This window comes from Scyliorhinus torazame, chromosome 7 (genome assembly GCF_047496885.1).
Source record: "Scyliorhinus torazame isolate Kashiwa2021f chromosome 7, sScyTor2.1, whole genome shotgun sequence".
Classification (NCBI taxonomy): Eukaryota; Metazoa; Chordata; class Chondrichthyes; order Carcharhiniformes; family Scyliorhinidae; genus Scyliorhinus; species Scyliorhinus torazame.
Genome location: NC_092713.1, coordinates 6,922,456 through 7,057,305, shown reverse-complemented (window position 1 = coordinate 7,057,305; position 134,850 = coordinate 6,922,456). Strand labels below are relative to the sequence as shown.

Here is a 134,850-nt window from a genome sequence, read left to right as displayed (position 1 = left end):
CTCCCCACTCCCCCCCCCCCCCAGCTCCCTCCCCACTCCCCCCCCCAGCTCCCTCCCCCACTCCCCCCCCCAGCTCCCTCCCCACTCCCCCCCCCAGCTCCCTCCCCACTACCCCCCCCCAGCTGCCTCCCCACTTCCCCCCCCCCAGCTCCCTCCCCACTTCCCCCCCCCAGCTCCCCCCCCCAGCTCCCTCCTCACTTCCCCCGCCCCTCCCAGCTCCCTCCCCACTTCCCCCCCCCAGCTCCCTCCCCACTTCCCCCCCCCAGCTCCCTCCCCACTTCCCCCCCCCAGCTCCCTCCCCACTTGCCCCCCCCAGCTCCCTCCCCACTTGCCCCCCCCAGCTCCCTCCCCCACTTCCCCCCCCCCCCCAGCTCCCTCCCCACTCCCCCCCCCAGCTCCCTCCCCACTTCCCCCCCCCAGCTCCCTCCCCACTTGCCCCCCCCAGCTCCCTCCCCACTTCCCCCCCCCCAGCTCCCTCCCCACTCCCCCCCCCCAAGCTCCCTCCCCGCTTCCCCCCCCAGCTCCCTCCCCACTTCCCCCCCCAAGCTCCCTCCCCACTTCCCCCCCCAGCTCCCTCCCCACTTCCCCCCCCCCCCCAGCTCCCCCCCACTTCCCCCCCCACCTCCCTCCCCACTTTCCCCCCCACCTCCCTCCCCACTTCCCCCCCCACCTCCCTCCCCACTTCTCCCCCCCCCAGCTCCCTCCCCACCCCCCCAGCTCCCTCCCCACCCCCCCAGCTCCCTCCCCACCCCCCCAGCGCCCTCCCCACCCCCCCCAGCTCCCTCCCCACCCCCCCAGCTCCCTCCCCACCCCCCCAGCTCCCTCCCCACCCCCCCAGCTCCCTCCCCACCCCCCCCAGCTCCCTCCCCACCCCCCCACTTCTCCCCCCCCCAGCTCCCTCCCCCCCCCCCCCAGCTCCCTCCCCACCCCCCCCCCAGCTCCCTCCCCACCCCCCCCCAGCTCCCTCCCCACCCCCCCCCCAGCTCCCTCCCCACCCCCCCCCCAGCTCCCTCCCCCACCCCCCCCAGCTCCCTCCCCACCCCCCCCCAGCTCCCTCCCCACCCCCCCCCAGCTCCCTCCCCACCCCCCCCAGCTCCCTCCCCACCCCCCCCCAGCTCCCTCCCCCACCCCCCCCAGCTCCCTCCCCACCCCCCCCCAGCTCCCTCCCCACCCCCCCCCAGCTCCCTCCCCACCCCCCCCAGCTCCCTCCCCACTTCTCCCTCCTCACCCCCCCCAGCTCCCTCCCCATTCCCCCCCCCCAGCTCCCTCCCCACCCCCCCCCCAGCTCCCTGCCCACCCCCCCAGCTCCCTCCCCACTTCTCCCTCCTCACTTCTCCCTCCTCACCCCCCCCCAGCTCCCTCCCCATTCCCCCCCCCAGCTCCCTCCCCATTCCCCCCCCACCCAGCTCCCTCCCCATTCCCCCCCCCCCCCCCCAGCTCCCTCCCCATTCCCCCCCCCCCAGCTCCCTCCCCATTTCCCCCCCCCCCAGCTCCCTCCCCATTCCCCCCCCCCCCACAGCTCCCTCCCCATCCCCCCCCCCCAGCTCCCTCCCCATCCCCCCCCCCAGCTCCCTCCCCATCCCCCCCCCCCAGCTCCCTCCCCATCCCCCCCCCCAGCTCCCTCCCCATCCCCCCCCCAGCTCCCTCCCCATCCCCCCCCCCCAGCTCCCTCCCCATCCCCCCCCCCAGCTCCCTCCCCATCCCCCCCCCCCAGCTCCCTCCCCATCCCCCCCCCCCCAGCTCCCTCCCCATCCCCCCCCCCCAGCTCCCTCCCCATCCCCCCCCCCAAGCTCCCTCCCCATCCCCCCCCCCCAGCTCCCTCCCCATCCCCCCCCCCCAGCTCCCTCCCCATCCCCCCCCCCAGCTCCCTCCCCATCCCCCCCCCCCAGCTCCCTCCCCATCCCCCCCCCCCCCAGCTCCCTCCCCCCCAGCTCCCTCCCCATCCCCCCCCCAGCTCCCTCCCCATCCCCCCCCCCCCAGCTCCCTCCCCCCCCCCCCCAGCTCCCTCCCCATCCCCCCCCCCAGCTCCCTCCCCATCCCCCCCCCCAGCTCCCTCCCCAGCTCCCTCCCCATCCCCCCCCCCAGCTCCCTCCCCATCCCCCCCCCCCCCAGCTCCCTCCCCATCCCCCCCCCCCCAGCTCCCTCCCATCCCCCCCCCCCAGCTCCCTCCCCATCCCCCCCCCCAGCTCCCTCCCCATCCCCCCCAGCTCCCTCCCCCCCAGCTCCCTCCCCATCCCCCCCCCAGCTCCCTCCCCCCCAGCTCCCTCCCCATCCCCCCCCCAGCTCCCTCCCCATCCCCCCCCCCCCAGCTCCCTCCCCCCCAGCTCCCTCCCCATCCCCCCCCCCAGCTCCCTCCCCATCCCCCCCCCCCAGCTCCCTCCCCCCCCCCCCAGCTCCCTCCCCATCCCCCCCCCCCCAGCTCCCTCCCCAGCTCCCTCCCCATCCCCCCCCCCAGCTCCCTCCCCATCCCCCCCCCCCAGCTCCCTCCCCATCCCCCCCCCCAGCTCCCTCCCCATCCCCCCCCCCAGCTCCCTCCCCATCCCCCCCCCCCAGCTCCCTCCCCATCCCCCCCCCCCCCAGCTCCCTCCCCATCCCCCCCCCCCCCAGCTCCCTCCCCATCCCCCCCCCCCAGCTCCCTCCCCATCCCCCCCCCCAGCTCCCTCCCCATCCCCCCCAGCTCCCTCCCCATCCCCCCCCCAGCTCCCTCCCCACCCCCCCCCCCCAGCTCCCTCCCCATCCCCCCCCCCCAGCTCCCTCCCCATCCCCCCCCCCCCCCCAGCTCCCTCCCCATCCCCCCCCCCCCCCAGCTCCCTCCCCATCCCCCCCCCCCAGCTCCCTCCCCATCCCCCCCCCCCAGCTCCCTCCCCATCCCCCCCCCCCCAGCTCCCTCCCCATCCCCCCCCCCCCAGCTCCCTCCCCATCCCCCCCCCAGCTCCCTCCCCATCCCCCCCCCTCCCCCATCCCCCCCCCCAGCTCCCTCCCCATCCCCCCCCCAGCTCCCTCCCCATCCCCCCCCCCAGCTCCCTCCCCACCCCCCCCCCCAGCTCCCTCCCCAGCTCCCTCCCCATCCCCCCCCCCAGCTCCCTCCCCATCCCCCCCCCCCAGCTCCCTCCCCATCCCCCCCCCCCCAGCTCCCTCCCCATCCCCCCCCCCCAGCTCCCTCCCCATCCCCCCCCCCAGCTCCCTCCCCACCCCCCCCCCCAGCTCCCTCCCCATCCCCCCCAGCTCCCTCCCCCCCAGCTCCCTCCCCATCCCCCCCCAGCTCCCTCCCCCCCCAGCTCCCTCCCCATCCCCCCCCCCAGCTCCCTCCCCATCCCCCCCCCCCAGCTCCCTCCCCCCCAGCTCCCTCCCCATCCCCCCCCCAGCTCCCTCCCCATCCCCCCCCCCCAGCTCCCTCCCCCCCCCCCCCAGCTCCCTCCCCATCCCCCCCCCCCAGCTCCCTCCCCAGCTCCCTCCCCATCCCCCCCCCCAGCTCCCTCCCCATCCCCCCCCCCAGCTCCCTCCCCATCCCCCCCCCCCAGCTCCCTCCCCATCCCCCCCCCCCAGCTCCCTCCCCATCCCCCCCCCCCCAGCTCCCTCCCCATCCCCCCCCCCCCAGCTCCCTCCCCATCCCCCCCCCCCCAGCTCCCTCCCCATCCCCCCCCCCCAGCTCCCTCCCCATCCCCCCCAGCTCCCTCCCCATCCCCCCCCCCCAGCTCCCTCCCCACCCCCCCCCCCCCAGCTCCCTCCCCATCCCCCCCCCCCCCAGCTCCCTCCCCATCCCCCCCCCCCCCAGCTCCCTCGCCCATCCCCCCCCCCCCCCAGCTCCCTCCCCATCCCCCCCCCCCCAGCTCCCTCCCCATCCCCCCCCCCCAGCTCCCTCCCCATCCCCCCCCCCAGCTCCCTCCCCATCCCCCCCCCCCCAGCTCCCTCCCCCACCCCCCCCCCCAGCTCCCTCCCCATCCCCCCCCCCTCCCCATCCCCCCCCCCCAGCTCCCTCCCCATCCCCCCCCCCAGCTCCCTCCCCATCCCCCCCCCCCAGCTCCCTCCCCATCCCCCCCCCCCAGCTCCCTCCCCATCCCCCCCCCCAGCTCCCTCCCCATCCCCCCCCCAGCTCCCTCCCCATTCCCCCCCCCCCCAGCTCCCTCCCCATTCCCCCCCCCCCCAGCTCCCTCCCCATTCCCCCCCCCCCCCAGCTCCCTCCCCATCCCCCTCCCCATCCCCCCCCCAGCTCCCTCCCCATCCCCCCCCCCCAGCTCCCTCCCCATCCCCCCCCCCCCCCCAGCTCCCTCCCCATCCCCCCCCCCCCCCCAGCTCCCTCCCCATCCCCCCCCCCCCCCAGCTCCCTCCCCATCCCCCCCCCCCCCCAGCTCCCTCCCCATCCCCCCCCCCCCCAGCTCCCTCCCCATCCCCCCCCCCCCCCCAGCTCCCTCCCCATCCCCCCCCCCCCCCCAGCTCCCTCCCCATCCCCCCCCCCCCCAGCTCCCTCCCCATCCCCCCCCCCCCCAGCTCCCTCCCCATCCCCCCCCCCAGCTCCCTCCCCATCCCCCCCCCCCCCCAGCTCCCTCCCCATCCCCCCCCCCCCCCAGCTCCCTCCCCATCCCCCCCCCCCCCCCAGCTCCCTCCCCATCCCCCCCCCCCCCAGCTCCCTCCCCATCCCCCCCCCCCCCCCAGCTCCCTCCCCATCCCCCCCCCCCCCCCCCAGCTCCCTCCCCATCCCCCCCCCCCCCCAGCTCCCTCCCCACCCCCCCCCCCCCCCAGCTCCCTCCCCACCCCCCCCCCCCCCAGCTCCCTCCCCATCCCCCCCCCCCCAGCTCCCTCCCCATCCCCCCCCCCCCCAGCTCCCTCCCCATCCCCCCCCCCCCCAGCTCCCTCCCCATCCCCCCCCCCCAGCTCCCTCCCCATCCCCCTCCCCCCAGCTCCCTCCCCATCCCCCCCCCCAGCTCCCTCCCCATCCCCCCCCCCCCTCCCCATCCCCCCCCCCCCCAGCTCCCTCCCCATCCCCCCCCCCCCCCCAGCTCCCTCCCCATCCCCCCCCCCCCCAGCCCTCCCCCCCCCCCCAGCTCCCCCCCCCCAGCTCCCTCCCCATCCCCCCCCCCCATCCCCCCCCCCCCCAGCTCCCTCCCCATCCCCCCCCCCCATCCCCCCCCCCCCCCCAGCTCCCTCCCCATCCCCCCCCCCCCATCCCCCCCCCCCCCCAGCTCCCTCCCCATCCCCCCCCCCAGCTCCCTCCCCATCCCCCCCCCCCCCAGCTCCCTCCCCATCCCCCCCCCCCCCCAGCTCCCTCCCCATCCCCCCCCCCCCCAGCTCCCTCCCCATCCCCCCCCCCCCCAGCTCCCTCCCCATCCCCCCCCCCCAGCTCCCTCCCCATCCCCCCCCCCCCCCATCCCCCCCCCCCAGCTCCCTCCCCATCCCCCCCCCCCCCCAGCTCCCTCCCCATCCCCCCCCCCCCAGCTCCCTCCCCATCCCATCCCCCCCCAGCTCCCTCCCCATCCCATCCCCCCCCCAGCTCCCTCCCCATCCCCCCCCCCCCCCAGCTCCCTCCCCATCCCCCCCCCCCCCCAGCTCCCTCCCCATCCCCCCCCCCCCCCCAGCTCCCTCCCCCCCCCCAGCTCCCTCCCCCCCCCCCCAGCTCCCTCCCCCCCCCCAGCTCCCTCCCCATCCCATCCCATCCCCCCCCCAGCTCCCTCCCCATCCCATCCCCCCCCCAGCTCCCTCCCCATCCCCCCCCCCCCCCCAGCTCCCTCCCCATCCCCCCCCCCCCCAGCTCCCTCCCCATCCCCCCCCCCCCAGCTCCCTCCCCATCCCCCCCCCCCCCAGCTCCCTCCCCATCCCCCCCACCCCCAGCTCCCCTCCCCCCCCCCCCAGCTCCCTCCCCCCCCCCCAGCTCCCTCCCCCCCCTCAGCTCCCTCCCCCCCCCAGCTCCCTCCCCATCCTCCCCCCCCCCCAGCTCCCTCCCCATCCTCCCCCCCCCCAGCTCCCTCCCCATCCTCCCCCCCCCCAGCTCCCTCCCCATCCTCCCCCCCCCCCAGCTCCCTCCCCATCCTCCCCCCCCCCCAGCTCCCTCCCCATCCCCCCCCCCCATAGCTCCCTCCCCATCCCCCCCCCCCATAGCTCCCTCCCCATCCTCCCTCCCCATAGCTCCCTCCCCATCCCCCCCCCCCATAGCTCCCTCCCCATCCCCCCCCCCATAGCTCCCTCCCCATCTCCCCCCCCCCCCAGCTCCCTCCCCATCCCCCCCCCCCCCCAGCTCCCTCCCCATCCCCCCCCCCAGCTCCCTCCCCATCCCCCCCCCCCAGCTCCCTCCCCATCCCCCCCCCCCCAGCTCCCTCCCCATCCCCCCCCCCCCCAGCTCCCTCCCCATCCCCCCCCCCCAAGCTCCCTCCCCATCCCCCCCCCCCAAGCTCCCTCCCCATCCCCCCCCCCCAAGCTCCCTCCCCATCCCCCCCCCCCCCCAAGCTCCCTCCCCATCCCCCCCCCCCCAAGCTCCCTCCCCATCCCCCCCCCCCCCAAGCTCCCTCCCCATCCCCCCCCCCCCAGCTCCCTCCCCATCCCCCCCCCCCAAGCTCCCTCCCCATCCCCCCCCCCCAAGCTCCCTCCCCATCCCCCCCCCCCAAGCTCCCTCCCCATCCCCCCCCCCCAAGCTCCCTCCCCATCCCCCCCCCCCCGCTCCCTCCCCATCCCCCCCCCCCCAGCTCCCTCCCCATCCCCCCCCCCAAGCTCCCTCCCCATCCCCCCCCCAAGCTCCCTCCCCATCCCCCCCCCCAAGCTCCCTCCCCATCCCCCCCCCCCCGCTCCCTCCCCCCCCCCAAGCTCCCTCCCCATCCCCCCCCCCCCCCCCAAGCTCCCCCCCATCCCCCCCCCCCCCCAAGCTCCCCCCCCCCATCCCCCCCCCAAGCTCCCTCCCCATCCCCCCCCCCCAAGCTCCCTCCCCATCCCCCCCCCCCCATCCCCCCCCCCCAAGCTCCCCCCCCCCATCCCCCCCCCAAGCTCCCTCCCCATCCCCCCCCCCCCAAGCTCCCTCCCCATCCCCCCCCCATCCCCCCATCCCCCCCCCCATATCCCCCCCCCCCAAGCTCCCTCCCCATCCCCCCCCCCCAAGCTCCCTCCCCATCCCCCCCCCCCCAGCTCCCTCCCCATCCCCCCCCCCCCAAGCTCCCTCCCCATCCCCCCCCCCCCAAGCTCCCTCCCCATCCCCCCCCCCCCCAGCTCCCTCCCCATCCCCCCCCCCAAGCTCCCTCCCCCCCCCCAAGCTCCCTCCCCATCCCCCCCCCCAAGCTCCCTCCCCCCCCCCAAGCTCCCTCCCCATCCCCCCCCCCCCCAAGCTCCCTCCCCATCCCCCCCCCCCAAGCTCCCTCCCCATCCCCCCCCCCCCCCAAGCTCCCTCCCCCCAAGCTCCCTCCCCATCCCCCCCCCCCCCATCCCCCCCCCCCAAGCTCCCTCCCCATCCCCCCCCCCCCCAAGCTCCCTCCCCCATCCCCCCCCCCCAAGCTCCCTCCCCATCCCCCCCCCCCAGCTCCCTCCCCATCCCCCCCCCCCCCAGCTCCCTCCCCACCCCCCCCCCCCCCAGCTCCCTCCCCACCCCCCCCCCCCCCCAGCTCCCTCCCCATCCCCCCCCCCCCCAGCTCCAGCTCCCTCCCCATCCCCCCCCCCCCCCAGCTCCCTCCCCATCCCCCCCCCCCAGCTCCCCCCCCCAAGCTCCCTCCCCATCCCCCCCCCCCAAGCTCCCTCCCCATCCCCCCCCCCCCAAGCTCCCTCCCCATCCCCCCCCCCCCCAGCTCCCTCCCCATCCTCCCCCCCCCCCCCAGCTCCCTCCCCATCCCCCCCCCCCCCCAGCTCCCTCCCCATCCCCCCCCCCCCCCCAGCTCCCTCCCCATCCCCCCCCCCCCCCCAGCTCCCTCCCCATCCCCCCCCCCCCAGCTCCCTCCCCATCCCCCCCCCCCCAGCTCCCTCCCCATCCCCCCCCCCCCCAGCTCCCTCCCCATCCTCCCCCCCCCCCAGCCTCCCCCCCCCCCCCAGCTCCCTCCCCATCCTCCCCCCCCCCCCAGCCTCCCCCCCCCAGCTCCCTCCCCATCCTCCCCCCCCCCAGCTCCCTCCCCATCCTCCCCCCCCCCCAGCTCCCTCCCCATCCTCCCCCCCCCCCAGCTCCCTCCCCATCCTCCCCCCCCCCCCCCCAGCTCCCTCCCCATCCCCCCCCCCCCCAGCTCCCTCCCCATCCCCCCCCCCCCAGCTCCCTCCCCATCCCCCCCCCCCCCCCCCCCCCAGCTCCCTCCCCATCCCCCCCCCCCCCCCCCAGCTCCCTCCCCATCCTCCCCCCATAACCAGCATGTCTCTGGAAAGTGGGAGAGCCCTTGCAGACCCGGGGGATGGGGTAGATGTTGGGAGTGTCTGTCACGGGGGTTGAGGTTTGATGGGGGGGTTTGGGGTATCAGGAATGAGGGTTTTGGGGGTTTAGAGACTCCTCCGCGTCGTTTCCATTCACTCACCGGAAGTTGCTCCGCGAAGCTCTGTAGCCCCTGCACATGCGCATTGCAGTTCCTTCGAAGCTGCGAGCTGAGCAGAAATGTTAGAGGGGGCGGGGCTACTGACGGGACGGGGCCGATCCGGAGGCGGGATCTGGCCTGTTTTGGTCGAGCATGCGCAGTGTCAGCGTGCAGCTCCGTTATCGCCATAGCAACGGGAAGCTTGCTGGATCGCGGCGGTTCCGGCAGCAAGCCGCCTGCAATGGCGTTCGCCGGGTCCGTGTGGTGGCAGATCTGCCCCCCCCGTGAGTGAATGTGGGCAGCGGCGGGGGCGCGGCGGAGCGGTGGAGGGTTAGGTGGAACCAGAGTGGGGCCTCAGTGTGGGAGGAGCCTGAGGGAGGAGCCTCAGTGTGGGAGGAGCCTGAGTGAGGGAGGAGCCTGAGGGAGGGAGGAGCCTGAGTGTGGGTGGGGCCTCAGTGTGGGAGGAGCCTGAGGGAGGGAGTGAGGAGCCTGAGGGAGGAGCCTCAGTGTGGGAGGAGCCTCAGTGAGGGAGGAGCCTGAGGGAGGGAGGAGCCTGAGTGTGGGTGGGGCCTCAGTGTGGGAGGAGCCTGAGGGAGGAACCTCAGTGTGGGAGGAGCCTCAGTGAGGGAGGACCCTCAGTGTGGGAGGAGCCTGAGGGAGGGAGGAGCCTCAGTGAGGGAGGAGCCTCGGTGTGGGAGGAGCCTGAGTGTGGGTGGGGCCTCAGTGTGGGAGGAGCCTGAGGGAGGGAGGACCCTCAGTGTGGGAGAAGCGTGAGCATGGGTGGGGCCTCGGTATGGGTGGAGTCTCAGTGAGGGAGGATCCTCAATGTGGGAGGAGCTGCAGTGTGGGAGGAACCACTGTGGGTGAGGCCTCAGTGTTGGAGGGGGCTCATTGTGGGTGGGGCCTCAGCGAGGGTGGAGCCTCAGCGTGGGAGAAGCCTCAGTGTGGGAGAAGCCTCAGTGTGGGAGGAGCCTCAGTGTGGGTGGGGAATCAGTGTGGGAGGAGCCTCAGACTGTGTGGAGCCTCTGTATGGGAGGAGTCTCAGTGTGGGAGGAGCCTCAGTGTGGGTGGGGCCTCAGCGAGGGAGAAGCCTCAGTGTGGGTGGGGCCTCAGCGAGGGTGGAGCCTCAGCGTGGGAGAAGCCTCAGCGTGGGAGAAGCCTCAGTGTGGGAGAAGCCTCAGTGTGGGTGGAGCCTCAGTGTGGGTGGGGAATCAGTGTGGGAGGAGCCTCAGTGTGGGAGGAGCCTCAGTGTGGGTGGGGCCTCAGTGTGGGTGGGGCCTCAGCGAGGGTGGGGAATCAGTGTGGGAGGAGCCTCAGACTGTGTGGAGCCTCTGTATGGGAGGAGTCTCAGTGTGGGAGGAGCCTCAGTGTGGTGGAGCCTCTGTGCGGAATAAAGGGCCAAACAAGTAAATACGTGAGCAAAAGCAGAATAAGGCATTGTGAATAGTGTTCTTACAGGGAACAGATCAGTCGGAAGGGGATTCGTTGAGGAGTCTGGTAGCTGTGGGGAAGAAGCTGTTCCTATGTCTGGATGTGCAGGTCTTCAGACTTCTGTATCTTCTGCCCGATGGAAGGGTCTGGAAGAGGCCAAAGCCTGGGTGTGAGGGGTCTCTGATAATGCTGTCTGCCTTCCTGAGGCAGCGGGTGGTGTATACAGAATCAACGTGTCATGTTGCCCGCACTGACAGCCGCTTCCACTGCCTCCCAGGCAGCACAGCTGACCCTGCGGCTGGTGCTCCGACTCCCTCGGGGAACAAGGTGCCCCACCTCTCATCTACAACATCGAGAAACTTTGTGAAGTCAGCAGCCCCAAAGCGAGGAGCAGGTCTGCGCGCTGGCATGCCTGTGTGTTGACTGGGAGTGAGTGGTGAGGGAGCGTTTCAAAGCAGCTCCCTCTTGTTAGAGGTGAGGTGCTGAGTTGTGAGTCGGGCGAATCAGACGGCGAGGGAGTCAGTGATGTCGCTAATCTCATGGGGGCTCATTTTTGGCATTAAGCGCCGTTGACAATGTTGCATTCACCCTACACAGAACCTCTCACCACACCCCATCTAATTTTTACCAATTTTCACAGACGCACCAATGAAAGTATCCTATCGGGCTGCATCACAGCCTGGATGGCAACTGCTCGGCCCAAGACCGTAAAAGTCGTGAACACCGCCCAGTCTATTACACAAACCCACCTCCCATCCATTGACCCCATCTACACCTCCCGCTGCCTGTGGAAAGCGGGCAGCATTATCAAAGACCCCTCCCACCCGGCTTGCTCACTCTTCCAACTTCTTCCATTGGGCAGGAGATACAAAAGTCAGAGAACACGCACGAACAGACTCAAAAACAGCTTCTTACCCGCTGTTACCAGACTCCTGAATGACCCTCTCATGGGCTAAACTGATCTCTCCTGTGTCCATGTATTTACATTATGTATTTATATATGTTCTATGTTTAGCACAGGGCTAAATTGCTGGCTTTGAAAGCAGACCAAGGCAGGCCAGCTGCACGGTTCAATTCCCCGAACAGGCGCTGGAATGTGGTGACTAGGGGCTTTTCACAGTAACTTCATTTGAAACCTACTTGTGACAATAAGCGATTTTCATTTTCATTTCATTTCATTTTTTCACATATGGAATGATCTGTCTGGACTGTACGCAGAACAATACTTTTCACTGTACCTCGGTACATGTGACAATAAATCCAATCCTATCCAATCCTTCTCCAACCCCAACTCCTCCTCCCACTGAGCCTTTATCCCCTCCACAGACCCTGCCTTTCCGACATAATTCTACCATAAATCCCTGACATACTTCCCTGCTCCATCCCTGCCAGCGACAAAACCCTCTGCAGCAAAGAGGAAAGAGGCACCGCAGGGAATGTCGGAAAGGCCTTTTTAGTGAAGTTACAAACCTGTAGGTTACTAAAAACATCCACTTGCGAGAGCTCAAATTTCTCCGACAACTCCTCCAAGCTCACAAAGCACGCCTCCAAAAACAAGTCCCTCCCCTCACACCACCACCTGCAGGGCCTCCCACAATACCAAGGGCAACACCTCCCCATTCTTCTCAAACTCAACAATCACTCTGGCCATCTTCACACAAAATCCCAAATCTGCTAATAGCCCAACATCCAAACTCCGCGCGGGGTCCTGGGCCGGCCCCACCTCCAAGAGCACATCCACCAAGTGCAGAGCGTGATCTGGAATCACTATTGTGGAATAGTCCGCTTTCCTTAACCCTGGTAGCAGCGGCCTACCCATCACAAGAAACCATAGAATCCTCGAATCCCTACAGTGCAGAAGGGGGCCATTCGGCCCATTGAGTCAGCACCGACCCCCCTCCCCATCAAAAGAGCACCCCACCTAGGCCCAATCCCCCACCCTGTCTCATAACCTCACCTAGGGGCAGTTTTCGCACAGCCAATTCCCTAGCCTGCCCATCTTTGGGACTGTGGGAAGAAACCGGAGCACCCGGAAGAAACCCACATAGACACAGGAGTGCAAACTCCACACAGTCATCTGAGGTTGGAATCAAACCCGGGTCCCTGGCGTTGTGAGGCAGCAGAGCTAACCACTGTGCCCCCCCCCCCCCCCCCCCCATGCACGAGTACACGATGTGCACTGGAGAGGAAAAGGAAAATCCCCTGCACCAGGATGTAACAACGGCTCTGGATCCGCTCCATCCATGTCCCCTGCGAACGCCCCCAGTACCTTTGCTACTCCCGAAAGGCCCAACGACTTTGGCTTAGACCGATCCAACTTAGGGTTCAGAATGAAATTCAAATCTTTCCACAAAGCCAACTGGTGTGTGTCCATGCCTGATATGACAGCCAGCATTCTCATCATGAACTCTACACTATCCCAGTTTAGAGCTTACACACTCGCTAAAACCACTGACTTATCCTCCAACACCTGCGTAACTATGACATACCTGCCACTGTGGTTCACTACCACCTTCCCCATCTGAAACCAAACTATTTTGTTAATTAGTATCGTGTATGGTCCCCCCCCCCCCCCCCCCCACCCCTCCTCTCATACCCACCCCCCAAGACCTGCTGACACGACCTGAGTGGAACACCTGACACACCCAACCCTTGGGGAGCCTAATCCTAATCTGATCCTTCACCAGCAGGTGGGTCTCCTGAAAAAGCACCACATCAGCCCTCAAACTCTTCAAATGAGATAAAACTCTTGCTCGCTTCACTGGGCCTCCCAACCCCCGCACATTCCACCTAACCAATCAAACAGGGCGTCTCTCACCCAGCTCCCCTTCAAGTCAGGCATTACCACCGAGTGGGAATCTCCCCTCCATCCCCCATATTGCTAAAACCATAGCCCACTCAAGATGGCAGCCAGCCCCACCCTCCTGATGGGGCAAAGAACAAACACCAGTCACCGCCAACACCCTACTCCCCACCCCCCTCGCCCATCCAAGAAATCCCACAGCTACTTCCTCTCCAACCAACACCGCTCTCCTCCATCCCCTTCCCCCATTATTCCCACTTTCTAGCCTCATCAATACATGTCTAAACAGGTCCAGCAAGCCGCAGCCCCCTCCTCCCACCTCGCTAGCCAACCTCAGCTTGCTAGCGAGATAGTTTCCCCCCCCCCCCCCCCCACTCCGCCAGAGCCCACATCGCACAAATGTACAACCCACAAAAGAAAGAAACTGAAAAAAACGATACCACCACATTTGGAGAAAGTTCCCCCCCCCCCCCCGCAACCTTGAATCTACCTCACACCCCTCCCCACCTCCACAACCAAATACTCCTCTAAACCACAAAGATCCACCAAACCGAGAAAACGCCACAACCAGGAGAAAAAGCCCCAAACGAACCACATCGATTTCAATTCACAACAACCCTGTTCGTACAAGAAAAAGGGAAAAAAGGAACAGGGGAAAATAAAACAGATGAGACATCTTTACAACAAACGCCCCAACACAAATCCGTCCCAATCATCAGCAAAGCCTCTTGCAAGCCCACTCAGTTCAGTCCTAGTCCTTGAGCCTGAATGTAATCCTTCGCTTCCTCTGTCGTCTCAAAGAAATGGCCCTTGTCATTATGCCTAACGCATAGCCTCGCTGGGTACACCACACCAAATGGCACGCCACTCTTAAAAAGGGCTGACGACACCTTATTAAAGGCCGCCCGTCTCCTTGCCAATTCTGCGACGACATCTTGGTATATCGAATACTGCTGCCTTCCCAACCAACCTCCCGACTCTCCTTGGCCCACTTCAGGACCCTCTCTTACATCTGATAGCTGTGAAAACATGCTATCACCGCTCATGATGGCTCATTCGCCCGTGGTTTCACCCCATACAGCTCAATCTTTGGTCCTTTACATTCATCTGAAAGATCACATGGGGCCTCGGTTTAATCATTCCAAAAGGGCACCTCATAACAACGCGGTCCCTCCTTAGTGCAGCACTGAAATGTCAGCCTTGACAATGTACTTTTCTAAAAGAGAAGGGGAGAAGGGAAACTTGCTTTGTACAGAAAATCCCCTCAGTAATCTTTTCCCCATCCTGATCATAATCATAACCTTTCCGCTTTCTCTGGTTGTTTGATGGTTTTGTATATTTCACAGATCTCCAAAGCTGCGAGACGGCCAGTAGACAGAAGTCACCTCGTGTCTCCTTCAAAATCATTAATAGTGTCTTGTGGAGAGATGGACAGTACATTCAAAAAGAAGAAACTGGAGGAAATTGTGGCAGTAAACTTATCTGAACAATTTCTGAAAAACCTGGGCAGCTTACCGAATTGTTCTGCTCTGAAGATTTGCCACCTGGCCAGGAACTACATCACTAAATTTGACGCTCTCATAAACTGCCCCAATTTAATCAAGCTGGATCTCCATGGAAACCATGTAAGTGATAAATGATCTGTGTTCAATAAAACAAATATCACACAACTGGAAATTTCAAACTCTGACAGACCAGTCCGTAAACAATGCAGCTATTAAAAGCTGTGCGCAGTAAGAGATACTGAGTGAGACTCATTGTATTCCTTATGAACAAGAGCTGTTGACAGGACGAGCTCCTCATCATCAGCTCTGTAAATCCCAAAGTACCTGACTGGCAATGCAGTACATGGAGAGGCCGTCTCAATGAAGAGTCACTTGGAGGGACATAGTTGCCCCGAAGGTCCAGGTCTCCACTGGGAAGGAGGGTCTGGTGTGGAACCATAGTTTTCAGCTTGGTGAGCTTTGATCCTAGCAGTGTCAGCTGGGGATATGTTGAGTGGAGACTTTATGTTTAGAGCATTACTTGTTGTGTTATGCTGCTTCGGATAACACAGGCTGCTACTTGATGCAGTCTTAACTAAAGGATGCTCCAGACTCTGAAATGCGTTCAACGTGTTTAATGAACTATTAACACAGTTCACAAATGAGTCCTACTCTCTGCTAATCTAACTGTAGTAACTCAGTCTAACTGTAGCAGCTTGCTCTAAGCCACGTGCTGGGGTGTGATGCTGCTGATCAACCCTGTCTAACTCTCTAGATGTCTGTCTGTGGAAAGAGGCAGGGTGTGAGTGCCTCATCCCTTTTACAGTGTTTATGTCTTGCCTCCTTGTGGTGATGCCACCTCTGAGTGTCCTGACTGCCCATTGGTTGTGTCCTATTCTGAGTGTTCATTGGTTGCATGTTTGCATATCATGACATTAGAGCACCACAGCTTACAAAGCTCTTGTCCACTCAGTGGATAGCCATCTTGTCTCTGTCAGGTGGTCGTGGATCCCAGTCCCACTTCAGAGACAGGAGCATCATCTAGGATGAGGCTGCCATGCAGTACTGCCGGCCAGGGCTGAGGAGAGGATGGTGTTCCCTGGGGAAGACAGTTCCAAAGATCCACAACCCTCTGAGAGAAAAAAAATGTTTTCACCTCTATCTTCAAAGTGAGACCCCTGTTGCTCTCTTTGGTTGGCTCTTAATTTGGCTCTGTTTAATTACGTTTGCTCAAGAGTCGCCAGGTATCTTTCGACACCGCCACAAGGTTCAGAACCGAATACTGATCAATGACTCGGTACACCAGTTAGTAAGTTCAAAAGCAATGCTCATTAATTTACACACAGTCAAATCTACTCATGCATAAACTCTACAGACTAAACTACCACTATTACTAAAGCCTATACTTAGCTTTGGGTGCCCACTCAGTCAGAGGAGCAATGGCCGTTGCTCGGTTCTGAGGCTGCTGGGTTGAGCTGTTTACAGGGTAGCAACTACGAGCGTCTATCTCGTAGCGTGTGTTGACTTGGAACTTACTTGGTCTGCTGTAGCTGCTAGGCAGGTCTCTCTCTTCGCTGAGAGCCAAACACAAAGGAGGAAGATTCTCTCTTGGGGAATCCTTTTTATACTAAAAAGGGCTTTGCGCGGGCCTTTTGGGCGGGCCTTGAACTTGGCCTCAACTAATTGGGTCTTTCCCAATCATCCGTATCGATCTTCCTCCAATAGAGGGGTCGTTCCCTGATCACTGGGCGTGTCCTGGTGACTGTTAGTCTGCTTTGTCTTAGTCTCTTCTGACGCCGGGGAGTCTGCCTTAACATTGTGTATCTAAATGTTTCCCTTTTGTCCCCGGAGATGGCTCATTAGTATGTAGATTGCTTGGCAGTCTCTGTCCTGTCTGAGAGTTTAAGGCTCTAATCAACAGACAGACCTTGCACCTGCTTGTTTCTTAGGATTGTCCAATTTTCCCTGCATTCTTTGCGAGTGTCCATTTTGTAACCGGGACGTGGCCATCCCAGATGGCTACACCCCTTATTTTTGAACAGTGCCCCCTACTTCTCCCACAGTGGGGGGGTGGGGGGGGGGATCCTTTCAGCGTCCAGCCTGTTAAGTCCCCTCAGGATCTTATAAGTTCCAATAAGGTCACCTCTCATTGTGCTAAAGTCCATTGGATACAGGCCCATCCTGTCCAACCTTTCTTCATAAGAAAATCACCCTATCCCAGGTATAAATCGAGTGAACCTTCTCTGAATTGCATTTAACAAATTTTTATCCTTTCTTAAATAAGGAGACCAAAACTACACAATACTGTACACCCCTGCTCTTTTGTCCCACTCCCCTGGCAATAAACAACAACAATCTATTTGCCTTCCTAATCACTTGCTATATCTGCACACTAACTTGATTCATGTACCAGGATACCCAGATCCCTCTGTACCTCAGAGTTCTGCATTTTCTACTCTTCCTGCTAAAGTGAACTAGTTCACATTTTCCCACATTATACTCCATCTGACAATTTTTTTACCACTCACTTAACCTGTATATTTTCCTTTCCAGATTCCTTTTGTCCTCTTCATAACTTATTTTACCACCTATCTTTGTATCATCAACAAATTTAGCACCCATACATTCGGTCCCTTCATCCAAATCAATTATATAAATTGTAAATAGTTGAGGCGACAGCACTGATCCCTGTGGCACACCATTAGTCACATCTTGCTAATCTGAAAAAGAAATGTTTATCCCTATTCACTGCTTCCTATTAGATAACTAATCGTCTACCAATGCCAATAGGTTGCTCTCTACACCATGTTCACTTATCTTGTTCAGTAACCTTTAATGTGGCACCTTGTCAAATGCCTCCTGGATTTAAAGTACAGCACATCCACAGATTCCCCTTTATCCATGTTGCTTGCTACTTCCTCAAAGGATTCAATAAATTAGTCACACATGAGTTCCCTTTCACAAAACCATATTGAGTCTACTTAATTGTAATAAGGTTTTTCAAGTGAGTATGTGTGAGAGAATGTGTGTGAGATAAGTGAGTTTGTATGAGAGTGAGTGAGTGTGTATGAGTGTGTGAAAGAGTGAATAAGTGTGCGTGTGAGAGACTGCACTGAGAGAGTGTGAGAAAGTGAGCGTGCATGTGAGAGAGTTAAGTGTGAGTGAGTGCATGAACATGAGTGTATGTGAGAGAGTGAGTTTGAATGTGAGAGCGTGCGTGCAACAATCTTCAGCCAGAAGGGTCGAGTGGGTGATCCACCTTGGCCTCCCCCGAGCAGCGCAGATTTTTTCAATATCATTCACTTCACGTGATATCAAGAAATGGCTGAAGGCACTGGATACTGCAAAGGCTCTGGGTCCTGACACTATCCCGGCAATAGTACTGAGGACTTGTGCTGCAGAACTTGTTTCTCCCCTAGCCAAGCTGTTCCAGTACAGCTACAACACTGGCATCTATCCGGCAATGTGGAAAATGGCCCAGATATGTCCTCGGCACAAAAACCAGGACAAATCTAAACCGGCCAATTACCAGCCCAACAGTCTAGTCTTGATCATCAGTAAGGCAATTGAATGGGTCATCAACAGTGCCATCAAGTCGCATTTGGTGAGCAATAACCTGCTCACGGACGCTCAGATGGGTTCAGCCAGGGTCACTCAGCTCCTGACCTCATTACAGTCTTTGTTCAAATGTGGACAAAAGTGCTGAACTCTTGAGGCGAGGTATTGACATCAAAGCAGCATTTGACTGAGTATGGCTTCAAGGAGCATTATACAAACTGGAGTCAATGGGAATAAGGAGGAAAAGTCGCCACTAGTTGCAGTCCTATCAGGCGCAAAGGAAGGTCAGCGGCACGGTAGCACATTGGTTAGCACTGTTGCTTCAAAGCGCCAGGGTCCCGGGTTCGATTCCGGCTTGGGTCACTGTCTGTGCGGAGTCTGCACGCTCTCCCCGTGTCTGCGTGGGTTTCCTCCGGATGCTCCGGTTTCCTCCCACAAGTCCCGAAAGACGTGCTGTTAGGTGAATTGGACATTCTGAATTCTCCCTCTGTGTACCCGAACAGGCGTCGGAGTGTGGCGACTAGGGGATTTTCACAGTAACTTCATTGTAGTGTTAATGTAAACCTACTTGTGACAATAATAACGATTATTATTATTAGAAATAATCATCTAATTACCTCTGGAACGCCTTGATTGAACCTGCCTCCTCCACACTTCCAGCCTGTGCGTTCCAGACCCCAGCCACTCGCTATGTGAAAAAGTCTCTTCTCACATCACAGTTTCCTCTTTTGCAAATCATTTTAAATCTGTGCCTTTCTCGTTCTCGATCCTGTTACGAGGGAAAATAGTTTCTCCCCATCCACTCTGTCTAACTCCCTCATGATTTTGAACATCTCGATCAAGTCTCCTCAATCTTCTTCCCTCCAAGAACACTCCCAACCTCTCCAATCTATCCTCATGAAGTTTCTCATCCTTGGAACCCATCTTGTAAACCTCTTCTGCTCTCTGTCCAATGAGTTAGCATTCTTCATATAGAGTGGTACCCAGAACTGTACCAAATAATCCAGCTGAGGTCTAATTAATGGCTTCTATAGTTCAGCGTGACCTCTTTGTTCCTGTACTCTATGCTCCTATTAATAAAGCCCACAATACTCTCTGTTTCATTAACTGCTCTCTCCACCTGTCCTTCCACCTTCAATGATCTGTGCCCAGATACGCCCGTGTCTCTCTGCTATTGCTCTGCACACCTTTAAGAATTTTACTCCTTCTATTACATTGTCCATGTCACTCTGACATCAACATCGCAGCCACCATTGCCGACCCTCGATCCGCACTGCGCAGGTACCAGCAGCAGCCGGTCAAAGTGCGCGTGCGCGCTGAACAGCCTATTCGAATCTGTCGCCTGTGAGGAAAGTGCGAGCTCCTACCAAAATGCATCACCTCACAGCCCATGTCAAAATGCAGCAAGATTTGGAAAATATCCAGGCTTGGGCTGCCAAGTGGCAAGTAACATTTGTGCCACACAAGTGCCAGGCAATGTTCATTTCCAACAAGAGAGGATCTAACCATCGCCCATTGACATTCAATGGCATTACCATCGCTAAATCCCCCACAATCAACATCCTGGGGGTTACCATTGATCAGAAACTTAACAGGACTAGCCATATAAATATCATGGTCAAAAGAGCTGGTCAGAGGCTAGGAATCCTGCAGCAAGTAACTCACTTCCTGTCCCCACAAAGCCATCTCCAAGACACAAGTCAGGAGTGTAATGGAATACTCTCCACTTGCCTGGATGAGTGCAGCTCCAACAACACTCAAGGAACTAGACACCATCCAGGACAAAGCAGCCCCGCTTGGTTAGTCCCCCATCCACAAACATTCGCTCCCTCCACCACTGATGCACCTTGGCAGCCGTGTGCACCACCTACAAGATGCACTGTAGCATCTAACCATGGCCAATTAGACAGCACCTTCCAAACACATGGGGCTGATTCACTGTTTGGGAGAGTCCCCACGCCGGCGTGAAAACGGTGGTGTTTTACGGCAGAAAGATTGGCGCAATACGGCCACCCATTCGCCGTTTTGCTGGGGGCTAGCAGGGAGGCAGCGCAGAGCTCCCAGCTCTAGCTGCCGATAACACCTGGAGCATTGCCGCGTCTGACGCCACGCATTCGCATGGTGGCGGCCTGCAGCGGCCGCACCATGCTTCATGGCGGACTCAGCACGCGGACCTCGACCACAAAAATAGTACCCGCCTTTGGCCGCTCGCGCTCCCCGGACCACCCGCCCACAGTGCCTCCAGCCCTGAGTGAAGCACCCCCTGCCCGCGGATTGACCCTCCCCCGACTGTGGTGGCGCCGGACTGAGTCCGCAGCTGCCATGCTAAGTTCACGACGAGTGAGCCCGTGAGAGTCCCACGCCATCGGGAACTCCGCCGGTCGGGGACAAAGCATCGCGGTACGGGCTTCAGGCAATGGCCTGAGGCCGTGGATACATGGCATGGTGTACCCCTAGAGTACACCACTTTGCAGGGGGCGGAGCATCGCGAAAGCGGCGCCGCCCCCAATTTAATAATAGTAATAATAATAATCACTTATTGTCACAAGTAGGCTTCAATTAAGTTACTGTGGAAAGCCCCTAGTCGCCACATTCCGGCACCTGTTTGGGGAGGACGGTACGGGAATTGAACCTGCGCTGCTGGCCTTGTTCTGCATTACAAGACAGCTGTTTAGCCCACTGTGCTAAACCAGCCCGAGGCTGGTTTGCCGCCATCAGGGATTCCCCACCCCCTCGCTGAACACGATTTCCCCGTCGGGGAGCAGAGAATCCAGCCCATGATCTCGAAGATCAAGGGCTGCAAAAGCATGGGAACATCGCCACCGAGAAATCCCCCTCCAAGCCACACACCATCCTGACTTAGGACCATATCGCCCATTCGTTCACTGTCGCTGGGTCAAAATCCTGGAACTCGCTCCCTAAATGCACTGTGGGTGTATCCAAAGCTGAAGGATTGCAGCGGTTCAAGAAGGCAACTCACCACCACCTTCTCAAGGGCAATTAGGAATGGGTAACAAATGCTGGACTAGCCTGCGATGAATATAAAAATGAATTTTAAAAAAGCCTCCTGTTGAGAGACAGCTGCAGAGTTAGTTCATTTGGTAGTTAGTTAGGATTAGTCCCCTCACCAGCAGCAGCTGATTCAAGTCACTGAAATCACAGCTGGTACAAATACAGGAGATTTAGCGGATGCGCAAAGTAAGTAGCTCAGTGTTGCAGCTTTGTCTGAATGCAGCAAGGATGAGTGCTGATCTTTGGGGATTTGGGAAGAGAGGATATGTCCTGCAGTGAGGGAAATGGTGCTGTCAGATCTTTTATTAAAATACCAGATAGAAGCAGCTGTGAAGCCAGCAAGTCCTGAGGGCTGATGCCCGGAGGCATTAAATCGGTGAGCAGGTAGGTGACCAGTGAGTACTAAGGAAGAAGTCCGACAACACCAGGTTAAAGTTCACCAGGTGCGACAGAACACCAAAGTATATCATGGAGTCCACCTGACCCACAACCGTTTATAGATTTTGGTTACAAGGAGCACAAGGGCCCACTTTTCAGGTGTTATTCAACAGAGGCCGAAAGCACTTTTAAACAAAACAAAATTTCTTCTACTAATTCAATTAACTTTTTATAAACACACACAGTAAGCATTTTCATCAACTACAAACATAAATCCCCCACACAGCTATAGTTCTCTATATATATAACCCTTAATAGCTTCCCTTTCAACAGTTTTAATTTGATAACAACATCCACTAAATCTTTTTAACAAAACAGTAGTTTTGAATTCTTTCCAGAACACAGTTATCAAGTGACCTGGACACCTTTTAGCATGCAGAGAGAGAGAAGAGAAGTCTTTTTTTGTCTGAATCCAGCTTCCAACAGTGTAAACAGAAAGTAAAACTCAGAGCCACAGCCAGCTCCCAGCTCAAAACGAAAGTAAAACCCAGAGTCACAGCCCAGCTCCACCCACACAATGACATCACTGAAGCCATTTGATAAACACACATTTCATAAAGGGACACTCCCATGACACAGGTTTGTTTCAAATCACTAGCTTTCGGAGCGCAGCTCATAGAATATAGAACACAGAACATACAGTGCAGAAGGAGGCCATTCGGCCCATTGAGTCTGCACCGACCCACTTAAACCCTCACTTCCAACCTATCCCCGTAACCCAATAACGCCTCCTAACTTTTTTGGTCACTCAGGGCAATTTAGCATGGCCAATCTACCTAACCTGCACATCTTTGGACTGTGGGAGGAAACCGGAGCACCCGGAGGAAACCCACACAGACACGGGGAGAACGTGCAGACTCCGCACAGACAGCGACCCAGCGGGCAATCGAACCTGGGACCCTGGCGCTGTGAAGCCACAATGTTATCCACTTGTGCTACCGTGCTGCCCCTCAGGTGAAGTAGCTGCACTCCGAAACCTAGTGATTCGAAAAAGACCTGTTGGACTTTAACCTGGTGTTGTGAGACTTCTTACTGTGCCCACCCCAGTCCAATGCCGGCATCTCCACATCAGTGAATTTGAAGATTTTCTTCCCTCTCCAAACTGGGACAGCAGTTAAAACTGGTACCGGAGAGATATAAGTAGTTCATTAAATTGATAGGATAATCAGTAACATAACTACAGAAATTTATTGAGTAATATTTCTACTCCCTACTCCTTCTCCACGGCCCTGTAACTGGCACCAATGTACTAATATCGATGTTTTGTTCATTTTATCCCCTATTATCAGATTTCCGAACTCCCAGATGAAGACTTTTGGTCCGATATGAAGTCTCTTCAAATCCTTTATCTCCATGACAACATCATTGGGCGCATGAGCGATATTGAACCCCTGTTTTCTTGCCCGAACCTCGTTGTTCTGACCCTGTTTGACACCCCAGTCAGCCTTGCCCCCAAATACCGGCATAACATTGTCAACAAACTGTGGTCCCTCAAAGCCTTGGATAACTTTGTCATTGCAGATGAGGAAATCATCGAGGATTGGCCGAAAAGTGATGAATTCAAAGCTTTAAGTCTATATTTCTTTCTTGATCTCCCCATACGTTCACAGGTTGGTGCCCATATCTATTGTAGAGGGACTGAAACATGTTGGTTTCCACACGAGAACAGGCTGAAAATCAGAATTGATAAAGACTGGGAAGGGGGAAAAGGGGGAAAGAAAGATTAATTTAGAATCGTAGAATTAACAGTGTAGAAGGAGGCCATTCGGCCCATTGAGTTTGCACCAGCCCTTGGAAAGAATACCCTACCTAGGCCGACGCCTCCACCCTATCCCTGTAACCCTATAACCCCACCCAATCTCATTTCATTTCATTCATTTCAACCTTTTTGAACACTAAGGGCAATTTAGCATGGCCAATCCACCTAACCTGCACATCTTTGGACTGTGGGAGGAAACCGGAGCACCCGGAGGAAACCCACGCAGACACGGGGAGAACGTGCAGACTCTGCACAGGCAGTGACCCAAGCCAGGAATCAAACCTGGGACCCTGGAGCTGTGAAACAAATGTGCTAACCACTGTGCTACAGTGCCACCTATGGTATTATTCCAGGTCTAGATTTTTTTTTCTAATTATTCATTCATGGCATCTGGCGTCGCTGGCTAGGCCATCATTTATTGCCCATCTCTAATTGCCCTTCAGAAGGTGGTGGTGAGCCACCTTCTTGAGCCGCCGCAGTCCATGTGGTGTAGGTACACCCACTGTGCTGTTAGGGAGGGAGTTCCTGGATTTTGGGCAGAGTTTTACAAAGCAAGGAGGAGGGTCAAGTTCCTGTGTGGGTGGAGTGTAATGGTCGGCATATTGGGAATTCATCTGCTGACTAACTGGCCCATGTGTGGAGGTGGACTGGAAACCCCCGTTGGTCATTTGAATATGTTAAGGAGCAATCATTGCAAATTGAATCCTCTACCTGTAACGGACTGCTGGCAGATTCCCCGAGTTGTGTAAAATTTCCCAGGATCTGCAAGGTGAGGCACTTTGGAGATTGGCTCTGTGAAATTGGCAGGCTCGAAAGCGTTTAAAGAATTGACACGGGCTCGGTGAAAGGCTTTTATTCACAGCAATTTTTCAGAATGTGCTTTCACCGCTTTACAACCTTGGTGCTTTGGTGATGCCGATTTCCACCCTTTTGGAAGTAATTTCTGCTTTTGGACTTTTGTCACCTTGAGCTTTACTTCCCAGCTGTCAGTGCAGCATAGAACTGTTATATAGCTAGCGATACCTTCGACCTCTGCTGTGAAATAGGAGGAAATGTCCCAGCGACACCCATCAGCAGCAGTCATCTCCTCAGCCACATGCTTCTGCACAGGGCAGAGTGGATGGACACAGAGCGGCAGCTTTATCAACATGGCTGAGCAGCAGTGCCTCAATAGACTGAGACCTTCAAGACCAATCTGCAGGCCACAAGTTACAGATGTTATGCTTTTCACGTCACCACTTACATCCATTTTGTGACTGCTGAGGCCAGCCAGAATGGGCAGCCACTCAGAGCTGCCCTGACTGCATTCCCACAGGTCCAGGGTGACATAGACTGCAGACATGCACAGATGACCCAGCAGTATTCATCAACCAAACAGGATTCAATTATATCAATGTTGAGCTGGTATGTGACTAGCAGACGGTATGTTTGTATGAGATATCAATGAAGCAAGCAGAGAGTAATTGTCAATGGGTATTTTTTGGGCTGGAGGAAGGTTTGTAGCGGTGTTCCCCAGGGGTCAGTATTGGGACCCTGATGTTTATTAATGATCTAGATCTTGGTGTGCAGGGGACAATTTCAAAATTTGTGGATGACACAAAATTTAGAAACATTGTGAACTGTGACGAGGACGGTGTATAACTTTAAAAGGAAATAGACAAGTTGATGGAGTGGGCAGAGAGGTGGCGGATGAAGTTCAATGCGGAGAAGTGTGAGATGATGCATTTTGGTAAGAATAATAGAGAGACAACATAAAATTAGAGGTCAAATTCTTAAAGGAGCAGAAGGGCTTGGATGTATATGTGCACAGATCACTGAAGGTGGCAGAACAGGTGGAGGTGAAAGTTAATAAAGCATATAGCATTCTGGGTTTTATTTAGTGAACCCATCGGAAATCAGTCATTCTTACCTGGTCTGGCCTACATGTGACTCCAGATCCACAGCAATGTGGTTGACTCTTAAATGGCCTCTGAAGTGGCCGAGTGAGCCACTCAGTTGTAATCAACCACTACGAAAACACAAAAAAGAAATGAAACCGGATGGACCACCCAGCATCAAACCAGGCACCGGAAATGACAAAGGCAAACCCAGCCCTGCCGACCCTGCAAACTCCTCCTTACTAACATCTGGGGGCTTGTGCCAAAATTGGGAGAGCTGTCTCACAGACTGGTGAAGCAACAGCCTGACATAGTCACACTCACGGAATCATACTTTACAGACTATGTCCCAGACACCACTATCACCATTCCTGGGTATGTCCTGTCTCACCGGCAGGACAGACCCAGCAGAGGTGGCGGCACAGTGGGATACAGTCGGGAGGGAGTTACCCTGGGAGTCCTCAATATCGACTCTGGGCCCCATGAAGTCTCATTGCTTCAGGTTAAACATGGGCAGGGAAACCTCCTGCCGATTACCACATACCGGCCACCATCAGCTGATGAATCAGTTACCCCTCCATGTTGAACACCACTCGGAGGAAGCACTGAGGGTGGCGAGGGCACAGAATATACTCTGGGTGGGGACTTCAATGTCCATCACCAAGACTGGCTCGGTAATACCACCACAGACCGAGCTGGCCGGGTCCTAAAGGACAGAGCTGCTAGACTGGGACTGCAGAAGGATTTGAGAAAACCAACAAGAGGGAAAAACATACTTGACCTAATCCTCACTAACCTGCCTGCTGCAGATGTATCTGTCCATGACGGTATAGGTAGGAGTGACCACCGCAGAGTTCTTAGGAGATCAGCAGCAATGAATTGTATTCATAGAATCATAGAATTTATAGCGTAGAAGGAGGCCACAACCTGCAACCTCACGGCCCAGCATATCCCCCACTCTACCATTACCACCCAGCCTGGGGATCAACCCTGGTTCAATGAAGAGTGCAGGAGAGCGTGCCAGGAGCAACATCAGGCAGACCGAAAAATGAGGTGTCAACCTGGTGAAGCCACAACACAGGACTACTTGTGCGGCAAACAGCATAAGCAGCAAGTAATAGACAGAGCGAAGCGATTCCACAACCAACACATCAGATCTAAGCTCTGCAGTCCTGCCACATCCAGTCATGAATGGTGGTGGACAATTAAACATGTCACTGGAGGAGGAGGCTCCACAAATATCCCCGTCCCCAATGATGGAGGAGCCCAGCACATCTGTGCAAAAGACAAGGCTGAGGCATTTGCAACAATCTTCAACCGGATATCAAGAAACGGCTGAAGGCACTGCATACTACAAAGGCTATGGGCCCTGACAATATCCCAGCAATAGTACTGAAGACTTGTGCTCCAGACTTGCTGCACCCCTAGCCAAGCTATTCCGTACAGCTACAACACTGGCATCTACCCAGCAATGTGGAAAATTGCCCAGGTGTGACCTGTACGCAAGAAACAGGACAAATTACTGCCCTATCCGTCTCCACTCTATCTTCAGTAAAGTGTTGGAAGGAGTCATCAACAGTACTCTCAAGCAGCACTTACTCAGCAATAACCTGCTCACGGACGCTCAGTTTGGGTTCTGCCAGGGTCACTCAGCTCCTGACCTCATTCCAACCTTGGATCAAACATGGATAAAAGAGATGAATGCCAGAGGTGAGAGTGACTGCCCTTCACATCAAGGCAGCTGAATTAGGGGGAAAACTCTCCGCTGGTTGGAGTCATACCTGGTACAAAGGAAGATGGTTGTGGTGGTTGGCGGTCAATCATCTCAGCTCCAGGACATCACTACAGGAGTTCCTCAGGGGAGTGTCCTAGGCCCAACCATCTTCAGCTGCTCTATCAGTGACCTCCCTTCCATCATAAAGGTCAGAAGTGGGAGTGAAACATGTTCAGCACCATTCGCAACTCCTCACATAATGAAGCAGTCCACATCCAATTGCAGCAAGACCTGGACAATATCGGCTTTGGCTGACATGTGGCAAGTTACATTCGTGCCAGGCAATGACCATCTCCTACAGAGAGGATCGAACCACCGCCCCTTGACATTCAATGGCGTTACTGAATCCGCCACAATCAACATCATGGGGGTTACCATTGATCAGAAACTGAACTGGACTAGCCATACATCAGCTGTATAGAACCTTAGTTAGGCCACAGTATAGTGTTCAATTCTGGTCTGCAAAATTATGTGGGGCATAGACAGAGTGGATAGTCACAGAGACTTTTTCCCAGGGTAGAGGGGTCAATTACTAAGGGGCATAGGTTTAAGGTGCAAGGGGCAAGGTTTAGAGGGGATGTACGAGGTAAGTTTTTTACACAGAGGGTAGTTGGTGCCTGGAACTCGCTGCCGGAGGAGGTGGTGGAAGCTGGGACGATAGTGGCGTTTAAGGGGCATCTTGACAAATACATGAATAGGATGGGAATAGAAGGATACGGACCCAGGAAGTGTAGAAGATTGTAGTTTAGACGGGCAGCATGGTCGGCGCAGTCTTGGAGGGCCGAAGGGCCTGTTCCTGTGCTGTACTTTTCTTTGTTCTATATTAATACTGTGGCTACAAGGGCAGGTCAAAGGCTGGGAATCCTACGGCGAGTAACTCACTTCCTGACCCTCCCAAAGCCTGTCCACCATCCACACGGCACAAGTCAGGAGTGTAATGGAATACTCTCCACTTGCCTGGATGAGTGCAGCTCCAACAACACTCAAGAAGCTCGACACCATCCAGGACAAAGCAGCCCCGCTTGATTGCTCCCCTTCCACAAACATTCAAACCCTCCACCACCGATGAACAGTGGCAGCCGTGTGTTCCACCTACAAGATGCACTGCAGGAACTCACCAAGGTTCCTTAAACAACACCTTCCAAACCCATGACCATTTAGAAGGACAAGAACAGCAGAAGGGAACCCCACCATCTGGAGATTCCTAGATATCATAGAAATTACAGTGCAGAAGGAGGGCATTCAGCCCATCGGGTCTGCACTGGGCCTTGGAAAGAACACCAAGCCCACACTTCCGCCCTATCCCCGTAACCCAGTAACTCCGCTTAACCTTTTGGACACTAAGGGCAATTTATCATGGCCAATCCACCTAACCCGCACATCTTTGGACTGTGGGAGGAAACCGGAGCACCCGGAGGAAACTCACGCATACACGGGGAGAAAGTGCAGACTCCGCACAGACAGTGACCCAAGCCGGGAATCGAACCTGGGACCCTGGAGCTGTGAAGCAACTGTGCTAACGGCAATGCTACCGTGCTGCCCACTTCAAGTCGCTCACCACCCTGACTTGGGAATATATCGCCGTTCCTTCACTGTCACTGGGGCAACATCCTGGAACTCCCATCCCTTACAGCACAGTGGGTGTACCTACACCTCGGGCTGCAGCGGTTCAAGAAGGCAGCTCACCACCACCTTCTGATGGGCAATAAAAGCCGGCCTAACCAGTGACATGCACGTCCCGTAAATGAATTTTAAAAAGCTTAAGAGTACAAGAGTAAGGTGGTTAAGCTGAATTTATACAAGATATTAGTTAGACCTCAGCTGGAATATTGTGCACAGTTCTGGGCCACACTATAGGAAGGATGTGAACACATTGCAGAGTGGGCAGAAGAGGTTTCCACAAATAGTTCCAGTGATGAGAAACTTCAGTGATGAGGATAGATTTGGGAGGTTGGAACTGTTCTGCTTGGAGAGAAGGCGGCTAAGGGGAGATTTGATAGAGATTTTCAAAATCATGAGGGGTCTGGACAGAGTAGACGGGGAGAAACTGTTCCCCTTCGAAAGGATCAAGAACGAGAGGGCACAGATTTAAAGTGATTTGCAAAATAAAATGTGATGAGAGAAAATACTTTTTCACACAGCGAGTGGTGAGGCAGGTTCAATCGAGGCATTCAAGAGGGCATTAGATGATTGGGCGGGATTCTCCGCAATCGGCGCGATGTCCGCCGACCAGCGCCACAAACGGCGTGAATCAGTCCGGCATCGCGCCGCCCCAAAGGTGCGGAATTCTCCGCATCTTGAGGGGCCGAGCCCTCACCTTGAGGGGCTAGGCCCGCGCCGGAGAGATTTCCGCCCCGCCGGCTGGCAGGAAAGGCCTTTGGCGCCCCACCAGCTGGCGCGGAAATGACTTTGCCGTGCGACGCATGCGCAGGAGCGTCAGCGGCCGCTCACGGCATCCCCACGCATGCTCAGTGGAGGGGGTCTCTTCCACCTCCGCCATAGTGAAGACCGTGACGAAGGCGGAAGGAAAAGAGTGCCCCCATGGCACAGGCAAGCCCGCGGATCGGTGGGCCCCGATTGCGGGCCAGGCCACCGTAGGGGCACCCCCGGGGGCCAGATCGCCCCGCGCCCCCCCCAGGATCCCGGAGCCTGCCCGCGCCGCCTTGTCCTGCCGTTCGAAAGGTGGTTCAATCCACGCCGGCTGGCGTGGGTTGACAGCGGCGGGACTTCGGCCCATCGCGGACCGGAGAATCGCCGGGGGTGGGCCGGCCGACCGGCGCGATTTCCGGCGACCGGAGCGGCGCGATTCCCGCCCCCGCCGAATCTCTGGTGGCGGACAATTCGGGACACGGCGGGGGCGGGATTCACGCCAGCACCCGGCGATTCTCCGACCCGGTGGGGGGGTCGGAGAATTGCGCCCATTGTTTCAAACAATGGGCAGGGGTACGGGGAAAAGGCAGGAGAATGGCACTAAGTCATGATGCTCGTTTGGCGATCAGGTGCAACCACAATGGTCCAAATGGCCTTCTGCAACGTAATAGTTCTATTATTCTGTAATTCGACTCGGTGTACTTGGATTTCTAATAGGCTTTTGGTAAGGTGCCACATCAAAGGTAACTTCTCAAAATAAGAGCTCGTGGTGAAGGGGACAATGGATAGAGAACTGCTTACCTAACAGGAAGCAGAGCCAGGATAAATGGGTGTTTTTCGGGCTGGAAGCTGTAACGAGTAGCATGCCGCAAGGATCATCGATGGGGCGTCAACTATTTACAATCTACATCAATGATTCAGATGAAGGGTTTGAATGTATGGTTGCTAAATTTGTTGTTGACACAAAGTTATGTAGGAGGGGAAGTTGTGAAAAGAACAAAATTGTCTGCAAAATTGATATAAATTGGTGAAGTGAGTGGGCGGTATTTTGGCAGATTGAGTGTTATGAGGGAAAAAGTGAACATGTTCACTTGGCAGGAAGAATAGGAAAGCTTCAGCAGAGCTGCAGGCAGGCTGCACATTCCCCTGATTTAACTGCTCAGGCTCGCCTCACTGAGCTGCCTGGGTTTTGGGACCTGTGTAAATGCCAGCAAAGACTCTTCCCACCCTCAACTCCCCCTCCCCCTGTCCCAGTCTCCTTGATCATCAGGGTAGGAGGCAGCTTGTGAGGTACTGACTGGACAATAGTGTGGTGCCGGGGGGGGGGGGGGGGGGAGGGAGATGGGATGAACTTTGAGGAGGTTCCCATTTCTTTATGTCCTTTATCCATATTTATTGACTCTATCACAGATTCTCATCCTGCAACCTGTTCATCTTCTAATTTAGGGAAATCTGTAAAGTGTGGTTCTGTGCCATGGGTATTCATTACAAGGTTATTGTCCATCTTGAGAAGGTGGTTAAAAAATAGATCCTCTTTTTGAGCCAGTGCAGTATAATCTGGTGGTTATATTACTCCCAGATGGTGTCAGGTGGGTAGTTTCCTGAAGGAACAACTTTTTGTAAAGCCATTGTCACAGAGTTCCCTCAAAGTGAGTTCAGGAAGTGTGTGTGTAAATGCATGTAGCCCCCTTTTAATGTATGAGTTGTTCAATTTAAAAATAACACCGCACACAAACTTTGGTCTTAAACAAGTTGGGTTAGTTTATTACAAAACTACTGCTGAAAGCTTTTTAAGTCATTAACTAAAAATACAAAGATGAAATCAGACGTTTAAAAAGGTACTTAAAAATTAGATTTCAAATCAGTCTCTTGTGAGATATTTTTACAAGTCCATACTCCTTGAGCTCCTTTTCCTAAGTGCAAGTGTTGAAACTTAAGAATCATCGAATCGCTACAGAGCAGAAGGAGGCCATTCAGCCCTTAGAGTCGACACCGACTCTCTGAAAGAACACCCCACTTAGACTTGCTCCCCAGAAAACCCGTAATCCCACGTAACCATTGGACACTAAGGGGCAATTTAACATGGCCAATCAACCTAACCTGCACACCTTTGGACTGTGGGAGGAACCTAGATCACCCGGAGGAAATCCATGCAGACACGGGGAGAACGTGCAGACTCCGCACAGATAGTCACCCAAGGTCAGAATCGAACCCGGGTCCTGGGTGCTGTGAGGCAGCCGTGCTTGCCACCGTGCCGCCCATGGTTCAGTTAGCAGCTGCTATGGCTTCTGCAGTCAATCAGTCGGTGTTTGCCTTTTTCAGGTGCATTCAGCAGGTTTTTGGGAGGGAGAGAATGTTTCCTATCCCTCACTAATTCTGCAGTTAGGGTACGTGCAGATTGCCTGGACCTTTTTGACAGAAACAGCAATTGATTTGTTAATATCTTTCTCTTTGCCATTCTTGGCCGAGACCCAACTCTGGAGTTGTTTCCCGGGGCTCTCCCTGAGGTTTTGCACACACAATGGCCGCTCACATCCTGTGTTTATACAGTTCCAAAACCTAAACTTGCCTGCGTGAGTGCAACTCCAACAACACTTAAGAAAAAAACCATCCAGGAAAAAAACAGCTCGCTTGATTGGCACCCCACTAACCACCTTAAAAATCCACTCCGACCACCAATGCTGAGTGGCAGCAGTGTGTCGCCATCTACAAGGTGCACTGCAGCAACTCACCAAGGCTCATTCAACAGCACGATAAAAGCTCAGGACATCCAAAAAGGTGAATCAAAAAGCAAGTTTATCTACAACCAAAAGAAAAGGCTGTAATGCAGTGTAAAGTACGTAGATCCCAACCTGGACTACAGATCATGGCGGTCCCAATCCGGGCAGGCTTTTAAGGGTTGATTCAATGAGGCTTAGCTGATAGGCCTCTGCCCATTGGCAGGGGTGCTCGCATTCCATGAGCCCCACGGGGAGATCAATCAGGTCATCCCCGTGGGTCTCGTCAGGGTTATTATATCCCTCCCCCCGAAGTCCGTTTTCCCTTTGTTATGCATGCAGAGGAAGTGTCCGCTTTGCCCGTGGTTGTGTTTCCAACAGCTGATGGGCTGGGTCAGGGGGTGTATAACGCATTGGGGAGCATTGTTTTCATGTCAACAGTCAAAGGAGTCCTGTCGGAGGTCTGCCACTGACCATACTGTCCTCCGAAAGTAGTGAGGATTCCGTATCCATAACTGATGCAGAGTCTTCCATCTCATGCAGACCTGGTCCCTGGTCCCTGAAGAGCTGTGTTCCCCGGCTCATGGATGGTAGGCAACGGGACGAGGGACTGATTTGTCTGGCGGGGCTCCCTGCCTTTGAGATGGTCCACATGCTTGTGTACAGTCTGCTCTCAGGTTTTGACCATATAGGAGACTGGTCCTGATCTTCTCCTCAATGATCCTCGGTATCCACCTGGTATCGCAGCTCAGCCGGCGCCACCCTGGGCGTAACATGTGGTGTGGTCCAATAATTAAATACAAAACGTGCCAGTTTTGTTTCAGCTGAGTCTGTGGTTTGTTTTGATGCCCCTCCTTAACCACCCGCTCAGCCAGACCATTTGAAGAGGGTGATATGGGGCGGTTTGAATGTGCTTTACTCCATTCGTCTGCATAAACCCCAGAAATTCCTCACTTGTGAAGGGGGTGCCGTGATCGGTGACGAGCACCTCTGGGATACCGTGAATGCTGAATGATTGGCGTAGCGTCTCTATGGTGGCTTGCAAAGTTCTGAAAGGCATCCAGTCCACAACCATCCACTGTGAGTGGGCTTCCATAAACAGTAGAAGCATTGACCCCAGGAAGGGCCCTGTGGAGAGGTGTGCAAACGCACCTAAGGGTGCCCTGGCCACTCCCACGGTGTGTGAGGCTGATGGCGGGATTGATTGATGTTCTTGGCACACCGCACACTGGTGTACCGACCTCTCAATATCGGCATCGAGCCCTGGCCACCATATGTAACTTCTGGCGAGCATCTGCATATTTGTCTGTATAGCTATCTGGAAAAATCATTTAAATATATTTGTGACCCTGGAGTCGTGGACCTCGAGACGGTCAGTGCACTTGTCCCTTCCCGGCCACAGCAATGAAATCACCATGGATGTGTTTACCTCTGAAACAGATCTCGACCTGGCGGTGTGAGTTGAGGCGCATTAGGGAGCTCAACTCTACCATCAACATCATTCTTGCCCATCACTCTCCAGTGCTGATCCTTCAACGATGGCTTCGTGGATTCTTAGTCAGAAAGAAGCTGAGGTATTGATTCATTTACATATTTTCTTATTTAGACCATAAGTTATAGGAATTAGGCCACTCGGCCCATTGAGTCTGCTGTTACTAACCTTCTGTTACAGTTTTTACTTACTTAATTATCACAATTAATATGATTTTGCACACCTCTATCAATCTTCCTCCATAGGTTTGTCAGTAGTATGCCTCTGGGTGGAATTTTTCCATCCTGCCCTTGATGGGTTTGGTGGAGGACAAGAGCGGAGAATCTAGTGGGAGCCAAAACGTCCGAGACTCACTGGCGCGAAATAGTTTCCAATTCTCCCGATAGCCGGTTTATTGTGGGTCGGGGTATCCCACTGACTAGTGGTATAAACGCCATTTGCACTCATTGTCATCTCAGGAATGCTCATTAAATTAACTGTTTGCCAGATTCACACGTCGCCTTCCTTACCTGTGTCACTCCAGTGAGAAATCACATCGATCTGATCTTCCTTTGAACAGGAGCGATGTGCCCAGGTCGGATTTTAGTTTCCTTGTGACTTCGAAGTGGTTGTTCTGCGTCTGGTGGGCCGCAAGATCACCGTTTTGCAGTACTCAGATATGGCTTAGCTTTCAGAGACCTGCATTTCAACTGTGGTTATGGGGTGGGGGGGGGGGTGGTGGTATGGAACACACTGGGGGCAAAGGGGAAGGGACAATCTGCAAGGGTTTAGGGTGAAGTGGAACAATGGAAGACAGAGGAGAGACCGTTGAGAAGAACAGAGTGTAGTCTTCAGTCATGAGGATAATGGGGTACTCTGTGAAAGTTAAAGTCCGTGGCCTGGAGCTTGCAATCTGGAGTCAGAGAGTAGAAAGTTTCCAGGGGCTCTGTGGACATGAGCAGCATGGTAGCACAGTGGTTAGCACAGTTGCTTCACAGCTCCAGGGTGCCAGGTTCGATTCCCAGCTTGAGTCACTGTCTTTGTGGAGTCTGCACGTTCTCTCCATATCTGTGTGGGTTTCCTCCGGGTGCTCCGGTTTCCTCCCACAGTCCAAAGATGTACAGGTTAGACGAAGTGGCCGTGGTAAATTGCCCTTAGTATCCAAAACAGTTAGTTGGGGTTATAGGGATAGGGTGGAGTGTGGCTTTAGGTAAGGTGCTCGTTCAAAGATCCAGTGCAGACTCGATGGGCTGAATGGCCTCCTTATGCACTGTAAATTCTATGATTCTATGATTCACAGAATAGAGAGTCACCTGGGGCTCTGTGGACAGGAGTCAGAGAGTAGAGACTGTCCTGGGGCTCGACATTCTAAAGATGTGCTCACGGATGTTTGGACGGCTCAGATGGCGCACTTTGGTACACTCCCAAAGGGTTTCACACATCATCGCTGTGTGTTGCATGCTTCACAACCTGGCCCTGGAAAGACATCCTCTCTTGCCAGAGGGTGAAATGGAAGAGGATGCAAACTCCTCGGAGGATGAAGAAGACCCAGAACCTCAAAACTGATAACAGTGTTGGGAAAACAAAAGTAGTTTTAAGGGATTTGTATGGGTAAATATTAGAATAAAAGGTACAGTTTTAGGTGGGTTTAATTTAATGTTCCTCTGCCTGGAAGGTACCTATAGCTAGATTAATGCTGGACAATGATGTTTGTGTATGTGTGAGGGGTTGTTTCAATTCCAACTGGGATTCTATTGTGCTTAGAGTAGGCTGTGGTGTTAAAAAACAGTAATCCAAAAGGTGCTGTTTAGCAACAGGAAGCTACTTCCCAGAGAGAGGGACTTCCATTGTTCTTAGTTTTTTTTAAACTGGAAGTCAGGGCAGTTGCTGATAGAACGCCTGAGTGGGAACATCTCTCCACTCTACTCAAAGCAGGAAAAATTGTACATTGGAGTAATGTGCAAGAACGCAAGCTCCAGAGAAACTAAAGGACGGTTGGTTCTAGAAACCTGAAAATAGAACAGGATACTGTCGATAGACGTCACAGACAAAACTGAGAAGGAATCAGCTGGTAAGAAACTAGATTTCCAAGTGTTTCTAAAGTAACCCTAAAGGTTTCTAAAGTGCTCTAAAGTTTGGAATGTCCTATTACAGTCTATGAAACACATTTTAAAGTAATTGGGAAGACAGTATTGGCTGGAAATCAGAGTTTGTGTTAGTCGTGTAAATCAGTCGGGACAAAGGAATCCTAAAGGGGTTGTTGTAAAATCCTGGGCTGGATTCACTATGAAAAGTGGAGCGGAAGTTTTGTTTAAATGTGTCATTTGAAAATCCTGGCCTGGATTTCGGAATGCAAACTACAAATGGAAAGCATGATTATGAGAGAAGATTTTAAAGGATGTGGGCCTCAACCTGCTAGTACCTAGAAAAGAGAGAAAAGAGTTTTAGTTGATAGATTACAAGATTTTGTGTCACTCACTCTGATTGTCAGAATGTGATGAATTGATGAAGGTGTGATCTGTACAACGTTGCTGGGACAGACCGATCTCTCCTCCTGGAGCCTGGGATAGAGCATATGCTGATGTGCTCGCATTCTCCTTATCAAGGCCTGGAGGGTGTTGTGGCTGAAAGGAGATGCTGCCTCCTTCTTTTGACTTCAGACATCTCTATCTCCTGGAGATAGCGGGGCTGAAGAGAGTGAGATGCGTGTGCCTGGCTGGCGGTTAAATGTGGCATTGACCCTTCCCCCGTGGTGGAGCAGATGAACCAGATCCTGATCCGATAGGTGATTCGATGAAATACTTACCTGCGCAGAATCGAGGGGCTCCCAAGAGTGGAATCGACTGCGATTTCCCACCATTCCAAGCAGCAGGAGAAATGCTGCGGAACCTGCTTGCCATCGCACTTAGTTTCAAAAATGGAGCATTGCAGCCTCTGAGCTGGTAATGGATTTTCCAATGGATGCACCAAGGAAATCAGTTTAGTAAAATCGACCAGTGGCTGGGACTGGAAACCAGTCGGCAACAATGCTGCCAGGCCCATTCCATTCTCATCACCACTGACATCCAAGAAGGCTTTTACCATCAGTGTTGCCATCATCCTGTTAAAACTTAGACATTGCAGTAACCAGAAACCAAAAGAAAAAATGCTGGAAAATCTCTGCAGGTCTGGCCCTGAGTATAAATATCTCCCACTTTCTATGTCTTTTAGCTTTGACAAAGGGTCATCTGGACTTGAAACGTTAACTTTTTTCTCTTCCTACAGATGCTGCCAGACTTGCTGAGATTTTCCTGCATTTTCTCTTTTGGTTTCAGATTCCAGCATCCACAGTAATTAGCTTTTATTTATTGTGGTAACCAGTACTGAAATACTAATATGACAGTATTTTCTGTTTTATTTCACTAAACCAGAGCTATATTAACTCCATGTGAAGACTTTCTGGATAGAGAGGTGCATGCCGAGTTGTGCAGCCGGGGTATCCATGTCCTCAAGGACGGCAGTATGTGGGTGAGTCAGTACTGTGCTGGGATTATCCACCCTCGGGCCCACTCCACATTAGTGCTGGAATTTCCCAGACCCCCTTGGCAGGTATTCCCGCAAGGGATGAGGCTCGCTATTGGCCACTGACAGGATCTTCCATCTTACAGAAGTCCACTGCGTTTTGTTTGGCTCATCTGTCTGGCTGCTGGGGAACCAGGATCACTCTCGGTGGGACTGGAATGTCCTGCCAGCAAGAAGAGTCAGAGATTACGGCCCTGGGTCTCTATATCTTCACCAGTGACAACATATTCGGGCACTGGCCAGTACTTTGTATCAGGGCACTAGGCGAGTCTGTGTATCAGGGCACTGGGTGGGTCTGTGTATCAGGGCGCTGGGCGAATCTGTATCAGGGCACTGGGTGAGTCTGTGCATCAGGGCATTGGGCAGTCTGTGTATCAGGGCACTGGGTGAGTCTGTGTATCAGGGCACTGGGTGAGTCTGTGTATCAGGGCACTGGGTGAGTCTGTGTATCAGGGCACTGGGTGAGTCTGTGTATCTGGGCACTGGGCGAGTCTGTGTATCAGGGCACAGGGTGAGTCTGTGTATCAGGGCACAGGGTGAGTCTGTGTATCAGGGCACTGGGTGAGTCTGTGTATCTGGGCACTGGGTGAGTCTGTGTATCAGGGCACAGGGTGAGTCTGTGTATCAGGGCACTGGGCGAGTCTGTGTATCAGGGCGCTGGGCGGGTCTGTGTATCAGGGCACTGGTTGCGTCTGTGTATCTGGGCACTGGTGGAACTGTATATATGGACCAGAGCACAGCGGGACTGTGTGTCTGGACACTGAGTGGGACTGTGTATCAGGGCACTGGGTGGGACTGTGTATCTGGACACTGAGTGGGACTGTGTATCTGGATACTGGCTGTGTCTGTGTATCTGGACACTGGGTGGGACTGTGTATCAGGGCACTGGGTGGGACTGTGTATCTGGGCACTAAGTGGGGCTGTGTATCTGGATACTCGCTGTGTCTGTGTATCTGGATACTGGCTGGGTCTGCATAGCAAGGCACTGTCTGGGTCTGTGTATCAAGGCACTGGCTGGGTCTGTGTATCAGGGCACTGGTTGAGTCTGTGTATCTGGGCACTGGTGGAACTGTATATCTGGGCCCTGGGTAGAACAGTGTTTCGGGTACTGAGTGGGAAAGTGTACCATAGCACAGTGGGACTGTGTGTCTGGACACTGGGTGGGACTGTGGATCAGAGCTCTGGGTGGGACTGTGTATCTGGACACTGAGTGGGACTGTGTATCTGGATACTGGCTGTGTCTGTGTATCTGGACACTGGCTGGGTCTGTGTATCAGGGCACTGGCTGGGTCTGTGTATCAGGGCACTGGGTGGGACTGTGTATCTGGACACTGAGTGGGACTGTGTATCTGGACACTGAGTGGGACTGTGTATCTGGACACTGAGTGGGACTGTGTATCTGGACACTGAGTGGGACTGTGTATCTGGATACTGGCTGTGTCTGTATCTGGACACTGGGTGGGACTGTGTATCAGGGCACTGGGTGGGACTGTGTATCTGGGCACTGAGTGGGACTGTGTATCTGGATACTGGCTGTGTCTGTGTATCTGGATACTGGCTGGGTCTGTATATCAAGGCACTGTCTGGGTCTGTGTATCAGGGCACTGGCTGGGTCTGTGTATCAGGGCACTGGGCGAGTCTGTGTATCAGGGCACTGGGTGGGTCTGTGTATCAGGGCACTGGGCGAGTCTGTGCACCAGTCGCGCTGGGCGGGATGTGTATCAGGGCACTGGTTGAGTCTGTGTATCAGGGCACTGAGTGGGTCTGTGTCTCAGAGCACTGAGCGAGTCTGTGTATCAGAGCACTGGGCGAGTCTGTGTATCAGAGCACTGGGCGAGTCTGTGTATCAGGGCACTGGTTGAGTCTGTGTATCTGGGCACTGGTGGAACTGTATATCTGGGCCACGGGTAGAACTGTGTTTCGGGTACTGAGTGGGAAAGTGTACCACAGCACAGTGGGACTGTGTCTGGACACTGGGTGGGACTGTGTATCAGGGCACTGGGTGTGACTGTGTATCAGGGCACTTGCTGGGTCTGTGTATCAGGGCACTGGGTGGGACTGTGTATCTGGACACTGAGTGGGACTGTGTATCTGGACACTGAGTGGGACTGTGTATCTGGACACTGAGTGGGACTGTGTATCAGGGCACTGTCTGGGTCTGTGTATTGGGCACTGGCTGGGACTGTGTATCAGGGCACTGAGTGGGACTGTGTATTAGGGCACTGTCTGGGTCTGTATATCAAGGCACTGTCTGGGTCTGTGTATCAGGGCACTGTCTGGGTCTGTGTATCAGGGCACTGTCTGGGTCTGTGTATCAGGGCACTGTCTGGGTCTGTGTATCAGGGCACTGTCTGGGTCTGTGTATCAGGGCACTGTCTGGGTCTGTGTATCAGTGCACTGTCTGGGTCTGTGTATCAGGGAACTAGCTGGGTCTGTGTATCAGGGCACTGAGTGGGACTGTGTATCAACACTGGTTGGGGATAGTTTAATTGCAGCTTCAATCGCCTGGCTTTAATCGTGTTATTTGAATATGTGTATCTGTGGTGGAGGTGGGAAACAGTCGGGAATCTTTTCATCTGCAACAGGTTTTACTCAGACAGCTGTTGCTGATCGTAGAATCTACAGTGCAGAAGGAGGCCATTCGGCCCATCGAGTCTGCACCAGTCCTTGGAAAGAGCCCAGGCTTCCACCCTATCCCCGTAACCCAGTAACTCCACCTAAAACTAAGGGGTAATTTATCACGGCCAATCCAGCTAACCTGCACATCTTTGGACTGTGGGAGGAAACCGGAGCACCCGGAGGAAACCCACGCAGACACGGGGAGGATGTGCAGACTCCGCACAGACAGTGACCTGGGACCCTGGAGCTATGAGGCAGCAGTGCTAACCACTGCTACAAGTTTGAGATTGAAAAATTGAAAAATCCAGTGTTGAGATTTTTTTGAAATGCCTGAAATGATGTTTTATGAATGTTTAATTGTGGACTTGATTCAGTACATGTGGTAATGAAATTGTCTCTCTGATTATCCAGGTAGCCAGCAGCGAGCAGAATGACTGGTGCAACGTTGTCCATTTAGAGATTGATAAAAGCAAACTGCATTTTGAATTGTTGGAGGTACATTTGCTTGCTGAGTTTTACTTCTCTTTTTGCTGGTCGCTACGCAGGCCAGGGTTTTGAGTTTAGGTTCAGACCCCCCATTGTCAGGTCAAATTGGAGTCATGACTCCACACTGTGTGGGAAACAGTCACCATGCAGTGATTTTTCTTTAATTGGTCAGTTACTGTCCAGAGCATACTTTGGCTTGCTGTCCAGTTAGGCTTTTAAATCTGGAAGGCCAATAGCAGGCCCTCCAGTTCGGAAGTACATAGAACATAGAACATACAGTGCAGGAAGCCATTCGACCCATCGAGTCTGCATCGACCCACTTACGCCCTCACCTCCACTCTATCCCCGTAACCCAATAACCCCTCCTAACCTTTTTGGTCACTAAGGGCAATTTATCATGGCCAATCTACCTAACCTGCACATCTTTGGACCGTGGGAGGAAACCGGAGCACCCGGAGGAAACCCATGCAGACACAGGGAGAACGTGCAGAATCTGCACAGACTGTGACCCAGCGGGGAATCGAACCTGGGACCCTGGCTTTGTGAAGCCACAGTGCTATCCACTTGTGCTACCGTGCTACTGTGCTGCCAGCAGATGAAGCCAGCGCCTCAGGCAAGGGAAAGAGATGGTAGCGCATTCTCTCCAGCTTTTGAAAGTTTTCAATTGAAAAATAGTTATGGCAGGGGCATTTCGCCCAATGTGCTGCCACAGCTGTAAGCAGATGGGACGGGAGGATCTCAAAGCCCAGAACACTGGCCCCTTGATGTACTGCCAGCCAACAGTGGAAAGCTCCTGAATTGTCTGCCTCTATGCTCACCACCATCTCGGCGAATAATTCAGAACAAGGGGCGAAATTCTCCCGAAACGGTGCGATGTCCGCCGACTGGCGCCCAAAACGGCACCAATCAGACGGGCATCGCGCCGCCCCAAAGGTGTGGAATGCTCCGCATCTTTGGGGGCCGAGCACCAACATTGAGGGGCTAGGCCGGCGCCGGAGGAATTTCCGCCCCGCCAGCTGGCGGAAACGGCCTTTGTTGCCCAGCCAGCTGGCGCGGAAATGACATCCCCGGGCGGCGCATGCGCGGGAGCGTCAGCGGCTGCTGACAGTTTCCCACGCATGCGCAGTGGAGGGAGTCTCTTCCGCCTCCGCCATGGTGGAGACCGTGGCGGAGGCGGAAGGGAAAGAGTGCCCCCACGGCACAGGCCCGCCCGCGGATCGGTGGGCCCCGATCGCGGGCCAGGCCACCGTGGGGGCACTCCCCGGGGCCAGATCGCCCCGCGCCCCCCCCAGGACCCCGGAGCCCACCTGCGCCACCTTGTCCCGCCGTTCAAAAGGTGGTTTAATCCACGCCTTCGGGACAGGCAATTTATCGGTGGGACTTCGGCCCATCCGGGCCGGAGAATCGTGCGGGGGGGCCCGCCAACCGGCGCGGCGCGATTCCCGCCCCCGCCGAATCTCTGGTGCCGGAGACTTCGGCAACCGGCGGGGGTGGGATTCACGTCAGCCCCCGGCGATTCTCCGACCCGGCGGGGGGTCGGAGAATGACGCCCAGGATGTTCATTCATTTAGATGCAGCTGCGAAATCTGATTATTAACTGCAGTGCAATCCTCATTTTTAAGAAGAAATTGAAGATAGTTCATGGACTAAATATCTCCATGGAAATAAATTATTCCAGATCTTGCAATTTTATATTTACTGAATTCAAAGAATTAATTGAAGTAAGATGTGAAAAAAAAATGAAATGAAAATCGCTTATTGTCATAAGTAGGCTTCAATGAATTTACTGTGAAAAGACCCTAGTCGCCACATTCCGGCACCTGTTCGGGGAGGCTGTTACAGGAATTGAACCGTGCTGCTGGCCTGCCTTGGTCAGCTTTCAAAGCCAGCGATTTAGCCCTGTGCTAAACAGCCCCATAATGTTCCATAGTTCAATTCCTCAGTATAATTCTACCTCACCATCCCGAATATATGATATTAATGACCGTCCCAATGGGGTCCAGCAGGGAAATGCTCCTTGTATTGTGATGCTGACCCAAGACTGTTCTCTGGAGAGAGCTTTTAGCCATTAGCTAGAGAAATGTTAGGAGTTACATTCATCTTGAAGATTCCAGCCCCTGATGTGAGTGCATATGTGAGTATGACTGTGTGTCTGCCTGTGTGTCTTTGTGTGGGTGTATGTGTGACTGTGTGTCTGTGCGATTGTGTGAATGTGTGCCTGAGTGTATCTCTGTGTGCGTGTGTGTATGTGAGATCGTGAGTGTCTGAGTGATTGTGTGACTGTGCGTGTATGTGAGTGTGGATGTGAGTGTTTGTGCATATGTGCATTTGCAATTTTCTTTCTCTCGATTTAGCCGTGTATATAATTTGACCAGATATTCACAGTAGACAATTATATATTTCAACAGCTTATTCTCACTGTATTCTGTTTGTTTAGGATCGGTGTGAAGCCAGTGACATAATCTCTGGTATTTATCCACGCATTTCCCAGTGGGACCAGGGGAAATCTCCAAACTTGAAGCCAAAGGAAAACATTTTCAGGCACAGAGTGTTCAGAAAGCCAAACTTTGACCCACGCCCAGGTAAGCCAGACCGAACTGTGAACTTATTAAAATAATGGGCAGGAAAATAGGGATGAATTTCCGGGCCCCCAGATGTAGGATTGGCGTGAGATTGGGGAGGGGGCAGAAAATACTGGGCACAATAGGAATCCCGCTGTCCTCCCCATTGAAGGCTTCACTGTGGTAGACTCAGAAATCTTCCCAAAGATACTTAACAATCAAAAGGTAAACGGGAGGGAGGAACTTAAAACAATCACCATCACCAAGGAAAAGATGCTGGGAAAAATATTAGACCTAAAAGTTGCAAATCCCCAGGACCAGGTGGCCTGCATCATCAGGTCTTAAAAGAAGTGGCTGCAGATAGCAGATTGCTGTCGTTTCATTTTCCAAAATTCCTTAAATTCTGCAAGGGTCCCAGTGGATTGGAAAATAACTAATGTAATGCCTTTATTCAAGAAAGGAGGGAGACAGAAAGCAGGAAGTTACAGGCCAGTTAGTCTATCATCTGTAAAAGGGAAATTGCTAGAATCCATTATTTATTCAGGTTATGTCAGGATACTTAGAAACTGGGCAGCATGGTAGCACAGTGGTTAGCACTGTTGCTTCACGGCACCAGGGTCCCAGATTCAATTCCTGGCTTGGGTCACTGTCTGAGCGGAGTCTGCACGTTCTCCCCGTGTCTGCGTGGGTTTCCTCCGGGTGCTCCGGTTTCCTCCCACAAGTCCCGAAAGACGTGCTGTTAGGTGAATTGGACATTCTGAATTCTCCCTCTGTGTACCCGAACAGGCGCCGGAATGTGGCGACTAGGGGGATTTTCACAGTAACCTCATTGGAGTGTTCATGTAAGCCTACTTAGATCATAGAATTTACAATGTTCATAATGTCTATCAATTCCCAGACTCAATGTAAATGGTGTCAAATGTTTGATTTCCCACTTAAATTCTGGTTACTTCAATTGCCTCTTTCACTCACAACATTTTGTCTGTTCTCCCCTTAATTCCCCTGAATAATACCTTTGGCTCCCTTCTCTTAACCTCAGTCTACTTCAGGCAGTCTTTATGTCCCAATTCCCTGGTTATCTGGACTTTATCTAGCCAGCCTCTATATACCCTTCATGCCGTAGCCCTCTCTAAACACAATTGAAAAGGAAACAAGCCACATACATCCAAACACCTTTCTCCAGCATGAATTTAATAGGTTTGAACTTTCCTTTCACAGAAACATTAAAAGAAACCTACTTGGTTTTTTTAAAAATTCATTTACGGGATGTGGGGTTCGCTGGTTAGGCCAGCATTTATTGCCCATCCTTAGTTGCCCTTCAGAAGGTGGTGGTGAGCTGCCTCCTTGAACCGCTGCAGTCCTTGAGTGTAGGTACACCCACAGTGCTGTTGGGAGGGGGTTCCAGGATGTTGCCCCAGCGACAGTGAAGGAATGACAATATACGTCTAGTCAGGGTGGTCAGTGACTTGGAAGGCAACCTCCAGGTGATGGGGTTCCCAGGTATCTGCTACTCTTGTTCTTCTAGATGGTAGTGGTCGTGGATTTGGAAGGTGCTGTCTAAGGAACCTTGGTGAGTTACTGCAGTGCATCTTGTAAATGGTACACATGGCTGCCACTGTGAGTCGGTTGTGGATGTTGTGGGGGAGCAATCAAGCGGCTGCTTTGTCCTGGATGGTGTTGAGATTCTTGAGTGTTGTTGGAGCTGCACTCATCCAGGCAAGTGGAGAGTATTCCATCACACTCCTGACTTGTGCGTTGTAGATGGTGGGCAGGCTTTTGGGGGTGGAGGGGTGGGGCATCAGGAGATGAGTTACTTGCCGTAGGATTCCTCGCCTTTGACCTGCTCTGGTAGCCGCGATATTAATACTGCTAGTCCAGTTGAGTTTCTGATCAATGGTAACCTCATTAAAACTATACCTTATTTCTAATGTTTACCAATACAAATATAAATCACTTAAAACTACACTTGTTTTCCTAATAGTCCTTCCTTCCTCTCTTGTCTTTGCCCATGTTACACGCGGTGCTGTTCAATCATCCTTTATATCAACCATCCTCTCTTTTTGGATTTGGTGGGTGGTTTTACAGCCAGTTACAGCCCCTGTCACTAACCTCCCCACTTGTCCGGCTGGATACTGGCAGCGAAACACGCTGGTTTGCCTGCACTAATTGCTGGGCTCTTTTCCAGTCAACTAGGGCTGGAGTGGACCTTTAACCCAGGACCTTCAGACCAGAGGCAGGAGAGTTACCCACTGAACCAGCCTCACTCCCTCCGTTCCTCATGTTAGCTATGTTGCAGTTATTTCTACCACCCATCAGTATCATGCTCATATGTTGAGAAAAGGCATGCTTTTGTTGAGAGTGCTTTCTCTTTTGCGTACAGGTATATTTGAACTGGACCCATCGATAGATGAGGAGGAAGAAGAGGAGGATGAGGAGGATGAGGAAGAAGATAAAGAAGATTTCCATGATATTTTGCAGTTGTTCCGAATTGTCCAACAACCTGATCCTGCCCGTGAAATACTGCTTTCTCGCTTGGCAGCTGGGGCGGATATCCGTCAAGGCATTCAGAGCATCCATGAGATTCTCCGCAACCAACCACAGCCGAAGTTTACCTACCAGCCACCGGTAAGCTTGGACATGAGGCTGTACACAAAATCCTACGGCTGTGTGAGCCTGGCGCCATTCATTGCAATTCAGAAAGCCTATGGAGACAGGGAGAAGGCAGTGAAGCAGCAGCTGCTGGCAGAGCGGACCCGCAGGCTGAAAGCAGCTGAAGACCATTCGAGGAGCAACCGTCACAGACAGGCACTCAAGAAAAGCCATGAACCTTTGCGAAAGTATAAAGAGGAGAAGGTCCATGCGGTGCAGGTCCTGCAGCAACAGAAACGTGACGAAGCAGAGTCACTGACGTTAGTTCGCCACAACAGCTACCTGTTCCTCACTGAGAAGAGCCGCCGAGAATCGGAGCACGAATTAGTCAAGAAATTCAGCTGCAGCTACACCATGTTGTCAGAAGCCTCGCTGAAGCATCAGATCAGGGAACAGGCTGAAAATATCCAGCAGCTGAAACTCGACTCAGCCCAGGGCATCAGGAGGAAGGCGAAGCAACTAAAGCAAGAAATAACAGACTTCATGATGCACAAGTGAGTTCAAAGCTATCATCTTCCCAACTCACTGAAAAAGTGGTCGTCTTGACACAAATTGTCAAGTGTTTCCAGCTTGCTTTCAAATCTAAACAAAACAACTATATGCTCAATGTCAAAATGTTCAAATGTTTTATGTAAACTTGCTAGGTTGCGTAGGAATGGTGATTAAGGACTACAGCCATACACTGGTGAGAACTCCCATGCTACCAACACGGCGCTTCCTGTGTGCAGGTCATGGCAATATTTACATGAATTCACATTCTACACCTTCCCCATTTTAGTTGGAACAATCCATACTCTCATGCAGAGAATAATGTTGAATGCAGTACAGAATAATGAATGTTTAAGTTGCACCATATGAGCTTGGGCCACATAACCTGGCACAAAGCCCAATCCTGTCCCTCCCCCCTCCCTTTTACACAAAGCAGCACATATATACACCTAAGATAGTAAGTGCATAGTCCTTGAGCTTGGGCTTTAGTCTGCCCGGCTACCCTGAGAGTGTAATTATGCTTGTTGGTTGTGCTTGTGATGCACCTGGGTTATTGTCCACATGGTGGACAGCAGCAGGTGTACCTGGGGTATGCACAGTGGCTGCATTGGTAACAGGAGGGAGCTCCATCTCTGCTGGTGCAGGGGATGCAGGTTGTGGACGTGATGTGTCAACCCCTGTTGCAGCTAGCGGTGCCGGTTTGGGTACTGTAACAGATGACGGTGGTTTCTGACATATGGGCACTATCTGAGGTGACCATGTAAGAGTTTGGTCAGGGCGGGGGGGGGGGGGGGGGATATGGCTGTGGATCACTGCCAGTTTTTCATAGCCGAGTGTGGTTTGTATTCAGACAGTCTGACCCGGCTCCAGAGTGCAGAGTCTGCGGGCGGAAGGGTCAGAATATCTTTTCCTTCTTTTTTGCCATTTCATGAGGGCTTTGCTCACATTGGTTTCCACTTTAGGCTGCGAAAAGGCCTTGCAGACAGGGATGATGTTTCTGGTGCGTCTGGAGCGTCTCAGTGCTGGCGAGGGCCGGTCTTCCCTTGGCAGATTGCGCACACTAAGTGCTGCAGCATTGAAATCTGCGTTGTCATGGAGGCATTCTTCGAGGAGGTGCTTTGCTGAACGTACTGCCCGCTCCACCAAACAATTCGAGTGTGGGTCTAGGGGTCTGCGTGTAATATGTTCAAAGTCCCATGTGTGTGCAAAGCCTTTGGACTCCCTGGAGATAAACTGTGAAGTGTTGTCTGGCATTATTGTCAGTGTCCTTCCTGTTTATTTCCTTATTTCCACTTCCTTTTATTTTGCCGTTATAATTTTTGATCCATGGATGATTAATGAACATGTATCTTAAAGTCATGCAGCAAAGAGGAGTGACTAAGTCGGAAGTTACAGGAGAGAACACGCTGCTCGTCTCTGCTGGTTTCAACAGGACACCTCAGGCACCAGAGCGTGATGGGGTGGGACTCGGTTCAATTGATTGGCTGGTGGCCAATGAATTTGGTCAAATGGCTGTACTCTGCCCAGTAACAGGTGGTGATTGGCGATTGGATCCTATCCCAGTGGAATGATTTCAGTTCCCAAGGAGTTTAGTTTGACTCCTGGAAGCACAGGTACAAGGACTGACTCTCTCTCATCTGTGTTATCTCCAGAAATGCTGTAAGTGCTTTGAATCTAGAGTAAAAAACCTCGAACTGAAAGCACAGTTTGAAGGCGAGTAAGGTGCTGGAAACAGCCATCTGAAACAAAGACTCTTTTTTCCCTTTTACTTATGATTTTCAGGCCTCTCCTCCCCCCTGTTCTTGTCTGTCTTGTGTGTGAGTGTAGCAGGTGGGGGGCAAGTTAAAGTGGGGAATTCTGAATGAATTAATAGTTAACCAGTTGTATTTGCTGCATATTTCATTCTAGTTCTTATTATTAATAAAAAGTAAATTGCGTTGACATTTACAAACCTGGGGCGGGATTCTCCGACCCCCCGCCGGGTCGGAGAATCGCCGGGGGCTGGCGTGAATCCCGCCCCCGCCGGTTGCCGAATTCTCGGGCACCGGATATTCGGCGGGGGCGGGAATTGCGCCCCGCCGGTTGGCGCCGAAGTCCCGCTGCTGGAATGCCTGTCCCGCCGGCGAGAATCAAACCATCTCTCTTACCGGCGGGACAAGGCGGCGCGGGCGGCCTCCGGGGTCCTGGGGGGGGGCGTGGGGCGATCTGGCCCCGGGGGGTGCCCCCACGGTGGCCTGGCCCACGATCGGGGCCCACCAATCTGCGGGCGGGCCTGTGCTGTGGGGGCACTCTTTTCCCTCCGCCTCGGCCACAGTCTTCACCATGACCGACGCGGAAGAGACATGCACGGGGATGACGTCAGCGGCCGCTGACGCTCCCGCGCATGCGCGGACTTCCGCCGCCCGGCGAAGTCCTTTCAGACCCGGCTGGTGTGGCGCCAAAGGCCTTTCCCGCCGGTCGACGGTGCGCCAACCACTCCGGCGCGCGCCTAGCCCCTCACGGTGAGGGCTTGGCCCCTAAAGGTGCGGAGAATCCGCACCTTTTGGAGTGGCCCGACGCCGGAGTGGTTCATGCCACACCATCCCGGCGGGACCCCCCGCCCCGCCAGGTAGGGGAGATTCCCGCCCCAGGTTTGTACTGATATAACAGGATGGCTCTGGAAGCTGCAAAGACTTTTCATCAGGGGGACGACCTGTCTGTGGTTTATTTAAAAGAGCTTTGAAAAGACAAGTTCGTCAAATTGGCGCCGGCACCAACTAGAGCCAGGGAGGTGGAGATAACATAGAACATAGAACATAGAAAATACAGCACAGAACAGGCCCTTCGGCCCACGATGTTGTGCCGAACCTTTGTCCTAGATTAATCATAGATTATCATTGAATTTACAGTGCAGAAGGAGGACATTCGGCCCTTTGAGTCTGCACCGGCTCTTGGAAAGAGCACCATACCCAAACTCAACACCTCCACCCAACACCAAGGGCAATTTGGACATTAAGGGCAATTTATCATTGGCCAATTCACCTAACCTGCACATCTTTGGACTGTGGGAGGAAACCGGAGCACCCGGAGGAAACCCACGCAGACACGGGGAGGACGTGCAGACTCCGCACAGACAATGACCCAAGCCGGAATCGAACCTGGGACCCTGGAGCTGTGAAGCAATTGCGCTATCCACAATGCTACCGTGCTGCCCTTAAGAACAAATAAATCTACACTATATCATTTTACCGTCATCCATGTACCTATCCAATAGCCGCTTGTAGGTCCCTAATGTTTCCGACTCAACTACTTCCACAGGCAGTGCATTCCATGCCCCCACTACTCTCTGGGTAAAGAACCTACCTCTGATATCCCTCCTATATCTTCCACCTTTCACCTTAAATTTATGTCCCCTTGTAATGGTGTGTTCCACCCGGGGAAAAAGTCTCTGACTGTCTACTCTATTCCCCTGATCATCTTATAAACCTCTATCAAGTCGCCCCTCATCCTTCTCCGCTCTAATGAGAAAAGGCCTAGCACCCTCAACCTTTCCTCGTAAGACCTACTCTCCATTCCAGGCAACATCCTGGTAAATCTTCTTTGCACCTTTTCCAGAGCTTCCACATCCTTCCTAAAATGAGGCGACCAGAACTGTACACAGTACTCCAAATGTGGCCTTACCAAAGTTTTGTACAGCTGCATCATCACCTCACGGCTCTTAAATTCAATCCCTCTGTTAATGAACGTGAGCACACCATAGGCCTTCTTCACAGCTCTATCCACTTGAGTGGCAACTTTCAAAGATGTATGAACATAGACCCCAAGATCTCTCTGCTCCTCCACATTGCCAAGAACTCTACCGTTAACCCTATATTCCGCATTCATATTTGTCCTTCCAAAATGGACAACCTCACACTTTTCAGGGTTAAACTCCATCTGCCACTTCTCAGCCCAGCTCTGCATCCTATCTATGTCTCTTTGCAGCCGACAACAGCCCTCCTTACTATCCACAACTCCACCAATCTTCGTATCGTCTGCAAATTTACTGACCCACCCTTCAACTCCCTCATCCAAGTCATTAATGAAAATCACAAACAGCAGAGGACCCAGAACTGATCCCTGCGGTACGCCACTGGTAACTGGGATCCAGGCTGAATATTTGCCATCCACCACCACTCTCTGACTTCTATCGGTTAGCCAGTTCGTTATCCAACTGGCCAAATTTCCCACATACCATATAACTGATGTAATTGCTCAGCATTTAAATTTGAAAGAGATGCTGTTAGACAGGCAGTAATTATGGCTGATGATTGTGAACCAATCCATAAATTTAAACCTTTGTTTCATCACCCCCATAAGGATAGGAAGTGGGAGAGTGAAAGGAAGGCTGGTAGGTAAGGAATGGATAGCTGGGAATGCTCCGGGATCTCCTCCTGAGAACAGGAAGGAAGGTCCTGAGGGTGAAGGTGAGAATCAAAAGCCTAGGTGTCACCATTGTAACAAGGTGGGACACGTTCGTTCAGCATGTTGGAAGTTGCAAGGAAAGCAATGGACTTGTGGGAGTTCATAAGGAGGATTCCGAAAAGGGACCCAATGTGGAGAATAGTGCAGGACAGACTGTAGCTTTAACTGGACTTTGGAGACCTGAGGGAAACACTGCTGTGGGAGCAAGTGTGATGAATGAGGTTGAGGAGACATTTGCAGGGTTTTTGTCTTAGAGGACAATCACCCTATTTTCATCACTTGTGGTGACCAACCCCATAACTATTTTATGGGACACAGGTGCTACTCAAATCTAACTGGAGAATGATTTAGGTTTCCCTCCAGAGAGTTCAATGAAAGCTAAGGTATAAGTGAATGGGATAGGTGGAGCTTATATCCCAGTTCCATTGTATGAAGTACAATTGGAGTGTGATTTGCCAGCTCCAGTAGTTGTCAATTTGCAGGAGTGAAAGCTGTAGCTTCACCCATGGAGAGTCCGAGAGAAGTACTGCAAATAGCACATGAGATACCAACGGTACAGCATGTGAGAATTAAGGAACTCATTAAATGACTCAAAGAAAGAAATGTTGAAAGGCATTGATCACATTTCAAATGACAATGGTAGTGAATCTGATTCTGTTGACTAAATTATCTCTACGGGAATGATTCCTCACAGATATTTGTCAAAGATAAAATCCAGCAGAGAACCAGATTCTGAGAACTCCAAGACTGAAGGTGATTAAGAGGAGTCTGAATCCAACAGTAATAACAGAGATGAAGAGTCAGACAAGAGTTCTGAATCCGATTGCGGTTCTGATTGTGGAGTAATGATAAGTGGGGTCAGGTGGGTCTGGAATTGACCACGCACCATCCCAGCGTGTCCTAACATTATCCTTTGTGGAATGCCGTGTACAAGCTTCTCAGTTACTGTAGTTCTCTTCATGTCAGGCAAGTCATCAACTTCATACCACCTTGAGGATGAATCAACAAAGACCTGGGGCGAAATTCTCCGGTATCGGCGCGATGTCCGCCGACCGGCGCCAAAAACGGTGCAAATCAGTCGGGCATCGCGCCGCCCCAAAGGTGCGGAATGCTCCGCATATTGGGGGGCCGAGCCCTAACCTTGAGGGGCTAGGCCCGTGCCGGACTGATTTCCGCCCCGCCAGCTGGCAGAAAAGGCCTTTGGTGCCCCGCCAGCTGGCGCGGAAATGACATTGCCGGGCGGCGCGGGCCTAGCCCCTCCAGGTTACGGCTCGGCCCCCCAATATGCGGAGCATTCCGCACCTTTGGGGCGGCGCGATGCCCGACTGATTTGCGCCGTTTTTGGCGCCGGTCGGCGGATATCGCACCGATACCGGAGAATTTCGCCCCAGGTCTTTGTTGATTCATCCTCAAGGTGGTATGAAGTTGATGACTTGCCTGACATGAAGAGAACTACAGTAACTGAGAATCCCGCCCCAGATGTTGTCTTGCATTCAACTCCGATATTCGACTCCGATATATCTGCCGAGGTGAGGGACCATGGAAGGGCGTCCTTGGTAGAGTTGCTGGGTGTAATACTTCTGCAGAAAGTTGGGGTGATAAACCTCTGGCAATGCATTATCAGTCCATCTTTCATGGTTAATTCTTTTCTCATGGCAAAATAGAGCTCGTGGGGAGGATCTTTTGACGTCAAGGGTCATCTCTTTGTGATGATGTCATGGAGCTGCCTGCATGTTTGATCCACTCAAAAGGCAACTTTGAGTTCCTCAATTCTGCTGGACGACCACACTTGAATTGTCATAATATCAATGTCCTCCTCCCAATCTGCAAGCTCAGTGGTGGGTAAATAAGCCCAGGAGAAGGCATCAGTGAGGAATAGCTCCTTACCATGAACTTCGGATCATTCGGGAGGCAGAGGTGGTCATAGATAGAAGCTTCAGGGATAGATGGGTGACGGTGAGAGGGGCTGGGAGGAAGCAGTTAGTACAGGGATCCCCTGTGGTCGTTCCCCTTAGTAACAAGTAGACCGCTTTGGATACTGTTGGGGGGGGGGGGGACTTACCAGGGGTAAGCAATGGGGTACAGGTCTCTGGCACAGAGTCTGTCCTGTTGCTCAGAAGGGAAGGGGGGAGAGGAGTAGAGCATTAGTCATTGGAGACTCCATAGTTAGTGGGATAGATAGGAGATTCTGTGGGAACGAGAGAGACTCGCGGTTGGTGTGTTGCCTCCCAGGTGCCAGGGTGCGTGATGTCTCAGATCGTGTTTTCGGGATCCATAAGGAAGAGGGGGAGCAGTCCAAGTCGTGGTCCACATAGGTACCAACGACATAGGTAGGAAAAGGGATAGGAATGTAAGGCAGGAATTCAGGGAGCTAGGGTGGAAACTTAGATCTAGGACAAGCAGAGTTATTATCTCTGGGTTGTTACCCGTGCCACGTGATAGCGAGACGAGGAATGGGGAGAGAGAGGAGTTGAACACGTGGCTACAGGGATGGTGCAGGAGGGAGGGTTTCAGATTTTTGGATAATTGGGGCTCATTCTGGGGTCGGTGGGACCTCTACAAACGGGATGGTCTACACCTGGACCAGAGGGGTATCAATATCCTGGGGGGGAAATTTGCTAATGCTCTTCGGGAGGGTTTAAACTAGTTCAGCAGGGGCTTGGGATCCTGAATTGTAGCTCCAGTATACAGGAGGTTGAGAGTAGTGAGGTCATGAGTAAGGTTTTAAAGTTGCAGGAGTGTACCGGCAGGCAGGAAGGTGGTTTAAAGTGTGTCTTCTTCAATGCCAGGAGCATCCGGAATAAGGTGGGTGAACTTGCGGCATGGGTTGGTACCTGGGACTTTGATGTTGTGGCCATTTCGGAGACATGGATAGAGCAGGGACATTAATGGTTGTTGCAGGTGCCGGGGTTTAGATATTTCAGTAAGCTCAGGGAAGGTGGTAAAAGAGGGGGAGGGGTGGCATTGTTAGTCAAGGACAGTATTACGGTGGCAGAAAGGACGTTTGATGAGGACTCGTCTACTGAGGTAGTATGGGCCGAGGTTAGAAACAGGAAAGGAGAAATAACCCTGTTGGGGTTTTCTATAGGCCTCCGAAAAGTTCCAGAGATGTAGCGGAAAGGATTGCAAAGATGATTCTGGATAGGAGCGAAAGCAACAGGGTAGTTGTTATGGGGGACTTTAACTTCCCAAATATTGACTGGAAGCGCTATAGTTCGAGTACTTTAGATGGGTCCGTTTTTGTCCAATGTGTGCAGGAGAGTTTCCTGACACAGTATGTAGATAGGCCAATGAGAGGCGAGGCCAGATTGGATTTGGTACTGGGTTATGACCCAGGACAGGTGTTAGATTTGGAGGTAAGTGAGCACTTTGGTGATAGTGACCACAATTCGATTAAGTTTACTTTAGTGATGGGAAGGGATAGGTATATACCGCAGGGCAAGAGTTATATCTGGGGGAAAGGCAATTATGATGCGATGAGGCAAGACTTAGGATGCATCGGATGGAGAGGAAAACTGCAGGGGATGGGCACAATGGAAATGTGGAGTTTGTTCAAGGAACAGCTACTGCGTGTCCTTGATAAGTATGTACCTGTCAGGCAGGGAGGAAGTGGTCGAGCAAGGGAACCGTGGTTTACTAAAGCAGTCGAAACACTTGTCAAGAGGAAGAAGGAGGCTGATGTAAAGATGAGACATGAAGGTTCAGTTAGGGTGCTCGAGAGTTACAAGTTGGCTAGGAAGGACCTAAAGAGAGAGTTAAGAAGAGCCAAGAGGGGACATGAGAAGTCTTTGACAGGTAGGATCAAGGATAACCCTAAAGCTTTCTGTAGCTATGTCAGGAATAAACGAATGACTAGGGTAAGAGTAGGGCCAGTCAAGGACAGTAGTGGGAAGTTATGCTTAGAGTCCGAGGAGATAGGAGAGGTGCTAAATGAATATTTTTCGTCAGTATTCTCACAGGAAAAAGACAATGTTGTCCAGGAGAATACTGAGATTCAGGCAAATGTTGTCCCCTTGTTCAAGAAGGGGAGTAGAGACAACCCCGGTAACTATAGACCAGTGAGCCTTCCTTCTGTTGTGGGCAAAATCTTGGAAAGGTTTATAAGAGATAGGATGTATAATCATCTGGAAAGGAATAATTTGATTAGAGATAGTCAACACGGTTTTGTGAAGGGTAGGTCATGCCTCACAAACCTTATTGAGTTCTTTGAGAAGGTGACCAAACAGGTGGATGAGGGTAAAGCAGTTGATGTGGTGTATATGGATTTCAGTAAAGCGTTTGATAAGGTTCCCCACGGTAGGCTACTGCAGAAAATACGGAGGCATGGGATTCAGGGTGATTTAGCAGTTTGGATCAGAAATTGAAGAAGACAAAGGATGGTCGTTGATGGGAAATGTTCAGACTGGAGTCCAGTTACTAGTGGTGTACCACAAGGATCTGTTTTGAGGCCACTGCTGTTTGTCATTTTCATAAATGACCTGGAGGAGGGCGTAGAAGGATGGGTGAGTAAATTTGCAGATGACACTAAAGTCGGTGGAGTTGTGCACAGTGCGGAAGGATGTAACACGTTACAGAGGGACATAGATAAGCTGCAGCGCTGGGCTCAGAGGTGGCAAATGGAGTTTAATGCAGAAAAGTGTGAGGTGATTCATTTTGGAAGGAATAACAGGAAGACAGAGTACTGGGCTCATGGTAAAATTCTTGGCAGTGTGGATAAGCAGAGATATCTCGGTGTCCATGTACATAGATCCCTGAAAGTTGCCACCCAGGTTGAGAGGGTTGTTAAGAAGGCGTACGGTGTGTTAGATTTTATTGGTAGAGGGATTGAGTTTCGGAGCCATGATGTCATGTTGCAGCTGTACAAAACTCTGGTGTGGCCGCATTTGGAGTATTGCGTGCAATTCTGGTCGCCGCATTGTAGGAAGGATGTGGAAGCATTGGAAAGGGTGCAGAGGAGATTTACCAGAATGTTGCCTGGTATGGAGGGAATATCTTATGAGGAAAGGCTGAGGGACTTGAGGCTGTTTTCGTTAGAGAGAAGAAGGTTAAGAGGTGACTTAATTGAGGCATACAAGATGATCAGAGGATTGGATAGGGTGGACAGTGAGAGCCTTCTTCCTCGGATGGTGATGTCTAGCACGAGGGGACATAGCTTTAAGTTGAGGGGAGATAGATATAAAACAGATGTCAGAGGTAGGTTCTTTACTCAGAGAGTAGTAAGGGCGTGGAATGCCCTGCCTGCAACAGTAGTGGACTCGCCAACACTAAGGGCATTCAAATGGTCATTGGATAGACATATGGACGATAAGGGAATAGTGTAGATGGGCTTTAGAGTGGTTTCACAGGTCGGCGCAACATCGAGGGCCGAAGGGCCTGTACTGCGCTGTAATGTTCTATGTTCTATTATCAGCATTGTGGACCATACTGAAGTTGTAGCTTTGGAACTTGAGCATCATCCGCTGGACATGCGACGACTAGGTCAAGGAATCCCTCCTCGATCAATGCATAGCCAGTTTCCATGTCACAGAGAGCTCTAGATACAAAAGCCACTGGTCTGCCATTCTGGATGTACGCTGCTCCGACTCCGTGCTGAGAGGCATCTGCTGATAAGAGTACCGGTGCTCGGATGTCGAAGTATTGTAACACTCGAGGGACTGACAGCAGACCTTTGGGTTTGTTGACTGCAATATTGTGGTGCTCCTGCCAACAGTATTCAGCACCCTGATGGAGAGGCTGACAGAGGGTTCAGTTACATCAATGTAGCAGGGAATGAGCTTTGATCGATCATTTGTAATGCTGAGGAAACGCTGCAGGGTGCGCTTCTCCTCAGGTATGGACATTTGCTGTATAGCCATTGTCTTATCGGGGTCAGGCTTCACACCATCGGTGGTGAGCGGGACCCATGTACGGGACTTGGCTGACACTAAATCTACGTTTAGCAGGATTGAGCTTCACCTGTACGGTCCTGATTCTGTCAAGGGCCAAGCGCAGACGTGCATCATGGGCTTGCACTGTACCACCCTAGACGAGGATGTCATCAATGATGGTTTCACAAGGTTGCCCTGCAAAGAAGTGTTCCAGACACCATTGGGGGACCTCGCTGCCAGTGAAGATACATTGGGAAAGCGGAGGAACCAGTATCTGCCCATCCCAGCCTTCGACGTAGTGAGCTTCAAAGATTCTTCATCCAGCGGGATTTGTCAAAATCCACAATTTGCATCCAGGATGCTGTAAATCATAGCATTGGGTGTGTCGGCTATTACCTGTACAGCCATCGTCATAGCATTGGGTGTGTCGGCTATCACCTGTACAGCCATCGTCATAGCATTGGGTGTGTCGGCTATCACCTGTACAGCCATCGTCATAGCATTGGGTGTGTCGGCTATTACCTGTACAGCCATCGTCATAGCATTGGGTGTGTCGGCTATCACCTGTACAGCCATCGTCATAGCATTGGGTGTGTCGGCTATCACCTGTACAGCCATCGTCATAGCATTGGGTGTGTCGGCTATCAACTGTACAGCCATCGTCATAGCATGGTGGGGTCGTGGAAGTGATTTATTTAGATGAACTGGATTGACGCAGATCCCCACCGAGCCATCTTTCTTTACTGCAGCAACCATCGCAGAAACCCACTCTGTGGCCTCACCTATGATACCCAGCATTGTCATTCCACCCAATCCATCTGTTTCATGGCAAGGGATATTCTTCTTGCAGTATGAACAGTGGCCGTTACTGAATCATCCAGCCTGATGTGATATGTGATTGGCAGCTTTCCAGTAATATCACAGTGGAACAGATCTTTGTACTCTCGCATCTCTGGGCTTGGTGCTGTAGAATAGGTCCATCCAGCCAAAGGTGCATCAGCCCCAGTGCAATACTGCTCTGGAGACCCAGCAGTGGTTTGATGTCCTGGCCGACTCTGCTGAATTGGAATTTGCCCTGTGTGCAGTGCAGAATGACCATGCCGTCCATAGTGTATGGTTTCTTCACCATATACAAGATTTACTTTGTTGGTGGGATTCTCGTGCAGCACAGGGATCAATTTCCCACAGAAGCACTTCAAAAATACATAACATTTTACCTCGGTATCGATTTTGACTTTAAATTTGACATTGCTGTGTGAGCAGTGTTTAACAATTGTGAATACTTCACCTTTTCCCGTGATAAAGTCGATATTTTCACAGTAGAATGCTGTAAGATGTTCGATGCTCTTCTTGTTTTGATTTGTTTTTGGGTCATTCATTTTGTTCATGTTCCGAGCCTTGGAGGGGTATCCGGCGGCAACATGACCTGTGGTGGTGGCACGTTGTTGTGGCTTTGATCTGCAACACTTGGGAAAGTGATTCCGTTTGCCACAGTTTTTGCAACGCTTATTATATGCAAAGCATGTGCAGCCATTGACTGCTTGTACATCGTGTACATTGACTCCATCTACACCTCCCGCTGCCTGGGGAAAAAGGGCAGCATAATCAAAGACCCCTGCCACCTGACTTACTCACTCTTCCAACTTCATCCATCGGGCAGGAGATACAGAAGGCTGAGAACACGCACGAACAGACTCAAAAACAGCTTCTTCCCCGCCGTTACCAGACTCCTAAACGAGCCTCTTATGGACTGACCTCATTATCACTGCACCCCTGTAATGCTTCACCCGATGTCGGTGTCTATGTATTTACATTGTGTACTGATGCACGATCAATGACCACTAAAGCGAGGTTGTAGTCCAACTGAAGGCTTTAATAAGCTAGATGTTTCCCCAGCAGCTCAGGTACAGAATGAGGCTGCTGGGGCGGCACGGGTTCTTATACCCCACCTATCAGGGCGGAGCTACTATACACTCTAGCCAATAGAAAGCATACAGTTTCCACCAATGGTGCTTTAGCCTATCAGGTACCGTAATACTTATAATACCACATTCACCCCCGTTAAAAAAAAGAGTCCGGCGGGGATGGTGGCCAGAAACTACAAAACATAACAACATGGTATAATTAGTTACGGAGGTACCGTAATACCTCCGTACAGTGTTTAGTAACAATTTACAAGTCTGGTAGCTACGTACATTTGATGGTTTATATTTACAGATTACAGTTAAAATGAAGCAATCAGTCGATCGGGGGCCCTGGTCGTCCTCTGTGATCGTCGGAGCCTTGGTGGTGACTCCGGTGGTGGCTCGGGCGTCTGTGACTCCGGGAGCGTGGCTTCGATCTCCATGGCAGCTTCGACACCCCTAGACGGCGCTGGTGGGGAAAACGGCTGACCTGGGAAGGGAGCGCCTGCGGGGGGGCCTTGGTGGGTGGGGGGGCCTAGACGGGGACGGTGGAAGGACCGATCTTCCTGTAAGGTGCTGCGGTGGAGGGGAGGGTGGGACTGGTGGCTGGAATGTGCGTGAAGTTTCAGCGGGCGCCAGGTCCCGTAGGGAGACCGTATCTTGTCGGCCGTCGGGGTACGCCACGTAGGCGTACTGGGGGTTAGCATGGAGCAGATGGACCCTCTCGACCAACGGGTCCGACTTGTGCGCACGCACGTGTTTTCGGAGCAGGATAGGTCCAGGTGCTGCCAGCCAGGTCGGGAGCGAGGTCCCAGAGGAGGACTTCCTAGGAAAGACAAGGAGACGTTCGTGAGGTGTCTGATTGGTGGTTGTACAGAGTAGTGACCGGATGGAGTGGAGGGCCTCCGGGAGGACTTCTTGCCATTGGGAGACTGGGAGGTTCCTGGACCGTAGGGCCAGTAGAACGGTCTTCCAGACCGTTCCGTTCTCCCTCTCTACCTGTCCGTTACCCCGTGGGTTGTAACTGGTCGTCCTGCTCGAGGCGATGCCCTTGCTGAGCAGGAATTGACGCAGTTCGTCGCTCATAAAGGAGGACCCCCTATCACTGTGTATGTAAGCGGGGAACCCGAACAGTGCAAAGATGCTATGGAGGGCCTTGATGACGGTGGTGGCGGTCATGTCGGGGCAGGGGATGGCGAATGGGAACCGGGAGTACTCGTCAATCACGTTCAGGAAGTACGTGTTGCGGTCGGTGGAGGGGAGGGGGCCTTTGAAATCCATGCTGAGGCGTTCAAAGGGACGGGAAGCCTTTATCAGGTGCGCTCTCTCTGGCCGGTAGGAGTGCGGTTTGCACTCTGCGCAGATTTGGCAGTCCCTGGTGTCATAATATACACCAGTATATTGTGCAGACATACACACACACACTGATGGACATGCAGTGGGACCAATCAGCATACACAACACCGCAGCCAATCACCAGTGAGAGCACACGCACTATAAAGACAGGGGACAGGAGAGTTCCCGCTCATTCTAGTAGCAGCCAGCTCAGAGCACAGAGCTCACAGCCTGCAACACAAGACATTCACCATGTGCTGAGTGCATCACCTGGTTAGGACTAGGCAAGGGTCAACAGTTAAAGCTGGTATTGCATTTACCCACAGTTCAAGTATGTTAATTAGTTAACCTTATAATAAAATAGAGTTGCACCACTTCCAGTGTTGGTGACCTGTTTGCGATCCAGAACACCCAACGCATCACCTGGTGGCAGTCCTGACCTCCTCGATGGAGTAGGGCAGGTTGTGGGTCTTGACGAAATCAAAAAAGCGAGTGACCCCCGCGTGGCAGAGGTCCTCGTAGAGGGCTCGGAGGCGGTCCACTTGTGCGGTGGCACATGTGCCATGGGACAGGTCGTCAGGAGGCTCGTTTAGCTTCCCGGGACGATACAAGATCTCGTAGTTGTAGGTGGAGAGTTCGATCCTCCACCGCAACATCTTGTCGTTTTTTATCTTGCCCCGCTGTGCATTATCGAACATGAAAGCAACCGACCGCTGGTCAGTGAGGAGAGTGAATCTCCTGCCGGCCAGGTAATGCCTCCAATGTCGCACAGATTCTACTATGGCCTGGGCCTCCTTTTCGACTGAAGAGTGGCGGATTTCGGGAGCATGGAGGGTACGGGAGAAGAAGGCCACGGGTCTGCCCGCTTGGTTGAGGGTGGCCGCCTGAGCGACGTTGGACACATCGCTCTCAACCTGGAAGGGGAGGGACTCGTCGATGGCGTGCATCGTGGCCTTTGCAATGTCTGCTTTGATGCGGCTGAAGGCCTGGCGGGCCTCTTTCGACAGGGGAAAAGCTGTGGATTTGATCAGGGGACGGGCCTTGTCCGCATAGTTGGGGATCCACTCGGCGTAGTAGCTTAAAAAACCCTAGGCAGCATTTCAGGGTCTTGGAGCAGTGAGGGAGGGGGAACTCCATAAGGGGGCGCATGCGTTCAGGGTCGGGGCCTATAACTCCATTTCGCACTACGCAGCCGAGAATGGCTAGACGGTCGGTGCTAAACACGCATTTATCCTTATTGTATGTTAGGTTAAGGATTGTAGCGGTCTGGAGAAATTTTCGGAGGTTGGTGTCGTGGTCCTGCTGGTCGTGGCCGCAGATGGTGACATTATCGAGATACGGGAATGTTGCCTGTAAACCGTATTGGTCAACCATTGGGTCCATCTCGCGCTGGAAGACCGAGACCCTGTAGGTGACACCAAAGGGAACCCTTAAGAAATGATAGAGCCGCCCTTCTGCCTCAAAGGCAGTGTATTTGCGGTCACTAGTGCGGATGGGGAGTTGGTGGTAGGCGGACTTGAGATCCACTGTGGAGAAGACCTTATAATGCGCGATCCTGTTTACCAGGTCGGATATGCGGGGGAGAGGGTACGCGTCCAGCTGCATAAACCTGTTAATGGTCTGACTGTAGTCGATGACCATCCTATGCTTCTCCCCGGTCTTCACCACCACTACTTGAGCTCTCCAGGGGCTGTTACTGGCTTCAATGACCCCTTCCCTCAGTAGCCTTTGGACCTCTGACCTGATAAAGATCCGGTCCTGGGCACTGTAGCGTCTGCTCCTGGTGGCGACGGGTGTGCAATCCGGGGTGAGGTTCGCAAACATGGAAGGCGGGTCGACCTTAAGGGTCGCGAGGCCGCAGACAGTAAGGGGGGTATAGGGCCGCCGATTTGGAAGACTTGGAAGGTTACACTGGAAGTCTAACCCCAGGAGTGTAGCCGCGCAGAGGTGGGGAAGGACGTAGAGATGGACATTTTTGAACTCCCTTCCCTGGACTGTGAGGTTTGCTGCACAAAATCTCTTTATCTCTACTGAGTGGGAACCGGAGGCCAGTGAGATTTTGTGATTAACAGGGTGGATGAGGAGGGAACAGCGCCTTACCATGTCGGGGTGTATGAAGCTCTCCGTGCTCCCAGAGTCGATTAGGCAGGACGTCTCGTGCCCGTTGATGAAAACGGTCATCGTAGCGGTTAAGAGTGTTCGAGATCGAGACTGATCCAGGGCCAATCGCAGTAGTTGAGAGTTCTGTTTGGGCGGTGTGTGGTCGGCCGAGCTGGGGTCCTGGGGGTCCATCCAAGATGGCGTCTCCCATTGGTCGCACATGGTTGGGGGTGCACAAAATGGCGGCGCCCATACCTCCAACGTGGCGTCCGCGGAACAAGATGGCAGTGCCCGGGGTCCGCACGTGGCCCTGGGATATGGATTGGATTGGATTTGTTTATTGTCACGTGTACCGAGGTACAGTAAAAAGTATTTTTCTGCGAGCAGCTCAACAGATCATTAGATACATGGGAAGAAAAGGGAATAAAAGAAAATACATATTAGGGCAACACAACATATACAATGTAACTACAGAAGCACCGGCATCGGATGAAGCATACAGGGTGTAGTGTTAATGAGGTCAGTCCATAAGAGGGTCATCTAGGAGTCTGGTGACAGTGGGGAAGAAGCTGTTTTTGAGTCTGTTCGTGCGTGTTCTCAGACTTCTGTGTCTCCTGCCCGATGGAAGAAGTTGGAAGAGTGAGTAAGCCGGGTGGGAGGGATCTTTGATTATACTGCCCGCTTTCCCCAGGCAGCGGGAGGTGTAGATGGAGTCAATGGATGGGAGGCAGGTTTGTGTGATGGACTGGGCGGTGTTCACGACTCTCTGAAGTTCCTTGCGGTCCTGGGCCGAGCAGTTGCCATACCAGGCTGTGATGTAGCCCGATAGGATGCTTTCTATGGTGCATCTGTAAAAGTTGGTAAGGGTTAATGTGGACATGCCGAATTTCCTTAGTTTCCTGAGGAAGTAGAGGCGCTGTTGTGCTTTCTTGGTGGTAGCGTCGACGTGGGTAGACCAGGACAGATTTTTGGAGATGTGCACCCCTAGGAATATGAAACTGCTAACCAGCTCCACCTCGGCCCTGTTGGTGCTGACAGGGGTGTGTACAGTACTTTGCTTCCTGACGTCAGCCACTAGTTTTTTAGTTTTGCAGGCATTGAGGGAGAGATTGTTGTCGCTACACCACTCCACTAGGTTCTCGATCTCCAGCCTGTATTCTGACTCGTCGTTATTCGAGATCCGGCCCACTATGGTCGTATCGTCAACAAACTTGTAGATGGAGTTGGAACCAAGTTTTGCCACGCAGTCGTGTGTGTACAGGGAGTAGAGTAGGGGCTAAGTACGCAGCCTTGCGGGGCCCTGGTATTGAGGACTATTGTGGAGGAGGTGTTGTTGTTCATTCTTACTGATTGTGGTCTGTTGGTCAGAAAATCGAGGATCCAGTTGCAGAGTGGCGCGCCAAGTCCTAGGTTTTGGAGCTTTGATATGAGCTTGGCTGGGATTATGGTGTTGAAGCGGAGCTGTAGTCAATAAATAGGAGTCTGATGTAGGAATCCTTATTTTCGAGATGCCCTAGGGATGAGTGTAGGGCCAGGGAAATAGCGTCTGATGTGGACCGGTTGCAGCGGTATGCGAATTGCAGTGGATCAAGGCGTTCTGGGAATATGGAGGTGATGCGCTTCATGATTAACCTCTCGAAGCACTTCATTACGACTGAAGTCAGGGCCACCGGACGGTAGTCATTGAGGCACGTTGCCTGGTTCTTCTTTGGTACCGGTATGATGGTGGTCTTCTTGAAGCAGGTGGGGACCTCGGAGTGGAGTAGGGACAGGTTAAAGATGTCCGCGAATACCTCTGCCAGCTGGTCCGCGCAGGCTCTGAGTGCATGACCAGGGATCTCGTCCGGGCCCGTCGCCTTCTGAGGGTTCACTTTCAGGAAGGCCAATCTGACTTCGGAAGCTGTGATGGTGGGCATGGGTGAATTATGGGCTGCTGCTGGGGCACTCGACAGCGGATTGTTGGTTCCCTGCTCGAACCGAGCATAGAATGCACTGAGTTCATCGGGGAGGGGTCAGAGATACTGTTCGACTTCGCTTTGTAGCCCGTTATGTTGTTTAGTCCTTGCCACAACCGCCGAGAGTCTGTCTGTGACTCTAGCTTGGTTGGGTGGCGGCGACCGCTGGCCGCATGGGGCCCATGGAGACGTTTGTGGTTGCGGTCCGCATTTGCTGCTGGAGACCGCGGCCACCGCTCGGGCCTGACATACCCCACGAAATGGCCCTTTTTGCCGCATCCCTTGCAGGTGGATGCACGGGCCGGGCAGCGCTGGCGGGGGTGCTTGGCCTGCCCGCAAAAGTAGCAGCGGGGCCCTCAGGGTTGCCAGGCTGCCTTGCAGCGCAGGTCTATGGGGGAAGTCTCGGCGTCGGCCGCGGCGGGGTTCCACACTGCCCAGGGGGCTGCCACGCGGTCGGGAATGTATGCGCGGGCGTTCCTGGAGGCCACGTCCAGGGAGCCTGCAAGGGCCAGTGCCTCCCTGAGACCCAGGGTGTCTTTCTCTAACAGGCGCTGGCGAATTGGTGACGAAGGCATACCTGCCACGAAAGCGTCCCGAACTAAGAGTTCCGTGTGTTCGCTTGCCGAAACTTGCGGGTATCCGCAGCTTCTTCCCAACACAGGAGTGCGCGGTAGAATTCCTCCAGCGATTCCCCAGGGGTTTGTCGCCTTGTTGCTAGCAGCTGCCGGGCGTAGACCTGGTTTACCGGGCGAATATAGTGTCCTTTTAGCAGCTCAATTGCTGCATCGAAGTCTTCCGCTTCCTCGATGAGGGTGTAAATCTCCGGGCTCACCCTTGAGTGCAGGATGTGCAGTTTCTGCTTTCCCGTGGGTGCGTTTTCGGCCATCTTGAGACACCCTTTAAAGCCAGTACTTAAAGATTGCCGCTGAGTTCGCCGCGTGGGGGCTAAGTTGCAGACACTCCGGCTTGATTTGGAGCTCCATCCTTTCTTCTTAAAATTCTAGCTTATTAAATTGATGCACGGGGTGAAATTCTCCGATATCGGCGCGATGTCCGCCGACTGGCGCCCAAAATGGCGCAAATCAGTCGGGCATCACGCCGCCCCAAAGGTGCGGAATGCTCCGCATCTTTGGGGGCCGAGCCCCAACCTTAAGGGGCTAGGCCCGTGCCGGAAGAATTTCCGCCCTGCCAGCTGGCGGAAAATGCCTTTGGTGCCCCGCCAGCTGGCGCGGAAATGACATCTCTGGGCAGCGCATGCGCGGGAGCGTTAGCGGCCGATGACGGCATTCCCGCGCATGCGCAGTGGAGAGAGTCTCTTCTGCCTCCGCCATGGTGGAGACTGTGGCGAAGGCGGAAGGGAAAGAGTGCCCCCACGGCACAGGCCCGCCCGCGGATCGGTGGGCCCCGATCACGGGCCAGGCCACCGTGGGGGCACCCCCTGGGGCCAGATCGCCCCGCGCCCCCCCCCAGGACCCCGGAGCCGCCCGCACCGCCTTGTCCCGCCGGTAAAGTAGGTGGTTTAATCTACGCCGGCGGGACAGGCATTTTAGCGGCGGGACTTCGGCCCTTCCGGGCCGGAGAATCGCGGGGGTGGCCCGCCAACCGGCGCAGCGCGATTCTCGTCCCCACCTAATATCCGGTGGTGGAGAATTTGGCAACCGGCGGGGGCGGGATTCATGCCAGCCCCGGCGATTCTCCGACCCGGCGGGGAGTCGGAGAATCTCGCCCACGATCAATGACCACTAAAGCGAGGTTGTAGTCCAACTGAAGGCTTTAATAAGCGAGATGTTTCCCCAGCTGCTCAGGTACAGAATGAGGGCTGCTGGGGCGGCACCAGTTCTTATACCCCGCCTATCAGGGCGGAGCTATTATACAGTTTAGCCAATAGAAAGCATACAGTTTCTACCCATGGTGCTTTAGCCTATCAGGTTCCGTAATACCTATAATACCACATGTACCTTGTGTTGCCCTGTTGTGTATTTTCTTTTGATTTTCTTTTCTTTTCATGTACTTACTGATCCGTTTGAGCTGTTCGCAGAAAAATACTTTTCACTGTACCTCCAAATCCAATCTCGGCAGGATATATTCTATACCGAGAAAACCTCCATTTCTCTCCATAATTCCTTGGTGCTCCTCTTGAACTTTTAATTTAGCCTGCAGATGTGAATGGCAGATTGTAACGTGAGGTTTTTTCATGGAGCAACTGTCTATTCCACATACTGTACGGTTTCTTGCGTGCTAATTGGTGAGAGTACAGAAGATGCACCTTTGTGCCAGAATTTGCAATGTTCAGGCATATGGTTGTACCGATTCATCTAGATCCTGGTTAGCGGTGTTAAAAACTTACCTGTCCATGATGACACTTTTTATAGGGGCACGCCCATCTGTTCAAATCTTTTTAATAATGCCTTATATAATATTGGTCTTCCTCCCCTTGGATGACAAAGCATTCAGATATCCAACTGCCTCCGGGCCCGCGATGTTCAATGTGGTGTATGCTTGTTCATCGTGTATGCTTGTACATCATGTCTGCTTGTACATCGTGTATGCCTGTACATCGTGTATGCCTGTACATTGTGTATCCCTGTACATCGTGTATGCCTGTACATCATGTATCCCTGTACATCGTGTATGCTTGTACATCGTGTATGCCTGTACATTGTGTATCCCTGTACATTGTGTATCCCTGTACATCGTGTATGCCTGTACATCATGTATCCCTGTACATCGTGTATCCCTGTACATCGTGTACGCCTATACATCGTGTCTGCTTGTACATCGTGTATGCCTGTACATCTTGTCTACTTGTACATCATGTATGCCCGTATATTGTGTATGCCTGTACATCGTGTCTGCTTGTACATTGTGTGTGCCTGTACATTGTATATGCCTGTACATCGTGTATGCTTGTATGTCATGTAAGCCTGTGCGTCGTGAATGCTTGTACGTCGTGTATGCTTGTACGTCGTGTATGCCTGTACATCGTGTATCTTGTACATCGTGTACGCCTGTACATCGTGTATGCTTGTACATCGTGTATGCCTATACATCGTGTATGCTTGTACATCGTGTATGCTTGTACATCGTGTATCCCTGTACATCGTGAACACCTGTACATCGTGAACACCTGTACATCGTGTATGCCTGTACATCGTGTATACCTATATATTGTGTATGCCTGTACATCGTGTCTGCTTGTACATCCTGTATGCCTGTACACCGTGTATGCTTATACGTTGTGTAAGCCTGTGCGGCGTGAATGCTTGAACATCGTGTATGCTTGTACGTCATGTATGTTTGTACGTCATGTATGCCTGTACATCGTGTATGCTTGTACATCGTGTACGTCTGTACACCGTGTATGCTTGTACATCGTGTATGCTTGTACACCGTGTCTGCCTGTACAACGTGTATGCATGTACATCGTGTCTGCCTGTTCATCGTGTCTGCCTGTACATTGTGTATGCCTGTGCATCGTGTCTGCCTGTACATCGTGTATGCTTGTACATCGTGTACGTCTGTACACCGTGTATGCTTGTACATCGTGTATGCTTGTACACCGTGTCTGCCTGTACAACGTGTATGCATGTACATCGTGTCTGCCTGTTCATCGTGTCTGCCTGTACATTGTGTATGCCTGTGCATCGTGTCTGCCTGTACATCGTGTATGCTTGAACATCGTGTCTGCTTGTACATCGTGTACCCTGTACTTTCTTTGATTTTATCGGCGAGATCGGCAAGGCAATATACAAGCAAATCACCTTTCAAACTTTTTCCAATTGTCAGCGATGTTCTCAATGAAGATGAGCGGGACAGTGTGCCACCTTGGCTAGCTGTTCTCAATGAAGATGAGCAGGACCGCGTGCCACCTTGGCTAGCTGTTCTCAATGAAGAGATAATAAAAAGTTTTTTACGCAGAGGGTAGTGGGTGCCTGGAACTCGCTACCGGAGGAGGTGGTGGAAGCAGGGACGATAGGGACATTTAAGGGGCATCTTGACAAATACATGAATAGGATGGGAATAGAAGGATACAGACCCAGGAAGTGTAGAAGATTGTAGTTTAGTCGGGCAGCATGGTCGGCACGGGCTTGGAGGGCCGAAGGGCCTGTTCCTGTGCTGTACATTTCTTTGTTCTTTGTAAGATGAGCGGGACTGTGTGCCACCTTGGCTAGCTGTTCTCAATGAAGATGAGCGGGACCGTGTGCCACCTTGGCCAGCTGTTCTCAATGACGATGAGTGGGACCATGTGCCACCTTGGCCAGCTGTTCTCAATGAAGATGAGTGGGACCGTGTGCCACCTTGGCCAGCTGTTCTCAATGAAGATGAGTGGGACCGTGTGCCACCTTGGCCAGCTGCTGACACCATATAGAGCTGCTGGTTTGTGTAGGAATGATGACAAAGGGCTGCAACTTAAACTGTTTTACTGACAGTAATAAAGACTATTATTCATTTCATTAGAAGATCTTCAGCAGCTCTTACACATTATGCCTGTAACCACACTGGTGAGAACTTGTGTGCTACTGGCACATCATTTCCTTTAACAGGCCAAGAAAATATATGCATGAACACACATTCTACGATTAGAATGGCAATAAAAAACCATGAAAGGGCATTTTTTCTTTCTCCATATAGATTATCTGAGCACTGTTCCTGTCTCCATATAGACTTACTGAGCTCTGTTCATTATCCATATAGACTTACTGAGCTCTGTTCATTCTCCATATAGACTTACTGAGCTCTGTTCATTCTCCATATAGATTTACTGAGCTCTGTTCATTCTCCATATAGATTTACTGAGCTCTGTTCATTCTCCATATAGACTTACTGAGCTCTGTTCCTGTCTCCATATAGACTTACTGAGCTCTGTTCATTCTCCATATGGACTTACTGAGCTCTGTTCATTCTCCATATAGATTTACTGAGCTCTGTTCATTCTCCATATAGATTTACTGAGCTCTGTTCATTCTCCATATAGATTTACTGAGCTCGGTTCATTCTTCATATAGATTTACTGAGCTCTGTTCATTCTCCATATAGACTTACTGAGCTCTGTTCATTCTCCATATAGATTTACTGAGCTCTGTTCATTCTCCATATCGACTTACTGAGCTCTGTTCATTCTCCATATAGATTTACTGAGCTCTGCTCATTCTCCATATAGACTTACTGAGCTCTGTTCATTCTCCATATAGACTTACTGAGCTCTGTTCATTCTCCATATAGACTTACTGAGCTCTGTTCCTGTCTCCATATAGATTTACTGAGCTCTGTTCATTCTCCATATAGATTTACTGAGCTCTGTTCATTCTCCATATCGACTTACTGAGCTCTGTTCATTCTCCATATAGACTTACTGAGCTCTGTTCATTCTCCATATAGATTTACTGAGCTCTGTTCATTCTTCATATAGACTTACTGAGCTCTGTTCATTCTCCATATAGATTTACTGAGCTCTGCTCATTCTCCATATAGACTTACTGAGCTCTGTTCATTCTCCATATAGATTTACTGAGCTCTGTTCATTCTCCATATAGACTTACTGAGCTCTGTTCATTCTCCATATAGACTTACTGAGCTCTGCTCATTCTCCATATAGACTTACTGAGCTCTGTTCATTCTCCATATAGATTTACTGAGCTCTGTTCATTCTCCATATAGATTTACTGAGCTCTGTTCATTCTCCATATAGACTTACTGAGCTCTGTTCATTCTCCATATAGACTTACTGAGCTCTGTTCCTGTCTCCATATAGATTTACTGAGCTCTGTTCATTCTCCATATAGACTTACTGAGCTCTGTTCATTCTCCATATAGACTTACTGAGCTCTGTTCCTGTCTCCATATAGACTTACTGAGCTCTGTTCATTCTCCATATAGACTTACTGAGCTCTGTTCATTCTCCATATAGACTTACTGAGCTCTGTTCATTCTCCATATAGACTTACTGAGATCTGTTCATTCTCCATATAGACTTACTGAGCTCTGTTCCTGTCTCCATATAGACTTACTGAGCTCTGTTCATTCTCCATATAGACTTACTGAGATCTGTTCATTCTCCATATAGACTTACTGAGCTCTGTTCCTGTCTCCATATAGATTTACTGAGCTCTGTTCATTCTCCATATAGACTTACTGAGCTCTGTTCATTCTCCATATAGATTTACTGAGCTCTGTTCATTCTCCATATAGATTTACTGAGCTCTGTTCATTCTCAATATAGACTTACTGAGCTCTTTTCATTCTCCATATAGACTTACTGAGCTCTGTTCATTCTCCATATAGATTTACTGAGCTCTGTTCATTCTCCATCTAGACTTACTGAGCTCTGTTCCTGTCTCCATATAGATTTACTGAGCTCTGTTCCTGTCTCCATATAGACTTACTGAGCTCTGTTCATTCTCCATATTGATTTACTGAGCTCTGTTCCTGTCTCCATATAGATTTACTGAGCTCTGTTCATTCTTCATATAGATTTACTGAGCTCTGTTCATTCTCCATATAGACCTACTGAGGTCTGTTCATTCTCCATATAGACTTACTGAGCTCTGTTCCTGTCTCCATATAGATTTACTGAGCTCTGTTCATTCTCCATATAGACTTACTGAGCTCTGTTCCTGTCTCCATATAGACTTACTGAGCTCTGTTCATTCTCCATATAGACTTACTGAGATCTGTTCATTCTCCATATAGACTTACTGAGCTCTGTTCCTGTCTCCATATAGATTTACTGAGCTCTGTTCATTCTCCATATAGACTTACTGAGCTCTGCTCATTCTCCATATAGACTTACTGAGCTCTGTTCATTCTCCATATAGATTTACTGAGCTCTGTTCATTCTCCATATAGATTTACTGAGCTCTGTTCATTCTCCATATAGACTTACTGAGCTCTGTTCATTCTCCATATAGACTTACTGAGCTCTGCTCATTCTCCATATAGACTTACTGAGCTCTGTTCATTCTCCATATAGATTTACTGAGCTCTGTTCATTCTCCATATAGATTTACTGAGCTCTGTTCATTCTCCATATAGACTTACTGAGCTCTGTTCATTCTCCATATAGACTTACTGAGCTCTGTTCCTGTCTCCATATAGATTTACTGAGCTCTGTTCATTCTCCATATAGACTTACTGAGCTCTGTTAATTCTCCATATAGACTTACTGAGCTCTGTTCCTGTCTCCATATAGACTTACTGAGCTCTGTTCATTCTCCATATAGACTTACTGAGCTCTGTTCATTCTCCATATAGACTTACTGAGCTCTGTTCATTCTCCATATAGACTTACTGAGATCTGTTCATTCTCCATATAGACTTACTGAGCTCTGTTCCTGTCTCCATATAGACTTACTGAGCTCTGTTCATTCTCCATATAGACTTACTGAGATCTGTTCATTCTCCATATAGACTTACTGAGCTCTGTTCCTGTCTCCATATAGATTTACTGAGCTCTGTTCATTCTCCATATAGACTTACTGAGCTCTGTTCATTCTCCATATAGATTTACTGAGCTCTGTTCATTCTCCATATAGATTTACTGAGCTCTGTTCATTCTCAATATAGACTTACTGAGCTCTTTTCATTCTCCATATAGACTTACTGAGCTCTGTTCCTGTCTCCATATAGACTTACTGAACTCTGTTCATTCTCCATATAGACTTACTGAGCTCTGTTCATTCTCCATATAGACTTACTGAGCTCTGTTCATTCTCCATATTGATTTACTGAGCTCTGTTCCTGTCTCCATATAGATTTACTGAGCTCTGTTCATTCTTCATATAGATTTACTGAGCTCTGTTCATTATCCATATAGACCTACTGAGGTCTGTTCATTCTCCATATAGACTTACTGAGCTCTGTTCCTGTCTCCATATAGATTTACTGAGCTCTGTTCATTCTCCATATAGACTTACTGAGCTCTGTTCCTGTCTCCATATAGACTTACTGAGCTCTGTTCATTCTCCATATAGACTTACTGAGATCTGTTCATTCTCCATATAGACTTACTGAGCTCTGTTCCTGTCTCCATATAGATTTACTGAGCTCTGTTCATTCTCCATATAGACTTACTGAGCTCTGCTCATTCTCCATATAGACTTACTGAGCTCTGTTCATTCTCCATATAGATTTACTGAGCTCTGTTCATTCTCCATATAGATTTACTGAGCTCTGTTCATTCTCCATATAGACTTACTGAGCTCTGTTCATTCTCCATATAGACTTACTGAGCTCTGCTCATTCTCCATATAGACTTACTGAGCTCTGTTCATTCTCCATATAGATTTACTGAGCTCTGTTCATTCTCCATATAGATTTACTGAGCTCTGTTCATTCTCCATATAGACTTACTGAGCTCTGTTCATTCTCCATATAGACTTACTGAGCTCTGTTCCTGTCTCCATATAGATTTACTGAGCTCTGTTCATTCTCCATATAGACTTACTGAGCTCTGTTAATTCTCCATATAGACTGACTGAGCTCTGTTCCTGTCTCCATATAGACTTACTGAGCTCTGTTCATTCTCCATATAGACTTACTGAGCTCTGTTCATTCTCCATATAGACTTACTGAGCTCTGTTCATTCTCCATATAGACTTACTGAGATCTGTTCATTCTCCATATAGACTTACTGAGCTCTGTTCCTGTCTCCATATAGACTTACTGAGCTCTGTTCATTCTCCATATAGACTTACTGAGATCTGTTCATTCTCCATATAGACTTACTGAGCTCTGTTCCTGTCTCCATATAGATTTACTGAGCTCTGTTCATTCTCCATATAGACTTACTGAGCTCTGTTCATTCTCCATATAGATTTACTGAGCTCTGTTCATTCTCCATATAGATTTACTGAGCTCTGTTCATTCTCAATATAGACTTACTGAGCTCTTTTCATTCTCCATATAGACTTACTGAGCTCTGTTCCTGTCTCCATATAGACTTACTGAACTCTGTTCATTCTCCATATAGACTTACTGAGCTCTGTTCATTCTCCATATAGACTTACTGAGCTCTGTTCATTCTCCATATAGATTTACTGAGCTCTGTTCATTCTCCATATAGATTTACTGAGCTCTGTTCATTCTCCATATAGACTTACTGAGCTCTGTTCCTGTCTCCATATAGATTTACTGAGCTCTGTTCCTGTCTCCATATAGACTTACTGAGCTCTGTTCATTCTCCATATTGATTTACTGAGCTCTGTTCCTGTCTCCATATAGATTTACTGAGCTCTGTTCATTCTTCATATAGATTTACTGAGCTCTGTTCATTCTCCATATAGACCTACTGAGCTCTGTTCATTCTCCATATAGACTTACTGAGCTCTGTTCCTGTCTCCATATAGATTTACTGAGCTCTGTTCATTCTCCATATAGACTTACTGAGCTCTGTTCCTGTCTCCATATAGACTTACTGAGCTCTGTTCATTCTCCATATAGATTTACTGAGCTCTGTTCCTGTCTCCATATAGACTTACTGAGCTCTGTTCATTCTCCATATTGATTTACTGAGCTCTGTTCCTGTCTCCATATAGATTTACTGAGCTCTGTTCATTCTTCATATAGATTTACTGAGCTCTGTTCATTCTCCATATAGACCTACTGAGGTCTGTTCATTCTCCATATAGACTTACTGAGCTCTGTTCCTGTCTCCATATAGATTTACTGAGCTCTGTTCATTCTCCATATAGACTTACTGAGCTCTGTTCATTCTCCATATAGACTTACTGAGCTCTGTTCCTGTCTCCATATAGATTTACTGAGCTCTGTTCATTCTCCATATAGACTTACTGAGCTCTGTTAATTCTCCATATAGACTTACTGAGCTCTGTTCCTGTCTCCATATAGACTTACTGAGCTCTGTTCATTCTCCATATAGACTTACTGAGCTCTGTTCATTCTCCATATAGACTTACTGAGCTCTGTTCATTCTCCATATAGACTTACTGAGATCTGTTCATTCTCCATATAGACTTACTGAGCTCTGTTCCTGTCTCCATATAGACTTACTGAGCTCTGTTCATTCTCCATATAGACTTACTGAGATCTGTTCATTCTCCATATAGACTTACTGAGCTCTGTTCCTGTCTCCATATAGATTTACTGAGCTCTGTTCATTCTCCATATAGACTTACTGAGCTCTGTTCATTCTCCATATAGATTTACTGAGCTCTGTTCATTCTCCATATAGATTTACTGAGCTCTGTTCATTCTCAATATAGACTTACTGAGCTCTTTTCATTCTCCATATAGACTTACTGAGCTCTGTTCCTGTCTCCATATAGACTTACTGAACTCTGTTCATTCTCCATATAGACTTACTGAGCTCTGTTCATTCTCCATATAGACTTACTGAGCTCTGTTCATTCTCCATATTGATTTACTGAGCTCTGTTCCTGTCTCCATATAGATTTACTGAGCTCTGTTCATTCTTCATATAGATTTACTGAGCTCTGTTCATTCTCCATATAGACCTACTGAGGTCTGTTCATTCTCCATATAGACTTACTGAGCTCTGTTCCTGTCTCCATATAGATTTACTGAGCTCTGTTCATTCTCCATATAGACTTACTGAGCTCTGTTCCTGTCTCCATATAGACTTACTGAGCTCTGTTCATTCTCCATATAGACTTACTGAGATCTGTTCATTCTCCATATAGACTTACTGAGCTCTGTTCCTGTCTCCATATAGATTTACTGAGCTCTGTTCATTCTCCATATAGACTTACTGAGCTCTGCTCATTCTCCATATAGACTTACTGAGCTCTGTTCATTCTCCATATAGATTTACTGAGCTCTGTTCATTCTCCATATAGATTTACTGAGCTCTGTTCATTCTCCATATAGACTTACTGAGCTCTGTTCATTCTCCATATAGACTTACTGAGCTCTGCTCATTCTCCATATAGACTTACTGAGCTCTGTTCATTCTCCATATAGATTTACTGAGCTCTGTTCATTCTCCATATAGATTTACTGAGCTCTGTTCATTCTCCATATAGACTTACTGAGCTCTGTTCATTCTCCATATAGACTTACTGAGCTCTGTTCCTGTCTCCATATAGATTTACTGAGCTCTGTTCATTCTCCATATAGACTTACTGAGCTCTGTTAATTCTCCATATAGACTGACTGAGCTCTGTCCCTGTCTCCATATAGACTTACTGAGCTCTGTTCATTCTCCATATAGACTTACTGAGCTCTGTTCATTCTCCATATAGACTTACTGAGCTCTGTTCATTCTCCATATAGACTTACTGAGATCTGTTCATTCTCCATATAGACTTACTGAGCTCTGTTCCTGTCTCCATATAGACTTACTGAGCTCTGTTCATTCTCCATATAGACTTACTGAGATCTGTTCATTCTCCATATAGACTTACTGAGCTCTGTTCCTGTCTCCATATAGATTTACTGAGCTCTGTTCATTCTCCATATAGACTTACTGAGCTCTGTTCATTCTCCATATAGATTTACTGAGCTCTGTTCATTCTCCATATAGATTTACTGAGCTCTGTTCATTCTCAATATAGACTTACTGAGCTCTTTTCATTCTCCATATAGACTTACTGAGCTCTGTTCCTGTCTCCATATAGACTTACTGAACTCTGTTCATTCTCCATATAGACTTACTGAGCTCTGTTCATTCTCCATATAGACTTACTGAGCTCTGTTCATTCTCCATATAGATTTACTGAGCTCTGTTCATTCTCCATATAGATTTACTGAGCTCTGTTCATTCTCCATATAGACTTACTGAGCTCTGTTCCTGTCTCCATATAGATTTACTGAGCTCTGTTCCTGTCTCCATATAGACTTACTGAGCTCTGTTCATTCTCCATATTGATTTACTGAGCTCTGTTCCTGTCTCCATATAGATTTACTGAGCTCTGTTCATTCTTCATATAGATTTACTGAGCTCTGTTCATTCTCCATATAGACCTACTGAGCTCTGTTCATTCTCCATATAGACTTACTGAGCTCTGTTCCTGTCTCCATATAGATTTACTGAGCTCTGTTCATTCTCCATATAGACTTACTGAGCTCTGTTCCTGTCTCCATATAGACTTACTGAGCTCTGTTCATTCTCCATATAGATTTACTGAGCTCTGTTCCTGTCTCCATATAGACTTACTGAGCTCTGTTCATTCTCCATATTGATTTACTGAGCTCTGTTCCTGTCTCCATATAGATTTACTGAGCTCTGTTCATTCTTCATATAGATTTACTGAGCTCTGTTCATTCTCCATATAGACCTACTGAGGTCTGTTCATTCTCCATATAGACTTACTGAGCTCTGTTCCTGTCTCCATATAGATTTACTGAGCTCTGTTCATTCTCCATATAGACTTACTGAGCTCTGTTCCTGTCTCCATATAGACTTACTGAGCTCTGTTCATTCTCCATATAGACTTACTGAGATCTGTTCATTCTCCATATAGACTTACTGAGCTCTGTTCCTGTCTCCATATAGATTTACTGAGCTCTGTTCATTCTCCATATAGACTTACTGAGCTCTGCTCATTCTCCATATAGACTTACTGAGCTCTGTTCATTCTCCATATAGATTTACTGAGCTCTGTTCATTCTCCATATAGATTTACTGAGCTCTGTTCATTCTCCATATAGACTTACTGAGCTCTGTTCATTCTCCATATAGACTTACTGAGCTCTGCTCATTCTCCATATAGACTTACTGAGCTCTGTTCATTCTCCATATAGATTTACTGAGCTCTGTTCATTCTCCATATAGATTTACTGAGCTCTGTTCATTCTCCATATAGACTTACTGAGCTCTGTTCATTCTCCATATAGACTTACTGAGCTCTGTTCCTGTCTCCATATAGATTTACTGAGCTCTGTTCATTCTCCATATAGACTTACTGAGCTCTGTTCATTCTCCATATAGACTTACTGAGCTCTGTTCCTGTCTCCATATAGACTTACTGAGCTCTGTTCATTCTCCATATAGACTTACTGAGCTCTGTTCATTCTCCATATAGACTTACTGAGCTCTGTTCATTCTCCATATAGACTTACTGAGATCTGTTCATTCTCCATATAGACTTACTGAGCTCTGTTCCTGTCTCCATATAGATTTACTGAGCTCTGTTCATTCTCCATATAGACTTACTGAGATCTGTTCATTCTCCATATAGACTTACTGAGCTCTGTTCCTGTCTCCATATAGATTTACTGAGCTCTGTTCATTCTCCATATAGACTTACTGAGCTCTGTTCATTCTCCATATAGATTTACTGAGCTCTGTTCATTCTCCATATAGATTTACTGAGCTCTGTTCATTCTCAATATAGACTTACTGAGCTCTTTTCATTCTCCATATAGACTTACTGAGCTCTGTTCCTGTCTCCATATAGACTTACTGAACTCTGTTCATTCTCCATATAGACTTACTGAGCTCTGTTCATTCTCCATATAGACTTACTGAGCTCTGTTCATTCTCCATATAGATTTACTGAGCTCTGTTCATTCTCCATATAGATTTACTGAGCTCTGTTCATTCTCCATATAGACTTACTGAGCTCTGTTCCTGTCTCCATATAGATTTACTGAGCTCTGTTCCTGTCTCCATATAGACTTACTGAGCTCTGTTCATTCTCCATATTGATTTACTGAGCTCTGTTCCTGTCTCCATATAGATTTACTGAGCTCTGTTCATTCTTCATATAGATTTACTGAGCTCTGTTCATTCTCCATATAGACCTACTGAGCTCTGTTCATTCTCCATATAGACTTACTGAGCTCTGTTCCTGTCTCCATATAGATTTACTGAGCTCTGTTCATTCTCCATATAGACTTACTGAGCTCTGTTCCTGTCTCCATATAGACTTACTGAGCTCTGTTCATTCTCCATATAGACTTACTGAGATCTGTTCATTCTCCATATAGACTTACTGAGCTCTGTTCCAGTCTCCATATAGATTTACTGAGCTCTGTTCATTCTCCATATAGACTTACTGAGCTCTGTTCATTCTCCATATAGACTTACTGAGCTCTGTTCATTCTCCATATAGACTTACTGAGCTCTGTTCCTGTCTCCATATAGATTTACTGAGCTCTGTTCATTCTCCATATAGACTTACTGAGCTCTGTTCATTCTCCATATAGATTTACTGAGCTCTGTACATTCTCCATATAGACTTACTGAGCTCTGTTCATTCTCCATATAGATTTACTGAGCTCTGTTCATTCTCCATATAGATTTACTGAGCTCTGTTCATTCTCCATATAGACTTACTGAGCTCTGTTCATTCTCCATATAGACTTACTGAGCTCTGTTCATTCTCCATCTAGACTTACTGAGCTCTGTTCATTCTCCATATAGATTTACTGAGCTCTGTTCATTCTCCATATAGATTTACTGAGCTCTGTTCATTCTCCATATAGACTTACTGAGCTCTGTTCCTGTCTCCATATAGATTTACTGAGCTCTGTTCCTGTCTCCATATAGACTTACTGAGCTCTGTTCATTCTCCATATAGATTTACTGAGCTCTGTTCATTCTCCATATTGATTTACTGAGCTCTGTTCCTGTCTCCATATAGATTTACTGAGCTCTGTTCATTCTCCATATAGATTTACTGAGCTCTGTTCATTCTCCATATAGACCGACTGAGCTCTGTTCATTCTCCATATAGACTTAGTGAACTCTGTTCATTCTCCATATAGACTTACTGAGCTCTGTTCATTCTCCATATAGACTTACTGAGCTCTGTTCATTCTCCATATAGACTTACTGAGCTCTGTTCATTCTCCATATAGACCTACTGAGCTCTGTTCATTCTCCATATAGACTTACTGAGCTCTGTTCCTGTCTCCATATAGATTTACTGAGCTCTGTTCATTCTCCATATAGATTTACTCAGCTCTGTTCCTGTCTCCATATAGATTTACTGAGCTCTGTTCATTCTCCATATAGACTTACTGAGCTCTGTTCATTCTCCATATAGATTTACTGAGCTCTGTTCATTCTCCATATGGACTTACTGAGCTCTGTTCCTGTCTCCATATAGATTTACTGAGCTCTGTTCATTCCTCATATAGACTTACCAAGCTCTGTTCATTCTCCATATAGACTTACTGAGCTCTGTTCATTCTCCATATAGACTGACTGAGTTCTGTTCCTGTCTCCATATAGACTTACTGAGCTCTGTTCATTCTCCATATAAACTTACTGAGCTCTGTTCATTCTCCATATAGACTTACTGAGCTCTGTTCATTCTCCATATAGACTTACTGAGCTCTGCTCATTCTCCATATAGACTTACTGAGCTCTGTTCATTCTCCATATAGATTTACTGAGCTCTGTTCATTCTCCATATAGATTTACTGAGCTCTGTTCATTCTCCATATAGACTTACTGAGCTCTGTTCATTCTCCATATAGACTTACTGAGCTCTGCTCATTCTCCATATAGACTTACTGAGCTCTGTTCATTCTCCATATAGATTTACTGAGCTCTGTTCATTCTCCATATAGATTTACTGAGCTCTGTTCATTCTCCATATAGACTTACTGAGCTCTGTTCATTCTCCATATAGACTTACTGAGCTCTGTTCCTGTCTCCATATAGATTTACTGAGCTCTGTTCATTCTCCATATAGACTTACTGAGCTCTGTTCATTCTCCATATAGACTTACTGAGCTCTGTTCCTGTCTCCATATAGACTTACTGAGCTCTGTTCATTCTCCATATAGACTTACTGAGCTCTGTTCATTCTCCATATAGACTTACTGAGCTCTGTTCATTCTCCATATAGACTTACTGAGATCTGTTCATTCTCCATATAGACTTACTGAGCTCTGTTCCTGTCTCCATATAGACTTACTGAGCTCTGTTCATTCTCCATATAGACTTACTGAGATCTGTTCATTCTCCATATAGACTTACTGAGCTCTGTTCCTGTCTCCATATAGATTTACTGAGCTCTGTTCATTCTCCATATAGACTTACTGAGCTCTGTTCATTCTCCATATAGATTTACTGAGCTCTGTTCATTCTCCATATAGATTTACTGAGCTCTGTTCATTCTCAATATAGACTTACTGAGCTCTTTTCATTCTCCATATAGACTTACTGAGCTCTGTTCCTGTCTCCATATAGACTTACTGAACTCTGTTCATTCTCCATATAGACTTACTGAGCTCTGTTCATTCTCCATATAGACTTACTGAGCTCTGTTCATTCTCCATATAGATTTACTGAGCTCTGTTCATTCTCCATATAGATTTACTGAGCTCTGTTCATTCTCCATATAGACTTACTGAGCTCTGTTCCTGTCTCCATATAGATTTACTGAGCTCTGTTCCTGTCTCCATATAGACTTACTGAGCTCTGTTCATTCTCCATATTGATTTACTGAGCTCTGTTCCTGTCTCCATATAGATTTACTGAGCTCTGTTCATTCTTCATATAGATTTACTGAGCTCTGTTCATTCTCCATATAGACCTACTGAGCTCTGTTCATTCTCCATATAGACTTACTGAGCTCTGTTCCTGTCTCCATATAGATTTACTGAGCTCTGTTCATTCTCCATATAGACTTACTGAGCTCTGTTCCTGTCTCCATATAGACTTACTGAGCTCTGTTCATTCTCCATATAGACTTACTGAGATCTGTTCATTCTCCATATAGACTTACTGAGCTCTGTTCCAGTCTCCATATAGATTTACTGAGCTCTGTTCATTCTCCATATAGACTTACTGAGCTCTGTTCATTCTCCATATAGACTTACTGAGCTCTGTTCATTCTCCATATAGACTTACTGAGCTCTGTTCCTGTCTCCATATAGATTTACTGAGCTCTGTTCATTCTCCATATAGACTTACTGAGCTCTGTTCATTCTCCATATAGATTTACTGAGCTCTGTTCATTCTCCATATAGACTTACTGAGCTCTGTTCATTCTCCATATAGATTTACTGAGCTCTGTTCATTCTCCATATGGATTTACTGAGCTCTGTTCATTCTCCATATAGACTTACTGAGCTCTGTTCATTCTCCATATAGACTTACTGAGCTCTGTTCATTCTCCATCTAGACTTACTGAGCTCTGTTCATTCTCCATATAGATTTACTGAGCTCTGTTCATTCTCCATATAGATTTACTGAGCTCTGTTCATTCTCCATATAGACTTACTGAGCTCTGTTCCTGTCTCCATATAGATTTACTGAGCTCTGTTCCTGTCTCCATATAGACTTACTGAGCTCTGTTCATTCTCCATATAGATTTACTGAGCTCTGTTCATTCTCCATATTGATTTACTGAGCTCTGTTCCTGTCTCCATATAGATTTACTGAGCTCTGTTCATTCTCCATATAGATTTACTGAGCTCTGTTCATTCTCCATATAGACCGACTGAGCTCTGTTCATTCTCCATATAGACTTAGTGAACTCTGTTCATTCTCCATATAGACTTACTGAGCTCTGTTCATTCTCCATATAGACTTACTGAGCTCTGTTCATTCTCCATATAGACTTACTGAGCTCTGTTCATTCTCCATATAGACCTACTGAGCTCTGTTCATTCTCCATATAGACTTACTGAGCTCTGTTCCTGTCTCCATATAGATTTACTGAGCTCTGTTCATTCTCCATATAGATTTACTCAGCTCTGTTCCTGTCTCCATATAGATTTACTGAGCTCTGTTCATTCTCCATATAGACTTACTGAGCTCTGTTCATTCTCCATATAGATTTACTGAGCTCTGTTCATTCTCCATATGGACTTACTGAGCTCTGTTCCTGTCTCCATATAGATTTACTGAGCTCTGTTCATTCCTCATATAGACTTACCAAGCTCTGTTCATTCTCCATATAGACTTACTGAGCTCTGTTCATTCTCCATATAGACTTACTGAGTTCTGTTCCTGTCTCCATATAGACTTACTGAGCTCTGTTCATTCTCCATATAAACTTACTGAGCTCTGTTCATTCTCCATATAGACTTACTGAGCTCTGTTCATTCTCCATATAGACTTACTGAGCTCTGTTCATTCTCCATATAGACTTACTGAGCTCTGTTCCTGTCTCCATATAGATTTACTGAGCTCTGTTCATTCTCCATATAGACTTACTCAGCTCTGTTCATTCTTCAGATAGATTTACTGAGCTATGTTCATTCTCCCTATAGATTTACTGAGCTCTGTGCATTCTCCATATAGACTTACTGAGCTCTGTTCATTCTCCATATAGACTTACTGAACTCTGTTCCTGTCTCCATATAGATTTACTGAGCTCTGTTCATTCTCCATATAGACTTACTGAGCTCTGTTCCTGTCACCGTATAGACTTACTGAGCTCTGTTCATTCTTCATATTGATTTACTGAGCTCTGTTCATTCTCCATATAGATTTACTGAGCTCTGTTCATTCTCCATATAGATTTACTGAGCTCTGTTCCTGTCTCCATATAGATTAACTGAGATCTGTTCCTGGCTCCATATAGATTTACTGAGCTCTGTTCATTCTCCATATAGACTTACTGAGCTCTGTTCATTCTCCATATAGACTTACTGAGCTCTGTTCCTGTCTCCATATAGATTTACTGAGCTCTGTTCATTCTCCATATAGATTTACTGAGCTCTGTTCATTCTCCATATAGACTTACTGAGCTCTGTTCATTCTCCATATGGATTTACTGAGCTCTGTTCATTCTCCATATAGACTTACTGAGCTCTGTTCATTCTCCATATAGACTTACTGAGCTCTGTTCATTCTCCATATGGATTTACTGAGCTCTGTTCATTCTCCATATAGACTTACTGAGCTCTGTTCATTCTCCATATAGACTTACTGAGCTCTGTTCATTCTCCATATAGACTTACTGAGCTCTGTTCCTGTCTCCATATAGATTTACTGAGCTCTGTTCATTCTCCATATAGATTTACTCAGCTCTGTTCCTGTCTCCATATAGATTTACTGAGCTCTGTTCATTCTCCATATAGACTTACTGAGCTCTGTTCATTCTCCATATAGATTTACTGAGCTCTGTTCATTCTCCATATGGACTTACTGAGCTCTGTTCCTGTCTCCATATAGATTTACTGAGCTCTGTTCGTTCCTCATATAGACTTACCAAGCTCTGTTCATTCTCCATATAGACTTACTGAGCTCTGTTCATTCTCCATATAGACTTACTGAGTTCTGTTCCTGTCTCCATATAGACTTACTGAGCTCTGTTCATTCTCCATATAAACTTACTGAGCTCTGTTCATTCTCCATATAGACTTACTGAGCTCTGTTCATTCTCCATATAGACTTACTGAGCTCTGTTCATTCTCCATATAGACTTACTGAGCTCTGTTCCTGTCTCCATATAGATTTACTGAGCTCTGTTCATTCTCCATATAGACTTACTCAGCTCTGTTCATTCTTCAGATAGATTTACTGAGCTATGTTCATTCTCCCTATAGATTTACTGAGCTCTGTGCATTCTCCATATAGACTTACTGAGCTCTGTTCATTCTCCATATAGACTTACTGAACTCTGTTCCTGTCTCCATATAGATTTACTGAGCTCTGTTCATTCTCCATATAGACTTACTGAGCTCTGTTCCTGTCACCGTATAGACTTACTGAGCTCTGTTCATTCTTCATATTGATTTACTGAGCTCTGTTCATTCTCCATATAGATTTACTGAGCTCTGTTCATTCTCCATATAGATTTACTGAGCTCTGTTCCTGTCTCCATATAGATTAACTGAGCTCTGTTCATTCTCCATATGGATTTACTGAGCTCTGTTCATTCTCCATATAGATTTACTGAGATCTGTTCCTGGCTCCATATAGATTTACTGAGCTCTGTTCATTCTCCATATAGACTTACTGAGCTCTGTTCATTCTCCATATAGACTTACTGAGCTCTGTTCCTGTCTCCATATAGATTTACTGAGCTCTGTTCATTCTCCATATAGATTTACTGAGCTCTGTTCATTCTCCATATAGACTTACTGAGCTCTGTTCATTCTCCATATGGATTTACTGAGCTCTGTTCATTCTCCATATAGACTTACTGAGCTCTGTTCATTCTCCATATAGACTTACTGAGCTCTGTTCATTCTTCATATAGATTTACTGAGCTCTGCTCATTCTCCATATAGATGTACTGAGCTCTGTTCCTGTCTCCATATAGATTTACTGAGCTCTGTTCATTCTCCATATAGACTTACTGAGCTCTGTTCATTCTTCATATAGATTTACTGAGCTCTGTTCATTCTCCATGTAGACTTACTGAGCTCTGTTAATTCTCCATATAGATTTACTGAGCTCTGTTCATTCTCCATATAGATTTACTGAGCTCTGTTCATTCTCCATATAGATTTACTGAGCTCTGTTCATTCTCCATATAGATTTACTGAGCTCTGTTCATTCTTCATATAGATTACTGAGCTCTGTTCCTGTCTCCATATAGATTTACTGAGCTGTGTTCATTCTCCATATAGACTTACTGAGTTCTGTTCATTCTTCATATAGACTTACTGAGCTCTGTTCATTCTCCATATAGATTTACTGAGCTCTGTTCATTCTCCATATAGATTTACTGAGCTCTGTTCATTCTCCATCTAGACCTACTGAGCTCTGTTCCTGTCTCCATATAGATTTACTGAGCTCTGTTCCTGTCTCCATATAGACCTACTGGGCTCTGTTCATTCTCCATGTAGATTTACTGAGCTCTGTTCATTCTCCATATAGATTTACTGAGCTCTGTTCATTCTCCATATAGATTTACTGAGCTCTGTTCATTCTCCATATAGATTTACTGAGCTCTGTTCATTCTCCATATAGACTTACTGAGCTCTGTTCCTGTCTCCATATAGATTTACTGAGCTCTGTTCATTCTCCATATAGATTTACTGAGCTCTGTTCATTCTCCATATAGATTTACTGAGGCCTGTTCATTCTCCATATAGATTTACTGAGCTCTGTTCATTCTCCATATAGACTTACTGAGCTCTGTTCATTCTCCATAGAGACTTACTGAGCTCTGTTCATCCTCCATATAGACTTACTGACCTCTGTTCATTTTCCATATAGACTTACTGAGCTCTGTTCATTCTCCATATAGACTTACTGAGCTCTGTTCATTCTCCATATAGACTTACTGAGCTCTGTTCATTCTCCATATAGATTTACTGAGCTCTGTTCATTCTCCATATAGATTTACTGAGCTCTGTTCATTCTCCATATAGACTTACTGAGCTCTGTTCCTGTCTCCATATAGACTTACTGAGCTCTGTTCATTCTCCATATAGACTTACTGAGCTCTGTTCATTCTTCATATAGATTTACTGAGCTCTGTTCATTCTCCATATAGATTTACTGAGCTCTGTTCATTCTCCATATAGATTTACTGAGCTCTGTTCATTCTTCATATAGATTTACTGAGCTCTGTTCATTCTCCATATAGATTTACTGAGCTCTGTTCATTCTCCATATAGATTTACTGAGCTCTGTTCATTCTCCATATAGATTTACTGAGCTCTGTTCATTCTCCATATAGATTTACTGAGCTCTGTTCATTCTTCATATATATTTACTGAGCTCTGTTCATTCTCCATATAGACTTACTGAGCTCTGTTCATTCTCCATATAGATTTACTGAGCTCTGTTCATTCTCCATATAGACTTACTGAGCTCTGTTCCTGTCTTCATATAGATTTACTGAGCTCTGTTCATTCTTCATATAGACTTACTGAGCTCTGTTCATTCTCCATATAGATTTACTGAGCTCTGCTCATTCTCCATATAGACTTACTGAGCTCTGTTCATTCTCCATATAGATTTACTGAGCTCTGTTCATTCTCCATATAGATTTACTGAGCTCTGTTCATTCTCCATATAGACTTACTGAGCTCTGTTCATTCTCCATATAGACTTACTGAGCTCTGCTCATTCTCCATATAGACTTACTGAGCTCTGTTCATTCTCCATATAGATTTACTGAGCTCTGTTCATTCTCCATATAGATTTACTGAGCTCTGTTCATTCTCCATATAGACTTACTGAGCTCTGTTCCTGTCTCCATATAGATTTACTGAGCTCTGTTCATTCTCCATATAGACTTACTGAGCTCTGTTCATTCTCCATATAGACTTACTGAGCTCTGTTCCTGTCTCCATATAGACTTACTGAGCTCTGTTCATTCTCCATATAGACTTACTGAGCTCTGTTCATTCTCCATATAGACTTACTGAGATCTGTTCATTCTTCATATAGACTTACTGAGCTCTGTTCATTCTTCATATAGATTTACTGAGCACTGTTCATTCTCCATATAGACTTACTGAGCTCTGTTCATTCTCCATATAGACTTACTGAGCTCTGTTCATTCTCCATATAGACCTACTGAGCTCTGTTCATTCTCCATATAGACTTACTGAGCTCTGTTCCTGTCTCCATATAGATTTACTGAGCTCTGTTCATTCTCCATATAGACTTACTGAGCTCTGTTCATTCTCCATATAGACTTACTGAGCTCTGTTCATTCTCCATATAGACTTACTGAGCTCTGTTCATTCTCCATATAGACCTACTGAGCTCTGTTCATTCTCCATATAGACTTACTGAGCTCTGTTCCTGTCTCCATATAGATTTACTGAGCTCTGTTCATTCTCCATATAGATTTACTGAGCTCTGTTCCTGTCTCCATATAGATTTACTGAGCTCTGTTCATTCTCCATATAGACTTACTGAGCTCTGTTCATTCTCCATATAGATTTACTGAGCTCTGTTCATTCTCCATATGGACTTACTGAGCTCTGTTCCTGTCTCCATATAGATTTACTGAGCTCTGTTCATTCTTCATATAGACTTACCGAGCTCTGTTCATTCTCCATATAGACTTACTGAGCTCTGTTCATTCTGCATATAGACTTACTGAGCTCTGTTCCTGTCTTCATATAGATTTACTGAGCTCTGTTCATTCTCCATATCGACTTACTGAGCTCTGTTCATTCTCCATATAGATTTACTGAGCTCTGTTAGTGGGGGAGCATTTTGGAGATAGTGACCACAATTCTGTGACTTTCACTTTAGTAATGGAGAGGGATAGGTACGTGCAACAGGGCAAGGTTTACAATTGGGGGAAGGGTAAATACGATGTTGTCAGACAAGAATTGAAGTGCATAAGTTGGGAACATAGGCTGGCAGGGAAGGACACAAGTGAAATGTGGAACTTGTTCAAGGAACAGGTGCTACGTGTCCTTGATATGTATGTCCCTGTCAGGCAGGGAAGAGATGGTCGAGTGAGGGAACCATGGTTGACAAGAGAGGTTGAATGTCTTGTTAAGAGGAAAAAGGTGACTTATGTAAGGCTGAGGAAACAAGGTTCAGACAGGGCATTGGAGGGATACAAGATAGCCAGGAGGGAACTGAAGAAAGGGATTAGGAGAGCTAAGAGAGGGCATGAACAATCTTTGGCTGGTAGGATCAAGGAAAACCCCAAGGCCTTTTACACATATGTGAGAAATATGAGAATGACTAGAGCGAGGGTAGGTCCGATCAAGGACAGTAGCGGGAGATTGTGTATTGAGTCTGAAGAGATAGGCGAGGTCTTGAATGAGTACTTTTCTTCTGTATTTACAAATGAGAGGGGCGATATTGTTGGAGAGGACAGTGTGAAACAGATTGGTAAGCTCGAGGAAATACTTGTTAGGAAGGAAGATGTGTTGGGCATTTTGAAAAACTTGAGGATAGACAAGTCCCCCGGGCCTGATGGGATATATCCAAGGATTCTATGGGAAGCAAGAGATGAAATTGCAGAGCCGTTGGCAATTATCTTTTCGTCCTCACTGTCAACAGGGGTGGTACCAGGGGATTGGAGAGTGGCGAATGTCGTGCCCCTGTTCAAAAAAGGAACTAGGGATAACCCTGGGAATTACAGGCCAGTTAGTCTTACTTCGGTGGTAGGCAAAGTAATGGAAAGGGTACTGAAGGATGGGATTTCTGAGCATCTGGAAAGACACTGCTTGATTAGGGATAGTCAGCACGGATTTGTGAGGGGTAGGTCTTGCCTTACAAATCTTATTGAATTCTTTGAGGAGGTGACCAAGCATGTGGATGAAGGTAAAGCAGTGGATGTAGTGTACATGGATTTTAGTAAGGCATTTGATAAAGTTCCCCATGGTAGGCTTCTGCACAAAGTAAGGAGGCATGGGATAGTGGGAAATTTGGCCAGTTGGATAACGAACTGGCTAACCGATAGAAGTCAGAGAGTGGTGGTGGATGGCAAATATTCAGCCTGGATCCCAGTTACCAGTGGTGTACCGCAGGGATCAGTTCTGGGTCCTCTGCTGTTTGTGATTTTCATTAATGACTTGGATGAGGGAGTTGAAGGGTGGGTCAGTAAATTTGCAGACGATACGAAGATTGGTGGAGTTGTGGATAGTAAGGAGGGCTGTTGTCGGCTGCAAAGAGACATAGATAGGATGCAGAGCTGGGCTGAGAAGTGGCAGATGGAGTTTAACCCTGAAAAGTGTGAGGTTGTCCATTTTGGAAGGACAAATCTGAATGCGGAATACAGGGTTTACGGTAGAGTTCTTGGCATTGTGGAGGAGCAGAGAGACCTTGGGGTCTATGTTCATACATCTTTGAAAGTTGCCACTCAAGTGGATAGAGCTGTGAAGAAGGCCTATGGTGTGCTCGCGTTCATTAACAGAGGGATTGAATTTAAGAGCCGTGAGGTGATGATGCAGCTGTACAAAACTTTGGTAAGGCCACATTTGGAGTACTGTGTACAGTTCTGGTCGCCTCATTTTAGGAAGGATGTGGAAGCTCTGGAAAAGGTGCAAAGAAGATTTACCAGGATGTTGCCTGGAATGGAGAGTAGGTCTTACGAGGAAAGGTTGAGGGTGCTAGGCCTTTTCTCATTAGAGCGGAGAAGGATGAGGGGCGACTTGATAGAGGTTTATAAGATGATCAGGGGAATAGATAGAGTAGACAGTCAGAGACTTTTTCCCCAGGTGGAACACACCATTACAAGGGGACATAAATTTAAGGTGAAAGGTGGAAGATATAGGAGGGATATCAGAGGTAGGTTCTTTACCCAGAGAGTAGTGGGGGCATGGAATGCACTGCCTGTGGAAGTAGTTGAGTCGGAAACATTAGTGACCTTCAAGCAGCTGTTGGATAGGTACATGGATTACGGGAAAATGATATAGTGTAGATTTATTTGTTCTTAAGGGCAGCACGGTAGCATTGTGGATAGCACAATTGCTTCACAGATCCATGGTCCCAGGTTCGATTTCGGCTTGGGTCATTGTCTGTGCGGAGTCTGCACGTCCTCCCCGTGTCTGCGTGGGTTTCCTCCGGGTGCTCCGGTTTCCTCCCACAGTCCAAAGATGTGCAGGTTAGGTGAATTGGCCAATGATAAATTGCCCTTAATGTCCAAATTGCCCTTGGTGTTGGGTGGAGGTGTTGAGTTTGGGTAGGGTGCTCTTTCCAAGAGCTGGTGCAGACTCGGGGGGCCGAATGGCCTCCTTCTGCACTGTAGATTCAATGATAATCTATGATTAATCTAGGACAAAGGTTCGGCACAACATCGTGGGCCGAAGGGCCTGTTCTGTGCTGTATTTTCTATGTTCTATGTTCTGTTCATTCTCCATATAGATTTACTGAGCTCTGTTCATTCTCCATATCGACTTACTGAGCTTTGTTCATTCTCCATATAGACTTACTGAGCTCTGTTCATTCTCCATATAGACTTACTGAGCTCTGTTCATTCTCCATATAGACTTACTGAGCTCTGTTCATTCTCCATATAGATTTACTGAGCTCTGTTCATTCTCCATATCGATTTACTCTGCACTGTTCCTTTCTACACATGGATTCATCATGAACTGTTCCTTTCTACCTTGTTGTGGCACCCTGCGCTAGTGCACAGTTAATTCCACCCCCAGTTGACCCGATTCACAACACAACTGAATTAACCAATAATTCAGAGAAAAATACCCAAACTCTTTGGCTCTTGGCATCCCAATAATTGCAGTCACCAGGTTTGTAAATTTAAACACAATTACTTTATATTAATAACAAGAACTGCAATGAATTATGCAGCAGATACAGCTGGTTATCTTATATAATTCATAATTTCCCTACCCATTATACACACACACACAAGACCTACAGATACTGAGGGGAAGAAAGGGGTAAAACATCATAAGTGCAAAGGAAAAAGAGTCACTGTTTTAGATGTGTTTTAGATGCTTATTTCCAGCACTGTACTCCTCTTCAAACTCTACTTTCAGTCTGAGGCTTTACTGTAGATTTATTCAGGCCTCTGTAGTTTCAGAAATACAGCACTTACAGCCTTTCCGGAGAGAGAGAGGGAGAGGGTCCTGGTCTTTGTTTGCAGCCTGTAATGGCTTTCTTGTAGATTCATTCATTCGGGCTCCCTTCAGTTCCAGAAATACAGCACTCGCAGCCATTTTTTGAGAAAACATGGAGGAGAGAGAGAGAGTATCCTTGTCCCTGTACTTCCAGGAGTCAAACTGAGCTCCTTGGAACTATGAAAATCATTAGAACATAAGAACTAGGAGCAGGAGTAGGCCATCTGGCCCTTCGAATCAGCTCCGCCATTCAATGAGATCATGGCTGATCTTTTGTGGACTCAGCTCCACTTTCCGGCCCGAACACCATAACCCTTAATCCCTTTATTCTTCAAAAAACTATCTATCGTTATCTTAAAAACATTTAATGAAGGAGCCTCAGCTGCATCCCTGGGCAAGGAATTCCATAGATTCACAACCCTTTGGGTGAAGAAGTTCCTCCTTAACTCAGTCCTAAATCTACTTCCCCTTATTTTGAGGCTATGCCCCCTAGTTCTGCTTTCACCCACCAGTGGAAACAACCTGCCCGCATCTATCCTATCTATTCCCTTCATAATTTTATATGTTTCTATAAGATCCCCCCTCAACCTTCTAAATTCCAACGAGTACAGTCCCAGTCTACTCAACCTCTCCTCGTAATCCAACCCCTTCAGCTCTGGGATTAACCTAGTGAATCTCCTCTGCACACCCTCCAGCGCCAGTATGTCCTTTCTCAGGTAAGGAGACCAAAACTGAACACAATACTCTAGGTGTGGCCTCACTAACACCTTATTTTTAAAAAAATATATATGTTTATTCAGATTTTCCAACAAAATTGTTAACAAACCCCCTCCACCATAACAAAAAGAAAGAAACACAAACACAACAGTCAAAAATTATACAAAACTTATACATTGGGTTTCCCCCTATACAGTAACCCCCCCATATGACATTCAAAGGTACCCATAGGGAAGCCCCCCCCCCCCACCCACCCGAATCTCCCCCCCCCTTGGGTTGCTGCTGCTGCTGACCTCCTCCTAACGCTCCGCGAGATAGTCTAGGAACGGTTGCCACCGCCTGAAGAACCCTTGCACAGACCCTCGTAGGCAAACTTTATCCTCTCCAGCTTAATTAACTCTGCCATGTCATTTATCCAGGCTTCCACACTGGGGGGCTTCGCGTCCTTCCATAATAGCAAGATCTTCCGCCGGGCTACCAGGGACGCAAAGGCCAGAATACCGGCCTCTTTCGCCTCCTACACTCCCGGCTCGTCCGTTACCCCAAATAGTGCCAACCCCCAACTCGGTTTGACCTGGACTTTCACCACCTTGGACATAGTCATCACGAAACCCCTCCAAAACCCATCCAGTGCCGGGCACGACCAGAACATGTGGACGTGATTCGCCGGGCTTCCCGAGCACCTCCCACATCTGTCCTCCACCCCAAAGAACCTACTCAACCTCGCCCCTGTCATATGCGCTCTGTGAGTAACCTTGAATTGTATTAGGCTGAGCCTGGCGCAAGAGGAGGAAGAATTAACCCTACTCAGGGCATCAGCCCACAGACCCTCATCTATCTCCTTCCCAAGCTCCTCCTCCCACTTGCCCTTTAACTCCTCTACCGAGGCCGCCTCCTCTTCTTTCAGCTCCTGATAGATCGCCGAAACCCTGCCTTCTCCAACCCATACACCCAAAATCACCCTGTCCTGAATCCCCTGTGCCGGGAGCAGCGGGAATTCCCTCACCTGCTGCCTCACAAACGCCCTCACTTGCATATACCTGAAAGCATTTCCCGGGGGCAACCCAAACTTCTCCTCCAGCGCCCCTAGGCTCGCAAACGTCCCATCTATAAACAGGTCCCCCATTATCTAATCCCTACCCAATGCCAGCTCCGAAACCCCCCATCCATCCTTCCCGGGACAAACCGATGGTTCTCCCGAATCGGGGACCAAACCGAGGCCCCCACCTCGCCCCTGTGTCATCTCCACTGCCCCCAGATCTTCAACGTCGCCGCCTCCACCGGACTCGTGGTGTACCTTGTCGGCGAGAGCGGCGGCGGTGCCGTCGCCAGCACCCTCAGGCAGGACACAGGACGCCATCTCCAACCTCTTCCACACCGCCCCCTCTCCCTCCATTACCCACTTACGGATCATCGCCACATTGGCGGCCCAATAATAGCCGCACAGATTCGGCAGAGCCAGCCCCCCCCCTGTCCCTACTACGCTCCAGAAACACCCTCCTTACCCTCGGGGTCTTATTTTCCCACACAAAACCCATGATGCTCCTACCTACCCGTTTGAAAAAGGCCTTGGGAACCATAATGGGAAGGCATTGGAACACAAAGAGAAACCTCGGGAGGACCATCATTTTAACCGACTGCACCCTGCCCGCTCAACGAGAGTGGCAGCACATCCCATCTTTTGAAACCCTCCTCCATCTGCTCCACCAACCGCGTCAGATTGAGCTTGTGCAGGGCCCCCAACTCCCAGCCACCTGGATCCCTAAGTACCAAAAGCTCCTTTCCGCCCTCTTCTACGGTAGGTCGTCTATCCCCTTTCCCTGGTCCCCTGGATGCACCACAAAGAGCTCACTTTTCCCTACATTGAGCTTATACCCCGAGAAGTCCCCAAACTCCCTTAGGATCCGCATGACCTCCGCCATCCCCTCCACTGGATCCGCCACATACAGCAACAGGTCGTCCGCATACAGCGACACTCGATGTTCCTCTCCCACTCCGACCAGTCCCCTCCATTTCCTGGACTCCCTGAGTGCCGTGATCAGAGGCTCAATTGCCAATGCAAACAACAAGGGGTCAGGGGGCACCCCTGCCTCGTCCCTCGGCACAGCCGAAAGTACTCCGACATCCGCCGATTCGTAGCCACACTCGCCACCGGGGCTCTATATAGCAACCTGACCCAGCTGATGAACCCCTCCCCGAACCCAAACCTCCGCAGCACTTCCCAAAGATACTCCCACTCCACCCGGTCGAAGGCCTTCTCCGCGTCCACAGCTGCCACTACCTCCGCTTCTCCCTCCACCGAGGGCATCATAATCACATTGAGGAGCCTCCGCACTTTGGTGTTTAGCTGCCTGCCCTTTACAAATCCCGTCTGGTCCTCATGAATCACCCCCGGGACACAGTCCTCAATTCTCGTAGCCAGCACTTTTGCCAGCAACTTAGCAACAACATTGAGGAGCGAGATCGGTCTATACGACCCACATTGCAGTGGGTCCTTGTCCCGCTTCAGGATCAGAGAGACCAGCGCCCCAGACATTGTCGGGGGCAAGGTCCCCCCTCCCTTGCCTTATTGAAAGTCCTCACTAGCAACGGGCCTAGCAGGTCCACGTATTTCCTGTAAAACTCGACCGGGAACCCATCTGGCCCCGGGGCCTTCCCCGCCTGCATGCTCCCCAATCCTTTAACCAGCTCCTCCAGCCCAATTGGCGCCCCTAAACCAGCCACCTCCTGCTCCTCCACCCTCGGGAACCTCAGCTGATCCAAAAATCGTCGCATCCCCTCTTCCCTCGCTGGGGGCTCAGATCTGTACAGATCCCCATAGAAGTCCTTAAATACCTTGTTTATTCTCACCGCACTCCGCACCGTATTCCCCCCTCTATCCTTAACTCCACCAATCTTCCTTGCTGCCTCCCTCTTACGAAGCTGGTGTGCCAGCATCCGACTCGCCTTCTCCCCATACTCATACGTCGCCCCCTGCGCTTTCCTCCACTGTGCCTCTGCTTTCCTCGTGGTCAGCAGGTCGAGCTCCGTCTGGAGGTTCCGCCGCTCCCTAAGTAGTCCCTCCTCGGGGGCCTCTGCATATCTCCTATCCACCCTCAAGATCTCCCCCACCAACCTCTCCCTCTCCCTGCCCTCTCTCTTCTCCCTGTGGGCCCTGATGGAGATTAACTCTCCCCTGACCACCGCCTTCAGCGCCTCCCAGACTACCCCCACCTGCACCTCCCTGTTGTCATTGGCCTCCAAATATCTTTCAATGCACCCCCGCACCCGCCTGCACACCTCCTCATCCGCCAATAATCCCACATCCAGGCGCCACAACGGGCGCTGGTCCCTCTCCTCTCCTAACTCCAGCTCCACCCAGGGCGAGGCGTGGTCTGAGATGGCTATGGCCGAATACTCCGTTTCCTCCACTTTCGCGATTAGCGCCCTACTCAAAATTAAAAATTTGATCCGGGAGTAGGCTCTGTGGACGTGGGAAAAGAATGAAAATTCCCTGGCCAGTGGCCTGACAAACCTCCATGGATCCACTCCCCCCATCTGGTCCATAAGCCCCCTAAGCACCTTGGCCGCAGCCGGCCTCTTACCCATCCTGGACCTAGAGCGATCCAGTGCTGGGTCCAGCACCGTGTTGAAATCCCCCCCATTATCAAGCTTCCTACCTCCAGGTCCGGAATCCGACCCAGCATGCGTTTCATAAATCCGGCATCATCCCAATTTGGGGCATATACGTTTACCAGTACCACCCGCACCCCCTGCAACCTACCACTCACCATCACATATCGACCTCCATTATCCACTACAATATTCAGTGCCTCGAACGACACCCGCTTCCCCACCAGTATTGCAACCCCTCTGTTCTTCGCATCCAGCCCTGAATGGAAGACCTGTCCTACCCATCCCGTTCTCAGCTTAACCTGATCTGCCACCTTCAGATGTGTCTCCACATCTAGCCCTTTTGCTCCCCCCATAACACTCCCGTAAGTCAGCTGACTCCTGCTGACCCCGGCCTCTCCCGCCATTCCATCGACCCCCCCTTCCAGTGTGAGAATCCCCCCTCCCTGGCAGTCAGTGTGCGCTCCTCTCCAGCACTGCCCATCCCCCCCGGCCCCCACCCCCGTCCTTCCCAAGCGCGGGAAAAAGTCCGCGCTTTCCTGAACCGGCCCCGCCCCCTCTGGCGCAGCTCCTTTTGCGGCCTTACCCCAATTCCCCATCCCCGGGCCTCCACTCCCCCTCTTCCTTCGTGGGGGTCTGCCCCTCCAACCCCGACGCCCACACTCTCCCACAGTCTCCCCATCAAATCCCTTCACCCATCCCCATCCAGCACTCAACCAAAGGAACATTCCCTGAACATAATAAACACCAGAAACACAGTAAACATCCCCCCACAACAAACCCTCAATTTGAGTGCAACTTTTCAGTCCGTATAAAGCTCCATGCCTCATCAGGCGTTTCGAAATAGTGGTGCCGATCCTGGAACGTGACCCACAATCGCGCTGGCTGCAGCATACCGAACTTCACCCCCTTCCGCTGGAGCACCGCCTTAGCCCGATTGAAACCAGCTCTCTTCTTGGCCACCTCTGCACTCCAGTCCTGGTAGATTCGGATCTCCGTGTTCTCCCACCTGCTGCTCCGCTCTTTCTTGGCCCATCTCAGGACACACTCTCTGTCCAGAAAGCGGTGGAACCTCACCACTACAGCCCTTGGCGGCTCGTTGGCCTTGGGTCTCCTTGCTAGGACCCAGTGAGCCCCATCTAGCTCCAGGGGCCTCGGGAAAGCTCCCGCGCCCATCAGCGAATTGAGCATCGTGCTCACATATGCCCCGGCATCGGGCCCTTCCACTCTTTCAGGGAGACCCAGAATCCGAAGATTCTTCCTCCTCGACCTATTCTCCAGGTCCTCAAATCTTTCCGCCCACCTCTTGTGCAGCGCCTCGTGCACCTCCACCTTCACCGCCAGGCCCAAGATCTCGTCCTCGTTCTCCGAGGCTTTTTGCCGCACCTCCCGGATCGCCGCCCCTTGGGCCTTCTGGGTCTCCACTATCTTCTCAATTGCCGCCTTCATTGGCGCCAGCATTTCGGTTTTCAGCTCCTCAAAGCAGCGTTTAAGAAACTCCTGCTGCTCCTGCGACCACTGCGCCCACGCTGCTTGGTCTCCACCCGCCGTCATCTTGTTTTTTCTCCCTCTCACTTTTCGCTGCTCCAAGATCACTTTTTTCACCACTCCACTCCTGGTCCAATCCATATAATGTCGGGGGGGGGCTTGCTGTCACCTTCCCACACTGGAAGCCGTCGAACAATTGCTGTTGGGGCCCCTCTAGAGAGCCCAAAATTTGGTTCCCGGCGGGAGCTGCGATCTACCTAGGCATAGCCGCAACCGGAAGTCCTCACTAACACCTTATACAATTGCAGCATAACCTCCCCAGTCTTAAACTCCATCCTCTAGCAATGAAGGACAAAATTTCATTTGCCTTCTTAATCAGCTGTTGCACCTGTAAACCAACTTTTTGTGACTAAGGAGGTAGTGATAGGCAAGCTAATGGGAGTAAAGGTAGACAAGTCTCCTGGCCCTGATGGAATGCATCCCAGAGTATTAAAAGTGATGGGTAGGGAAATTGCAAATGCTCTAGTGATAATTTCCCAAAATTCATTAGACTCTGGGGTGGTCCTGGCGGATTGGAAATTAGCAAACGTGACACCACTGTTTAAAAAAGGAAGTAGGCAGAAAGCGGGTAATTATAGGCCACTTAGCTTAACTTCGGAAGTAGGGAAAATGCTGGAATCCATCATCAAAAAAGAAGTAGCGAGGCATCTGGATGGAAATTGTCCCATTGGACAGACACAGCATGGGGTCATAAAGGGTAGGTCGTACCTAACTAATTTAGTGAAAATTTTGAGGACATTACCAGTGCGGTAGATAACGGGGAGTCAATGGATGTGGTATATCTGGATTTCCAGAAAGCCTTTGACAAGGTGCCACACAAAAGGTTGCTGCATAAGATAAAGATGCATGGCATTAAGGGGAAAGTAGTAGCATGGCAGCACGGTAGCATTGTGGATAGCACAATTGCTTCACAGCTCCAGGGTCCCAGGTTCGATTCCGGCTTGGGTCACTGTCTGTGCGGCGTCTGCACGTCCTCCCCGTGTGTGCGTGGGTTTCCTCCGGGTGCTCCGGTTTCCTCCCACAGTCCAAAGATGTGCAGGTTAGGTGGATTGGCCGTGATAAATTGCCCTTAGTGTCCAAAATTGCCCTTAGTGTTGGGTGGGGTTGCTGGGTTGTGGGGATAGGGTGGAGGTGTTGACCTTGGGTGGGGTGCTCTTTCCAGGAGCCGGTGCAGACTCGATGGGCCGAATGGCCTCCTTCTGCACTGTAAATTCTATGATAATAGAGGATTGGTTAATTAATAGAAAGCAAAGAGTGGAGATTAATGTGTGTTTCTCTGGTTGGCAATCAGTAGCTAGTGGTGTCCCTCCGGGATCAGTGTTGGGCCCACAACTGTTCACAATTTACATAGATGATTTGGAGTTGGGGACCAAGTGCAATGTGTCCAGGTTTGCAGACGACACTAAGATGAGTGGTAAAGCAAAAAGTGCAGAGGATACTGGAAGTCTGCAGAGGGATTTGGATAGTTTAAGTGAATGGGCTAGGGTCTGGCAGATGGAATACAATGTTGACAAATGTGAAGTTATCCATTTTGATAGGAATAACAGCAAAAGGGATTATTATTTAAATGGTAAAATATTAAAACATGCTGCTGTGCAGAGGGACCTGGGTGTCCTAGTGCATGTGTCGCAAAAAGTTGGTTTACAGGTGCAACGGGTGATTAAGAAGGCAAATGGAATTTTGTCCTTCATTGCTAGAGGGATGGAGTTTAAGACTAGGGAGGTTATGCTGCAACTGTATAAGGTGTTAGTGAGGCCACACCTGGAGTATTGTGTTAAGTTTTGGTCTCCTTACCTGAGAAAGGACGTACTGGCACTAGAGGGTGTGCAGAGGAGATTCACTAGGTTAATCCCAGAGCTGAAGGGGTTGGATTACGAGGAGAGGCTGAGTGGACTGGGACTGTACTCGTTGGAATTTGGAAGGATGCGGGGGGATCTCATAAAAACATATAAGATTATGAAGGGAATAGATAGGATAGAAGCAGGGAGGTTGTTTCCACTGGCGGGTGAAAGCAGAACTAGGGGGCATAGCCTCAAAATAAGCGGAAGTAGATTTAGACCTGAATTTAGGAATTCCCAGCCCAGTGAAGCAGTTGAGGCTCCTCCATTAAATGTTTTCAAGATAAAGACAGATAGTTTTTTGAAGAATAACGGAATAAAGGGTTATGGGGCGGGATTCTCCGACCCCCCCGCCGGGACGGAGAATCACCGGGGGGGGGGGGGGGGGGGGGCGTGAATCCCGCCCTACTGCCCCGACGCCGGCTGCCTAATTCTCCTGCGGCAGTTTTTTGGCAGGGGCGGGAATTGCGCCGCGCCGGTCGGGGGCCGTTGGCAGCGCCCCCCCCCCCCGGCGATTCTCCACCCCACGATGGGCCGAGCGGCCGCCCGTTTTCGGCCAGTCACGCCGGCGTAAATTACACAGGGTTTGTACTGGCGGGACCTGGCTCTGCGGGCTGCCTGCGGAGTCCTCGGAGGGGCGCAGAGGGATATGGCCCCTGGGGGGCTCCCACGGTGGCCTGGCCCGCGATTGGGGCCCTCCGATCTGCGGGCGGGCCTGTGCCGTGGGGGCACACTTTCCCTCCGCGCCGGCCGCTGTAAAGCTCCGCCATAGCCGGCGCAGAGAAGAAATCCCCTGCGCATGCGCAGGGATCACAGCAGCGGTTCTGGGAACACGATGGCGCTACTGCGCATGCGCAGGGATCACAGCGGCGGTTCTGGGAACACGATGACGCTCCTGCGCATGCGCAGGGATCACAGCGGCGGTTCTGGGAACACGATGGCGCTCCTGCGCATGCGCAGGGATCACAGCGGCGGTTCTGGGAACACGATGGCGCTCCTGCGCATGCGCAGGGATCACAGCGGCGGTTCTGGGAACACGATGGTGCTCCTGCGCATGCGCTTACCTGTGCTGGCCGGCGGAGGCCGGCGGAGGCCCTTCGGCACCAGTTGGCGTGGCGCCAATCACTCCAGCGCCGGCCTAGCCCCCGAAGGCGGCCCAACGCCGGAGTGGTTCACGCCACTCTTTGGCGCAGGTGCGGCCCGCGGGCCGGATACGGGAGAATCCTGCCCATGGTGTTCGGGCCGGAAAGTGGAGCTGAGTCCACAAAAGATCAGCCATGACCTCATTGAATGGCGGAGCAGGCTCGAGGGGCCAGGTGGCCGACTCCTGCTCCTAGTTCTCATGTTCTTATGTTCTCCATGTAGATTTATTGAGTTCTGTTCCTTTCTCCATGTAGATTTTCCTCACACTGTTCTTTCCTTCATTTGAATTTACCTCGCACTGTCCTTTTTAACTTATGGATTTATCTCGCACTGTCCTTTTTGCCATATAGATTGGCCGAGCATTTTGCTGTGCTGTTCCCATGCAGATTACGGATCAATGTTCATCTCCATATGACACTTGGGGCATGGTGTCTCAATCCAGAAAATAATAGGGAGGCTCTTAACAATTAACAGGTCGAATTCATGAATTTATAGATAATAATGATCAGGGGATAGTGAAAGGTTTGGAGCTTTTAACTTCAGAAAACAGAAGGCTGAGTGGACCCTGATGGAGTTCTTTAAACTTACAGCAGGATTGGATGGGATAGAGACATATGGCACGATTGTCCGGAAAGATTTCTAAATGAGACCAGCCCCAGGATTTGGGAGGCTGACCTGGTGAGGCTCCCAGACACGGTGGAGACCAGGAGGGATGTCCTGTTCCCTCGGGGGTCCTGGAGGGTGAGCCACAAGGCAGCCAGTACTGCCTGGGATGAGGTGGCGCCAACCGTTAGTTCCAACAGTATGGAATTGGAAAGCAGGGTTTTGCATGGTGCTGCGAGCGATTGCCCCCCAGTGCCTCACCCCCCATCCTCCCCTGGCGGCCCACCCCTGCGGAGGGACCCCCACCTCACACTGAGCACTGGGGTGGCAATCCCAGCATCCCCGGGCTCTTTGCCTGTGAGCAAAGATGGCTACCCACCCCCTTGCTCCCCACAGAAGCCCTTCCGCCAGGTTCATGCTTTTAAAAAGGAAGCCAGCGTGACCACTTGCTGGGGAGGCCGCTAAATGACAGGAGGCCATTGGATATGGGATCGTTCTCGTTGATTGAATGGAAATTGGGCTTGAGGGATGATAATTGGTTTTTCATCACACTACCGCGAGATCCCGTTTTGTCTACGGGAGTGGGCCAGTTGCATTTCAAACTGTTTGGCTCCCGGCGCGGATCTCGTTTCTAGCCTCTCCCGCTATTCACCCGCCTCGTTACGCTTGAGTGAGAGTGTAACGAGACTGGAGAATCGCACCCATGGTTTCCACTTGTAAAGGAGCTACAGCTGGAGGTCAGAAATAGGATTGTCACCAAACAATCTAAAGGATGACAGATATGAACAGTAGAATAATTCTAACCAAGCAGCAGGGGTTATTTAATACCCTGGTGTTAATGTGATTGGAATGTTGACCTCCGTTAATATGAGTGCTGCATTTGACTCCAGTGCCATTTAATATTTCTCCCACCCCAAGGCAGCTGACCATGCAAGCTGAGAACATTGCTGCAAGAAAGGCTGCCAGTACCGTTCTTTCACAGGCATCACGGAACAGATTGCTGCATGCCAGAGCCAGGGTGGCAGCGCAGAAGGCACGGCGACACACCGCAGAAACCACTGGCCCGGTGACAGCTGAGCAGAATGCCCCTCCCACACAGAAATTGCCGGAAATTTCCCCTCAGCTCCCATTGACCCAGTCTGAGGCAAGTGCTCCATCAACCTGACAGCCAGGAGATCTCGCAAAGTCAGGCCCCGATATACAGTCACAAACCTTCTCGATTGCACGATTCACGGTGACATTCTTCCCAGGGCTGGTATTGTTGGTGTATAACCGACCCCACCTGACACTATATTGTATAAGTTGGTAATTATTTTGATCATCAGTGAATCCAGACTGTATTTCAAATCAAAGCTTGTAAAATATGATCGTATATAAACAAGGTGTTGGATTCTCACATTTATTCACAACACAGAACAGTACAGCACAGAACAGACCCTTCGGCCCTCGATGTTGTGCCGAGCAATGTCCGAAACCAAGATCAAGCTATCCCACTCCCTGTCATTCTGGTGTGCTCCATGTGCCTATCCAATAACCGCTTGAAAGTTCCTAAAGTGTCCGACTCCACTATCACAGCAGGCAGTCCATTCCACACCCTAACCACTCTCTGAGTAAAGAACCTACCTCGGACATCCCTCCTATATCTCCCACCCTGAATCTTATAGTTATGCCCCCTTGTAACAGCTACATCCACCTGAGGAAATAGTCTCTGAACGTCCAATCTATCTATTCCCCTCGTTATCTTATAAACCTCTATTAAGTCACCTCTCATCCTCCTCCGCTCCAAAGAGAAAAGCCCTAGCTCCCTCAACCTTTCCTCATAAGACCTATTCTGTAAACCAGGCAGCACCCTGGTAAATCTCCTTTACACCCTTTCAATGCTTCCACATCCTTCCTATAATGAGGTGACCAGAACTGCACACAATATTCCAAATGTGGTCTCACCAGGGTCATGTATAGTTGCAGCATAACCCCGAGGCTCTTAAACTCAAGCCCCCTGTTAATAAACGCTAACACACTGTAAGCCTTCTTCACGGCTCTATCCACCTTCAGAGATCTGTGGACATGAACCCCAAGATCTCTCTGTTCCTCCACATTCCTCAGAACCCTGCCGTTGACCTTGTAATCCGCTTTCAAATTTTTTCTACCAAAATGAATCACCTCGCACTTATCAGGGTTAAACTCCATCTGCCATTTTTCGGCCCAGCTCTGCATCCTATCGATGTCTCTTTGCAGCCTAAAACAGCCCTCCACCTCATCCTCTACTCCACCAATCTTGGTGTCATCAGCAAATTTACTGGCCCACCCTTCAGCCCCCTCCTCCAAGTCATTGATAAAAATCACAAATAGCAGAGGACCCTGTGGTACACCGCTGGTAACTGGTCTCCAGTCTGAAAATGTTCCATCTACCACCACCCTCTGTCTTCTATGTGATAGCCAGTTACTTATCCAATTGGCCAAATTTCCCTCTATCCCACACCTCCTTACTTTCTTCATGAGCCGACCATGGGGAACCTTATCAAATGCCTTACTAAAATCCATGTGTACGACATCAACTGCTCTACCTACATCCACACACTTAGTTACTTCCTTAAAGAATTCAATCAAATTTGTGAGGCAAGACCTACCCTTCACAAATCCGTGTTGACTATCCCAGATTAAGCTGCATCTTTCCAAATGGTCATAAATCCTATCCTTCAGGACCTTTTCCATTGTCTTCCCGACCACCGAAGTAAGACTAACTGGCCTATAATTACCAGGGTCATTCCTATTCCCTTTCTTGAACAGAGGAACAACATTTGCCACTCTCCAGTCCTCTGGCACTATCCCCGTGGACAGCGAGGACCCAAAGATCAAAGCCAAAGGCTCTGCAATCTCATCCCTTGCCTCCCAAAGAATCCTTGGGTATATCCCATCTGGCCCAGGGGACTTGTCGACCCGCAGGTTTTTCAAAATTGCTAATACATCCTTCCTCAGAACATCTACTTCCTCCAGCCTACCCGCCTGTATCACACTCTCATCGTCAAAAACATGGCCCCTCTCCTTTGTGAACACTGAAGAAAAGTATTCATTCAACGCCTCTCCTATTTCTTCTGACTCCATGCACAAGTTCCCACTACTGTCCTTGACCGGCCCTATTCCCACCCTGGTCATTCTTTTATTTCTCACATAAGAGTAAAAAGCCTTGGGGTTTTCCTTGATCCGACCCGCCAAGGATTTCTCATGCCCCCTCCTAGCTCTCCTAAGCCCTTTTTTCAGCTCATTCCTTGCTACCTCGTAACCCTCAAGCGACCCAACTGAACCTTGTTTTCTCACCCTTACATCCCTTTCCTTTTTCCTCTTGACAAGACATTCAACCTCTTTTGTGAACCATGGTTCCCTCACACGGCCATTTCCTCCCTGCCTGACAGGGACATACCTATCAAGGACACGCAGTATTTGTTCCTTGATCAAGCTCCACTTTTCATTTGTGCCTTTCCCTGACAGTTTCTGTTCCCATCTTATGCTCCCTAATTCTTGCCTAATCGCATCATAATTACCCCTCCCCCAATTATAAACCTTGCCCTGCCGTATGGCCCTATCCTTCTCCATTACAATAGTGAAAGACACCGAATTGTGGTCACTATCTCCAAAGTGCTCTCCCACAAACAAATCTAACACTTGGCCCGGTTCATTACCCAGTACCAAATCCAATGTGGCCCCCCCTCTTATCGGCCTATCCACATATTGTGTCAGGAAACCCTCCTACCCACACTGTACAAAAACGATCCCATCCGAACTGTTCGACCTATAGAGGTTCCAATCAATATTTGGAAAGTTAAAGTCACCCATGACAACTACCCTGAGACTTCCACACCTATCCATAATCGGTTCTGCAATTTTTTCCTCCACATCTCTATTACTATTTGCGGGCCTATAGAAAACTCCTAACAATGTGACCGCTCCTTTCCTATTTCTAACTTCGGCCCATATTACCTCAGTAGGCAGATCCCCTTCAAACAATGCTACTCCTCCACCTCTTTTACCACCTTCCCTACTCTTACTGAAACATCTATACCCCGGAGCTTCCAACAACCATTCCTGTCCCTGTTCTAACCATGTCTCCGTAATGGCCACAACATCGTAGTCCCAAGTACCAATCCACGCTCCAAGTTCACCTACCTTATTCTGGATGCTCCTTGCATTGAAGTAGACACACTTCAACCCACCTTTCTGTCTGCCGGTACACTCCTGCGATCTTGATACCCTCCTCAGTACCTCACTACTCTCAACACTGGCTTCTGGACTACAGCTCGTTTTCCCAGCCCCCTGACAAATTAGTTTAAACCCCTCTGAAGAGCCGTAGTAAATTTGCCTCCCAGGATATTGGTGCCCCTCTGGTTCAGGTGCAAACCGTCCTGTCTGTATAGAATGTGCTCCAATTATCCACGTACCTGAAACCCTCCCTCCTACACCATCCCTGTAGCCACGTGTTTATCTGCACTCTCTCCCTGTTCCTCACCTCACTAGCACGTGGCACCAGCAACAAACCAGAGATGACAACATGGTTTGTCCTGGCTCTCAGCTTCCACTCTAGCTCCCTAAATTCCTGTTTTAAGTCACCGTCCCTTCTCTTACCTATGTCGTTGGTACCGATGTGTACCACGACTTGTGACTGCTCCCCCTCCCCTTTAAGGATTCTGAAAACACGGTCCGAGATGTCACGGACCCTGGCAACCGGGAGGCAACATACCATCTGTGAGTCTCTTTCGCTGCCACAGAAACGTCTATCTCACCCTGAGACCTTTTGGACTGTTTCACTGTTAGCTGAGATAAAACGGGTAAATGGGAATGCTGCACTCCGATTTGGGACTCTCCTGATTAAGTGTCAGAGCATCAACTCCTTGCAGTACACACAGGGCTTGATCTGTCCCCTCCACCATCCCCCCCCCATCCACCCCCCTCCACCCCGCCCCCCCCAGAAAACAGGAGTGGAAAATCACCCCCTTCCCCACCCCAACCCCAAGGTGAGGTAGGGAGGTTTCCATCAGAGGTATCCCAGCTCTCATTGCCACCAGCAGCTCCAATTGGACTGCCTTGTGATGATACATGGTGACCTGACAGTGAAATGGTTTGTGTTGGGTTTGGGTCCAGGTGGGGTTTCATTCGTGTTCGCATGTTTTCTAAAATTCATTTTGACAGGATCTGGGCATTGCTGGCTCGGCCAGCATTTGTTGTACATCCTTAATTGCCCTTGAGAAGGTGGTGGTGAGCTGCCTTCTTGAATCGCTGCGGTCCTGAGGTGTAGGTACACCCACTGTGCTGTTCGGGAGGGAGTTACATAGAACATAGAACATACAGTTCAGAAGGAGGCCATTCGGCCCATCGAGTCCGCACCGACCAACTTAAGCCCTCATTTCCACCTTATCCCCGTAACCCAATAACCCCTCCTAACCTTTTTGGACACTAAGGGCAATTTAGCATGGCCAATCCACCTAACCTGCACATCTTTGGACTGTGGGGGGAAACCGGAACACCCGGAGGAAACCCATTCACACACAGGGAGAACGTGCAGGCTCCACACAGACAGTGACAGGGAATCAAACCTGGGACCCTGGCACTGCGAAGCCACAGTGCTAGCCACTGGTATTAACGTACTGCCCGAGTTCTAGGATTTAAACCCAGCAACAGTGAAGGAACGACAATATATTTCCAAGTCAGGGTGGTGAGTGACTTGGAGGGTCACATCCAGGTGGTGGGGTTCCCAGGTATCTGCTGCTCTTGTCCTTCTGGATGGTAGTGGACGTGGGTTTGGAAGGTGCTGCCTAAGGAACCTTGGTGAGTTCCTGCAGTGCATCTTGTAGATGGTACACAGGGCTGCCACTGTTCGTCAGTGGTGGAGGGAATGAATATTTCTGAAAGGGGTGCCAATCAAGCAGGGCTACTTTGTCCTGGATGGTGTTGAGCTTTTTGAGTGTTGTCGGAGCTGCACTCATCCAGATAAGTGGGGAGTATTCCATTACACTCCTGACTTGTGCCTTGTAGGTGAATATTACAAACAGCAGAGGTCCCAGTACTGATCCCTGCGGAACTCCACTAGTTACAGATCTCCATTTGGAAAAACACCCTTCCACTGCTACCCTCTGTCTTCTGTGGCCAAGCCAGTTCTGGATCCATCCAGCTAGTTCACCCCTGACCCCGTGTGATTTAATCGTTTGCACCAGCCTGCCATGAGGGACTGATCAAATGCTTTACAAAAGTCCATGTAGACAACATCCACAGCCCTTCCCTCGTCAATCATTTTCGTCACCTCCTCAAAAAACTCAATTAAATTAGTGAGACATGACCCCTCTTGTACAAAGCTGTGCTGCCTGTCGCGAATAAGATCATTCACTTCCAAATGTGCTTATCTCTGAGAATCTTTTCCAACAATTTCACTATCACTGACATCAAGCTGACTGGCCTATAATTACTTGGGTTATCCTTGCTACCCTTCTTAAATAACGGGACAACATTGGCTATCCTCCAATCCTCTGGGACCTCACCTGTGGCCAATGAGGACACACAGATTTCTGTCAGAGGCCCAGCGATTTTATCACTTGCCTCCCTCAGTAATCTTGGATAGATGCCATCTGGCCCTGGGGATTTGTCTACCGTAATGCTTTTTAACACATCTAACACTTCCTCACTCATAATAATGACTTGTTATAAAGTGTTTACATATCCCTCTGAGACACCACAATCAACGTGTCCCTCTCCTTTGTGAATACCGATGCAAAGTACTCATTGAGGATCTCACCTACTTCCATTGGTTCAGCCCAAGCCCGGATATTGTCCAGGGTTTTGCTGCATTTGGACATGGTCGGCTTCAGTGTCTAAGGAGCTGGGAATGGTGCTGAACATTTTGCAGTCATCAGCGAACATTGCTGCATCTGACCTTGTGTTCAAGGGGAGGTCATTGATGAAGCAGCTGAAGATGATTGGGCCGAGGACACTACCCTGAGGAACTCCTGCAGTGATGTCCTGGAGCTGAGATGACTGACCTCCAACCACCACAACCATCTTCCTTTGTGGCAGGTATGGCTCCAATCACTTTTTAGACCGAAATTCATAAAAAGTACATTCTTGTTTATTGACAGATCTGTATAAATCGCCAATACTCTGTACCAGGTTGTATTTCTGCTTGCCACCAGATCTCAGTTTCTTAGACATGTAACATTGCATCAGTCACAGCATTAGCTACATCAATATTACATGATCCTGATGTTAACCCTTTACTTTACATCTCCCAAGTCTTTACCCCAACTATATACACCCTCCTACATCTCCTCCCAAAGTCTGTGCGGTGCCTTGAACAATCTCCCTTGCCTGGCCCTGGTTTTGGTTCAAGGTTGAGGATCAACTGCACTCTCTCGTCGTTCAAGAGGAGTGTCTTCCACCCGGATGGTTGTAGAGTTTTTATTTGTTTTGGGTTTCTTGTCTCCATCCGAATCTGAATATTATGTTCAAGGTCCCATTGGTTTTCCTCCCCATGATATCGAGTCTCTTTGGTTGCTGCTGATATTTCCCTGGCCTGTCTCAATTCTACAAGCTCTCTGAAGGAGGGTCATAAAGACTCGAAACATTCATTCTGTGTCTCCACTGATGATGCCAGACTTGCTGAGTTTTTCCAGAATTTTCTGTTTCTATAAGATCTAGGTTGTGGGGGTCTTTCTGTTACAATGAAGGGGCAGCATGGTAGCATAGTGGTTAGCACAATTGCTTCACAGCTCCAGGGTCCCAGGTTCGATTCCCGGCTTGGGTCATTGTCTGTACGGAGTCTGCACGTTCTCCCCGTGTGTGCGTGGGTTTCCTCCGGGTGCTCCGGTTTCCTCCCACAGTCCAAAGATGTGCAGGTTAGGTGGATTGGCCATTCTAAATTGCCCTTAGTGTCCAAAATTTCCCTTAGTGTTGGGTGGGGTTACTGGGTTATGGGGATAGGGTGGAGGTGTGGGCTCTTTCCAAGAGCCGGTGCAGACTCGATGGGCCGAATGGCCTCCTTCTGCACTGTAAATTCTATGAGTCTATGAATATCTTCTTTCTGTCGATCTCGTATCCACCCTCGCTCCCCGGTCTTTAGCATTTTCCAGTCTCGCGCTCTATGCTTGAAGTTGAGATTAGGAGCTTGACCTTCATTGCTCCGCATGTTTCTGAACTTTTTCATGATCATTTGAGGAGATTCATCAGGTTGATTCCGGAGTTGAGAGGGTTGGCTTCTGAGGAGAGACTAAGTTGACTGGGACTATACTCATTGGAATTTAGAAGAATGAGGGAGGATCTTATAGAAACATATAAAATTATGAAGGGAATAGATAGGATAGCAGCAGGGAGGTTGTTTCCACTGGCGTGTGAAACTAGAACCAGGGGACCTAAAAATAAGGGGGAGCAGATTTAGGAATAAGCTCAGGAGGAACTTCTTCACCCAAAATGGTGGGTGCGTGGAATGCACTGCCAGCAGAGGTGGTGGAGTCAGAGTCATCAGGGACATTTAAGCGACTCTTAGACAGGCACATGGACAGCAGTAAATTGAAGGGGTGTAGGTTAGGTTGATCTTAGATTAGGATAAATGGTCAGCACAACATCATGGGCTGAAGGGCCTGTACTGTGCTGTACTGTTCTATGTTCTATGTTCTAAAGGGCTGTGAATCTGTGGAATTCCCTGCCCAGTGAAGCAGTTGAGGCTACCTCGTTGAATGTTTTTAAGCAAAGGTAGATAGATTTCTGAACAGCAAAGAGATTAAGGGTTATGGTATTCGGGGGGGAGAGTGGAGCTGAGTCCACAAAAGATCAGCCATGATCTCATTGAATGGTGGAGCAGGCTCGAGGGGCCAGATGGCCGACTCCTGCTCCTAGTTCTTATGTTCTTATGTTAGGTTGTAGTGCTTGTTATGGATCTTGAAGTTGCGTTCTCAGCCCGTCTTCACATCAATAGCTCTGATGATGGGAACACATTTTTTTTAACAGGGAGGTTCTGTAGTTAAGAAGAGCTAGGTTAGTATCTTTGTTCTTTTTCATCAATTCCATAATTGTTCAAATTCCTCTTTCTGCTTCTCCATTTGAAGCAGTTATGGAATAACTTGTTAGTAAGTTGAGCACTGATGTGTGGCACCACAACACCTGGGATGCCATGTGTCACAAAGATTCTTCTGAGTGATGTAAAGAGCCTCTGCCATAACACTGTGCAGTCTGCTCACTTCAAACCATCTGGAGTAGTAATTAATGACGATAATGAAAACTTTCCCTTTGAATACAAATAAATCACATCCATGGCCTGGGGGGGGGGGGGGGGGGGGGGGGAGAGCCTGCCCCAGTGGCTCATTCTGCCGTTGACGATTCACGTCACAAGTACAGCAATTTGTGATTAACTCTTCAATGGAGTGACTGATGCCTGACCACCAGACTGATCTGTGGGCTCTTGCTCTGCATTTCATTCTTCCCAAGTGGATTTTTTGGAGCAACATAGAAAATAGAAGCAGGAGGAGGCCATTCGGCCCTTCGAGCAAGAGCCATTCATTATGATCGTGGCTGATCATCAAGTTCAATACCCTGATCCCGCCTTCCCCCCATATCCCTTGATCCCTTTAGCCCCAAGAGCTATATCTAATTCCTTCTTGAAATCACACAACGTTTTGGCCTCAATTACTTTCTGTGGAGCATTCCACAGGTCACCACTCACTGGATGAAGAAATTTCTCCTCATCTCAGTCCTAAAAGGTTTATCCTTAACTATGACCCATGTTTCTTGATTTCCCCACCATCAAGAGCATTCTTTTTTAAATTCTTTCGTGGTACATGGGCTTTGTAGCTTATGCCGGCACTTATTGCCCATGCTAATTACCCTTGAGGGGCAGTTAAGAGTCAATCACATTGCTGTGGGTCTGGAGTCACATGTAGGCCAGACCGGGTAAGGACGACATGTTGCCTTCCCTAAAAATCAAAAATCAAGGGCGCCTACCGTTCCATCCCCTCACTGCACTTTGGGAAACCAGACCATAAGACGGTGCTCCTTCTCCCGGCATACAAGCAGAAACTCAAGCGGGAGAATCCAGCTAAAAAGGTCATGCAGTGCTGGTCCGAGGAAACAGAAGAGCTCCTCGGTGACTGGATAGAGACAGTGGACTGGTCCATATTTAAGAACTCAGCGACCAACTTAAATGAGTATGCCACCACCGTCACAGACTTCATCAGCAAATGTGTGGACGACTGCGTACCAAAGAAAGCAGTACGTACGTTCCCCAACAGGAAACCATGGCTCAATCGCGAGATTGACTCCCTACTGAAGGACAGGTTTGAGGCGTTCAAGTCAGGCGATCCTGACCTACAATAAATCCAGGTACGATCTCCGCAGAGCCATCCAGGATGCCAAGAGAGAATATCAAACCAAGCTAGAGTCACAGATAGACTCTCGGCGATTGTGGCAAGGACTAAACAACATAACGGGCTGCAAAGCGAAGCCGAGCAGTACCTCCAGCAGCAGCGCACCCCTCCCCGATGAACTCAGTGTATTTTATGTTCGGTTCTAGCAGGGAACCAACAATCCGCTGTCGAGTGCCTTAGCAGCCCATAACACACCCATACCCACCATCACAGCTTGCAACGTCAGATCGACTTTCCAGAAAGTGAACCCTCGGAAGGCGATGGGTCCATAAGACCATAAGACATAGGAGCAGAATTAGGCCACTCGGCCCATCGAATCTGCTCTGCCATTTAATCATGGCTGATATTTTCTCATCCCCATTCTCCTGCCTTCTCCCCATAACCCCTGATCCCCTTATTATTCAAGAACCTATCTATCTCTGTCTTAAAGACACTCAGTGAATTGGCCTCCACAGCCTTCTGCAGCAAAGAGTTCCACAGATTCACCACCCTCTGGCTGAAGAAATTCCTCCTCATCTCTGTTTTAAAGGATCGTCCCTTTAGTCTGCGATGGTGTCCTCTGCTTCTAGTTTTCCCTACAAGTGGAAACTATCCAACGTCCACTCTATCCAGGCCTCGCAGTATTTTGTAAGTTTCAATAAGATCCCCCCTCATCCTTCTAAACTCCAACGAGTACAGACCCAGAGTCCTCAACCATTCCTCATACGACAAGCTCTTCATTCCAGGGATCATTCTTGTGAACCTCCTCTAGACCCTTTCCAAGGCCAGCACATCCTTCCTTAGATACGGGGCCAAAAACTGCTCACAATATTCCAAATGGGGTCTGACCAGAGCCTGATACAACCCCAGAAGTACATCCCTGGCCTTGTATTCTAGCCCTCTTGACGTGAATGCTAACATTGCATTTGCTTTCTTAACTGCCGACTGAACCTGCACGTTAACCTTAAGAGAATCGTGAACAAGGACTCCCAAGTCCCTTTGTGTTTCTGATTTCCTAAGCATTTCCCCATTTAGAAAATAGTCTGTGCCTAAATTCCTCCTTCCAGAGTGCATAACCTCACACTTTTCCACATTGTATTTCATTTGTCACTTCATTGCCCACTCTCCTAGCTTGTCCAAATCCTTCTGCAGCCCCCCCTGCTGCCTCAATACTACCTGTCCCTCTACAGATCTTTGTATCATCTGCAAACTTAGCAACAGTGCCTTCAGTTCCTTCTTCCAGATCATTGATGTATATTGTGAAAAGTTGTGGTCCCAGCACTGACCCCTGAGGCACACCACTAGTCACCGGCTGCCATCCTGAAAAAGACCCCTTTATCCCCACTCTCTGCCTTCTGCCAGTCAGCCAATCCTCTATCCATGCCAGGATCTTACCCTTAACACCATGCGCTCTTAACTTATTTAACAGTCTCCTATGCGGCACCTTGTCAAAGGCCTTCTGGAAATCGAAATAAATCACGTCCCCTGGTTCTCCTTTGTCTAACTTCCTTGTTACCTCCTCAAAGAACTCTAACAGATTTGTCAGACGTGACCCCCCTTTGAAAATGAAACGAAAATGAAAATCGCGTATTGTCACAAGTAGGCTTCAATGAAGTTACTGTGAAAAGCTCCTAGTCACCACATTCCGGCGCCTGTTCAGGAGGCTGGTACGGGAATTGAACCTGCACTGCTGGCCTTGGTCTGCTTTACAAGCCAGCTATTTAACCCACTGTGCTAAACCAGCCCAAAGCCGTGCTGACTCAGTCCTATTTTATCATGCACTTCCAAGTACTTTGCGATCTCATCTTTAATAACAGACTCTAAAATCTTACCAATGACCGAAGTCAGGCTAACCGGCCTATAATTTCCCGTCTTCTGCCTCCCTCCCTTCTTAAACAGCGGTGTTACATTAGCCACTTTCCAGTCCTCTGGGACCCTTCCTGCCTCCAGTGATTCCTGAAAGATCATCACCAATGCCTCCACAATCTCCTCCGCTATCTCTTTTAGGACCCTGGGGTGTAGTCCATCCGGTCCAGGTGACTTATCCACCCTCAGATCATTCAGTTTCCCCAGAACCTTCTCCTCAGTGATGGCCACTGCACTCACCTCGGCCCCCTGGTTCTCCTGGAGCTCTGACATCCCACTGGTGTCTTCCAGTGTCTGGACGGGATCCCTGGTCGTGCACTCAGAGTCTGCGCGGACCAGCTGGCAGATGTGTTCGCGGACACCTTTAACCTGGTCCCTACTCTGCACCGAGGTCCCCACCTGTTTCAGGAAGACCACCATCCCGGTGCCAACGAAGAACCAGACAACGTGCCTCAATGACTACCATCCGGTGGCCCTGACTTCAGTCATAATGTATCATATCATAGAATTTACAGTGCAGAAGGAGGCCATTCGGCCCATCGTGTCTGCACCGGCTCTTGGAAAGAGCACCCTACCAAGGTCCACATCTCCACCCTATTCCCGTAACCCAATAACCTCACCCAACACTAAGGGCAATTTTGGACACTAAGGGCAATCTAGCATGGCCAATCCACCTAACCTGCACATCTTTGGACTGTGGAAGGAAACTGGAGCACCTGGAGGAAACCCACGCAGACATGGGGAGAACATGCAGACTCCGCACAGACAGTGACCCAAGCCGGGAATCGAACCTGGGACCCTGGAGCTGTGAAGCAATTGTGCTATCCACAATGCTACCGTGCTGCCCTCAAGTGCTTTGAGAGGTTGGTCATGAAGCGCATCACCTCCATACTCCCAGAACGCCTTGATCCACTGCAATTCGCATACCGCCGCAACCGGTCCACAGCAGACACTATCTCCCTGGCCCTACACTCATCCATGGAGCATCTCGACAACAAGGACTCCTACATCAGACTCCTATTTATTGACTACAGCCCTGCCTTCAACACCATAATCCCAGCCAAGCTCATATCAAAGCTCCAAAACCTAGGATCCCTCTGCAACTGGATCCTCGACTTTCTAACCCACAGACCACAATCAATAAGAATAAACAACAACACCTCCTAGACAATAGTCCTCAATACCGGGGCCCCACAAGGTTGCATACTTAGCCCCCTATTATACTCCCTGTACACACACGACTGCGTGGCAAAATTTGGTTCCAACTCCATTACAAGTTTGCTGACAATACGACCATAGTGGGCCGTATCTCGAATAACGACGAGTCAGGAGGGAGATAGAGAACCTAGTGGAGTGGTGCAGCGATAACAATCTATCCCTCAATGCCAGCAAAACTAAAGAGCTGGTAATTGACTTCAGCAAGCAAAGTACTGTACACACCCCTGTCAGCATCAACGGGGCCGAGGTGGAGATGGTTAGCAGTTTTAAATTCCTAGGTGTGCACATCACTAAAAATCTGTCCTGGTCCACCCACGTCGATGCTACCACCAAGAAAGCACAACAGTGCATATACTTCCCCAGGAAACTAAGGAAATTCGGCATGTCCACATTGACTCTTACCAACTTTTACAGATGCACCATAGAAAGCATCCTATCTGGTTGCATCACAGCCAGGTATGGCAACTGCTCAGCCCAGGACCGCAAGAAACTTCAGAGAGTCGTGAACACCGCCCAGTCCATCACGCAAACCTGCCTCCCATCCATTGACACCATCTATATCTCCCACTGCCTGGGGAAGCGGACAGCATAATCAAAGATCTCTCCCACCCGTCTTACTCACTCTTCCAACTTCTTCCATTGGGCAGGAGATACAGGAGTCTGAGAACACGCACGAACAGACTCAAAAACAGCTTCATTCTCCCTGTTACCAGACTCCTAAATGACCCTCTTATGGACTGACCTCATTAACACTACACCCTGTATGCTTCATCCGATGCCGGTGTTTATGTAGTTACATTGTGCACCTTGTGTTGTCCTATTATGTATTTTCTTTTATTTCCTTTTGTTCCCATGTACTTAATGATCTGTTGAGCTGCTCGCAGAAAAATACTTTTCTCTGAACCTCGGTACACGTGACAATAAACAAATCCAATCCAATCCAAATCAAGGACATTAGTGAACCCGGTGGGTTTTTATTACAATCGACAATGGATTCATGGTCATCATGCGACTTTTAATTCCAGATTTTTATTGAATTCAAATGTCACCATCTGCAGTGGCAGGATTTGAACCTGGATCCTCAGGGTGTTACTCTGCATCTCTGGTTTACTCGTCCAGTGAAAAATACCACCAGATCACCACCTCCCCGGAATCAACCCTGTCTAATCCTGTTAGTATTTTGTAAGGTTCTATGAGATCCCCTCTCACTCTTCTGAACTCCAATTAATATAATCCTAACCGATTTAGTCTCGCCTCATATGACAGTCCCGCCATCCCAGGAATCAGTCTGGTAAACCTTCGCTGCTCTCCCTCCACAGCAAGAACATCCTTCCTCAGATAAGGAGACCAAAACTGCTCACACTACTCCAGGTGTGGCCTCACCAATGCCCTATACAATTGCAGTAAAACTTCTCTATTCCTATACTCAAATCTTCTCACTATGAAGGCCAACATACCAATTGCTTTCTTTACTGGGGCTGGTGTAGCTCACTGGGCTAAATCGCTGGCTTTTAAAGCAGACCAAGGCAGGCCAGCAGCACGGTTCAATTCCCATACCTGCCTCCCCGAACAGACGCCAGAATATGGCGACTCGGGGCTTTTCACAGTAACTTCATTTGAAGTCTACTTGTGACAATAAGTGAATTTCATTCATACTGCCTGCTGTAACTGTGTGCTTACTTTCAGTGACTGATGCATGAAGACACCAAGGTCTCGCTGAGTAACCACCGCTCTCAATTTATACCCATTCAAATAATAATCTGCCGTCCTATTTTTGCTACCGAAGCAGATAACCTCACATTTCTCCACATTATACTGCATCTGTCATGCATATCCCCACTCACTCAGCCTGTCCAAATCCCACTGAAGCATCTCTGCATCCTCCTCACAGCTCACCCTCCTCCCCAACTTTGTATCATCTGCAATTTTGGAGATAAATTTTGATACTCTCTCATCCAAATCATTAATATATAATGTGAACAGTTGAGGTCCTAGCACAGATCCCTGCAGTACTCCACTAGTCATGCCTGCCAATCAGAAAAAGACCCATTTATTCCAACGTTTTGCTTCCTGTCTGCTAACCAGCTTTCTATCCATCTCAAGACACTACCTCCAATCCCATGTGCTTTAACTTACATATTAATCTGCCATGTGAGACCTTGTCGGAAGCCTTCTGAAAGTCTACATAAACCACATCCACCGGTTCTCCCTGGTTAACTCTATTGGTTAGGTGAATTGGACATGTTCAATGGTGAATTGGGAATTCGGCATGTCCACACTTACTCTTACCAACGTTTACAGATGCACCATAGAAAGCATCCTATCTGGCTGCATCACAGCCTGGTATGGCAACTGCTCGGTCCAGGACCACAAGAAACTTCAGAGAGTTGTGAACACAGCCCAGTCCATCACACAAACCCGCCTCCCATCCATTGACTCTGTCTACACCTCCCGCTGCCTGGGGAAAGCAGGCAGCATAATCAAAGACCCCTCCCACCCGGCTTACTCACTCTTCCAACTTCTCCAATCGGGCAGGAGATACAGAAGTCTGAGAACACGCACGAACAGATTCAAAAACAGCTTCGTACCCACTGTTACCAGACCCCTAAATGACCCTCTTATGGACTGACCTCATTAACACTACACCCCTGTATGCTTCACCCGATGCCGGTGTCTATGTCTTTACATTGTGTACCTTGTGTTGCCCTATTGTGCGTTTTCTTTTCCTTTCATGTACTAAATGGTCTGTTTGAGCTGCTCGCAGAAAAATACTTTTCACTGTACCTCGGTACACGTGACAATAAACAAATCCAAATCCAAACATTCTGAATTCTCCCTCTGTGTACCTGAACAGGCGCCGGAGTGTGGCGACTAGGGGACTTTCACAATAACTTCATTGCAGTGTTAATGTAAGCCTACTTGTGACAATAATAAAGATTATTATTATTATCAGTTACATCATCAAAGAATTCTGGTAGATTTGTCAACCATGATTTTCCTTCATAAATCTATGCTGACTTTGTCTGATTACACCGCTGCTTTCCCAATGCTGTGCAATGAAATCCTTGATAATGGACTCCAGCAACTTCCCTACTACCGATGTTAGGCTCACTGGCCTATAGCCCCTGTTTTCTCTCTACCTCACTTTTTGAATAGCGGGGATACATTCGCGACCTTCCACTCTTTAGGAACCATTCCAGAGTCCACTGGATCTACTATTTCTAGGGCCACTTCCTTAACTACTTGGGATGAAGATTATCCGGCCCTGGAGATTTGTCCGTCTTCAATTCCATTAATTTCCTCAAAACCATTTCTTTACTAATACGAATGTCCTTCAGCTCCTCACTGAAACTTGTGTTTCTCAGAACTTCTGGTACGTTATTCATGTTCTTCCTTTGAGAAGACAGAAGCAAAGTACAAATTTAGTTCCTCAGCCATGTCTTTGTTTCCTGTTATGAATTCCCCCGATTCTGACTGTAAGGGGCCTACATTCGTTTTTATTAATCTTTTTCTCTTTACCATAAGACCATTAGACATAGGAGCAGAATTAGGCCACTCGGCCCATCGAGTCTGCTCCGCCATTCAATCATGGCTGATATTTTCTCATCCCCATTCTCCTGCCTTCTCCCCATAACCCCTGATCCCCTTATTAATCAAGAACCTATCTATCTCTGTCTCAAGCACACCCAGTGAATTGGCCTCCACAGCCTTCTGCAGTAAAGAGTTCCACAGATTCACCACCCTCTGGCTGAAGAAATTCCTCCTCATCTCTGTTTTAAAGGATCGTCCCTTTAGTCTGAGATGGTGTCCTCTGGTTCTAGTTTTTCCTACAAGTGGAAACATCCTCTCCACGTCCACTCTACCCAGGTCTCGCAGTAGCCTGTAAGTTTCAAGAAGATCCCCTCTCATCCTTCTAAACTCCAACGAATACAGACCCAGAGTCCTCAACCATTCCTCATATGACAAGTTCTTCATTCCAGGGATCATTCTTGTGAACCTCCTGTGGACCCTTTCCAACGCCAGCACATCCTTCCTTAGATATGGGGCCCAAAACTGCTCACAATACTCCAAATGGGGTCTGACCAGAGCCTTATACAGCCTCACAAGTACATCACTGGTCTTGTATTCTAGCCCTCTTGACATGAATGCTAACATTGCATTTGCCTTCCTAACTGCTGACTGAACCTGCACGCTAACCTTAAGAGAATCGTGAACAAGGACTCCCAAGTCCCTTTGTGCTTCTCCTTTCCGAAGCATTTCCCCATTTAGAAAATAGTCTATGCCTAAGTTCCTACTTCCAAATTGCATAACCTCACACTTTTCCACATTGTATTCCATCTGCCACTTCATTGCCCACTCTCCTAGCCTGTCCAAGTCCTTCTGCAGCCCCCCTTGCTTCCTCAATACTATCTACCCCTCTACAGTTCTTTGTATCATCTGCAAACTTAGCAACAGTGCCTTCAGCACTTCTTCCAGATCATTAATGTATATTGTGAAAAGTTGTGGTCCCAGCACAGACCCCTGAGGCACACCACTAGTCACCGGCTGACATCCTGAACAAGACCCGTTTATCCCCACGCTCTGCCTTCTGCCAGTCAGCCAATCCTCTATCCATGCCAGGATCTTACCCTGAACACCATGGGCTCTTAACTTATTTAACAGTCTCCTTTGCGGCACCTTGTCAAAGGCCTTCTGGAAATCTAAATAAATCATGTCCACTGGTTCTCCTTTGTCTAACTTCCTTGTTTCCTCCTTAAAGAACTCAAACAGATTTGTCAAACACGACCTCCCTTTGACAAAGCTGTGCTGACTCAGTCCTATTTTACCATGCACTTCCAAGTGCTTTGTGATCTCATCTTTAATAACAGACTCTTAAATCTTACCAATGACCGAAGTCAGGCTAACCGGCCTATAATTTCCCATCTTCTGCCTCCCTCCCTTCTTAAACAGTGGTGTTACATTAGCCACCTTCCAGTCCTCTGGGACCCTTCCTGCCTCCAGAGATTCCTGAAAGATCATCACTAATCATTAATGTATATTGTAAAAAGTTGTGGTCCCAGCACAGACCCCTGAGGCACACCACTAGTCACCGGCTTGAGAGATGGTGCAAGAGGGAGGGTTTCAAATTCCTGGGACATTGGGACCGGTTCTGGGTGAGATGGGACCTGTACAAATCGGACGGTCTGCATCTGGGTGGGACCGGAACCAATGTTCTCGGGGGTGTGTTTGCTAGTGCAGTTGGGGAGGGTTTAAACTAATGTGGTAGGGGGATGGGAACCGATGTAGGAAGTCAGTGGGGACGGGAACAAAAGGCAGGAAGGGAGAGTGTGTAAAGCATGACCAGAGAAAGCAGGGCAGAGAGCAAGGAAAGTCTACATTAAACTGCATTTATTTCAATGCAAGGGGCCTGACGGGCAAAGCGGATGAACTCAGGGCATGGATGGGCACATGGGACTGGGATATTATAGCTATGACTGAAACATGGCTAAGGGAGGGGCAGGACTGGCAGCTCAATGTTCTGGGGTACAGATGCTATAGAAAGGATAGAACAGGAGGTAAGAGAGGAGGGGGAGTGGCGTTTTTGATTCGGGAGAACATCACGGCAGTACTTAGAGGGGATATATCCGAGGGTTCGCCCACTGAGTCTATATGGGTGGAACTGAAAAATAAGAAGGGCGAGATCACCTTGATAGGACTGTACTACAGGCCCCCAAATAGTCAGCGGGAAATTGAGGAGCAAATATGTAAGGAGATTACAGATAGCTGCAAGAATAATAGGGTGGTAATAGTAGGGGACTTTAACTTTCCCAACATTGACTGGGACAGCCATAGCATTAGGGGTTTGGATGGAGGGAAATTTGTTGAGTGTATTCAGGAGGAATTTCTCATTCAGTATGTGGATGGACCGACTAGAGAGGGGGCAAAACTTGACCTCGCCTTGGGAAATAAGGAAGGGCACGTGACAGAAGTGTTAGTGAGGGATCACTTTGGGACAAGTGACCATAGCTCCATTAGTTTTAAGATAGCTATGGAGAATGATAGGTCTGGCCCAAGAGTTAAAATTCTTAATTGGGCCAAGGCCAATTTTGATGGTATCAGACAGGAACTTGCAGAGGTAGATTGGGGGAGACTGTTGGCAGGCAAAGGGACGGCTGGTAAATGGGAGGCTTTTAAAAATGTGTTAACCAGGGTTCAGGGTAAGCACATTCCCTTTAGAGTGAAGGGCAAGGCTGGTAGAAGTAGGGAACCCTGGATGACTCGAGATATTGAGACTCTGGTCAAAAAGAAGAAGGAGGCATATGACGTACATAAACAACTGGGATCAAGTGGATCCCTTGAAGAGTATAGAGATTGTCGAAATGGAGTTAAGAGGGAAATCAGGAGGGCAAAAAGGGGACGTGAAATTGCTTTGGCAAATAATGCAAAGGAGAATCCAAAGAGCTTCTACAGATACATAAAGGGAAAAAGAGTAACTAGGGACAGAGTAGGGCCTCTTAAGGATCAACAAGGACATCTATGTGCAGAGCCACAAGAGTTGGGTGAGATCCTGAATGAATATTTCTCATCGGTATTCACGGTGGAGAAAGGCATGGATGTTAGGAAACTAAGGGAAATAAATAGTGATGTCTTGAGAAGTGTGCATATTACAGAGGAGGAGGTGCTGGAAGTCTTAAAGCGCATCAAGGTAGATAAATCCCCGGGACCTGATGAAATGTATCCCAGGATGTTGTGGGAGGCTAGGGTGGAAATTGCGGGTCCCCTAACAGAGATATTTGAATCATCGGCAGCCACAGGTGAGGTGCCTGAAGATTGGAGAGTGGCGAATGTTGTGCCCTTGTTTAAGAAGGGCAGCAGGGAAAAGCCTGGGAACTACAGACTGGTGAGCCTAACGTCTGTAGTAGGTAGGTTGCTAGAAGGTATTCTGAGAGACAGGATCTACAAGCATTTAGAGAGGCAAGGACTGATTCGGGGCAGTCAGCATGGCTTTGTGCGTGGAAAATCATGTCTCACAAATTTGATTGAGTTTTTTGAGGGGGTGACCAAGAAGGTAGATGAGGGCAGTGCAGTAGACGTTGTCTACATGGACTTTAGCAAAGCCTTTGACAAGGTACCGCATGGTAGGTTGTTGCAGAAGGTTAAAGCTCACGGGATCCAGGGTGAGGTTGCCAATTGGATTCAAAATTGGCTGGACGACAGAAGACTGGACGACAGTTGTTTTTCAAACTGGAGGCCTGTGACCAGTGGTGTGCCTCAGGGATCGGTGCTGGGTCCACTGTTATTTGTGATTTATATTAATGATTTGGATGAGAATTTAGGAGGCATGGTTAGTAAGTTTGCCGATGACACCAAGATTGGTGGCACAGTGGATAGTGAAGAAGGTTATCTCGGATTGCAACGGGATCTTGATCAATTAGGCCAGTGGGCCGACGAATGGCAGATGGAGTTTAATTTAGATAAATGTGAGGTGATGCATTTTGACAGATCGAATCAGACCAGGACCTACTCAGTTAATGGTATGGCGTTGGGGAGAGTTATAGAACAAAGAGATCTAGGAGTACAGATTCATAGCTCCTTGAAGGTGGAGTCGCAGGTGGACAGGGTGGTGAAGAAGGCATTTGGCATGCTTGGTTTCATTGGTCAGAACATTGAATACAGGAGTTGGGACGTCTTGTTGAAGTTGTACAAGACATTGGTACGGCCACACTTGGAATACTGTGTGCAGTTCTGGTCACCCTATTATAGAAAGGATATTATTAAACTAGAAAGAGTGCAGAAAAGATTTACTAGGATGTTACCGGGACTTGATGGTTCGAGTTATAAGGAGAGGCTGGATAGACTGGGACTTTTTTCCCTGGAGCGTAGGAGGCTTAGGGGTGATCTTATAGAGGTCTATAAAATAATGAGGGGCATAGATAAGGTAGATAGTCAACATCTTTTCCCAAAGGTAGGGGAGTCTAAAACTAGAGGGCATAGGTTTAAGGTGAGAGGGGAGAGATTCAGAAGGGCCCAGAGGGGCAATTTCTTCACTCAGAGGGTAGTGAGTGTCTGGAATGGGCTGCCAGAGGTAGTAGTAGAGGCGGGTACAATTGTGTCTTTTAAAAAGCATTTAGATAGTTACATGGGTAAGATGGGTATAGAGGGTTATGGGCCAAGTGCGGGCAACTGGGACTAGCTTAATGGTAAAAACTGGGCGGCATGGACTGGTTGGGCCGAAGGGCCTGTTTCCATGCTGTAAACTTCTATGATTCTATGATTCTAATGCCTCCACAATTTCCTCAGCTATCTCTTTTAGGACCCTGGGGTGTAGTCCATCCGGTCGAGGTGACTTATCCACCTTCAGACCTTTCAGTTTCCCCAGAACCTTCTCCTTAGCAATGGTCACTACACTTACCTCTGCCCCCTGATTCTCCTGGAGCTCTGGCATCCCACTGGTGTCTTCCACCGTGAAGACTGATGCAAAGTAACTATTCAGTTCCTCTGCCATTTCTTTGTTTCCTATTATTACTTCTCCAGTCACATTTTCCAGTGGTCCAATGTTTATTTTTGCCCCTCTCTTACCTTTTATATATTGAAAAATCTCTTCCTATCTTCCTTTATATTACTAGCTAGCTTGCACTCATACTTCATCTTCTCCCCCCTTATTGCTTTTTTAGTTGTCCTCTGCTCGCTTTTAAAGGCTTCCCAATCCTCTGGTTTCCCACTAATCCTTGCCACTTTGTATGCTTTTTCTTTAGCCGTTATGCTGTCCTTGACATCCCTCGTCAGCCATGGATGCCTTGTCCTCCCCTTAGCATGTTTCCTCCTCCTTGGGATGAATTTCTGTTTCCCTAATAACACCCCAAAACTCCTGCCATTGCTGTTCCACTGTCTTCCCTGCTAGGCTCCTTTTCCAATCATCTCTGGCCAGCTCCTCCCTCATGTCTTTGTAGTTACCCTTATTTAATTGTAATACCGTTACATCTGATTGCAGCTTCTCCCTCTCAAACTGCAGGGAAAATTCTATCATATTGTGGTCACTGCTCCCTAAGGGTTCCTTCAATGTGCGCAACAAGCTCATTTACCTTGTTCCGTATACTGCGTTCATTTAGGTACAACACCTGTCGTGTTGGGTGTTCTGGTTCACAAACAAGCCAACAATGCTGGAAGTGGTGTAACGCTGTTTTATTAACTGTTCAACTATGCTAACATACTGTAAACGTGGGTATAAGCAATACCAGCTTAACTGTGGACTCTTTCATATCACTAGCTATGGTGAGGCACTCAGCACATGGTGAATGTCTGTGATGCAGGCTGTGAGCTCTGTGCTCTCACTGGTGATTGGCTGCGGTGTTATGTATGCTGGTTGGTCCTACTGCATGTCCATCAGTGTGCGTATGTGATTGCACCATAATGTACTGATGTATATTATGACATCCCCCTTTTTTACAAAGAACATGTGCCTATGTGAGAATAAATAACATGTAATGAGTGTATCTGACCATGTGTGTGCAGTATTTACATAACTATGTACATGAGGCTAGTCTATATACACGGGAAGGTGCCTGGTGCAGAGAAAAGAAAAACAAGGTGTTACACCAACAACAAAACTAATAACGAATGCTAGAAACAAACTAGTGAAATGCTGAAACAGGATGAAAGAACAAAGCATTGAGTCCAACATTGTAAGGCTCATAAATCAAGTCTCTGAGGCGGGCGACGAATTCTGGTTGACCGCCTCAAGGGTGGGTCAGGAGCCACCGGCTGAGGATCAGGCCGGGCCACGGCCAAGTGAGGAGGATGCAGAGTATCCGGAAGCTCTACAAAGTCCAGGTCAGGGACAACAGGAGGGCGTGGCACCGGCGGAGGATCGCGTAGCGAGCGTGGAACCAGACGAAGGGCACGTCGATTGCGGTGGCGAATGGAGCCATCAGGCAGACGAACCAGGAATGAGCGGGGAGCCACCAGCCGAAGAACCACAGCAGTCGCAGACCAGCCTCCCTCCGGAAGATGAATTCGGACGTTGTCACCTGGCGCCAGAGCAGAAAGATCAGTCGCTCGAGCATCATGCGCCGCCTTGTGCTGCGCGCGAGACTGTTGCATCCGCTGAAGGACCGGAGCATGGTCGAGGTCTGGGACGTGAATGGATGGTACAGTGGTCCTGAGGGTGCGACCCATCAGCAGCTGGGCTGGTGACAGGCCCGTGGACAGTGGAGCCGAGCGATAGGCCAGCAAGGCGAGGCAGAAGTCGGATCCTGCATCAGCAGCCTTGCAGAGGAGCCTCTTTACGATGTGGATGCCCTTTTCTGCTTTGCCATTTGACTGGGGGTGCAGGGGACTGGACGTCACGTGTACAAAGTTGTACCTGCTGGCGAAGTTAGACCATTCCTGGCTCGCGTAGCAGGGGCCATTGTCCGACATCACAGTGAGTGGGATGCCGTGACGAGCAAAGGTCTCTTTGCAGGCACGGATAACAGCCGATGACGTGATGTCTTGCAGGCGTACAACCTCGGGATAGCTGCAAAAATAATCAACTCTGAGAACATAGTCCCTGCCGAGTGCATGGAACAGGTCCACACCTACCTTAGACCAAGGGGACGTGACCAACTCATGGGACTGAAGGGTCTCCCGTGGTTGGGCCGGCTGAAACCGCTGACAGGTGGGGCAATTGAACACAGTGTTGGCAATGACCTCATTTATGCCAGGCCAGTAGATAGCCTCTCGGGCTCTCCGTCGGCACTTCTCTACGCCAAGATGGCCCTCGTGCAGCTGCTCTAAAACCAGGTGATGCATGCTGTGTGGGATCACGATGCGGTCCAGCTTCAGGAGGACGCCATCAACGACTGCCAGATTGTCTCGAATATTATAGAACTGCGGGCATTGTCCCTTGAGCCACCCGTCAGTCATGTGGCACATCACACGTTGTAGCAGGGGGTCAGCCGCAGTCTCACGGCGAATGTGGATTAGGCGTTCATCTGTGGCCGGCAGATTGGCGGCCGTGAAGGCCACATGGGCGTCGACTTGGCAAACGAACCACTCTGGGTCAGATGGAGTGGTGACTGCCCTGGACAGAGCGTCGGCTATGATCAGGTCCTTACCTGGTGCGTATACGAGCTGGAAATCGTATCTTCGGAGCTTGAACAGAATGCGTTGACGGCGAGGGGTCATGTCATTGAGATCTTTTTAGATGATGCTGACCAGCGGGCGATGGTCGGTCTCCACAGTGAACTGGGGAAGGCCATACACGTAGTCATGGAACTTGTCGACACCGGTCAACAGGCCTAGGCACTCCTTCTCGATTTCCGCATAGCGCTGCTCTGTAGGGGTCATGGCCCGTGACGCATAGGCAACAGGGGCCCATGACGAGGCGTAATCTCATTGCAGGAGCACGGCCCCTATGCCAGATTGGCTAGCGTCCGTTGATATTTTCGTCTCCCTTGCAGGATCGAAAAACGACTATACCGGGGCGGTGGTCAGCTTGACCTTGAGCTCCTCCCATTCACGCTGGTGGGCGGGAAGCCACTGGAAGTCTGTCGTCTTCCTAACTAGGTTGCGGAGAGCCGTGGTGTGGGAAGCGAGGTTAGGGATGAACTTTCCTAGGAAGTTGACCATTCCTAAGAACCGGAGCACCGCCTTCTTATCCGCCGGCTTCTGCATGGCCGTGATGGCTGCCACCTTGTCCGCATCTGGCCGCACACCCAACCGGGAGATGTGGTCTCCTAAAAACTTGAGTTCGGTCTGGCCGAAAGAACATTTGGCTCTGTTGAGGCGCAGGCCTTGGTCCCATATTCGCTTAAAAACGCGTTGGAGGCGACTGATATGCTCCTGCGGGGTGGTGGGCCAGATGATGATGTCGTCCACATAGATGCGCACACCCTCAATGCCCTCCATCATCTGCTCCATGATGCGGTGGAACACTTCAGATGCTGATATGATTCCAAATGGCATCCTATTGTAGCAGTACCTGCCAAATGGGGTGTTGAAAGTACACAGCTTTCTGCTGGACTTGTCCAATTGAATCTGCCAGAAGCCCTTTGATGCATCCAGCTTGGTGAATATGTTGGCTCGAGCCATCTCGCACGGGATCTCCTCACGCTTGGGGATAGGGTAATGCTCCCGCATGATGTTACGATTTAAATCCTTCGGGTCGATACAGATCTGGAGCTCGCCGGAAGGCTTCTTGACACACACCATGGAACTGGCCCAGTCGGTTGGTTCCGTCACTCTGGAAAGCACTCCTTGGTCCTGGAGGTCCTGCAGCTGCTGCTTGAGGCGGTCCTTGAGGGGTGCTGGGACTCTGCGAGGTGCATGAACCACAGGCGTGGCGTCCTGTTTGAGCAGGATTTTGTATGTGTAGGGAAGTGTGCCCATGCCTTCGAAGACATCTCGGTGTTGAGTGATGATGGCACTTAGTTGCGCCCTGAAGTCCGCATCTTGGAAGTCAGACGTGTCCTCTGGAGAGAGGGAATGTACGCGCTGCACGAGGTTGAGGAGCTTGCACGCCTGTGCACCTAGCAGGGAGTCCTTTGAGGAGCCCACGATCTCGAAGAGTAGGGTGACTTTTCGCGAGTTGTGCGTCACCTCGAGTTGGCATGACCCGGTGGCGGGGATGATGTTACCATTATAGTCGACCAGTTGGCAATTGGATGGAAGAATTGTTGGTTTGACCCCCAGGGTTTGAAATACTGACCATGCGAGGAGATTGGCGGAAGCACCAGTGTCCAGACGGAATCTGATCTGGGATCGGTTGACCGTCAGGGTGGCACACCACTCGTCGTCCGGATCAATGCTGTGTACCAACAGCGGCTGGTGCTTTCGATTCAGGGACAGCCTGTTCTTGGTTATGACAGCGACTCGAAAAGGCTCCCTGTCCTCGGTGTCACTGGTCTGCGGGAAGTCGGAATCGGACTTGGTTTGGGGGTAGGTAACTGCTTGTTGCAGGGTTCTTCAGAGGTTTATTTCATTTCCTCGTTCAATTTGAGGCATTGTGCTGTCATTCCAGGTGAAGGAAGCTTTACAGCTTTAAAAGATTTTTTCTTTGATTTGGGACGTTTCCCCTTTAAATGGGCATGCTCCGGGGCTCTGACGTCATGACGCGCCTGAGGAGGCGTTTGCACATGCGCAGGTCGCGGTTCCTTTACTGATGGCCGTTTTTGTGATTGCGCATGCGCGGCGTCGCGCAACTGCGCAAGTGCAGTCCCTTTAGAAAGATGGCCGCCGACCAAAATAGTTCTCTGACCCGGGATTTCAGCCTCGAGGTGAGTACTGGCGCTTCTCTTACCTTTCCTTGCTGGTTGGAGTGTGTTTTCCTCACAGTATTTGCTGAATTTGTCCAGGACTGCCTGGAAGTCGCTCCTGTTTTGCCCCTTGGAGAACTTGAATTTTTTTGCGATTTCTTCTGCTCTGGCACCGGCGATGGTGAGGAGAAGCTCTGGTTTTTTTCAGGACCGGCCAGGTCTTCTAGTTCGGCTGCCAGCAGGAAGATTTCAAACTTTTGCCAGAATGCCCGCCAGTTTTCGCGGAGATCGCCGTGGCACTGGAGCTGCTGCGGAACCCGGATCTTGAACATCTTGCCTGGGTATCGTTGCTGGTTGTCGCTGTACACTGAGGTGCCGGCGATGCGGAGCGGCGGCGGCGGATTGATGTTCCCCATACTTCAGAATGCCGGAATGCTGATTAGTTGCAGGTGGGTCTCAGAAGTGCTAGTATGCGGCCACTCCTTGTACCATGTCGTGTTGGGTGTTCTGGTTCACAAACAAGCCAACAATGCTGGAAGTGGTGTAACATTATTTTATTAACTGTTCAACTATGCTAACATACTATAAATGTGGATATAAGCAATACCAGCTTAACTGTGGTCCCTTTCATATCACTCGCTATGGTGAGGCACTCAGCACATGGTGAAAGTCTGTGATGCAGGCTGTGAGCTCTGTGCTCTGAGCTGGCTGCTGCTAGAATGAGCGGGAACTCTCCTGTCCCCTGTCTTTATAGTGCTTGTGCTCATTGGTGATTGGCTGCGGTGTTATGTATGCTGGTTGGTCCTACTGCATGTCCATCAGTGTGTGTATGTGATTGCACCATAATGTACTGATGTATATTATGACAACACCCTCAATCCTGCATTGGCCACCTCCCTTTTCACACTCTCCTCAGTCACTGTACCCTGTACTGTGGTCCTTTTTGATTTTTGACTATGGCTTCTCTGCCTTACACTTTTCCCCTTACTGCTTTTTGTTTCTGGCCCCGTTTTACTTCCATCCGACTTCCTGCATTGGTTCCCATCCCCCTGCCACATTAGTTTAAACCCTCTCCAACAGCTCTAGCAAACACCCCCCTCAGGACATCGGTTCCAGTCCTGCCCAGGTGCAGGCCGTCCGGTTTGTACTGGTCCCACATCCCCCAGCACCGGTTCCAATGCCCCAAGAATTTGAATCCCTCCCTCTTGCACCATCTCTCGAGCCACGCATTCATCCTATCTATCCTGACATTCCTACTCTGACTAGCTCGTGGCACTGGTAGCAATCCTGAGATTACTACCTTTGAGGTCCTATATTTTAGTTTAACTCCTAACTCCCTGAATTCAGCTTGTAGGACCTCATCCCGTTTTTAACCTATATCGTTGGTGTCTATGTGCACCACGACAGCTGGCTGTCACCACCCCCCCCCCCCCCCAGAATGTCCTGCAGCCGCTCCGAGACATCCTTGACCCTTGCACCAGGGAGTCTCGATTGCGTCCGTAGGACCGCCTGTCTATTCCCCTTACGATCGAGTCCCCTATCACTATAGCCCTGCCATTCTTCTTCCTGCCAAGCTGCGCAGCAGAGCCAGCCATGGTGCCATGAACCTGGCTGCTGCTGCCTTCCCCTGGTGAGCCATCTCCCTCAACAGGATCCAAAGCAGTATATCTGTTTTTCAGGGAGATGACCGCAGTGGACACCTGCACTGCCTTCCTACTCTTGCTGTCTTTTGGTCACCCATTTTCTATCTCCCTCAGTACCTTTCACCTGCGGTGTGACCAACTCGCTAAACGTGCTATCCACGATGTCCTCAGCATCGTGGACACTCCAAAGTGAGTCCATCCGCAGCTCCAGAGCCGTCAAGTGGTCTAACAGGAGGTGCAGCTGGACACACTTCTTGCACGTGAAGGAGCCAGGGTCAGTGGACGTGTCCCGGAGCTCCCACATCGCACACAAGGAGCATGACACGAGTCTGGGACCTCCTGCCATGTCTTAAACCTTAGGTTAACTTATATAACTACAATTCCAAAAACCAAAAGAAAATAAATAAATAAATAAATAGACAAATGAAAATAAAAACTACTTACCAGTCACTTACCAGGGATAAAAAGCACCTCCTCCCCACCCAGCTTCGAATTCCCACCTAGCTTCAAATTCCCAAACTCACTCTTCGCTGTGCCGCACTCTGGCTGTGTCTTCTCTGGCTCACTGGGAGAACTCACCCTTTACATACCCATAGAAACTTTTACAGTCAGTTTTTATGTTCCCCGCTAGTTTACTTTCAAATTGTATTTTCCCCTTAATCAATCCCTTGGTCTGCCTTTGCTGAATTTCAAACTGTTCCCAATCCTCATGTCTATTGTTTTTTCTTGCTAATTTGTATGCCTCTTTGAATCTAATACTATCTCTAATTTCCCCTGTAAGCCAGGGTTTGGCCACAGTTCCCTTTCTACTCTTGTGCCAAATAGGAATAAACAACTTTTGGAATTCACCTATTCGTTCCTTGAATGCTGCCATTTCCTGTCCACTGTCCTTCCTTTCAGTAATGTTTCCCAGTCCGTCATAGCCAGCTCGTGCCTCTTACCATCATAGTTATAGAACATAGAACAGTACAGCACAGTACAGGCCCTTCGGCCCACGATGTTGTGCCGTCCATTTATCCTAATCTAAGATCAACCTAACCTACACCCCTTCAATTTACTGCTGTCCATGTGCCTGTCTAAGAGTCGCTTAAATGTCCCCAATGACTCTGACTCCACCACCTCTGCTGGCAGTGCATTCCACACACCCACCACTCTCTGTGTAAAGAACCTTCCCCGGACATCTCCCTATACCTTCCTCCAATCACCTTAAAATGATGTCCCCTCGTGACAGTTATCTTTATTGAGGTTCAGGACCTTGGTCTCAGAATCAATTACGTCACTATCCACCTTGATAAAGAATTCTACCATATTATGGTCACTCATCCCCTAGGGTTCTCTCACAACTAGATTGCCAACTAATCCTTTCTCATTGCACAACGCCCAGTCCAGGTTGGCCGGTTCCCTTGTTGGTTCCTCAACATATTGGTCCAGAAAACCATCCCATATACAGTCCAGAAATTCCTCTTGTATTAAACTGTGACTAATTTGAGTAACCCATAATCACAGATGTTCCTTTATTACACGCATCTCAAATTTCCTGTCAAATGCTATTCCCAACATTACCACTGCATTTTGGTGGTCTGTATACCACTACTAGAAATGTTTTTTGCCCCTTGATTTTACTTAACTCAACCGAGACAGATTCCACATTATCTGTACGAATATCTTTCCTCAATATTGTTTCAATACCTTCTTTCCTCAATATTGTTTCAATACCTTCTTTAATCAACAATGCAACTCCACCACCTTTTCCTTTCTGTCTGTCCTTCCTACAAAACTGAACAGCCCTCAATGTTTAGTTCCCATCCTTGGTCACCTTGGAGCCATGTCTCCGTAATCCCAACTATATCATATCCCTTTACATCTATCTGTGCAACTAATTCATCCATTTTATTTTGAATGCTCCGCACGTTCAGGTACAAATCCTTAAGGCTAATCCTTTTAACATACCCTGTCCCTTCCCTACTATTTTTTACAGTGTTATTATCTGATACAGGCCCTTGATTTCTCTGCCTGGCTCCTTTCTGTCTTTTTCTCCTGTTCTTGCTTCCCCCTGCTCTGATTACTTACATAGGTTCCCATATCCCTGCCAGATAAGTTTAAACTCTCCCCAACCACTCTAGCAAGTACCTCCCCCCCTTAGAATATCAACTCATTGTATTTTTGGGATGACTAATCTGTCGTTAAAAATTAAGAAATCATCGATGGTTGCGAGATATTTTCTCTGTTCAAAGCATTGGCGAAGTACTGGGTTGTTAGGAGTAAGATCTGACTATCCACTCCGGCGATGGTCTTTTATTTTGCTGCACTTGCCATCCTGCTGTTGTGCTTGCCAAATTTCTTGCAATCTCTTCTCAGTGGCTGATAAATTGATAATGAGTGAAGTGAATACTTCCACTTCCTCAATACAAATTATATCATCCAGTTTGACTCCTTCCACTGCTATTCCTAACAATGTGCCTGCTGAATGACATCCGGTGGCAGCATGCAGAGGGCAAGTCGCACGTTGGGTGGCTCCCGCTTGAGGTATATTTTTGGGAGGTTTGAAGTCAGGTCCCGAGGGTAATTTTTGGAGGATCGAAGGAAGGGAGGTAAAAAGTCGCTAAAAGCTGCCAAAAGGACTGCAAAAACCAGTTGTGAAGAAGGGAGGGAGCGAGGGCTCACCGTCGAGTGAGAGGGCCAGCAAAGGTGGAGGCCGGACCTATTTCTGCTTCTAATTCCGATGCTCCTATTTTGTAGATGGTAAACACTGTTGCCCCTGTGCGTTGGTGGTGGTGGGAGTGAATTCTGAAGGTGGATAGTGGGGTGCCAATCAAGCGGGGCTGCTTTGTCCTTGACAGTGTTAAGCGTGTTGAGTGTTGTTGGAGTTGCACTCATCCAATCAAGTGAAAAATGAAATGAAAAAATGAAAGTGGAGAGCATTCAATCACACTCCTGACTTGTACCGTGTAGGTGGTGGGAGTCAGGGGATGAGTTACGGGCGGCACGCTACCACAGTGGTTAGCACTATTGTTTCACAGCTCCAGGGTCCCAGGTTTGATTCCCCGCTGGGTCACTGTCTATGTGGAGTCTACACGTTCTCCCCGTGTCTGCTTGGGTTTCCTCCGGGTGCTCCGGTTTCCTCCCACAAGTCTGAAAGACGTGCTTGTTAGGTGAATTGGACATTCTGAATTCTCCCTCAGTGTACCCGAAGAGGTGCCGGAATGTGGCGACTAGGGGCTTTTCACAGTAACTTCATTGCAGTGTTAATGTAAGCCTAGTGGTGACACGGATAAAGATTATTATTACTCTCCACAGAATTCCCAGCTTCTGACCTATTCATGTAGCCACAGTATTTATATGGCTGGTCCAGTTCAGTTTCTGGTCAATGGTAACCCCCGAGATGTTTATCTCTTTTAACATGGAACGGAAAATTGGTAGCAAATATCCCTGCTAGAATTGACAACGTCATCCTTAATGTATCAAATTGTCCCAAGGTGCTTCTCAGAAGCAATTTATTAGACAACTGCTGACTCTGAGCCACATCAGGAGTCAGCAGGACAGACAAGTAAAAGTTTGGTCAAAGGTGGAGGTTAGAAACAGCATCATTCAGGAGAAATAAGAGAAATAGAGATATCTAGAGAAGGTGGAGAAGAAACAAGATCTCCAGAAGAGGTATCATGGTCACCGAATGCAGGACACAGGGGTTCAAACCAGAGTACACAGTATACTTTCGGAATTTTGGGGATGGCGCCCGCTGGATATCGGGGACCATCGTGGAGAAGACAGGACCAGTCTCCTATATGGTCAAAACCAGAGAAAGAACTGTATGCAAGCATGTGGACCATCTCAAAAGCAGGGAGCCCTCACCAGAGATAGTCCCGCCAGACATTCAGTCGCTCTTCCCCCTTTCTACCACCCATGAGCCATGGAACACAGCTCTCCAGGGACCAGGGTCCAGGTCTGCACGAGATGGAAGACTCTACATCAGATATGGATACGGAATCCTCAATACTTTCGGAGGGCAGTATGGTCAGAGAGGGACCTCTGACAGGACTCTCTGACATTCGGTGTGAAACCGACACTCGGCAACACGATGAATTATACATCCCCTCGGCCCAACCCCACAGCAGTTGGAAGCACAACCACGGGCAAAACAGGAAAGGAGACCTCCTCTGCATTCAACAACAGTGGGAACCTACAGACTTCTGCGGTGGGGGAGATGTAATAACCCTCACAAGACCCATGGGCATGATCCAAATGATATCGCCTTGGGACTCGTGGAATACGATCTCCAACGCTGATGGGCATTGCGGCCTTTTTTGTTTATAATAAACCTTTGTTTGAATCACCTTCTCGGATCTCCTGAGCTTTTATAAAAGTAAATTGCGAAGAGGACATAAGGAGGCTACAGAATGTTATCAACAGGTTAAGTGAGTGAGCAAAGATCTGGCAAATGGAGTATAATGTGGGAAAATATGAAATTGTCCATTTTGACAAAAAGAGTTTAAAAAATCTTATGATTTGAATGGTGTGAGATTGCAGAGCTCTGAGGTGCAGAGGGATCTGGGTGTCCTAGTGTATGAATCACAAAAGGCTGGTATACAGGTATATCAAGTAATTAGGAATGTTATTGTTTATTGTGAGGGTAATTGAATATAAAAGTAGGGAGGTTATGCTTCTGTTGTACAGGGCATTTGTGAGACCACATCTGGTGTATTGTGCACAGTATTGGTCTCTTTACTGAAGGAAAGATGAAAATGCATTGGAAACAGTTCAGAGAGGCTTTACTAGACTAATACCAGAAATGGGCTGGTTGTCTGAAAAGAAAAAGTTGGAGAGGTTGGGTTTGTATCCGCTGGAGTTTAGAAGAGCAAGACGTGATTTGATTGAAACCTTTAAGATCCTGAGGTGTGACCGGGTGGGTGTGGAGAGGATGTTTCCTCTTGTGGGAGAATCTAGAACTCCAGCTCATTGTTTAAAACAGAGATGAGGTGATTTTATTTCTTTCGGGTCCGGAGTGTTTGACACTTTCTTGCTGAAAAGCAGGTGGATGCAGAGTCTGAATATATTTAAGGGCGAGGTAGGTAGATTCTTGCTGAGCAAAGGGGTGAAAGGTTATTTCAGGGGTAGGTGGGATGCAGATTTGAGGTGACAACCAGAACAGCCCTGATTTTATTAAATGGTGGAGCAGACTCGAGGGGCTGAGTGGCCTTGCCTGCCCCATGGTCGTGTGTTCATTTGTAAATACCTCAGCTGTGCCCTGTGCCTCCATGTGTAAATTCCCTTTTTGCTACCTTATTACCCCAACCCCTCCCTTTACCTCCTTTTTATTATTCATATGCCAGTAGAAAACTTTGGAATTCCTTTTAATCTATTCATCCTCTCTTGATTCTCTTATTTTCTTTCTCACCTCCTCTCTGAACCCTCTATATTCAGTCTGGTTTTCAATTGCATTCTCTTCCTGACATCTGTCACAAACACACTTCTTGTCTTATCTCTTGAGATTCTTCTGTGTCTGTCCAGAAATTGCACAAGTCACCTGACCCGTGGCAGCCATTAACAGCCATTTAATGCCCAATGTTAAAAGAAAAGGCAGTTCCAGAAAATTCTACACTGAATATTTAAAGTTGTGAATCTCTTGTGGAAACGAGACCATGAATTGGATTCAAGTTGAATTTGAATTGTTTTTGGGAGAAAGCAGTGAGATGGATTCAGGTCTTGTCTTGTCCACTCTACACATTGGCTGTGAAACTTTAAGAATGGGATCAAAAAAAAAATTCTAAGTTGTGTACGCGAGAGGCTTTTACTGAACATGACCCAGACCGATCAATAGATTATTGTTGTGTGATGGTATCAAGGCAGAAGGAGCAAAGCGACGCAATGGAGTTACATACGGATCTGATTGAATAGCAGAACCGAATCACGGAGATTCAAAACTCGCATTCTAATATTCGTACATTCATGAGAGACAGTCTTCGAGAATGAAACAGTTAAATTGAGATAATAGCTCGGAAGAGCAGGACTTTTATCCATGCTAATTAAAATGTCATTTTGTCATTGTGATTCTGCTGTCATCAGAGCGCGGGGGCTGAATTCTCTGCCGGCGGGTCGCTCCGTTTTGCCGGCAGTTTCCAGCGTGGAGCCGCCCCACAATGGGAAACCCCATTGACCAGCCGGTGAAACGGAGAATCCCGACGGCGTGCTGAACCAGAAATCTGGCGTGGCGGGATGGAAAAACCCGCCCTGATATCTGCGGGTACAATTTAATTCTGTCCCCCCCAGGTGAGTTAGGGAACGGACATGAGGGTAGGGGCGCTTACCCTCGAGTCTTCCTGCCTTGGCCCTGAGTGGGAAGCCTTGTGGTCGGTCTTCCTGGGAAATCTGTGACACAGTGCACACTCACTGGCATTTCCACCCTGGCCACAGCCCGTGCTTGTTTAATTCATTGACTGGCATGGAGAGAAGGTGATCGTGAGTATCCCCTCCAGCACTGCACAGGGAGAGAAGGTGATCGTGAGTACCCCTCCAGCACTGCACAGTGAGAGAAGGTGATCGTGAGTATCCTCTCCAGCACTGCACAGGGAGAGAAGGCGATCGTGAGTACCCCTCCAGCACTGCACAGTGAGAGAAGGTGATCGTGAGTATCCCCTCCAGCACTGCACAGGGAGACAGAAATCCTCCTTAAAGTGGATGCAACCAGATACAGCAAAGGGCCAGTTTGAAATATGCCAAGTAGCTGCCTGCCGCCCCACACATCTTCAGCTCACCTCATGAAATGACACACTGCTCTGTGTCACCAGCATTGACATGCCAGCCTTTTCCAATTCCAGCACAGAGCTTATGGGCTGTGGTCAGTAACTGACCTTAATCACAAAGACAGGTATGGAGTCTGTGACTGGGAGCTGCAAGAGTCACAGAGTACGGAATAATCTGCACTCTTTCAACACGGGCAGCACGGTAACACAGTGGTTAGCACAGTTACTTCACAGCTCCATGGTCCCAAGTTCGATTCCCTGCTGGGTCACTGTCTGTGTGGAGTCTGCACGTTCTCCCCGTGTGTGCGTGGGTTTCCTCCGGGTGCTCCGGTTTCCTCCCACAGTCCAAACATGTGCAGGTTAGGTGGATTGGCCATGCTAAATTGCCCTACGTGTCCAAAAAGGTTAGTTGGGGTCACTGGGTTACGGGATAGGGTGGTGGTGTGGGCTTAAGTAGGGTGCTCTTTCTGAGGGCCGGTGCAGACTCGATGGGCCACTTGGCCTTCTTCTGCACTGTAAATTCTATGATTCTATGAACACTCTCCTGCTCTGAAACCCACAGCTTGTCACAAAACATTGTTCAGCTCAGTGGCCCAGAGATTTCAAATTTGTCATATTTGTGGCAATGGAAGCAATTGCATCGTAGCCGAACGAGTGAGAGCGAAAGTTTTGCAAGGGTGCATTGACGTAGAGGTGGAACACCTTTAAGGACAGATATGGGTATGAATAAGCACATTCAGTATGCAAGCACCAGGTGGCAGCATTGGTCCAGTAACACTCCTCGTTCGCTTGCCTTTGCCTCCCTGATCGCCCGCCGTAGAATCCTGTTCGGCTGGCGGTCAGCAGCACCACCCGAAGCTGCAGACT

General features: G+C 49.9%; 2 protein-coding genes across 5 annotated transcripts in view; one reads left to right on the top strand and one right to left on the bottom strand.

The window, feature by feature from the left end:
- The window catches only part of rnpc3 (RNA-binding region (RNP1, RRM) containing 3), a 120,394-nt gene extending 111,655 nt beyond the window's left edge, over positions 1-8,739 (bottom strand). For 3 of the 4 annotated variants that reach the window (XM_072510287.1, XM_072510289.1, XM_072510288.1), the window contains exon 1: positions 8,466-8,737. In XM_072510287.1, coding sequence (XP_072366388.1) covers positions 8,466-8,651 — 186 coding nt within the window. In that variant the 5' untranslated portion in view covers positions 8,652-8,737. Of the gene's footprint in view, positions 1-8,465 lie in introns of all 4 variants that reach the window. The other variant, XM_072510291.1, reaches the window with a different exon arrangement.
- A 5,309-nt stretch (positions 8,740-14,048) lies between these two features.
- On the top strand, positions 14,049-100,330 carry LOC140426010 (uncharacterized). The gene is made up of 8 exons (XM_072510286.1): positions 14,049-14,321; positions 22,478-22,798; positions 33,126-33,259; positions 36,567-36,663; positions 39,748-39,831; positions 42,260-42,404; positions 44,764-45,526; positions 99,851-100,330. Exons 1-8 carry the CDS (start codon positions 14,124-14,126, stop codon positions 100,095-100,097), a joined length of 1,989 nt encoding a protein of 662 aa, XP_072366387.1. The 5' UTR covers positions 14,049-14,123; the 3' UTR covers positions 100,098-100,330.
- The last annotated feature ends 34,520 nt before the right edge of the window (positions 100,331-134,850 follow it).

Coding starts and splice junctions, on each gene's coding strand:
- LOC140426010 (XM_072510286.1), top strand. CDS start 14,124: ATGGACAGTACATTCAAAAAGAAGAAACTGGAGGAAATTGTGGCAGTA. Junction 14,322..22,477: donor TGGATCTCCATGGAAACCAT/GTAAGTGATAAA, acceptor CCCTATTATCAG/ATTTCCGAACTCCCAGATGA. Junction 42,405..44,763: donor AAACTTTGACCCACGCCCAG/GTAAGCCAGACC, acceptor TTTTGCGTACAG/GTATATTTGAACTGGACCCA.